This window comes from Pongo pygmaeus, chromosome 15, assembly GCF_028885625.2.
Source record: "Pongo pygmaeus isolate AG05252 chromosome 15, NHGRI_mPonPyg2-v2.0_pri, whole genome shotgun sequence".
NCBI classification, from domain to species: domain Eukaryota; kingdom Metazoa; phylum Chordata; class Mammalia; order Primates; family Hominidae; genus Pongo; species Pongo pygmaeus.
Genome location: NC_072388.2, coordinates 95,859,651 through 96,003,829, shown reverse-complemented (window position 1 = coordinate 96,003,829; position 144,179 = coordinate 95,859,651). Strand labels below are relative to the sequence as shown.

The 144,179-nt window shown below is 39.6% G+C and overlaps 1 protein-coding gene across 8 annotated transcripts; it reads right to left on the bottom strand.

Annotated features, from left to right (window-relative positions):
* Positions 1-55,187: 55,187 nt before the first annotated feature.
* VRK1 (VRK serine/threonine kinase 1) lies at positions 55,188-139,300 on the bottom strand. Of its 8 annotated transcripts, none has more exons than XM_063652060.1 (14): positions 139,173-139,300; positions 103,068-103,232; positions 98,878-98,933; positions 90,528-90,597; positions 89,347-89,434; positions 83,766-83,874; positions 83,539-83,631; positions 81,352-81,484; positions 80,454-80,574; positions 80,114-80,172; positions 76,002-76,180; positions 60,650-60,737; positions 59,233-59,304; positions 55,188-55,621 (listed from the first exon to the last, which is right to left on the bottom strand). In XM_063652060.1, exons 2-14 carry the CDS (start codon positions 103,225-103,227, stop codon positions 55,590-55,592), a joined length of 1,260 nt encoding a protein of 419 aa, XP_063508130.1. In that variant the 5' UTR covers positions 103,228-103,232; positions 139,173-139,300; the 3' UTR covers positions 55,188-55,589. The 8 variants fall into 8 exon arrangements, with proteins under 8 accessions (XP_063508130.1, XP_063508129.1, XP_063508132.1 ...); XM_063652059.1 differs by having other exon boundaries at positions 60,650-60,740; positions 139,173-139,292; XM_063652058.1 differs by lacking the exon at positions 55,188-55,621 and adding an exon at positions 55,686-56,408 and having other exon boundaries at positions 139,173-139,292.
* Positions 139,301-144,179: the final 4,879 nt, after the last annotated feature.

The window sequence follows — 144,179 nt, the reverse complement described above, 5'->3', positions numbered from 1 at the left end:
CCACCACGCTTGGCTAATTTTTTGTATTTTTAGTAGAGACGGGGTTTCACTATGTTGGCCAGGCTGGTCTCGAACTCCTGACCTTGTGATCCACCCACCTTGGCCTCCCAAAGTGCTGGGATTACAGGCGTGAGCCACCGCGCCTGGCCAGCTCCTATGAGAATCTTCTGCCGCCGCTGATCTGACAGGAGGCGAAGCTCAGGCGTTAATCGCCTGCCGCTCACTTCCTGCTGTGCAGCCCAGTTCCTAACAGGGCATCCACCAGTACCAGTCCATGGCCCAGGGGCTGGGGACCCCCTGAGTTAACGGAAGCCAGGGGAATCCTGGTAATTAGGAAAAGTGTAATCCAATACGATTGTAAGGGTTGTGGGAGCTCAGAGAAAGAAGAGGTCCTTTTTTAGCCGGGGTGGTCGGAGCCTCTTATGGTAGAGGAGGTATTTCAGCTTGGACATGGAGAGATGGGCCAGAGGGCTCATGGCATGGGCAGGGCGGAAGGAACAGATGAGAGGCAAGGACTGGTTGGGTTTGACCAGATCAGGAGGCCTTGGGTCCACTACATCAGATCTTCAACAGTTTCCCAGGCCCTTCCAGAATCAGGAGCTACAAAGGAACCCAGGAATCTCTCTTTAACCAGTTCCTGAACAAGATTCAGGTGCAGAAGCAGAGCTCTGGGTGGACCCACAAGTTCCAAATGGGGAGGGAGGATGAGGTTATAGGCAAAGGACAGACCACAATGGCCCTTGGATGATGAACTTTAATCTGAAGGGAGCCACAGAAGGCTTTAGAGTGTTAAAGTGGCACCATCATTGCTGTGAATGTAAGATGAAAGATAGATTTGGGAAGGAGAGAAACTGGAGGCAAGAAGCCCTCCTGGGAAACTGCTGGAATCATCCGGGCATCAAGTAATGACAGCCTAAACCAGAGCAGATGTAGCAGTTATAGAAAGAGAGGGATGGAACTGAAGAATATGATGGAATAGAATTGACAGGACTTGACAACTGATTGGATGTGGGGGAATGAAGCCAGTCAAAGATGACTTATTCAAGATGCCTTTGGTGTTTTTAATATAAAATATAAATATGAACACACACGATCATATATTCTTTAATACTTATCTGATTTGAAGAAAGAGCCCCCTATCTCTCAGCTCCCAAAGACTTAGGATGGCTCAAGACAATCTTAATAATGATGTATTTTACAGTATATGAACTTTGCCATCTGTGGTAGAGGCATCAAAAAGTCAATATGAGTAAATTGACAAGCCTGTCAATGAATGAAATTAATTTTCTTTTTCTGCTGCATCGCTAAACATAATTTCAGAATGTCATGGTAATATTCACTGTCCATTATCATGGCTGTGCGACAGAGACAGTCAAGTTAAAATATGCAAAGAAATGGCTATATCATAGCATCTAATGCACGGGAAGCACATGCACCCACTGAAACAGGCATTTGCTCCAGCGAGCACACAGCCCCTAATATCTTGTCTCAGAATTTGTCAGATTTGCAGCTGAGAGACCTCTGCCCTTTGAACGTGAGAAAATGGATTTTAACATGTTGCCCAGTTTTAACCTACACCCAAGTGTTCTCTAGTAGAACAGATGGTCAGGCCTAGGATGAGACCTTAGGGATCAGAAAGTCTAGCCTCCTGGTTTGAAAAACAGGGAGAAAGAGGCTTACATGATGCCACACAGCAGAGCTGGGATTTGAACCCAGGTTTCCCAATTCTGGATTCCGGTCAGAATCAGCAGGCCCTTCTGCTGAGGAGGAGATGGGAGAAGGGCTGCCTAGAGGGTGCAGCCACTAACTCTGGAAATAAAGCAGAGATCAGCTTGATGAGCCCGGAAGAACATGTGGGCAAGAATGCCAGCTCGTTGGTGCAGTCAACCAGTCATTGAGCAGGTGCTAGGGACAAACAGTGGTTTAAGCTTTGGGGGCTCAGCAGAGAATCAAACACACAAAGCCTCTGCCCTCACAGAGTTTACAGTTCAGTGGGGGGACACCAAAGTGTGTAGTGAATAAGTAAATAATCAAGGAAAATGCGGATTGTGATGAATGCTCAGAAGGAAATGAACAGGGTGACGAGGGAGAAGGGAGGTGGGAGGTGACCTAGTGTGGATGAAAGGGACCTCCCTGAGGAAGGGACTCCCAGTGTCTGGTCCTCTGAGCTACTCTTTGCAAGGAAACAGAAAAGGAACAACAGGGGCCATTTCAGCTGCTTCTTGTGTCCCCTTTGCAGAGTGTGAGCTTGTTTAGACCTCTCAGCAGCCCAACAAGGTACGTCCTGCTGTCCCCGTGGTACTGACAAGGCCACTGAGGCTCAGAAGACCTGTAACAGTCCAGGAAGTGGGTACAGGACCCACACCCCGTCCATCTGAGCCCAAAGCCTCCGCCCTTAAGGCTGCTTCACATGCAGTTTTGTTCAGTTCAGCATCTCTCATTTGGGTTCTGCTTTTCTCTCTACTTGGAACTTTCCAGAAGGCAGGCCTCCTAAAACCTGTCACAAATACCAGGCAAGGGTTGATGGGTTCCCTCAGGAGTCCACATTTATCAGAATCAATGTAGGCTGCAGAGCCTGGCAAAAGCCACCATGGTGGCCTCGCGATGTCATGAAAATAAGGCTGAGGGTCAAGGCTTCAGTAAACCAGCGGCCCCTGCTGGGCCTCACTTCCATCATCTCTAAAATGGGAATAAAAACACACTGCCTACACCGCAGGCTCTTGGGACAATGGAATGAATGGGAAAGCAAATGAAAAATGTCAGTTTACACATCGCCTTCACCACAGCACACTCTTGGGGGGCCAGTGTGTATCAAGCACCTGCAAATATACCAAGAACTTTACTGCATCAGTGTCATCAGTGTCTTTATTCTGAAGATGGCCACGTGGAGACTCGGAACAGTTAATTGATTCATCAGTGCTACAGGGAAAGCTAGAAATCGGGCCCTTCTGAAGTTAAAGCCCACGCTCCACCACCCTAGGGAGAAATATCTTCATCCTTGGCCAAGGCAAACACTCTCCATGCCACCTCTCTGCTGTAGCCGCTCACAGTGGGTGGAGTCACAGAGACTTCCCATGGGGGCTTCCTCGGGGTGCCTGAGCAGAACAAAGAGGGGCAGTCGCTGAAGAATGGACCCTTTAGATGATGCACTTTATTCCAGAACTGGAATCCCACAGCTTCACACGCCCAGACAGAAAGAGTTCCCCGGTTCTGGGCCACACCTAAATGGCTTTTTCTTTCCTTGCCGACAGAGGAAATTGCCTTGTGAAAGCCAGTGGCCTTTTTTATTTTCTCTCAATGGTTGGAAGGGTTTTTTGCCTTCCAGTTGACAACGTGGATGACAAAGATGGATTTTCTGAGCAAATATTTGTGTTGTTTGTGACCGTGTTTGTGCGGCACAGAGCAGGCAGCTGGGTAATGGAGCTCCTCTGGGAGAGGAGCTGAGGACCGAGTTTTTTTGCACCTTGGTGCTTTTGGGCCATGCCACTAATTGGAACTTACTGTCCCATTAATGAGTTTTCTCTCCAGAGATTCGTGTGACCACTTCGACTCTAAAGTCCCTGCCTAATGGACTATTGAACAACAGAGAGCGCACACAGCTTCGTCTCAGGACTCCTTGTTCAACATACAGCAGTCCCCAATTAATCCTGGGCTTAAAAACCAGAGTGGCAAAGTGACTCCCAGGCCAGCCCCTGGAAAAAGGCCTAAATTGGTATGATGTAATTGCTCTCCCGCCCTGAAAAAGGCCAGCGTGGCCACCATCTGAGCAGTGGACGCCAGGCCCCTCAGTGGCCAAGAATCAATTTTTATCCTCAACATGCCACACTTCCATTTCTACTCATTAGGAGCCTGATGATGACCCCAGTGAGTGAGGCTCACAGGACCAGAGACTTCAAGCAGCTGCCTGGAAAATGGGTCTATGATAAAAGTGGGGTCAGCCAGAAAGGTCAGTCCCCAAGATGCCCAAGGGGGAGGCAGACAAACATGCTCTTCCCAACTGGAATGGGACAAGGATTTCTTCTTCTCCAGAACCCCCTTGTTTCACCTTGACTATAGCCTGCTAAGATTTGCAACACCTCCTATTCTACATAAAATGTAAATCTGATTGCCTACGGCCCCTCCGTGCTCACAATCCTTCAATGGCTCCCTGTTGCCGTCTGAGTAAAATCCAAGCCTCTTAGGGTGTAATACAAGGCCTCAGTCTGCATCTCCAGTCTTACCTCCCTCCCCCATGTGCCTCCTCAGACTTGATCCCTAGAAATACCCAGGTGCTGTGGGTTAGGATTAGGGTCCATGTGCCTTTGTTGTTTTGCACCCTGAGCCCTACTGCAGCTCCACCCCCTTTCCAAAAGTCCTTCTGCCCCCTCCTTTCTGTCCTCCAGGCCTCACTGCAGATTTATTCCCTTGCAGAAAACTCCAGTTGGGACCTCCACGCATCCTCATGGTTCTTATTGAAGTTTCCTCGCTCTGTTCCCACAACAGCCTATGTTGACCACAAACACGGCATTCATTGCAGAGACCTGAAATTATTTGTTTGGGTGTCTTTCCCGGCTAGACCAGGGTTTTCCACCTTTGGCACAACCGATGTTCGGGGCCCGTTAGTTGTTTGTTGTGAAGAGACTTTCTGTGCATTGTAACAAGTAAACATTTCTCCAGACATTGCCAGAGGCGCCCGAGAGTGCAGAACGGCCCCTGGTTAAGCATGCCTGGGGCAGACCCTAAGCTCCTGAGGGTGTACAGAGCAAGAGCCCATGGGGGTCAGAGATTCCTGAAAACAATCCCCACTGCCCTCCTCCCCAGCTGAGGTATCCAGGAGCAAGGTGCCTCCCTTGCCTGAACCTCAGTGTCCTCACCTATCGAATGGGGATAATGACATGTGGCTTAGGGCTGCTGAGGGTAGCAGCCACGGGTAATGCTGACAGTCAATAGGCATTACTCTATCATGTAACTGCACGTCTTACTTTTTTTTCGTTTTGCTTTTGAGACAGAGTCTTGCTCTGTCACCCAGGCTGGAGTGTAGTAGCATGATCTTGGCTCACTGCAACCTCCACCTCCTGGGTTCAAGCAATTCTCTTGCCTCAGCCTCCCCAGTAGCTGGGATTACAGACTTGCACTACCACGCCCAGCTAATTTTTGTATTTTTAGTAGAGACAGGGTTTTGCCATGTTGGCCAGGCTGGTCTCGAATTCTGACCTCAAGTAATCCACCCCCCTCGGCCACCCAAAGTGCTGAGATTACAGATATCTTACTTTAAAAACACAAGAAACTTAGTGCTAGATTCAGATTCACCTGACCCTTGTTGAGCCCTGCCATGTCCCAGACTCTTTTTCATGAGCGTCATCCATTCAATGCTCACCATGATTACTGTCAACATTTCACAGGTAAGGAAACTGAGGCCCCGGCATCAGCTGACTCACCCGAGACCTAAGTCGTCATCTGTTGAAACTCAGGTTGGAACCCCATCTTCCAGATTCCAGACTGCTGGGGTCTCTTTCCTTTCCAGAACTTGGCAGATGCCCTGCCTCTTATGCCCAGCTCTCATCCCACTTTGTCTGGTGGCTCCTGTCCATCCTCAGACCATGTCTTCATGCCAGTTCCTGCAGGAGTCTGTGCCCATGGCACCTGCATTTCTCATGATCCTGTCCCCCATCCCTACTAAGCCATAACCTCCAGGAGGGCTGAGATAGAGACGAGTTTCGCCTGTTTGTCCAGAGCCTGGCGCAGCACTGACACTAACCATGTATTGAATGCATGAATGAGTATTGAATAAAGAAAGGTAAGCTAACGGGACCGAACTCTAACCAGGACCATGGTACCCAGCATGCCAGAGAGAGGCTCCTTGGCTCTCAGAAGGTCTTTTCTGTGCAGGTTATTCCAACCTCTTCCAGAGACACTGCGTCCTTACAGAAGCCCAGCACACAACATTAAACGGGGGTGATAACATAGCAGCAACACTCAAAGCTGCATTTTTGTAGATGTGAGGCTCAAGCTCAGTGATGCATGGTCAAGCAGAGGCTGAGGCAAAGCCGTCACAGCCCAGTGGTCAGTGGACGTGGAGGGACTTCACCTGAACGTTTGGGCCCCTGACTTCGTCCAGTTCCTCCACTTCCCCGTGCACTCTGAATACCAGCGCTCCAACTGTTCCAGCGTCCCCCAGACACCGCCGGGCCCTGACAGCTGCTTTCAAACCACTTGTGTGCTCCTCCCTGTGGTTTCAGCCTCCGCCTAGATGTGGCGTTCCCGGAAGGCCGTCCTTGCCTCCCTCTTGGACAAGCCCCCATCTTGCCTGCATTTCCGCAGCACCCTTCTCCAGCTGCATCCCTATCAAACACCATCAAACCTGGCTGGGCGCGCCCACCGCCCAGGAGGTGGCGCATGCCTGTAATCCCAACACTTTGGGAGGCTGAGGCGGGTGGATCACCTGAGGTCAGGGGTTGATGATCAGCCTGACTAACATGGTGAAACCCCGTCTCTACTACATACAAAAACATTAGCCGGGCGTGGTGGCACATGCCTGTAATTCGAGCTACTTAGGAGGCTGAGACAGGAGAATCGCTTGTACCTGGGAGGCAGCGGTTGCCGTGAGCCGAGATCGCGCCATTGCACTCCAGCCTGGGCAACAAGAGCGAAACTCTGTCTCAAAAAACAAAAAACAAAAAAACAAACAAAACCGTCAATGCTTAGCTCTTCCGCTGCAGCACCCCTAGTTCCTGGCACGTCACAGGTGCTCAGTAAACTCGTCCAAGATGGAGGAATGAATGCATTTTGCACAGGTACTCACGTCTGGGATGTGGTGGCCTAGTGCCCCTGGATGCTGAGTCTCTGTAAGTCTCCTGCTTATTCCATAATCACCAGGCAACCCCGTGATGAGGACTCCACACCTCTCATGAGGCCCACCCATAGGAGAGAACATCTCGGTCATAACTCAGGAATTCTGAACGACACACTGTTTATAATTCTCACTGGAATTGAGCACATTGATTCTGGCTCCATTAAAATAAAACCAAGTACCACGGTGACTCCTTGCAGGCAATTGCCCACACATGTTTGCCCACTACCACCCTCTCTCCCAGGACAAATATTGAAACGGTCCCCCCTTTGTCTCCTCCCACCCCCCAGAAAAGAAGGGGGGTGGAGAGAAGAGAGGAAAAATTGACAGTAATCTTGAATCTGTCTCATCTCTTTGCAAAAGAAAAGCAGTATTTACTGAAAAATATTGTACAAAAGAATCACTCCCCACAAGAAAAAAGATGTAATCATCTATTTAGTGAAAAAAAAAATGCAATTTCTTAAAAACACAGCCATACTCTGCATATGGTCTGTTTAAATGCATTTTATTAAGAGTTATACCACTTAATGATGGCTTAAAGAATCGCTACATAAACAATACCATTTTAGCATAAGAGGGCTGAAATATTTCTAATTCAAGCCAGTAAAAACTCACTCTTCAGTAGTTTATGAAACTTGAATACGTTGATGTGGCAGCACTCAATTAATGTCAGGCCGTATGGATTTCAATCTGGCTTGAAATATATTTAAACAAATGAAGTAGATACAAATGTTGGCTCTTTGGCCAGCCAGAGCTAAAAAATCCATTTTCTATCCCATTTATAATAAGAACTAATTTGAATGTAATTTATCTAAAGCACAACGTTTCCTAATTTTTACAGGCAACCATTACTTATAGTTTAAGTAATAGTTATATCCATGGATCTTAGTGCACTTAATTGAAAATGCATGTTATTAAAATCCAAGACTTAATCCTTCAAAAATAAAAGCATTATCCTAAAGAATAATTGAATACTCAGACTCAGAGCAAGGGGAGGGGGCAGCCAAAGCTTTATTTAAAAAAAAAAAAAAAAAAAAAACTCCCCTTTAAATATCGCACTTCTCTCTCTTTACGTGGTATTAGAATTATGTCAGAGTGAAATTAGCCACTCTCGACCCGTTATTTCAATTCAGATTACAACTGCCTCTCATCCAAGTGTCAGACTTGGCACCAGAGTCAAATCCGTCTGCCGAGGAGTGACATGTCAAGGGTGACAGTGACAAATTGTCACTAAGTGAGGAATAACACATGACAGGGCATGTGTCCGTAATGAGGCATATGCATGCCAGTAAGCCTCAGGATGCACGGGGCTGAGGGCGGAATGCTGGAAGCACTCCGGATGCTGCGAGTTCTCATTAGGGCTCTGCACCTCCTTGGATGGGAGTTTCCATCATTAAAATAAATAAATAATAAATAAGCTCCTAAGTGAACAACACATGGACAAAGGCCTACTCTGGTATTTAAAAAAAAAAAAAAAGGAAAGAAAGAAAAAAAAAGAAAAAATAAATCCAAATGTTTGTAAATTTCCTCTTGAGGGCTTAAAATAAAATAAAGCTTTCCTTCCTGACCTCATCTTCCATCTTCATGATTTGTTTCTTCCTTTCTTCCTTTAACTTCACCAAGATTAAGGAAACACAAACTCCAGAATGAAATAATTCTTTCTCTGTGTGTTTGTACAAATATTTCCATGAGCACTTTGAGAGATGGTCCCATTTGCCAAGCGGAGGCTGTCACAGAGACATTTCACAAAGGCACCCCACGAGTGAATTTCTCATTGGTCTCCAATGAAAATAATGGCATTTTCACCCCAAGCAAAGAGCCAGCAACTGGGAGGAGGGTGTACAGGCAGGTGAGATATACCATCATGAAAAATTAACTCAAGGCCACAAAATAGGAAGCATTCAGAAAGGAAGTTAGAATCACCAATATTTTGTTTTGCTATGCTTTGCTTTGTTTCATTTTGTTGTCTTTAATTTCCTGTATGGGACCTCTGGAATTGTTGCTTGTCCCAGTGAACAAAAATATTTTTATACCCAAGTCACATGGATGCATAATGGAGTACTGCTGGATTTTATTGGATAGATGGATTGCTGGATGGATGAATGGATGGATAGGTAGATGGATAGGGGAATGGACAGCTGGATAGATGGGTGAATGGATAGGTAGATGGATGGGGAATAGATAGGTAGATGGATGAAGGGATGGTTAGGTAGATGGATGGGGGATGGATAGGTCGATGGATGGGGGAATGATAGAAGAATAGGTGAAGGTATAGTTGGATGGATGGGTGAATGGATAGGTGGATGGATAGGGAGATGGATAAGGGGATGGATGGATGGATGGATGGATGGATGGATGGATGGATACATGGATGCATGGATGGATACATGGATGGGAGGATGGGTAGATGGATGGATAGGTGGAGGGATAGTTGGTTGGATAGGTGGATGGATAGATGGAGGGATAGTTAGATGGATAGGTGGATGGTTAGGGGAATGGATGGATGGATGGGTGGATGGATGGATGGATGGATGGATGGATGGATGGATAAATGGATGGCTATGTAGATGGATAGGGGATGTTTGGGTAGATAGATTGGGGGATGAATAGATGGATGTGCAGATGGAGAAATGGATGGATGGGTGGATGGATAGGGGGATATATGGGGGAATTGGATGGATGGATAGATGAATGGATGGAAGGATAGATGAGCTCAGAGGTGAGTCAAAAAGTGATGATTCACAGGTATGGCTGGAGCAGGCCCTTTGAGGTATCAAATGTCTTGCTAAGAGCTTAGATTATGTTCAAGGTGGAGGGTTTGAAGTTGGGAACGACATGGCCAGGTCTGTATGGTAGAAAGATTGCTCTGGCTTCAGTGTGTGCAAGCAAAGTGGGCAGTGATAATGGAAGCAAGGTGATGAGAGAGGAGTCTGCTGCAAACTCCTACCTGTGAAATAATACAGCCCAAGAGAAAGTGCTGAAAGAGATCAGGAGAAGGGAACAGGTTTAAGGGATGTTAGAAAGCAATAATCAACAGAAATTGGTTAACTGGCTGGATTTGTAAAGTGAAGAGAGAAATCCTAAATGATTCCCAGGTTTCTGGTAGAATAGTAGAACTACTGACTATGACAGCAACATAAAGAAAGAGCAGGTTTTAGAAGGCAGTGATAAACTGACCATTTGGAAAATGCTGAAGTCTTGGGAAGGAATCTAGATTTGGGAGCCCTCAGCACATTGATGGGAATTCAAGCTGCAAGGGTAGAAGAGAGAACTCTGAAATCGAAGACTTTATTTTAGCAAAATTGGAGCAGACTCAAGGGGCAACCTCTACACATTTCTATAGCACATGTTTTTTACGTGCAAATCTACATCTTTTAAGTTTTAAACACTAGTTTGTAATCTGCTTCTTTTCTCAATAAAAATATCATGGACATTTTCATTTATCCTTTTTTTTCCACATCATTTAAAGGCTGTTTCAATTTATGAATACGTCATAAATTACTGAATCTATCTCTTATGGTCAGGCATTTACATTATTTCTAGGTTTTCACTATCATATGCATCTTCCTGTGATTTTGGTTCTAAATAACTGATCTTTGCAAGGGCTCCCAAGAGTTTGACTGTGATCAAAGGGAGGGTGAAGAGGACAGGTGAGATGCAGAGAGCTAAGGTGCTCTCAGTGAACATGCTGGGAACAAGAGGTCCAGTGGTGAGAGGTAATTTAGGGATCACACACCATCTGAGGTGAAAGGAAAGATGAAGATATCCAAGGTGGCTCTTCTAAGAATTCCTGTCTGCCTCTGCAGCTCCACAAGCTTCATGGAGCCTCTCCAGGAAATTTCTTAATAAACTATTCATTTAAAAGTCACTTATTAAATTCAATGTCACAAACGTCTACGTATTGCTTCTGACTGGCCTAGATAGACCAGTTGAAGTAAGCAACCTAAATGTCTGTGGCTTAACACAACGGAGTTTACTTTTGCTCCTGCTAAACGTCACAATGTCCATTGTGAATCTACAGGAGACTCTGCTCCATAGCAACCCTCAGAGATCCAGGCTGACAGATACTCTACCAGTGAACAGTTTCACCATCTGTGAGATTCTGCCTCTTTAGTTGCAATGGTAGAAGAAGAGAGATTAGAGAATCTCACATGGGCTTTCCACTACCCCTGCCCAGAAGTCTCAGACATCATTCCTTCTCAAGTCCATGGGCTAGAACTGACCACAGGACCCAACCTACCTGCAAGGAAGCTGAGAAATGTGGGAAGGTGAATGGAATATTAAGTGAGTTTTCCTGTCTCTGCCTTAGATATAAACAGCATATCCAAGCTGCCCCAACCTGGGACAACAAAATAAGGTCACTCTTCCATTAAATGCCCACTGTTCAATGGCAAAAGATTAGAAACAGCCTAAATGTCTATCAATGGGAACTTATTAATTATGTCACATTTATCATAGAATACATTTTAATCACAAAGAGAAAGCACTGATATGTTTCAAAAGAGAAAGTATCAATATGAAATAATTTCAAACTATATTATGAAATGAAGAAATTATTACACAGAACAGAATGAACAGAATACTGCCATTGGGCAGAAGGGGATATATATACAGTCAATTGAATATTTGTGAAATGTCTCTGATAGGACACACAGGCATCTGGTGACATTGGTTGTCTTTAGGCAAAGGAGGAATGGCTGAGGCACGGGAGTAGATAGGACAAGTTTCACTGCTATTCTTTCTATTTATTTATTTATTTATTTAATTTATTTATTTTATTTTTTTTAGATGGAGTCTCGCTCTGTCACCCAGGCTGGAGTGCAATGGCGCGATCTTGGCTCACTGCAACCTCCACCTCCCGGGCTCAATTCTCCTGCCTCAGCCTCCCAAGTAGCTGGGATTACAGGTATGTGCCACCACGCCTGGCTAATTTTTGTATTTTTAATAGAGACAGGGTTTCACTATGTTGACCAGGCTGGTCTCGAAATCCTGACCTCAGGTGATCCACCCACCTCGCCCTCCCAAAGTGCTGGGATTAGAGGCATGAGCCACCATGCCCGACCTATTCATTTACTTATTTTGAGACATGGTCTCACTTTGTTACCCAGGCTGAAGTGCAGTGGTGTTGGACATGGCTCACTGCAGCCTCGACCTCGTGCGCTCAAGCAATCCTCCCACCTCAGCCTCCTGAGTAGCTGAGACTACGGGCATGCACCACTACGCTTGGGTAATTTTTTTTTTTTTTAACTGGGGTAATTTTTTTTAAAATTTTTTTTGTAGAGATGGCATCTCACCATCTTGCCCAGGCCAGTTTCAAACTCCTGGGCTCAAGTGATCCTTCCCACTGCCTCCCAAAGTGCTAGGATTACACGTGTGAGACATCACTCAGGCCTTTCCTACCTCTTAAATGTTGAACTTTGACCTATTTTAAAAAATAAATGCATAACCTATTCAAAAAATACATAAAATTATTTTGTAAAAACCTTCATTAATACTGACTTTGAGCCCCCCACACACCCGTGGTGAAACTTACACACACACACCTCATGAGTGTGCTGGTATTACTGAGAAGTTCCAGTCTCCTGCCTCTCTGGGCCTCCTATAAAGCCACTCTGTCACAGGGGTGGCTGTGGATGCCAATAGCCCTAAGAAGGCCACTTTCCTCTGGGAAGAGCCTTTCCCCCATGGTGGTGGCTGCTAACACTGCCCTCTGGCCTCAGGGAGGGGCCCCTGCCCTGATTCTCTCAGACACAGCCGAGACCAGGCTTGCATATCTTTCCATTCATCAGGGAAACCTCAAGCCTGACAAAGCAGACAGGACATCTGCTTCTGGATAGGGGGACCCAGAGGCCACAGACCCTGCTGAACACTGCTCCCACTTTCCAGCCCGGGGGCCACTCAAGCCACACCATGGGAGCCACCTCCAAGTCCAGGCCCCACATCCCACGAGGCCCAGAGAGAGAAAGCCCCCTCCTAGCCTGAATTTCCTTTCCAAGGGTGGGCCTGTCTGTGGGTCAACTAACAGTGAGAATAGCTGCTCCCAAAGAGGCATAGCCTTGCCCTCTGACCCCCGTAAGACAGGAGCCCCAGAATCCATGGGCCCAGCCTCGGTACTTGGGCAGGTGCGCAAATGCATGAAGACTTGCATGTGAGGCTCTCCCACCCAAGCAGTGGTGTAGTGGGGAGAAAGCCAATGCACAGAACATCCAGGGCAGTGTGGGGAATCCTGAGCCAAGCTCAGCCCTGGCAGGGGTGAGATTCCAGCTGGAGAGAGGTTCATGAAGGCTCCAGTCCACTAATTAATTTCAAGTGTTTGGGGAAATCACAGAAAATTTGCTAAAGACAAATCCCATACCTCCAATTGACCAACTGCTCCCCCTGCTCCTCTCCACTGAAGTCTAGTTCTCATGCAAATGTGTCCCCAGCCAGCCCAGCTCCTTCTGTCAGGCCCCCTCCTTGCCACCAGACCTCCCCAGGAGGTCATCCAGCAGCTCCAGGGAGGCTTCAGACATTAAAATCATGGTGGCCCCAGGCTGCCATTACTCACCTCGGCAACAAGTGAGTCTTCAGAGGTTACAGATATCTTTTATTTATTTATTTTTTTTAAGAGAGACTCTTGCTCTTGTCGCTCAGGTTGGAGTGCAATAGCGTGATTTCAGCTCATTGCAACCTCCGCCTCCTGAGTTCAAGCGACTCTCCTGCCTCAGCCTCCCGAGTAGCTGGGATTACAGGCACCCGCCACCACACCCAGCTAATCCTTGTATTTTAGTAGAGACGGGGTTTCACCATGTTGGCCAGGCTGGTCTCAAACTCCTGACCTCAGGTGATCCACCTGCCTCGGTCTCCCAAAGTGCTGGGATTACAGGCGTGAGCCACCATGCCCAGCCTGGTTACCGATTTCAATTGTGTTACGGTATGGACTGTGAGTCCTTGGTCTGGCCACTGAGACCCCACAGTGATCACAGAGGTCCCAATCCGGAGATTCCAGGGGCAGGAGGCTAATGCTGACTATGTCCTGGGCACTGGAAAAGAGCAGTGAGCGTGACAAAGTCGCTCTGTCCTGCAGCTCCTGTTGAAGACACCCACGTAGAGCAAGAACGATAAAGAAAATGATTACAAACCAGGATACATAACACCCTAGAGTACAGATGACCAGAGCTGGCTGGGGACAGCATGGACAGAGCCTGAGCCCCTGGGTGGAGGGGACCAGTGTGGACACAGCCCGAGCCCCTGGGTGGAGGGGACCAGTGTGGACACAGCCTGAGCCCCTGAGGGGAAGGGGACTAGTGTAGACAAAGCCTGAGCCTCTGCGGGGAGGGGACCAGTGTGGACACAGCCCGAGCCTCTGGGGGGAGGGGACCAGTGTGGACACAGCCTGAGCCCCTGAGGGGAAGGGGACCAGTGTAGACAAAGCCTGAGCCTCTGCGGGGAGGGGACCAGTGTGGACACAGCCTGAGCCTCTGGGGGGAGGGGACCAGTGTGGACACAGCCTGAGCCTCTGGGGGGAAGTGACTGAGGGCAGAAGGTAAGGAGGAGGAGAAGGGCTTGGGTGCAGGGAGGGTAGGTAGTTATTCAGGCAAAGGGAGGAGTGTGTTTTACATGGGCCACACAGGAAAATGAGCTGGGCATGTTACCACTAAGGAACGTATCCAAGTCACACAGCACCAAATTACGTTAGTGGCAGCGAATCCATACGGGTTTGCAGCCACCTCAATTCTTAACTCCTCAAAAGAAAGAATTCCGCTGAGGCAAGTTTTAGAGCAGGAGTGAAAGTTTATCAAAGTTTTAGGGCAGGAATGAAAGGAAGCAAAGCACACTTGGAAGAGGTTCCAGCGGGCGACTGGGGAGAGTCAAGTGCATAATCTGATCTTTGGCTTGGGTTTTATATGTTGGCATGCTTCTGGGAGGTTGCATTCCTTCTCCCCCGATTCTCCCCTTGGGGTGAGCTGTCTGCACGCACAGCGGCCTGCCAGCACTCGGGAGGGGCAGCAGGCGCAGTGTGTTTACTCAAGTTGTGCGCATGCTCACTTGAGGCATTTTTCTTTCACCGGCTGTTTAATCCGCCATTTTGCCTGTTAGTGCACATGCTTGAGCCCACTCACCCAACTCCTGAGATCTTATTGGGAAGCTGCTGATCACCAGTTTCAGGTGTTCCTGTCTATTGGGAGACCTTTCCCTGGCACTGGCTGCAACCAATTATTATTTTAGAGAGACAGTTCTAACAACCTCCTGACCATCACCTGATGGTTGCCTGACATTCCTGGTAAGGGGCGCCTCTCCTGCTCTGCTCATCACGTCTGCCTGACTGCCGCCTGTAACAAGCATGTTTCAGAAACTGAAAAAAACAGTGCACAATGCAGTGGAGGAGGGGGAGGGAGGGTGCAGAGTGGGCCAGAAGGAGAGAGGAACCCAAGGAGGGAGAAGCAGATCATGCTGCCCCCTGGTGTGCTTTTACCCTAAGGGCTGAGGATGGGAAGCCATCAGAGGGGTTTAGCAGAGGGACCGCCTGATCGTTGGGACAAGTGTGGGAAGAATGAAGTCAAAAACTTCCAATCATCATAACATGAAAAGACAAACCACAGGTTGGGAGAAGGTGTTTCCCATTTGTATCACCAGCAAAGGGAGAGGATCCAAACATATATAAAGAACATCTACAAATCAGTAAGAAGGAGACAAAAACAAAGCAAGAGGAAAGACTTTGAACAGGGTTTTCACAGAAGAAGAAACACCAATAGCCCACAAACATGTAAAAATATGTTCTGCTCAAAAATAATTCAAAGATGCAAATTTGGTGTCTGTGAGCTTGAGAAGTTCTGGAGGACCCAATGAGGTACACATTCCATTAGGAAGCAATTGTGGCTATTTAAGAATAAAGTAAGAATATATATTTTTAGATGTATATGTACTATGTCTTTCAAATGGCTACTAAATCATTAGGACATACATATGTTATTTTTTTTGATCTAATATAATAAACAGAACTCCTGGGTGTTTCTTTCGGTTGAGGGATGGGTGGAAAAATTCCTGAGACCTTAACAGTGCCTGAACTGATTATGTTTGGGGCCTGTGGGTTGGAACAGATGAACAGTCCTGGAACAAGTCTGTGAGGTCACCCCTGAACCAGGAGTGCAGAGAAGGCAGAACCCAAGAAATCAGGGGCTGCATTCTGCAGGAGATGGGGGTGATGGAAGAACAGACACAGTCTTTTTCTTTGGAGGCTGTAAGAATTCCTCTATATGATACTATTAAATTCACGCTGGTCCCTATTTCAGAAGGATACAGAAGCAATATGGCTGGAGGTCTGATGGAGTTCAGAGGAAATGGTCCAGACCCTGAGTAGGGAACTGGATTGTGTCCCCCAAAAGAGATTTGTCTAACTCCTAACCCTTGGAACCTGTGAATAGAACCTTCTTTAGAATTAGAGGTATTCACAGACATAATTATGTTGAGAATCTCTATGTGCAGTCACCCTGGGTTTAGGGTGGGCCCCAGCTCCATGACTGGTTTTCCCTTATGAGAAAGGCAGCAGGGGATTTGAGACACAGAGAGGCTTAGTGGGGAGGCCATGATGTGAAGACAGAGACAGAGACTGGAGTGATGCTGCCACAAGCCAAGGGCACTAGGAGACTGGAAGATCCTACTCCAAAGCCTTCAGAGGGAGCACGGTCCTGCCCACATGTTGATTTCACCTCAGACTTCTGGCCTCCAGAACTGAGGGGGAACAAATTTCCATTGTTTTAAGCCACCAGTCTGTGGTGATTGGTTATGGTGGCCCCAGAAAGCTAATGCATCCCATTTGGTTACTGCAGAGTGTGAAAGGAAATTAAATCTTAGAACCCCAAACTCATTAAGCCAAAGGAAAAGTTAAGCTGGGAACTGGGTCACACAAACCTGCTTCCCCTTTTTGGTTCCTAAATAAGATGACTACAAGATATAAAGCTACATGCCTCCCCCATATTTTGCCCACAAGGAAATTCCTAGTGAGCTCCAAGATCTTAACCCTAAGGTGTTTCTGTTAAAATTTCACCATGGCCATGTAAATCGATAGCTTATCTTTACAGGTGCAGTCACCCCGGCCCACCAGACACAAATGCATATCTGATTGTTCCCCTGCCCCATTTTGTCTATGTTTCCTTCTGTAAAAATGCAGACTCACTGAGCCAGACAAAGGCATGAATGACTCTTTTCCCCTACCCCCACCTACATAAAAATTGTGTACTTCTCAATATCCCGCCCTTTCCCCTTTAAATTTGGAGCACTCACAATCATCTTTAGAGAAAGGCATAAACCTGTCTCCTGGGAGCATGTCCTTAACTTTGGCAAATCAACTTCCTAAAATGATTGAGATTTGTCTTGTTATTTTTCTTGATTGACAAAAGGAAGGAGCAACAGGTCTGGCTGACACACAGATCCACCGCCTCCAGGAAGGGTGGCCTGGGAGCTGCTGGGGGCAAGCCGACCGACCAACTGAATCCAGCCATCTCTCTGCACCATTAGCAGCTCTGGGCCTTGTCATAGAGGCCTCTTGGTGTGGGCTTGCTTATTTTCTCCAAGGTCAATGCTGTGCTTGGGGGAAGTAACAGACACACACACACAGTCTTTTCAGACAAGAGCAGCCAAGGAGAGGTGGTAGGGGAGCCCTGGGCTGGGTTCCAGCCCCAGCTCCACCTTCCTATTGGTGTGTGGCTGTGGGTCTGTCATTTCTCTCTCTGGGAAATCTGGAGCCCTCTTGCTGGTGGCCTCACTGACAACTGAGTTAGTAGTTGGACCCTGCACAGCCATCTGCAGAGGGCCGTGGTGGGTGTCTGGTGACCTTAGACTGCTCAGAGCGAAGTCACCACGGGGAAGACACGTCTACCCTGGGTGAGATTGAGAAAGGGCACTTTCCTGGATGTATCAGTCTGCCAGGGCTGCTGGCACACAGTACCACATGCTGAGCAGCTTAAGCAACCAAAATGTATTGCCTCACAGTTCTGGAGCCCAGATGTCTAAAATCAAGGTGTCGGCAGGGTTGGTTCCTTTTGAGCAATTTGAGGAAGAATCTTCCACTCTGCTCTCTTAGCTTCTGGTAGCCTCAGGTGTTCCTTGGCTTATAAATGACTGAATTCTCTTGATATCTTCACATCCTCCTCCCTCTGTGTGTCCATGCCCAAATTTCCCCTTTTTACCAGGACAACAGCCATATTGGATTAGAGGTCCCTCTAATAACCTCATTTTAACATGATTTCCTCTGTAAAAACCCAATCTCCAAATAAAGGCACATTCTGAGGTATTTGGGGACATAATTCAACCCATAAAACTGGAACAACGACCAAAAAATGTTGATCCTGCTCTTTCTCACATCTAAGTGACTAGAGGGCACAGATCTTTCCAGAAGTCAGTCAACCATTTGTGGCTGGAGCTGGGGAATAAAGAGAAATTGGGGGTGATTTTTATTGGGTTGTCTTGGCAAGGGGGCCAGCCCTTGGCCATGCTGCCTGGGTTTGAATCTCCAGCTTTGTTCTTTGCTAGCTCTGTGGCCTTATGTAATTTTTTAAAACCCGACAAACCTCAGTTCCTTCTTCTGTAAAATGAGAATAAAATAATAGTATCTATCCCCTAGGGTGACTGTGAGAATTAAAAGGGAGGATGCACGTGAAATGCCCAGGACAGTGCCAGCACACAGTGAGCCATCAGCAGAGGGTAACTGTAATAACAGTCTCTGTATCTCCAGTCTCTGGCACCTCAGGAGTGTTTAATTCATGAGTGGTGAGTAAGAAAGACAATGAGGGAATAAAATACAAACCAATAAGTTGGCATAATTTGCACAGGCTAAGAAATGACCACTAGTTGTACTTGTCTATGGAAACAGACAAAGGTACCTGGCAAGTTAAAAAGACTGCTGATGTCACGGCCTGTTCCCACCAGCGAATCCTCCATGGGAGAAGGTAAGTTCACGGTTGCTCCCACCGTCGACTGGTAAATGTTTTATACTATTTACGAGGCAGAGCAATTATGTATAATTATTCCATAATGCAAACACATTATGAATACTTAAAGCACCATTTTTTTTCCTCCTCCTAAGGAATCTGGTTGAACTCTGTGCTAAAGATATCTTGTGTAATTGAAATTTGGAACAGGTGTAGAAAGGAATAAAGAGCCTTTCTGACCGAGGTTAAGGAAACTGCAATAACCCTTCTTGTGAAAATAGGAAAGCTGTTCTAGGAAGGCCTGGGAAGGGCTCTGTTGTGGACGTATCCTGCACAACAGAGGTTCAAACACGCTGTGCATAGAGATCGAGAGCTTCAGTGAAGTGGTCCCCCATACCCAGTCACTCTCTAACAACCCCCTTTTACATTTCTGTACCACACTTAACATTTATGGAATTATCTTTACTTGTTCACCTGTCCATGACCTGCCTCCCCCACTAGAAAGGGAGAATTGGTGGTCTCATTCACCAGTGTGTTTCCGTAGCTATGGCATCCAGATGAGGGCCCAGCACACAGCAGGCATTCAATAAATAACCATCAAAGAAGCACGTAAATACAGGAATAATAGGTCACTCCATGTATTAGTCTGTTCTCATGCTGCTAATAAAGACATACCCAAGACTGGGTAATTTATAAAGAATAGAGGTTTAATGGACTCACAGTTCCACATGGTTGGGGAGCCCTCACAATCATGGCAGAAGGTGAATGAGAAGCAAAGTCACGTCTTACGTGGTGGCAGGCAAGAGAGCATGTGCAGGGGAACTCCCCTTTATAAAACCATCAGACCTTGTGAGACTTACTCACTGTCATGAGAACAGTAGGGTAAAGACCCGCCCCCATGATTCAATTACCTCCCACCAGGTCCCTTCCACTACACATGGTAATTATGGGAGCTACAATTCAAGATTAGATTTGGGTGGGGACAGAGATAAACCATATCACTCCCTGGAGGGAAGGAGTAAGTGGAAAAGGAATTATCATTAAATGGGCACTTGCCGTATGGGTGCAGTCACATGATCTCATTTAATCATCACAAGCCCTCTTGGGGTTCAGTATTTTACCCCTAATGCACAGACGAGGACATTGAGGCTTGAAAACATTAAATGATTTATTTGCCCAAGATCACACAGATACAAAGTTGTAGAGACAAGATTCGCGCCCAGGCCTTAGTCCCTTCCACTCTCTGGACTGTCTTCTATATCAAATATCAGGCACTCAGATCAAAGGAGTATTTTGAATGGGCAGCCAGATCACCATAAATCACCCAACTAGACTGTCTCACTGTAACCAGAAAGGAGCAACAGACACAAAAGCTGTTTTCAAAAAGGAAAAGAGGATCTCAGTGGCCGGGGGAGGCCATTCATTAAGGGGGCTCATTTGCCTGACAGCTGAATGGAAACTTGAACTACAGCCTCTCAACCTGCACTTCGACTTGGCCTAATTCCATATCGAGTGACAACAGTTTGCCATCTGTCCTGGGTCTGATCCTCCGAGGACCTCAAAGGGCAGATCCAATCTCCCTTCACTTGGCCGTGACATGCATACCCTATCCGTTCTTACATAAGAAACAATTTATTCTCCGGCTCCTCTCACAGATGGCTGGACAGTTGCCTGTTGCCCTATCTACCACACCACCTGAGAGAGTTAGGGGTAGGGGTGGGTACTTTACAGTGAGGATGGAGCTGATACAAGGACTCATAGGCAGAGTATTTCAATTGGGGTGGGACAGGTGTAACCCACCCACCTCTGCTCTAAGTGTTGGCTTACAGGGCCACATGGAAAGGATGTGGACTTGGGAGTCAATTGTATTGTGTTTCAGATCCTGGCTTCCTCATCACTAGCTCTGTGACCTTGAGCCAGTCATTGTACTTTCTCTGCCCAGCATCTTAGCTATAAAAATAACTCCTTCCCTGTGGAGTTCTTGTGAAGATTTAATTTAATGGGGGTAATGTATGTAAATCATTGACATTGGGATCTGACATTGGGAACGAGCTTCTTAAACAGCAGGTATTATTATTATTAGATTACATAGATTCTCAGCAAATGTCTCTTAAACCCAAGAAGTCTCCAGGAACATGGCTGAAATTATTGCTGTTGAGCTAACCTCTTCCCAAAACTCATAGAGAAAATTAGCACAACATGGAGCTATGTGGGTTGTTGGAAGTAATTTGATCTGCCCATTTTACAGATGGGGACAACAAGGCCCAGAGAAAGGGAAACAGGTAGGCCAAGGCCACCCAGCAAGTCAGTGGCAGAGTGAGGAGGTAAAGCCCAGACCCCTAAGCTTCCCCTCATAACCCCCCTCTCTCTGTTCATTTGTATCCATTACTCTTGCTGCATAGCAAATATCCCCAAAACATAATGGCTTAAAATAGTAACAGTCATTCTATTATCTGTATTAGTTTGTTAAGAAAGCCATAACAAAAAAAAACACAAACTGGGTGGCTTAAACAACAGACACTTATCTTCTCATGGTTCTGGAGGCTAAAAGTCCACAATCAAGGTGCCAGCAGGTTGGTTTTTCCCGAGGCCTCTCTCCTCGGCTGCAGGCGGCTGCCTTCTTGCTGTGTCCTTCGTGGTTTCTTCCCTGTTCATGCACACTCCTGGTGTCTCTTCCTCTTCTTGTAAGGAAATCAATCCTGTTGGATTAGGGCCCACACTTATGACCTCGTTTGACCTTAATTACCTCCTTAAAGGCCTTGTTTCCAGGTACACCCATATTCTAAGGCACTGGGGTTAGAACCTCAACATGTGAATTTGGGCAGTGGGTTGGTTGTTGAGGGAGACACAATTCAGTCCATAGCATGACCTCTAACTGTTTCTGTGGGTCAGGAATTCCAGAAGACTCAGCTGGACAGTTCGGGCTCAGCATTTCTTTCATGCCATTGCTTTTTCAGATGGGGGAATGGAGATGGAACGGTGGGGGCTGGAGCACTCGGAGACTGGCCCAGCATTTCTCTCTTCACATAGTCTCAAGGCTTCTCCAGGTGGTCTCTCCATGTGGTTTAGTGTGGGCTTCCTCATGGTATGGTGACCCTCAGGCAGTCAGTCTGCTTGTACAGCAGTACAGTGTGTGACCCAGGGGGTCCAGCGAGCAAGATGGCAGGTGTACAGAGCCATGCTGCAGCACCACCTCCGCGTCCTCTATTGGTTACAGTCACACCGTGCTCGGCTGAGCACTGCCCCCAAAATTCATGTCCCCCCAGAACCTCAGAATGCCACCTTATTCGGAAACAGTGCCATTATAGACGTACTTAGTTAAGGTGAGGTCTTACTGGAGAAGGGCTGTATTAGTCCATTTTCGCACTGTTGTAAAGATGCTACCTCAGACTGGGTAATCTATAAACAAAAGAGGTTTAATTGACTCACAGTTCCACATGGCTGGGGAAGCCTCAGGAAACTTACAATCATGGCAGAAGGCAAAGGGGAAGCAAGGCACATCTTACATGGCAGCAGGAGAGAGAGTGCGAGCAATGGGGGAACTGCCAAACACTTTAAAACCATCAGCTCCCATGAGAACTCACTCACTATCAAGAGAACAGCATGAGGGAAACCATCCCCATGATCCAATCACCTCCCACCAGGCCCCTCCCCTGATACGTAGGGATTACCATTCGAGATGAGATTTGGGTGAGGACACAGAGACAAACCATATCAAGGGTGGACCCTAAATCCAATATGGCCGGTGTCCTTATAAGGAGAGGGAGGTTCTGACACAAAGGCATCACAGAGGAGGCAGGAACAAAGGCTGCCTTCCTATGTTCTTGCATGGCTATTAAAAAAAAAACCTGAGACTGGGTAATTTATAAAGAAAAGAGGTTTAACTGGCTCGTGGTTCTGCAGGCTGTACAGGAAGCATGGCAGCATCTGCTTCTGGGGAGGCCTCAGGGAGCTTTTGTTCCTGGCAGAAGGCAAAGCAGAAGCAGGAGTCCTCATGGCTAGAGCAGGACTGAGAGAGACGGGGGAGGTGCTGCACACTTTTAAAACAGCCAGATCTCATGAGACCTCACTCACTGTCACGAGAATGGCACCAAGTAGGAAATGCACTTCCATGATCCAGTCGCCTCCCACTGGTCCCTCTTCCAACACTGGGGATTTGGGCAGGGACACAGAGCCAAACCATATCAAAGGCCACGTGAAGAGGAAGACAGATTGAAGCGATGCAGCTACAAGGAACGCCAGGGATGGCTGCCAGCCACCAGGAACTAGGAAGAGGCTAGAAAGGACTCTCCCCTAGAGCCTTCAAAGGGAGTTTGGCCCAACCAACACCTTGATTTTGGATGTCTGCCTCCAGAACTGTGAGAGAATACATTTCTGTTGTTTTGTCACCCAGTTTGTGCTAATTTGTTACAGAGCCCTAGGAAACTAATGTACGAGCCCACCCACATTCAAGGGGAAGGGAATTTCCACCTCTTGATGGAAAGTGGCAGGGTTCCAGCAGAGCACATGGGACAGGAGTTACTGTACCACCCATCTTGGCAAAGCACAATCTGCCACAAACTCTGGAGTGTATTCGAAGAGTAGGGCAGAAGTGTTGAGTGTATGTTTAGGGCTCCAAGCACAACAGAGGTTTATTTCTCACTCATGGAAACCACAGGCCTCCAGGTCCTTCCAAGACAATCTAAGCTTTCTGAGGTTGACCATCCCCAACCTAGAAAGCTCCTAAAGGATTTCTGATGTGGCTGGACCTGGGAAAGGAATAGAAGCTGGATCGTGTGGTCAGAGAAGCTGGAGGGATGGGTATGGCTCCTGGCTCACCCCAGCCAGGGGGCAGGACTCCTAAACCAGCACGAAGCAAACCCACAACCACTGCCCTTGAAGCCTTAACAGGGACATTTACCAGGTAATTCTAGGAATCTGTCTGCACATTAAGGAAGTCTCATCTCTCCAGGGTGGCTGGGGCTTGAAGGGAGGGGACCTGCTGTTTGTCACCAGGGACAGCTGTTCCAGGCTGCCTAGCCAAAGCCCACTCTTGCTGTCTTAGGTTTTCAGCTTGCTATAACAAAATACCATAAACTTGGTGGCTTATAAACAACAGAAATTTATCTCTCACACTTCTGGAGGCTGGGAAGTCCAGGATAAGGGTGCCAGCAGATTCAGTGCCTGGTGAGGGCCTGCTTCCTGGTTCGTCGACAGCCGTCTTTCTACTGTAACCTCACATGACTGAAGAGACAAACAAGCTGCCTTGGAAATCTTTTATAAGGGCATTAATCCCATTCATGAGGCCTCATGGCCTAGTCACCATCATGACCCAATCACCTCCCAAAGGCCCTACCTCCAATTGTCATTACATGGGGGATTAGGTTTCACATTAATTTGGGGGGGCACAAACATTCAGACCATAGCAGGGCTGCCATAAACCAAAGCTCTGCCTTGAGCTGCCTTTCTCTCAAAGGAAATGTTTTCCTTGCTAAAAAATACAAGACTAGAATTGGGGTAAACTCCAGGCACATTGTATTAGTTCAAGGATCCCTAGCAGCAAGCAAAAACAAACTCACAGATGATTAAATACTGAGCTCCAAACACAATCGAGATTTATTTCTCACTCATGTGAAACCCAATGCAGGGTTCTTATTAGCAGGTGTCCCTTCTCCAAGGTGTGATTGAGAGGTCCAGGCTCCTTCCATCTTGTGACTCCTCTATCTTCAATATGTGGCTCCCAATGTCGCCATGGAAACTACATTGAATATGCAGAAAGAGAAAAAGCACAGAGGATGGGCTGGGGGCTGTGGATGGGGAAGAAGTGCCCATCACCTCCACCTACAATTTATGGTCTAGAACCCGTTCACAGGTCTGCACCTAACCACAAAAAGAGGCTGGGAAACAGTCTGGCGGCACACCCAGGAGAAAGGGAAAGGGGCTTGGTGAGGAGCTAGCCAGCGTCTGCCCATAGGAAGGAAGGTCAGAGGCTCAGCGGTTCATTACGTCCTCAAGTGCCTGGGCTCTCTCCCTTTCCCCCCATCTGCCCACAGAGACCACTCTGCCAGTGGTCCAGTCCACCCCTGGACTCATCCTGAACTCTTCAAGCTTTATACCCTACAGCAAATCCATTAGCAAATCCCTCTGGCTCTGTCCTGGCATCTCCAGACCCTGGCCTCTTCTCCATCACTCTGGTCCACGTCACCATCCATCATCTCTCACCTGGGTAATCATGGTTGCCTCTTCACTGGGCTTGCAGCTACTACCTGCTCCTCCTCCAGCCCTTTCTCGTCACAGCAGCTTGAATAATCCTCTCAAAACGGAACTGGAGATCTGGTCTATGCCAAAACTGCCCATTAGCAGATCTCACCCAGGCCAGCGTCTTCGAAGTGACCCAGGGGTCACAACCCATGTTCTCTTAGACCTCATTTCCTCTCCTCTCCATCCCCCTTCCCTGTTCACTCTGCCCCAGCCCCATCATGAAATGTAGACCTTCCTTTTCCAGCTCTTGAATCTGGGCCCATTTGGGAAGCATGTCTACCACAAAACTAAAAGCCACCATCCTCAGTGAGGTTGCTCTTGTTTTCATGATTCTCCCCATGGTTGCAAGATGGCTGCCATGACTCCAAGAATAACATCACACTGCAGCCCCCAACGCAAGAGGCAAGAAGGGGCACTCCCCATATCCACCTCTCTCTTCTCATCAGAGAAGGAAATCCTTCCCAGCTTTTCTATGAGTTTCATCATCCAAACCCAGCACACATGACCACCCTTAGTTTCAAGGGAGCCTGGGAAAGGGTATGTTAGGGTCTTTGGGCCTCTAGACTAGAAGGTAGGTGAGGTTGAGGTGAGTTTGGAAGGGATGCTACCTAGGCAACTAGTAAGGTTTGCCAACAGCCTTGCTTAAGCAGTCTCAGAAGTGGAGCACTGCAGAGCCTGCACAGTGGAGGCGTAAAGGCCAGCCTGTGAGAGGGGCCAGGCAAGGCCAGAGTTGGCATGGTCTGCCCAAGTTTCCCTAATTAACTAGGGGAGAGGCAGCCTGTGCTGAAGTCTCTCATGGCCCAGTCTAGCATCCTCAATCCAGTTCCCATAAGTCCTACTCCATGAGAAGTAAGGGGGGAAGTTCTGGAAACAGCCCATGAGGCAAACGTCATAGGTCACAGCTGCTTCCCCTTCAACAGAAGTGCAACAGAAGTGCAAGGACAGAGATAGAACACTTGGCTGTGAATAACAATCACTCCTTTGATCAAGCCCTGCATTTTTTGCAATGCTTGTGGTCCTCTCTGAAGTCAGCAGCACATTGACTGAGGCAGGAAGGCTGCGGTGCCAATCACCCACCCACAATATCCACCCGGAGCAATTTTCTTCCTAGTTCATTTCCCCTCCTTTTGCCACTTGGTAAAATATAGTACAATATTTTTTCCTGGAAAGGACAGCTGTTTTATCAGTATTACAAAGCACCTTCAATTTGAACTCAACTTGTAACCACAGCCAAAGACTATTTTGCTTTTAGTCACTATTATGTGGAATGTTATTCATTACTTTTTTATTTCCAGCAATATGTTTTCTATCAATGTGTATCTTTTATAACTCTTTTTTTTTTAACATGAATGAATTTCTCTCTACCACAGATATTATGTGAGTAGACAACAGGCATGCTAAACTCGAGTGTCTTTGACTTCTTGGGAAAGAAAAAGCAAAAGAGAATTGAATTAACTCTCTTTTCCCTGGGTCCATCCCTAGGACTTGCAGAAGCCCGACCTTCTCCACTCTTTCCCACCCTCACCTGCCTAATGAGAATGAAATTCCACAGGCTCAAGAGGGCAGGGTAGATCTGTGTGGGCATCCCAAGCTTTGGGTGCTGGGGTCTGGGATGGAGAAGAGTCTGTAACTCTGGACAGCAGCACCAAGTATCACCCCCGCTCCTGCCACGTGACTGGTTACAAGCTTGAGGAACACATGCGGTCAGGCTCTAGATGCAGGCTGCCATTTTTAGAGTGGGTGACCTTGGAAAAGTCACAGAGCCTCAGAGATCCTGGGTGAGCCCTAGTGCCTATCTCTGCAGAGTGAAATCACCCTGCAGGCTTGGGTGAGAGCTGCAGTCTCTCCTTGTCAGTATGCTTGCCCAACTCTGAAGGACTCTCTACATGGGAGCTGTGGTTGTTGTTCAAGAGAAGCAGAGTCCCCCAACTTGATCGCTGCTCTCAGGACCTTACAGTTTGGGAAGGAAGGCCAGAAATCCTTCTCATCCGCAAGGCCCTGGTCTCATGGTGCCTCCTCCAGGAAGCCTTCCTTGTCCCTCCATACCTGCTCTGTGCCCAGGCAGCACCTGGGTCTCATGCTGCCTCCTCCAGGAAGCCTTCCTTGTCCCTCCATACCTGCTCTGTGCCTGGGCAGCACCTGGCAAGCTGCTCCCTGTTGCCCCTTTCACATTACACTTTGTGCTAGTCTGAGTGCCTCTGCTATATGTGGGCTTCCCCCAGTCATCTCTGGAAGCCTGGAGCCTAAAAGCAACTCTGTGCTCAGAAAATACTAACTGGCTTGATGGAGACACCTGGGGCACCGACACAGGGAGCTGTTTCTAAACAACAATGCAAAGTTTAACTAGCCAGTCTGCTGCATGGCAACTGCAGAGCTGAAAGTGGGTCTCCTGAGTGGCATGAGCACTCTTTCAAAATGCAGCTCCTTCAGGAACTGCTTTAGGGGAAGGCACAGCACACTGAGGGGCCAGGTCATGGCAGGGTGCTCTTTTGGCAAAGCTAAATCTTCCCATATCCACGTCACACTGAGAACCTGTAATTAACCAGTGCCCAGAAGGCACATGGCAGTTTCCAAAGAGCTCTGGGGGATAGAAAAGAAAAACATATTTGAAACATCTAAGCCAGCAATGGATTACATCTAGAATGTGCAAGAAACTCCTGCAAATAGATAAGAAAAAGCAGGCCTAATGGGAAAATGGGCAAAAGAAAAGAACAGGCAACTTACAGAGGAAGAAAACAAAAGAACCAGCAAGTACATGAAGAGACACTCAAAAGTATTAGCAATTAGAGAAATGCTATTTAAAACAAAGATCACTGTACACGTATTACACTCACAAAAATTAGAAAGATGAGTTGTGCCAAGTGCTGGTGAAGATATGACATGGCACAACTTAGCCAAACTAGACATCCTGTGCCACAAACAATTCCACTTCCAGGTTTACAGTCCACAGGAATTCCCACAGTGGCCTACATGGTGACTTAGAAGGTCATTCTGCAGGATCACTGTATTCCCTTCAAACCAAGGCTCATTCCATTGTGGGACACACCAGTATTTTACGTAACACTAAGAAAGGAAAAACAATGAAAAAATGCTCTCCCATCAGAGACTTTTATACAATTGGAATTCAAAAATGCCTATTTTGAATCTTTTAACCTTATTGATATGTTTTTTTTTTCAAATCATTTTTCACCCTTAGGCATATATAGAAAGAAAAATAGAAGTAAAACAAATTGAGTGAGTCTTTTAGCTCCCCCTCACATCCCAAGCCCAGCTCTCTGAACCACTTTCTGACCCAGAAGTTGTCAGTGTCCATCTTTACCCACACAGCACTGCCTTCAAGAGTGTGATCATGAAGCATTCCTTCAGCATGCTCCACTATCACCTCCTGATATGCTTCCAGGGTACAGTCGCCCCTTGAGCCAGTTCCAACATTAATACTGATAATGTTTGTGCAGGGCAGGCAGTAGCAGCTGTCACAACTGAAGATAGCAAGCACAAGAAGCCACCCAGTGTGAGATGTTAAAATAATCAACAATGTGCATCTTCGAATCTCTAAGACATGGTGTTTGTGGATTTGGTAGCCATCTGGGAATGACAGTGATATAGTTTTGATTTGTGTCCCCACCCAAATCTCATGTTGAATTGTAATGCAATGTTGGAAGTGGGGCCCTGTGGGAGATGACTGAATCATGAGGGCTGATATGGTTTGGCTGTGTCCCTACCCAAATCTCATCTTGAATTGTAGCTGCCATAATCTCCACATGTCATTGAAGGGACTTGGTAGGAAGTAACTGAATCATGGGGGCAGGTTTTCCCATGCTGTTCTCATGAGAGTGAATAAGTCTCACCAGATCTGATGGTTTTATAAAGGGCAGTTCCCCTGCACAGGTTCTCTTGCCAGCCACCATGTGAAGAAGGACATCTTTGCTTCCCCTGCACAGGTTCTCTTGCCAGCCACCATGTGAAGAAGGACATCTTTGCTTCCCCTTCCACCATAATTGTAAGTTTCCTGAGGCCTCTCCAGCCCTGTGGAACTGTGAGTCAACTGAACCTCTTTCCTTCATAAATTACGCAGTCTCGGGTATGACCTTATAACAGTGTGAGAACGGACTAAAACAGGGGTGGTTTTCTCCCTTTTGTGCTGTTGTGGTGATGGAGTTCTCATGAGATTTGGTTGTTTAAAAGTGTGTGGCACCTCCCCCTTGCTCTTCCTCTTCCTCCTGCTCCAGCCATGTGAAGACATGCCTCCTTCCCCTTTACCTCCCACCATGATTGTAAATTTCTTGAAGCTTCCCCAGCCCCCATGCTTCCTGTACAGCCTGTAGAACCATGAACCAATTAAACCCCTTTTATTTATAAATTACCCAGTCTCAGGTATTTCTTTACAGCAGTGTGAGAACAGACTAACATAGATGGGGAAAATGAAGTGGAGACACGCCATGGAGCTCTGTGTAGCAGCTAGAAGCACTGGACAGAGAGCACACACACACAACTGTTCATGTAAATCAAAACAGTAATTTCCACAAAACTTACTGAAACAGTTGCTCATAGGGAGGGAGGATAAAAGGAGAAGAGAGTGGAGAGAAAGTGGAGTAACTACATAAGTAATTAACAAGAACGACAATGACAAAAACAAGAAAGGGGTCTTGCAAAAGTTGAGAGGTCACATGTTACGCTCATTTAATACTCACAACTCCTACCATCTGCAGTGCAGAGATGGGGAAACCAAGGATCTGAGAGAGTGGAATAGGGAATCAAGTCCAGGAGAGAGAGACCTCCCATTTATGAGCACCTACTGTGTACCGGATTAGCCTCATGATACGCTTAGCCTCACAACACTGCCAAGGCAGAGACTGCCCTCACTTTACAAGGGCAGACACTAAGGTTCAGAAAGGGGAACTCTCTTGCCTGGGGACCCACAGCTTATAAGAACCAGCTGAGATTTGAGCCCAGGTGTGAGGCTCCAAAACTTATGGTCTCTCCATGATGTGCCTTTTTCTCCATGTACCTATCAAAGATTCAGGCCAGAAAAGGGAGGCAGAAGAAATCCCAAGGAACTGGAACCCAGGGCCATACCTGCAAGAAGTAGAGAGGCTCTGCCATGCCTGCAAGAAGTAGAGAGGCTCTGTATATTGGGAGAACATGGGAGGGGGTGCACCAACCAGTGGGGAGGGGGGAAATCCCATCTCATGCCATGAAGCTACATGGCAGTCAGGTGGCCTCACTGGCTGGGGGTAAATGTGTGGACGAGCAGGCATGGCTGAGCTCAGCACAGGGGCAGGCTTGCTGGACAGACCATCACAGGCATCTCTGCCACACCCCCATTCTGTCTGACCTCTAGGCAAGGCACAGAGCTTCTGTCCCCAAGCCACTGTCCATCTGCCCTTCCTTCCAGCCACCCTCCTGACAAACTGATCTATTTTGCTTATTTACTTGTTGTCTCTTTCTGCCCCCAAAGACTGTAAAATCCATGAGGGCAGGGATTTTTGTGTGCTTTCTCCTTTGCCACATCCCCAGTGCCTGCACATAGTAGACCTCAGTAAAAGCTTTGTTGAATAAATGAAATCATGAAAGGCCTTATATCCCATGCCAAGGAGTGTAGCTTGCTTCCTGAGGCACTGGGGTGGCCACTGGAGGGTCTGGGTAGAGCCGAGACATTCTCAGACCTGCCTGACAGCAGCAGTGGGTGCAATGGTTAGGAGTGTAGACTTCATAGCCAGGCTGCCCAGGTGTGGCCCCTGTCCCCACACAAGCCTTGTAACCTTGTGCAAGTCACTCAGTCTCAGCTTCCTCATCTGCAAAATGGGGATGAAAATGGTACTTCCTTCATAAGGTTTTGAGAGGATGAAATGAGTTCATACGTGTGGTGTTTAGGACAGTACCTGGCATGATGGTAACATAATAGTCATGTATCAGTTTTTGCTGCATAACAAGCCCACCAAAATTAGTGACTTAAAACAGCAATCTTTTATTTAACTCATGACTCTGTAGTTTGGGAATTTGGGTTCATCTTGATCAACTATGAGGTTCTTCTGCTGGTCTTGGCTGGGCTCACTCCTGCTCAAGTTGGCAATCAATGACCTCACTCGCATGTTGTATGGTTATCTGGCTGTAGCTGGGGTTACAGGGTACCTGGGCTATGTGTCTCTCTCAATGTCCAGCAGATCAATTCAAGCTTGTTCATGTGGTGGCAGTTGCAGTGTTTTCAAGTGCAAAAAGATAAAGCAAACCCCAGTGTACAACCACTATTCAAGCTTCTGCTTGTATCATTTTGCAAATATCTCCCATTGGCCAAAACATATCACATGGCCAACCCAGCTTCAAGGAGTAGAGAAACAGGCTCCACCCCTTAATAGGAGGGGAAGAATTTGTGGCCATTTTTGCAGTCTATGACTGCCCTTGCTATTTCAGAAATAGCGAAGGCATCTAAAGAGAACTCAGGAGGCCTCTGCTAATGACCAGATTTGACGAAAGACTGGAAGCCCTACTGGGTGTGAGAAATGGGAAACCAGCCTGTCCCATTCCATATCCTTACTTTCCAGCCCTCTGTGATAAGAACTAGTTATTTTGAGTGGCAAGTGGGCTATGCCAGAAGTAGGATTCTGCTCTGTCTCAAATGGCCCTTGAGCTTTTGGGGATGGAGAACGGAGTGCAGGCTTAGAGCAGATCTTTCAGAGAGTGGTCAGAGCTGTCCGCCTGTAGCACCCTCTGAGGGTGGCATCCCCAAGCCTTAGCCTCCGCAATCCAGTCTGTAAAAGCCTGATCTCACTTAGCTCCTTCTCAAACAATAATTTGAAATCAACGAATCCTGTGCTGACATACTCCTCCCCTATGATTACTGAGCTCTAGACATGAGGAAACAGGCATTTCTCAACCAAGCCCTCCATCAGTGATTACCATTATTGCATAATTGGGGACCTCAGAAGCAACAGAGTGCCGTGAGCTGCCAGGCCCAAGATCCTACTCAAATGACACTCTGAGTTCAGCTGCTAGAAGACAGGAAAATGTGGCTAATTGAGACTAAAGACTGCTCTGAGTAGCTTTCTAATTTTCCACAGTTAGTTCCTTTTTATTCTGCAGTGGTGTCCTTTTGATAATTGACTTTCAAATAATACTTGTTACATATCATACTTAAACAGGAGTATTTCTGGCAGGGTTGAGCTATACAATGGATCTAGAAGTGGATTTCATTAAGGGAACCAGCTCTACAGATCTGAGGCACTCCCACAGTGCCAGCCACACACTAATGTTCAAGAAACATGACCCATGAGATACGTCCACACAGTTATCAGTGTACAGATATCGCAGCATCATTTGTGTGTGCATGCAGCAACCATGCAGATGATTACAGAATTCTCACAGCTTTTCTCTCATTTTTCATGACCCTGTGAGTTTAAAAGGACAAGAAACAAATGAGGACACTAGATTCATCAAAAATGGATCACGAAGCATGTTACTGCACATCTACTATATGCCAAGCATTGGAAATACAGACATGAATATGGCAACACCTGCCTTCAAGATGTTCACAACATGGGGGCATGGATGGGGAAAACCAAAAAGCAAAAAATTATAATAATGCAGCGGGAAAGTCAACATTATAAAGATTTATACACATGCAAGATGGAGCACAGAGGAGAGTAACTCTCTGGGGATTGAGGAAGTGAAAGTCAAGTTGAGTCCTGAAGGATGCCTAGAAGTCAACCTGGTGAAGAGGAGGCTAAGACATTCCAGTTAGAGCAGTAAACAAATGCTGCCTACTGCAGAAAAGGAAGAGGTTTTCCAGGACCCATGTGCCAAGGGTATATAGTAGAGTATGGACTAACCTCAAGTCCCCAGCCTTGACTCGGCATCCATAGTTTTCATGCCTGTGTGCTGTCCAATTGTTTGCCAAATACGTTCACTTCCATGCTTCCATGGAAGCTTTCATGATATCCTCTTGGGAAATTGGCTGTCATTGCTCCAACCTCATTTGGATTCTTATTTTAGAATTGCCACTGGAGTCCATTTGTAAGCCATATAATGCTTTTGTTTTTACAGGAATACATTGTTTTTATCCCAGGTGCTATATTCCTTGGCGCAACTATCCATTTTGTTCCTAATTTGGCTCTAAAGAATTTGGAAGCATTTCCAACATTAAACGTACCCTCAAAGTTGATGATGGCCACTGCACTGAGGGTGTTCAAAGAAATGTGCTCTTTTAGGAAGAGGGTACATCTCAGTCTGCCCCCTTCCTCACCTCTGCCCAGGGGAAAGGAACCTCCATCTTCAGCTACTCTGGGCAGGGTGCCTGGTGCTGGAAGACCGAGGACTATGTCTGTGGGTGGCACTTGCCCTCCATTCACTGAGATTATTAAGCTGATTCTGTCACCACCTCTACCTTGAGGACTCAGCCAACTTATTCACTCTCATCTCAACATGCTCATTTTCACTTCAGATTCTTGTAGCACAAGGCCTGCCAGAGGAGCCTAAAACATCCCACGGTTTGGAATGGGAGTGAGGGAGCAATAGGAGACTCTGTTTACTTTGACAGACCACATATTGATTAAGATGCAAGCAATGTGGAATGTTTGTTTTTAAAAGTCTGATCATTCATTAAAAGCCATACCTTGTATATGGTCAGTGCCAGGGAAAGGAACAAAGCACTTTCCATTAAAAACGTTTGCAAAATCCTTTTTAAGAAGGGAGCAAGATTCTGAACCTAGATAGACAATGGGGACCAAGAGCCCATTTCTAAACCAGCATACTAGTCACAAGCTTCTCCTCCTTCGATGCATTGAGCACCTGCCTTCATGTACAGAGACGCCGCCCCCACCCGCATGCCACCTCTCTAATACTGGTATGTAAGCCCCCAGTCCAGAACCCTCACCTCAAGGAGGAAATGATAGTTCTACAATGTCCACTTCAGCTCTCAAAATTACATGCTGTGAACTATTGAAAACAAAACCCCAGAACCACACAGAGCATCACAGAGAAAGACTGGCATTTCCAAGCTGGGGACTGCAGATTGAGGCGCCTTGGTGAGGTCTACAGTTCCTGCTCCCGAGGGCAACCAGGGTGGCTGGCTGCCCTGCTTTCCACGGGAGCCAGCGAGCAGTGTGACACTATCACTCACCAAGAAAAGTCACTTCCCAAAATACCACACGCTGCAGGTAAACGGAAGAAAGGTCAGAATGATGTAGGTGTGTGTGCTATAAACCATCTCGTACATAAAAATTGCCTAATTACTGGGGAGATATGAAAAAGCGTACATTACTCCTCAGAGCGGCTAACCCTCGGGGCTGGATAGGAAGCGGGGCACCTCTCAGAGCAGCTCAAATACATCAGACCTCAGGCCTCCTCTAGTTGCAGAGAAAATACCAAAATTCTTTATGCCCCCACCCCCATCACATGACTACATATGAAGCAATCTGTGAAAACAGCATGAAAACGTCATATAAACTTGAATCTTTGTATTCATTTCATACTTAAATAATGTGACTAATCATTGTTTTTTTACCCTTTGTCCTTGAGTTTTCATTACGAAGATAGAAAAGATACAAATTTCATCCATTAGGTTTGGAAGCATACATAGTATGCTATTTGAATGAATTAAATTTTGTTGACTTCTGTCTGTTCAGTCAGATTTTGAAATAAGGTGAGTGAAAATCACTTCCTCCATTGTCTCTTGTTCTTTTGCTTGGTATCTAATCTATGCCACCCCAACTCTGCAAATATGGATGCTTTATCATTCAAAGATCAAATCCATTTTGAAGTGATACAGTTCTTTTAAAATCATTTTGTAATTCATTTGTACCCCCCCCAAAAAAAAAATCATTTGTTGAGTGTCCACTGTGTTCTAGCCATTGAGCATCAAAGACTAAGCCAGCAGACAATTATTGTTCCAGTATTTCCATGAGTTTGTCGGGGCAATATAACATATATCATTATAAAAACAGTTGTAAAAGAGGTAGCAGATAGGAGAGACTCCTCACCCAGAGTGACAGGATTGGTTAAGGCTTCCCAGAGGAAGTGATACCAGACTCTTAAGGAATTAGTAAGAATTAGTTAAATGGAAAAGAGGAGAAAGGGATTTGGGGGCAGAGATTGTGCCACGTGCAAGGCTTGATAGAGAGAGCAGCTCATTTGAAAATCGCAAGTCATGTCTTTCAGATGCATCACATCGATATGAACTGTGAGTGGCAAGTCCCTTATTTCTAGTTGGTTTTCTGTGCAATAAATAGAGGACCTTCTTGAATTTTCCTCCTTTTTCCCCTTAAGGTATGTGTGTGAATCAATGTCGCTAAGTTTATTATATCTTTGTTTTGAAGATAGGCAATATTAGAAAGAACACCTATGCCAGGGTAACAGAGGCTTCTAGAGAGATGAATGGGAGTTAAAGGACTTCTGGGAGCAGAGAAGCTCCTGGAAGAACCTGGCAAAAGAAGGATCAAAGGCCATAGGAAGTGACTCTGACTATCACAGAAAAAATGGTAGATGCAAAATCCATCAGAGGGCTTGAATTCTACAGTCCCATCTCCCTGAATGCGTGTTTGTGTGTCTGCAAACACACACAACTATGGGACATTGCGGGAGGCTCTTGGGTCATTTACGCAGGCAGAGGGCTGACTAGACCAGTGACAGTTGTTGCATGGCCTGGGAAGAAAGCCCAGGAATAAGGGCCACTTCATCAAAAAGGAGTAATTGCAGACTGGAGGCTGAGTTGTCTACATCACAGGCATTGCCAGGATGCTGGTCACAGAAACAAGGGCATCCCCACGATTCCACCTGCTCCCTCAGGAGAGGAAGTGTCTGTAACTATGGGGGAGAGGAGTGACTTTGCCCTCTTGAGGTCTTCCAGAAGTGTTGCTTCTTTGTGGTGCCCACCCACATAATGTGTAATGCAACTATCATCTAGCACTTTCCATTCACTGGAATTTCTTTTTTTTCTCTTTTTTTTTTTGAGACAGAGTCTTGCTCTGTCGCCTAGGCTGGAGTGCAGTGGCACAATCTCGGCTCACTGCAACCTCCGCCTCCTGGGTTCAAGCAATTCTCCTGCCTCAGCCTCCTGAGTAGCTGGGATTACAGGCGCATGCTGCCACACCCAGCTAATTTTTTGTATTTTAGTAGAGAAGGGGTTTCACCATGTTGCCCAGGCTGGTCTCGAAATCCTGAGCTCAGGCAATCCACCTGCCTCGGCCTCCCAAAGTGCTGGGATTACAGGTGTGAGCCACCATGCCTGGCCCTGGAATTTCTAAATCTGTAGTAACTGCATCGTTTTCTTGATTTCTAGATTTCCAGTATTTCCATTTCCCCAAAGAAAAGGGAAATATAACAACTGGAACTCTTCCAAACTCTTCCAAAAAGTCAATTACCAAAGGGAAATTCCTTATCAAATTCATTGATTATGCCAACACACTAGTTCCACACTCAACCAGTCTCTCTTAAAAATGAGTGAGCTAGGCTAGCTGCCTTGTGATCACAGAAGAAATGGAAGGCATGGGCCCCATGCAAATGAACCCTCGGTCCCAGGTGGGAAAATGAGATTTCACAAAGGAAATAACAGCACACAACAGAAAGCATCCAAAAGCCTGAACTGTATGAACTGAACTGGAGATCTAGTCACCAGATCTTTATTGAGCATTTATTTAATCACTGGTTCATCCATCTCCCTCTCTCTCCCAATGTTTACCAAGTGCCTTCTAGGTGCCAAAAAATCATGGGGAATACAAAGGTGAAACAGAAGCAAAGTGTTTCTTGCTTAGGGGAGTAAGAAGTGGAGACATGACTGCAATGTTAGATTGGCACTTCAGAAGGCTGCATGTATGGTGCTATGGGAATTTAGAGGAAGGAGAGCACCACCCACCCTCACTTTAAACAGGGTAGATGTTATGTGGGTTAAGTATTCCTTCCAAACCTTGAAGGACAGGGAGGAACTGCAGAGACCCCTGATTCTCAGGAGAAATCCTGGAATCTTACCAGTCCCCGATCTAGGCATACATGGTCCTATGGCAGCTTCACACTGGAGACGTCCATGACATGCCTGGCAATGACTCGAACATCTATGGGAACTGCGTGTGTAGTGAGAAGAGCAGTCTTGGACTCGCTCAGAAGGACCTGGTTGGATTCCAGACCTACTGTTGGCTTGCCAGGAGACCAAGATGCAGTGATGCATCAACCCGATGCCCCTGCAGGATTGAAGTGTCTTCCTGCAGCTGTTGGGAATATGGGCACTGACTGCTCAGAGTTGCTCAAGAACTGCCCTTGGTGGAAGAGAGCTGCTTTACTTTGGGGCAACCCATTATCTAGTAACAGTCCATATGGGGAAAGGGGGCATAAAGGTTCTACCCTGTGCCTCAATTTGGGACTTTGCTGAAGGACCATCCCAGTTCAAGCTTCCTGGGATTGGCCGAGGCCTTTCTTGTGACTGCCCTATGATTTAATTTCTCCCTCTGCACAGCCCAGCTTCCCTCACCCCCACAACAGGCAGTGGTGTGCTGGTACTGATGGCACCAGCTGGTAAGAGCCGATTCCGTGCACCTCTTCCCAACGCCACATTCAGTGACATCAAGTTGGTAGCTTAGAAATAGGCCACGGTGGGAGAATTTACACTAAAATTGGCGAACTCCACAAATCAAGATCCCCCAACCCCCACGCCAGAGGACTGTTACTCATTCAGCAGCACACGGCTGTCTACAGCTGTGAATCTCAAGGCACTCCTCAGCAAACTTCAACACGAGAGCCCTTCCTATTTCAGGGTCTATTTCCTGGGGACGCAACTTAAGACACCAGATGACCTTAGGTGAGATGTATCTGCAAATCAATGTCATCACATCCACTGTGACTTTGGATATTTCACCTAATCTCAATGAGCCTCAGTTTTCTCATCTCAAAGTGAGAGATGGGGCCTGGATCTATGTGTTTGGGGGCTGTGCTAAGTGGATGCTGAGTGCTCAGGGCATCTCTAAGTTCGTGGAAAGGATAACGAATCTCCATGTGGCCTGAGAAGTAAGCATTAGAGGCCACATCTATCAAACAGGATAAACCTCACAGGTGGCTCTGAGGAGTAAATGAGACCCGGGAACAAAAAGCTCCTACTTCAGTGCCTAGCCCAGTAAACCCTCTCTACAAATGAATGCAAGATACTGTGATACATCAAATGCTCCCAGACTGTGGTCCCAAGAGGGGAGGATTCATTACTCACCCAGAACCCAGTGGCTCAAAAATGTGTCAAATGATTCGATGAAACAGTCCAGGTCTATCTTTTTGCATAGCAGAACACAGTGCGGAGAGAAATGATGACCAACCAATTCAAACGTACAATTTTCATTCCCATTTTTTCTCTGTTGCCCCCATAAACACAAAGACAAGCTTTTAATGGCCAAAGAGTTGAGTGAAACCACCTCTTTGGAAGCATTCTGTTTTACCTCCCATGGTTAGGCTACTGGCTCGTGCACAGAAAAGGCTCTGCCTTGGGTTTTGGCATCAGTCTCTTGCTTCACGGAGCAGATTAGTCTTACCCCTATCTGCCTCCATCCAGCTACAGTTGAGGGCTAATTGTTACCTTGGAGTGTGTTTGCTGCTGCAGTTCTTTCCTTGTGGAGGGTAATGAAGAGGATTTCTAGTAACCCAAGATGCAGAATCATGCCTTTCTTGGAAGCAGATGAAAGGCATTTGTCTTTAGCATTCTGTTGTGCACCTTACTGATTCCCAAATTACGTGTTTGGGAATGCAATCTGAGACATTGCAACCGTGTAGCTGTTTGGCATGCACTTTCCTGAGCTCTGTCTCCTATCATTTGATAATTAGAAGCAGTTGCATTTTAGGTGGGGCTTGGCAAGCAGAAATAATAAGACGCCCAGTTAAATCTGAATTTCGGATGAATAATGAACACTGGTTTTAGTATAAGGATGTCCTAGGCAATACTGGGGACATATTTATACTAAAAAATTCTTCGTTGTTTATCTGAAATTCAGATTTAGCCAGGCATCTGCTATGGTTTGAATGTTTGCGTCCCCTCCAAAATTCATGTTGAAACTTAATCCCCATTGCAGCGGTATCAAGAGGAGGGGCCTTTTGGGAAGTGATTGAGACAAGAGGGCAGAGCTCTTGTGAATGGAATTACATGCCCTTATAAAGAGGCTTTCAAGAGCTGCCTGGCCCTTTTGCCCTTCTGCCATGTGAGGACAACACATTTGCCCCCTGCCATGTGAGCACACCAGGGAGGAGGCACCATCTCGGAAGCAGAGGATGAGTCCTCACCAGACACCAAATCTGCTGGCACCTTGGTCTTGAACTTCCCAGTCTCCATCACTGTGAGAAATAAATTTCTATTATTTATAAGCTACCCAGTGTAAGGTATTTTGCAGCAGAAATCAACTAAGATAATGTTTTGTATTTTATTTGGCAACCCTAACTTTAGCAAAATTCAAGAAATCAAAGAGTAAGAGAAATTTGTGAGGTTCCACTTGAAGCAGCTCTGGCCATGTTCCTTATTTTGTGTTCGGAGGGACGGGCATCACTGTCAATCATGCACCTTTGCCAACTCTAATCCTTCCGGCTGGTGGGGAGGGGCATATACAAGAGATGAACGACGGCAACATTTTACTGACTTGAAATTACAACTTCCTACCTTTGAAACATCATGAATTTCAGAGGTATTCCTATATCCTGTAGTAGGAAAAAAAGTGGAGAAAAAAGTCCCCCTAAGCTTCACATACATAGAACACAACTTCTGCCATCTGGAATGTCTTCTAACTGACCTCAATTACTGCCCCATCAGTAGTTCCTGCCACTTTATCCACCATATCTATGTTCTGAAAATGGCAGGGATCTATCAGTCAAGGTAAGAACCTCTGCCCTTTTACACATTGGTTTATTTCTGAATTTGGTGCCTAACTTTCCAAACAAGGACGGAGAATTGTGTTATGAGTAAGAGTGGAGGAAGGGAAAGAGAGAGAAGCTGAAACTGTGCAGACACAGGACTTATCCCCTCTGCTATAGACAGAAAATGCTTGATGGATGCCCGCCAATGTTCCTATACCAAATGCCAGATGCCAGAAGAGAGGCATGTAGTGCACCCCAAAGTTCCTGTATCTCAGTTGACTGTGGCAGCAGTGATAGCATAGCTCACCCTTCTACCACCAAGGCTTATTATACCCAAGGGAGCTACAAAATGAGAAAGTCCATGGGTAATTATAAAACAAGAAGATATCTTTCCATGAGCCACAAGGGAATTCAAATCTTATTACTTAACATGCATGCCATTTAGGCCATGATCTGACACCAATAACTTATTACTTGAACTTCTTATTGCATAGGTGTGAAAGCCACTCATGTTGGTCACCACGTATATCTGCTCTGGGAACAGAGCAGCCTAGGCCATGGGACATGGAAAAGAGACAAATCCTTGTGATTTTTATCCCCGAAGATGTTATTTTTTCTTTTAGGGCAGTTTTACGTTCACAGCAAAATTAAGAGACAGGTGCCTGCCCCTTGCCTCCTGCCCCCACATGTGCGTAGCCTCCCCGTCCCCCACTGTTATCCACTTCCCCTATCACAGTGGTGCATTTGTTACAACTGACAAACCTCACTGACACATCATTATCATTCAAGGTCCACAGTATACATTAGGGTTCACTGTCAGCACTGCACATTTTGATGGGTTTGGACAAGTGTATAATGACATGTATTCTTCATGATAGTATCAGCCTTGTGATTTTTAAGCCACAGATTTTGGAATTGTTTGTTATTGCAGTAGGACTTAGCTCACACTAATACAATCAGGGTGGAAAATATTTTGGGGTTACAAGGGCCACACTGCAATGGCTGTACATGGTATCAAGCTGGAGATTATGGCCACAGGTATAACTGTGAAGAGGGTGGCTCTGGAGCCATATGAGTTTGGGCTCAGATGCTACTGTACAACTTACTAGCTATGACTTCAGGCAAGTCACGTGACCTCTTTAAGCATCAGATTCCTAGAAAATCCCAGCACTCCTGTCACAGGGTTGCTAATGGAGATTAAATGACACAATGTGTATAAAATAGCACATTGCCTGGAACATATAGCAAGCTCCCCATAAAAGATAATTAATATTAGTGCTTGATAATTTGACTATTAAAAGATGGAGGTTCTAATATAAGAATCCCCACAGTAATATATTCAGCAATCTCTGCTTGAAGTTTCCAAAGGTTAGTTCACAGCATCTTAGGTCTTCTGGTTCCACTTGAACTTAAATACCTATCAGTGACACCTCCGTACCGTGACATCTCCCATTAACTTGCACCTCACTGGGCCTAGTTCTGCCTTCTCCAGTGACTCTGAAGAGTCGTACTCTTCTCTCCCATGAAAAACTTTTGAATATCTGTAGACACTGGCCTTCTCCACCACATTCCCCATGACCATTTCTGTGTGCCTCTCTAGATGTCCCCGTTTTTCCATTTCCTTGTGTAACAGGTTAACCATTCTCCATGCTGCCTGCCCTCATATGGAGCCACCTCAATTCTTCCAGGTCCATACAAATGAGGGCACCAAGATGAGGTCCACTGGGTGCAGAGAGAGCGCATGGGCTAAGCAGCTTCCACTCAGCCTGGGAGGCAGCGATCACGTGGGCTAAGCAGCCTCCACCCAGCCTAGGAGGCGGCGATCAACACAACCCTCCTGCTCTTTCCCATGCGATCTGCTGCTAGGCTACGTCTCCTTCAGCCTATTCTTGGGTAATTGCTATTCTTTTTTCTTAATATAAATGTTTGGCAGATTGATTTCATTTTCTAGTTTTCCTCATCTCCCAACCAGTCATTCATTTATTCAACAAATATTTCTCCTGCACAACCACATGTAGGAACCAGACACTGTGCTTGGTAGAGGCTAAAAAGATCAAGAGACAAGAGGTTCACAGGCTGCTGAGAGAGACTGATTTGGAAACAGAAACATCCTCCAGAATCTCCTGACTCTTGATTTCATGCAAAGTACAGACCATTTCATCTGCAAGCACGATGAGCCTGACTTCAATGTTGATATGGTGGTCTATCTGTGTCCCCACCCAAATCTCATCTGGAATTGTAGCTCCCATAATTCCCACGTGTTGTGGGAGGGACCCAGTGGGAGATAATTGAATCATGGGGGCGGTTTCCCCTGTACTGCTCTTGTGGTAGTGAATAACTCCCATGAGATCTGATGGTTTTACAAGGGGAAACCCCTCTCACTTGGTTCTCATTCTCTGTTGTCTGAGCCATGTAAGATGTGTCTTTTGCCTTCCTCCATGATTGTGAGGCCTCCCCAGCCACATGGAACTGTGAGTCCATTAAACCTCATTACCCACTCCAGTCTTGGGTATATCTTTATCAGCAGCATGAGAACAGACTAATGCAGGTGTCTTCACATAGAAATGTGACGAAAGTGTGGAAACAAGGACTGAGTGCCCACAGCAGAGCGGTGACTCCTCTGGATGACTGTGTCCTAGCTACAACTCTGCCTGAGGCTACCACGCCAAGATTCTGCACTTTTTCCAAGCCCCTTGGTCTTGTTAAAAATAAACTTTCACTCCTTTTATTCCTCCTAAGTACTAGCAAAGTAAATAAACTTTCACTCTTTTTATTCTCTCCTAAGGGAGAGAAGGAACGAGGAAGACAGACAGAAAACTTAAAAAAACAGAGAAGGAGGAGGAAAGATTTAGGTTAGCATCATATATTTAAATATGTAAACCCAGAATATTATAGGGCATTGATGCTTGAAAACAAGTAGAATATTTTCCCATTTCAGTTCTTTGACATTGTTTACATTTTCCGTGATTACTCAGAAATCCCTACCAGTGTTTCGGCCATCACACACCAGCACACTCTAGCTATCCCTAGTGTGCAACAGGCCAATGCTTGGACACTTGGGTTCTTTTGAACTGTGTAACTATCCTCCTGACATGCTCAAAGCTCAAGAGGAAGGAAGTATTTTCCTTTTAAGAAAACAGAAACAAATTAGCAGGCAAATAGTTCTGCCGGTCTTTTCATCTAGCAACGTTAACTCAGTGCCTGGCAGAGTGTGAAAACCCAATAAATACGTTAGATAAGTGCATTGTGATCGATAAGTAAATACGTTAAATAAATATATTTTTGAGAAGAGGAGAGGATGGAAGAGGAGTAACTGACCTAACAGAGCACAAGCAGCCCTTGGAGGGCTCTCCTGAGTGACATGGCCCTCCAGATTCCTCTGGGAGCTGGGGACAGAGCACAGAGTTGAAAATAAGGGAGCTCACTTGGATCCTAGCCTTCCTTCCCCACTCAGCAAGGCCTAACCCTCCAAAATCTTATTAAAACATCTCTAAAAATGCTGAAGGATAAAACGAAAACATCTCAAAAAAAAAAAAAAGAATGAAAAAACAAAGAGAAAAAAACAGGAGAGAAGTGCAACAAATAATTGCTGAGAGTTCTAGGAACACAGAACAGAGAAGCTGGAGGGGAGGAAATCATCAAAGAAGTAATACAAGAATATTTCCCAGGACTGAAAAGCACAGTACGCTGGTCTGAAAGGGCCACTGAGTCAAAACCCACCACAGGAAAGTCTGAAACAGCCTCCTCTGTGGTCACCCTGCTACAATTTGTATTCCTCTCCAGTCTGTCCATGTCAAGCAGAGCCTCTCACCCCTCTGAGTGTCACTTTCCAAGGGCTTTTCATTTCAAATAGGATAAAATCCAAACTCCTTTTGGTAGCCCCGCGTGATATGGCTTCTGCTGGACTCTCAGACTCCCTGCCTGGCACTCCTTCCTCACCCACTCCAGGCACACGGTGCTCTCTGTTCCTCCTGCATGCCAACCACAGGTCCTTTCCACCTGCTTCTGCCTCCATTCTCTATCTTCCCCAGGAGCTTCTTCTTTCTCGTCTCTAGGCCTCAGCACCCACATCGCCTCCTCAGAGAGATCTTCCCTGGTCACTCTAACATAGCACCTACAGTCCAAAAAACATTCCTCAGTTTCCCTTTTCTGTTTTATATTCATCGTATTTGTCACTGACTGAAATTACTGTATTTATATATTTCTTATCTTTTTTCCCCTACCAGATTATAAGCTCCACAAGGTGAAAACCTTGTCTTATTCACTGCAGTATCTCTGGAGTTCAGAGTAGTGCTGAAGTAAGCATTCAATATTTGACAAATAATTGAGTTACCGATACAACAAATGACAGGAAGCCTCAGGAAAGTGCATGGCCATGAAATGTTACAACAGAAGGAAAAAGAGAAGATCCTAAGAGTTTCAAAGTGGAAAGGGCATCAGGATGCACTAAGCTTCCCCCTAGGCAACATTAAATGCTAAAACACAATGAGCGGTGCAACATCTTTTAAAAATCTGAAGGAAAATAATTTTCAGACCAGGCTGCTATACCTAGCCAAACTATCTAACAGATGTGAAGGTAACTCAGATATTTTCCGACATGCAAGGATTAAAAATAATAGCCTCCCATATATCTTTTTAAAGAAGCTTCTGCAGGATGTACTAGTGCAGAGCAAGAGACAAAATCAGGAAAGAAGCTACAGAAATCAGGAACGGGAGATACAATACAGCAAAGTGGTAAAGAGAAGTCCAAAATTATGGTGAGGAGAAGCTTTAGGTGAAGCTCTGCATAGGATCCCAAAGACAACTTGAAATCACGTGGAACAAAAAGAAACACTCCAGAAGGGAGGCATCCAATTTAAAAAGAAACTGATAAATTTTCTGATATGATTGAACATGTGAAATAAAAAAGCTACTGGCGGGTGTTATAATAGATCTGACAGAATAACTGTAAATAGTTAAAAATATGTAAAAAACTTAGAAAAACATTAATGAGGCAATTTTTAATTCCAAGAGAAGCAAAAAGTTTTACCAAAAAAGGAAATGTTATCACAATACACTGAAATAAGTAATATCTACCTAGTCGAAACAATGTAAACACTGACTACCAATTTATCTAAAAATACATAATTGTACGAAAGGATAGGGGAGGGGGAAGAGTACAAGAGAGCTAAGATCTCATCTACCATAAGAACTCAATACTTAAGTTTTAAAATTGATAAACAGTAAATTTGTCAATGTGACAGCATGCAAGTTCAAAACACAAAACTCAAAAATTGTATTTCTTTACACTAACAATGAATCTGTGGAAACTGAAATTAAAAACAATACCTGCCGGGCATGGTGGCTCACACATGTAATCCCAGCACTTTGGGAGGCCAAGACAGATCACCTGAGGTCAGGAGTTCGAGACCAGCCTGGCCAACATGGTGAAACCCCATCTCTACCAAAAATACAAAAATTAGCCAGGCATGGTGGCGCCTATAATCCCAGCAACTCAGGAGGCTGAGGCAGGAGAATTGCTTGAACCTGGGAGGTGGAGGTGGCAGTGAGCTGATATCACACCACTGCACTCCAGCCTGGACAAAGAGCAAGACTCTATCTCAAAAAAAAAAAAAAACACACACACACACACACACAAAGCCATTTACAACTGCTTCAGAAAAAAAGTGAAATACTTAGGTATACACTTAACAAACTTAAGTACAGGACTGGTATATTGAAACTCAAAGACCTAAAAAACAACAACAAAAAAGTATTGTGTTCATAGATCGAAAGATTTAACACAATAAAGATGTCAGTTCTCCCCAAAATGTCTATAGTTTAATACCATTTTTGTGACCTAAATTTCATTCTAAACTTTGTATAGAAAGGCAAAAGTTCTCGAATAGCTAAACCAATCTTTAAAAATGCCCAAGTGGGAGGAATCTAATACCAAAGCTCACTATATAGCTATAGCAATCAAAACAGTGTGATACTGGCAGATCAGTGGACATAGAGCTAGCTGAATAGAAAATCCACAAATAGACTCATTTACAAATATGTCTAACTAATTTTTTGCGATGGTGCAAAATCAATTCAAAAGAGGAAGAAAAGTCTCTTCAAAAAATTGTTCTGAGGCATGGTGGCTCACTCCTGTAATCCCAGCACTTTGGGAGGTCAAGGCAGGTGGATCACAAGGTCAGGAGTTTGAGACCAGCCTGGCCAACATGGTGAAACCCTGTCTCTACTAAAAATACAAAAATTAGCCGGGCCTAGTGGCGCACGACTGTAATCCCAGCTACTTGAGAGGCTGAGGCAAAACTGCTTGAACCCAGGAGGTGGAGGTTGCAGTGGGCTGACATTGTGCCACTGCACTCCAGCCTGGGCGACAGAGCAAGACTCGGACTCAGAAAAAATAAAATAATAGTAATAATAGAATTGTTCTGAAACAACTGGACATCCATAGGCAAAAAGCAGAATCTTGACTCAAAACTCACAGCTTATATATATAATAAAAAATACCCTCAAAATAGATCAAAGCCTTAGATGTAGAACATAAAACCATAGAACTTTTAGGGAAAATTGAAAAATCTTCAGAATCTAGGGCTAGGCCAAATTCTTAGACCAGACACCAAAAACATAATCCCTAAAAGGCAAAGCTGATGAATTGGATGGTGCTCTCTTAACTATGGTCTTCAAAATTCAGCCCTCTGGGCAACAGATAAACCTTCTTCTAGGGAAATAGACCAGTCCAAGAGAAAAGACCTTAAGGGAATCATATGGTAGCACATGAGGTGCCTCCTGTACTGTATGCAGTGTCAAATCCTCACTCATTCCAGACCAAGTGACGTCAGCCAACTCTGCCCAGGCTTCTACCAGGTTACTGAAGGCCCCTCTCCTTTCCTTCTCTAGGGGTTGTATGCGATGCCTGCCAGGAACATTGCATTCCACATGTGCAATTCAGGAGCACGGGAAAGTTAGCACCCAAAAGCAGGTTGTGAGATGCATTTCACAGGCTCCTCGGAAGGTCCTGCAGGATTGCAGTCGCTCAGCTGACTTCATGATGCTTCCCCGTTTTGGCTCTCCCTTCTTACTCCTTTGTCCTTCATTTCTCCTCCCCAGGATCACATTCACAAATAAACTAACTGCATGTAAGCCTTTGTCTCAGGCTCAGCTCTCTGAAGATCCCAGGTGAAGAGATGAAGTCCTTCTAAAAATGGCCCACCTGAGAAGTTAAAAAAAAAAAAAAAGACAGCTCAAAAGCCCCACCCCACCACACATGCACACTCTTGGAACTCCCAATCACCTGTTTAGTGGCTAACTCATATACGAACAGACAGCTAGAGGGGTCCTCTTAAAAATCACACAGGAGGCAGAGGTTGCAGTGAGCTGAGATCACACCACTGCACTCCAGCCTGGGCGACAGAGACTCCATCTCAAAAAACAAAACAAAAACACACAGCAGGCTGTTCCTGCTTTGTCTTCCGTAGGAAAAGCCATCAAACTCATCTCTTAGAGAGTTTGTGACATCATTTTCAAGCCAGTTTTATTTTTATTAAAGCCCAATTAGTTACATAGACAATAACATATTAATTTTACTGCATTATAATCTTAACATGGATAAAATGGCCTCTCTTGTCCTTTTCTATCAGCTTCTGGTATAGAACAAAAATCATCAGAGACCATCCAGCATTGCTGTTGCTTTGCTAAGACACGTGAAGCTCTTATACTTTCATTGATGTTGCCTCAGCCATCTAGCCAAAGACTGAAAAAGTAAACCTGTATGAAAAATCCCATGTGAATATGGACTCCTAAAATGGAAATGTAATTTTAGTAGAATTACCTCTACCCAGATTTTGTCTGCCACATGGCTTTCAGTAGGGAAGATAGCATCATCAAAGACAAAGCTTGATCACAGTTCTGGGGGTGATAGAGAAAGCTAGCTATGGAAGAATGGTCAAATAGAGGGAGATGGAAAGTATTTGACACTCTTGTGACTTTGAAAAACGTAAGATTAAATACAATTTCTAACAGCTTCTGAATGGGGCAATAGAAAAAGCCATCATTTGGAGTCTTAAAAAATCTGTAGATTTTTGAAAAAGAAAAACTATTCTTTTCAAAATAGGACATTGGCAAAATGGGGCACGGTGGAGGTGGGGAGCTGTTTCAGTTGCACTGGACTGAGTCAAGGTGACAGGATGTATTTACCCACTAGTTTCTCTCGTCTTCATTCCCAGGGTACTAACGATTCAGAGATGAATGCACGCTGAACGCACCCTGTACCAGTCTAATTTCTTTTGACAGCCTGCATTACAAATTATAAAAATTTTTGAAATTAAGTTATCTTTGAAAATGGAAAACTGAACTAATGTTCCAATTTGGAGGAAGGGGGACTCAATGTAGAAATTAAAATCATGGTAAACTAATTTGCTAAGGGTGGGGGAGTGTTAGAAATGGTCTTCTGATTTTAACCATAATAATAACGAGGAGTATCAATTAGGCAAAGAGTGCTCTGAGCCCATGTGCTGGCCCCACTACAATTTTTTTTTTTTAAATGTCTGGCAGAATGTTTTACAAACTAAACCCAGCGAGACTACAATTCTACCAGAAGGTGCCTCAGATGGTTTTGCTAATAACTTTGATAAGCTAAAATGGAGAAAAACATCATTTCAATTATTCACTTTTCAAAAACCATCAATTTTAAGTTACAATATTAAATGTCTCTTTCTTCCTTCCTTCATCGTCATCAACCAAATGAAACCAAACCCTGGAAGAACCCTCACCAAAAGGTAAAGGGGGTAGGCAGTGACATTTTTGAAATATGTTAGCATGCTAAAAATCTTGTCATTAATTTCTTGCTGCTCAGAAGTTGTGTCCAGTTTATGTGTAACTTTGAGGAGAGTAAGTTCCTTTAGAGAACTCGGAGGAAGCCAGCATTGCTACTGCCGCAAAGATGTAAGTGTGAACCACCATATATTGGCTTTTGTTTTAATTGCCTTTTAACCAACTTTGTTAATGGACTGAATGCAATTTAGATATGGAACTTGGCTAAAACGTAGCTTCAATTGGCTATTAAAATTTAAGAGCCAACTAAGATAGCTAATTACAAAAAAAGCTCCAGTGATAATGCTAAGCAGAATTAGTAATAGCAAATGACAGTCTGTCTAGTCTTATTCCCATAGGGAAAGAAACTCTTAACTGAGAAGTCAACCAGACAATGTGCAGCAAACCTAATTGCATTACTGGTATTATGGCATACGAATCTGGCAGCTCCCTGGGACAAAACAGGGAATAAAATCTGCCGAACTCGAGGCAGAAAGCGACTGACCCTCTTTTACATGACAGAGAATATTCCAGGAAATGTTATTTCTATTCAGAGTTGATGAGTAAATGCTTTTTTACTAAGGAACATTCCTGTAAAACCCTAGTTAAGGACTGAGCAGTAAGGAAACAGACCTTCCAAAAAACAGTTTCAAAGAAATAGATCCGACACCTATGCAGAATTAGATTTTTCCTTTAGATATTTAGGTCTTAAAAAGGGCAACAATAAACATCTGACTGCTAAAAAGTTGAGTTTAGAGGAGAAAAATGTTCTGCTTTTTGCTTCATTACAGATACCCTCATTATGGCATCAGCTGAAGTGCAGACTGGCTCTCCTGTGAAGATTTATCATGTGTGGTGGCCACTTTGAATTGGAGGTACTGTAGTCTTTAACATTCCCTAGTCAAGTGTCTCCCTGCTGTGCCTGTAAATGTCAGTCCAGTTTTTTCACGGCTGTGCGCACAGATTAGAAACAGCAGGAGAGCTTGGGAGTATGACTACAATACCAGTAAGGACACTTGTCTTCGTGGCACTGCTCAAGTGATTCTTGGAATGCAGGACCCTGCTGTTTTCTAATATTTACACACAACTGGAGTCATCAAGAGCAGTAAATGCAGTCTAAAGGAAGCTTGCTTCTTTGTGTTAGGGACTATACATTCAAATAGGGATATCAACAACAACATTAAAAAAATCCATTTTAAAAACTTTCATATTTCCCCTCAATTTTGCTGCTACAAGACCAACCAGGTATTATCATGACTGTTCACTTAGCTTGACCCTCCCTTACAAACAGTTTCTATGTGCATCACACAGTTCATTGGGAACAGCAGGTGTTTTAGATTCTTGACCTCAAATTGTGTTTTTGCAGGCTGTGGTTTCTCTGACCTCTACAAGGACAGGGCCTTGGAAACCATTTTGATGTAATTTCAACCACCTTTGCTTTCTGAACACTTTGCATGACATATCAGACACTTATTTTGGGACTGCAGCACCTGGAATACAGACGGGTTCTCTTTCGAAAGTCTAGTTAGAAACTTAAAAAAAGGAAAAAACCCCATTGCAACTGTACGCATATCTTAAGAAATGTCTAAATGACCCTACTTAAAATTATGAATGCTAAGGCACAATATTAAAAAAATGGCAAACACTACAATTACTTTTGCATCAATCTAATACTTTGCCATAACTGTTTAATTATCTGTCAAGGATTTCTGGACTAGAAACTTGGGGTGGGGAGGTACACAGGGACTAGATCATATACTTCTGCAATTACAACGTCAAGCAGACTGGGATGTACATATTACTTCTCCAGTTAAACTGATTCGCGTTTGCACCAAAATGTTCCATAATAGTTAATGAAGTAAATGAAGACGTGAGGATGTTTGTGTTGGGGCAGGGGAAGGAGTAGGGAAGAACTAATATATCCACATCAAAGGTCTTCCTAAGAACCCTGGAGGCACATTTCTCCACCTAGAAAAGTTCAAGAAGTAAATGTACTCTTTTCTCTCTTCACCAGACAATCTAATAGAATCACTTCCCAATTGTAACTTTCCCTGCAATACACTGTCCTAGAACTTTCCAGTCCTCAGGTTTAGCTGACCAGACCCTTCAGTGGCTCTACTTTCACTTTTAAGTACTAACACATATTGGTCCCTTATGGGGAAAGTCTACAAAAAGTGTGTAGGGACCTTTCTCACATCTGAGAATTATACCAAGGACCACCACCATGAACTTCTGAACTATGATTTTTGTGTCAAGGCCAGAGAGAATATTGAATACAGCAATTTTCCCACTTTTAAAGAAACTGTTGCCCAGGTATTGTACGGTGTTCATTTTAAGTAATTGTGATGGCTTTTCACCGGCTTCTATAGGATATCAGAAGCAGAAAGCCAACACACAGGAAAGCAGAAATAGCATTCAGCCGACTGTCCCACCCTCTCCCCAAACTCTGGATTCACTCCTCCCTGTTGCATCCCAGGCACAAAGATTATATTATCATCTCCACTCACATGGCTGACATCTCAGAACAACGTTCCAACATTGGACTTAACTAAAAAGATGGTTTTTTGAAGATCTGCAGTGGTTTACAAATGAAACTCAATTTTCTCAATGCCGAAGTTTTACAGGGAACTGAATTCATGACAAGACGAACTACAAAAATTCAAGAATGCTATTCATAAGTTACAAAATGCTGTGCCATCATAAACTCACCATTGTATGTACAAACGCATCCCCAGTGGAAATGGTTAAGCATTTTATTTGTGTAACACGCATGTGATAAAGAATTGTCTAAACCATCTGGTCAGCAGTAGACTGCATACAATTACTAACGTAGTGTATGAGGCTATCTGCATATCAAGACCCTTTTATAATATTAATTCTTTAATGTGACTTGTACTTTATCAGTAGAACTTAGTAAGTTAGAAGACTACAGAATAACCTGTGGAACTTTTAAAAAAACTACAAAATTTTATCCATGCAACTGTTATAACTAAAAAATTAAGCAGGCATGAAATAGGACTAAGAATAATACAGCCAAAGGACAAGAGTTAGATTTCTATAGTGGTGGGAGGATCATAAGTGAATTTTGATTTCTGTTAATGTGGTTTGGGCAATAAATTAGAATAAGTAAAATGGCATTAATTAAGTCAGTGTGGTGCTGGCATAAGAACAGACAGATCAATGAAATCGAACAGATAGTCTAGAAACAAGAGTATGTAATAAAGCAGGCATCACAAACCAGGGTGGAGGAAGGGTGGAGGAGATCATTTATTTAACAAATGGTACTGAAGCTACTGGCTAGCTGCTTAGAAAAAAATCTTTGTGATCCTCACCTCATGGCACACATTTACCAAAATAAATCCCATATGGATGGAAAATTTAGAAGCATTGAAACAAAAAAGCCTAGAAAAAGTCATGGTAAATATTTCTAATTTCTGGATGAAAAATATTTTAAAAGTGACGGAAATTACGATGAAAGATCAATAGATTAAAGCGATAAAAGCTGAACTTCATAAAAATTAAAAATATATCATACACAAAAAATAAACAGGAAAAAGTCAGCAACAAAAATGGCAAAGAGTTAAGGTCATTACTGTATAAACGGTACTTACCAACACACCAAAGAGAGTGATTAGTTTACAAATAAAGGTTTGTGTGCACTAGCAATAAAAAAAAAATTTACCTTATCAAATTATAAAAATAAAATTTAATGTGTTAGTCTGGATGGCTTAAATAGCAAACATTTATTTCCCACAGTTCTGGAGGCTGAGAAATAGAAGTTCTGGCAGATTCTATTCCTGGCGAGGCCCATCTTCCCAGTTTGCAGATGGTCACATGACAGAGACAGACATCATCTCTCTCCTGTCTCTTATAAAGGCATTAATCCCATTAATCATGAAGGCTTCACCCTCATGACCTAATCACCTCCCAAAGGTCCACCTCCAAAGACCATCATCTTAGGGGTTAGGCTTAAACACAGGAACAATGCGGGGGACACAAACTTTCGGTCTATAACCCTCAAGGATGACAAAAATGTAGGTTGGGCACTCAGATCTACTGGGCAAAGTGTTAACTGATAGATTTTTGCAAAGCAATTTGATAAGTATCCACAACTTTTCATTTCATAGTCTTTGACCCACTGGCTCCCTTTTAAAAATCTAAGGATATTCATATGTCAAAGAAGATTTCTGCCCAATTTTGTTCAAAAATATTGTTCATAATATCCCAATACTGAAAACAACTTACATGCCCAATATATACGAAAATGGTCATGAAAGTATCATAAATTCATTTTAAAAAGTTAAGAAAACAAAGAAGTTATATTCATGAAGTATTTATAATAACATAAAAAGTATTTAATGTTAACTTTAAAAAGAAGAATACAAAGCTGTATACGAAGCATAACTATTTAAAAATAAAAATGCATACAAATGACTGAAGAAAATGTGTCAAAACATTAACAGTGGTTGCCTGTGGGTGGTAGTATTATCGCTGGTTTGTCTGTTGACACTTTTCTGTATGTTCTAAATTATATAAAATGGCCATGTATTATTAATACACCCTTATAATCCGAAGAATATAGAGCATTAGAACAGAATTTTAAAGAATTAACAAACATATAATGTTCAACTGTAAACATATGTATCTCCCCACACAAATACAAATAAATTGTTTATATTTCCACCACTACTTTATTGCTATGCAACTTGGGTCTTTATATGCACACATTAGTAATTCAAAGCAATAATCAGGGTTTTATAACTGGCTTATTAGTGTTTGATTTGTCTTAGATCACTATTGAAGAACACCTAGAAGCTATTTTACTTCAGGGCTTAGTTAGTTACCAAAGACTTATCAGTTGCTTTCTAGAAAATGTAGAGCACATACACATCCTGTTGTGTGAAGGACAAGAGCCTGGCAGTGCTGTTGATCCTCAACAGACTAGAAAACCTCAGCTCAATAAGGACCTAAGGAAAATGGCAGAGAAGGCAAGAGAAAATGGAACCAAGAACATATTAAAATATGGAAGCTGGATTGTGAAAGAACGAAAAATGGCAAATCCACTCCATTCAGGGATTGGAAAGAAAATAAAAACAATGCAAGAGAAAAATACTAAACATAGAACTGAAAAGAACAAGAAAAAAAAAATAACTCTGAATGACGAGGTTACTTAACCATTTCTTAAAAGGGGAGTAGAATAAAACAATACAAGGTAGGGAATAAAACAGCCAAACAAGGGATGTAGCTAACGAATCAAACTGGCTACTATGGCTAGTAGTTTTTCATTAATTACTGTAGCCCTGCCAATACAGTAACATTCAAGAAAATGCCAGCACTTATTTAAAACAATAATGTGAGGAAATATTTGTTCTCTTAATATTTAACCAAGTTTTCCATGTTTTATGTTTTGAAAAATAAGGAGGCTATGGCATATACAGAAAAACGTATCACACACAGTTTACTCTATTTTAAGCATTAATGTGTTTAAAACAGAACTTGAGAGTTGATTTAGGTGTTACAAATAAACTTGAGGGATTAACACTGATGAGTACTAAAACCTAACATTCTACAGAAAGCAGGAGGAGCCTCTGCCCGAAGTCAAATTTTCTAATCTGTAAAGATACGTTGCTCTAGAACTTCAGGAGGCATTAAAAGGTTAATCTTCAAAGGAAAGTCTGCAGATGTTTTGCATTTTTCAGTATCTAACCATTTCAGTGATAAATGCTTCACATGACAACTAAATATCCACATAAGAGAGCCAAAAGTTATAGTCTTTGTACTGGTTCATAGTTTCTCAAACTTCGTACAACCTTCACAATTTCTGGTATGTCCATATCCCACCTGTACATTTACTTATTTTTTCCTCAAATCGACTTGCTTTTAAAAATTGAAATACCTACTTTAGGCTTGTCCTAAGTAGTAAACAAATCACCAGTTTAATGTGCTAGCTGTATTTTGAATACATATTAATATACTTAAATATTTAAGTGAAACTATGTCCATATACCTTCTAAACACACTGTGCATGTTATTAAGTGGTAAGGCATGCCATCCATCAGAAAATATAGTCCAATCCCAATTTCTCTGACCAAGAAAACTCTGAGGAATGAATCATGAAATTGTTCATAAATGTGTTAAAATTACAAGCTTTTGTTCCCAAGGCAACTAAAAACATTTCAGATCTTAAACTTTCTGATCACTGAAACTCTGAAGTGCTTAGTTTACTGTATAAATATTACATGCTATGAAAGTGAAACTTTTAAGAAAAATAAACTCCTGTGAATGAACAATAGGCTCTATCTATTAATATCTAGTTCATAGGACTTCCGTAGATGAAGCCAGTCTTTACACAATCTTTAATCACACCACCACTTGATCATCTGTCACTTGTTTTCTTGTCATACAGCTTGCATATTGACATAATTCTTATGTAATCTTTCATATATGTAGATTTTATCTCTCATGGATACGCTTCCTCCACTTTTTATTTCATATTCCTTTCCTGTCTTTGTACCTCCTGTCTCATAGAGCATGTGATTAATAAAAGATTTTGGAACAGAACAAAATCAATACAAACCAAACCTTACAGCCACAACATATTGTGCGTTTGTATCAAACAAAAGAGATTTTTATTTTAAGCTCTGCATTTTCTTAAAAGTGAGGATTTTGTCAAACATTTTTATCCACTCTGAGAAATGTACAATGATTAGAAAAGTGCATGTCATAATAATTTTCATATATATGTACTCCAAAACATCACAAACACACGGCTTTGGAATAACTTAAGGAGTATAACCTGAAGATTTTCAAATTTCATAAATTAGCCTTTAATGAATTGTACAAAATATTTTTATAAAAAAAGTTTATGTTTTCTGAACACATGGGTATTTAATTATTACTTCCACCTCGCAAGACTCACATGAAAATAAAACAGTTCAAATAGAAAAGGAGAAAAAAAGTCAAAAGAAAACAAAGAAAAGGAAAGCTGGTTCACAGCATCTGAATTACTTCTGGACTCTCTTTCTGGTTCTTGAACCTTGAAGAAAAATCAAAGAAACTGAAATCATTAATCAATAATTTACAAAAGCAAAAGAACAGAAATATAAATATCCCTAAATATAGTTATTAACATTTTAAAATCAAATTGACTCTGGTGATTTGCAAAGATAAAACTGACATACAAAGGTATGACTGCTAATACCCTGAAAATCTTAGAAAATTGGGTCATTTTTTAATATGTCAAAAAATATGCTGACAAAACCTACCTTCTCTTAAGCCATATAAAAATACTTTGACTGATAAAACGTATCTAATTTTTACTAATACTGAAATATTTCTCTCCAAAATTTAAATTTGTCGTAAAATTTAAAACATTATCTCCAAATATAAACCTTAGCAATATAGATAAGCATTCATTCCTTAGGGGGAAGCGATGAGGTCACGCATGTTATGAAAAGCAAAGGAATGAGTTGCTTTTTAAAGCCTATTACCTACACCCTTTAGGCAGGAGAGCACTGGGATATACTGAAATGGAAAGTCTTTTCCGCTAGGAATTACACAGGTCCCAAATGAGTAGCCTCCTAGAAAAGGATCGTATGTGATACTGGTCTAAGTCCCCTATGACAGTACCTATCTAACTATTCTTGGTTTGGAATAAATCAGTGACTCTCTACTGGGGGCATGGGAATTCTGCCTCACCAAGACATTTCACCCCACCTACTACTCCGACTCCACCTCTGGGTGCAGCAGTTAGCCTGATCACAGCTGCCTAGTGCTGGTGAGAGAAGCAGGGCCATTTCTTTCCCACTGCCGCATGCTACGCTCTGCCAGGAAAGAGCAGGGGCACCAGCGTCAGGGACAGCATGGTGCTCATAATCAATCAATGACTGCACAAAAAAAACAAAAGATCAATACTTCTTTTCTGAAAAGGACAAAACATTCTTTGAATGTGGAACAAAATTCTACCATATGTACCTAAAGGTTTTCTGATCATGGGTTTCAGTTACTTAACATGAAGGTCAGTTTCAAAACTAGCATTTTTAATTTTTCCAAGTTATAGTTTCTATTCAATCACCATACAGTTCAATGAAAGCAAATTTCAAGCTTATATGAATATCCTTTTTTCTGCCACTCATAATACATACCCTATATACTGCACTATGATTGATTCTAAAATTTGAGTTTTTTTCTTAAATTTCTGTAACATGGCCATCTATTAAAAATATCCCACAGTAGATTTTTAGGTTTTTATTTCAAGAAATTTTATTTGTATTATTATTATTTTTTTTTTTTTTTTGAGAGGGAGTCTCGCTTTGTTGCCAGGCTAGAGTGCAGTGACATCATCTTGGCCCACTGCAACCTCCGCCTCCTGGGTTCAAGTGATTCTCCTGCCTCAGCCTCCAGAGTAGCTGAGATTACAGGTGCCTGTCACCACGCCCAGGTAATTTTTGTATTTTAGTAGGACTTAGACTTTCACCATGTTGGTCAGTCTGGTGTCGAACTCCTGACCTCAAATGATCCACCCGCCTCAGCCTCCCAAACTGCTGGGATTACAAGCATGAGCCACTGCGCCCGGCCTATTTCAAGAAATTTGAAATTAATTCTGCACAGAAAACTGAAAATGCTGCGATAGTGAGATTGGCATAAAGGGTATTACAAAATCAAGGTCAATAATCAATACTATATCTCCCTTTCAATACATTTTAAACCTTTAACCACACTACAAAGAACACTAAATTAACAACTATAAAGTTATATTCAAATAGCATTATTCTCATTAATGTCTTAATTTGCCATTTTACTCTGAAATTAAATATCACTGCTGCTCATCTCCTTCAATCCAAAGTTTCTCACTGCAACTGAAAGGGCTACTACTGCCTGGAATTTATTACACAATCAGTCCTACACACCTTGTTGACTTTGCTGCATAAATCAATTCAATATTTTCCCTAATAATCAATTCTGATTGTTACAAAAAAAACTACCTTCTTATCTCTTAAATATATAACCATTTTCATAATATACACTACTGGCAAAGGGTCCAATCAGAAGACTAATGTATATAATTTGATATTTGGAAAATAACATATAAGTTTGGGATGCTTTTCTATGATTTTATAATGCAGTAGGAAAAAAAAAGTAGGAAATTTCTTTGTAGGGTTCCCTTAAAAATATCTACTTTTTGACTAGTCATGCTTTCTCCAAAGAGTCCTCAGGAATGGTCCAAAATCCAAGGTTCTTAAAAATAATACCAACAAAAGTAGCCTCCATTTTATGAACGGGGGGGGGGGAAGTACACCAACCATAAATATCATAGCTATATTAGCTAATTTTTAGCACAATTCTGAAATACTGGCATGATTTTGAAATGCCAAAATATGCATGATTTTTAAAGGCTCATCATTTTGTGAGGGGAAAAATTACTTGCAGCAAATAACCAAATTTTCTCAACTGGTAAAAATTATGCCTTGCATAAAAATAAAAGGATTAGAGGCCTCTGTTCTTCTTGAAAACCATCCCATCACCTCCTCTATTTATTTGAGAAAACCTACACAATACACATTTTGAAAGCTTTCAGAATGTGTTCTTACACAAAAGACCCCCAACTATTCAAAATGAGTTTAGGTGTATCAAGAAAATTATACATGTTTTTAAATGGTCTAAACAGATATTAAAGGAAAGTTGCTCCCATTTTGCTAGGCACAGCATTCTGAAAGATCACACAGTGAGAAAAATCTCTTACCATACTGTAAATCATAAATTGTGTTTGAAAATAAAATTGTTAATGAAGAAACTGACATTTCTAAAGCTGCTGTTAGAGGTAACCATTCTTGAAACATGTTTATGACACAAAATCTTAAAGCCCTAAAACCAGTGTTCACTGAATTGTACTATATATCTTAAAAATTAAAAAAATCAAATGTAATAATGTGTCTTTTCCTTCAAGTTACTTTTAAACTGATAAATTTAAAAATACACATTTACATCAACTCTTGGCTTTTTCTTTTTGCTGGAAGCAATAACATTTTACCATCAGATAATATTTCTCTCACTTATGATTATTTTGATAGTAAAATACCTTAACTCGCCTTGTACTTTAGGGGAAAAAAGTGAACTGTAATGGGGGAAATAAACAGCATTTTAAGAACAGCAATTTTGAGTTTATATGAATAAGGGCGAATCTGATTACTCTTTATCTTCTGAAAAAGTTATGTCAAAAAAACTGAATTGTTCTCCTTAAATTATTTATGACTTTACTATACTCTTTTGTCATTAATAAAATAACAAAAATACTAATATATTTTCTCATGGGAAAAAGCATCAGTAGAAGACCTTACACTAAAAACTTAGGTTAAAAAAAATTTCATAATTATACTAGAATTTAAAAGCATTTATCTATCAAAACAAAAACGCTTGATGCTTATTAAGCAAAGTTCAGGTAACAAATGATGTCCAGGCAGTCAAGAGAGGGATAAGTCTTCCTGATGCGCAGCTGAGATTCTGCCTTAGACTTAATGAGTGTCAATCTCACTAGAACAATGCAGGATCTTTCCGAAACTAAAATTGCCAGTTCTAAAATTTAAGGGATTGTTTTCTAAGAATATTGCTGTATATTTATAAATACTCCTTAATTTTGTTCCCACTCACTGTCATAGCTGCTGCTGCTAGCCTCTGGCTGAGACATGCTTCGATGTATTGCTCCTTGGGACTCCTCACTTCCTAATAACAAAATGAACAAGACAGGGGAAAAGGGGAAAAAAAGACAGTAGCGAAAGGAAGACAGCAGCGGGAAAAAGAGAGGGACTACTTCAAAACCTCTCGCCTTCAGTGTGAAGTTATATATTCCCTCTTCAGGTATCTCAAGTATTCTTTGGGTTAAAACAGATTAAACCAAAGGATGTTCTAACCATAATATGTAATGAAGAACATAGTAATAAAATCAGGGCAAAAATGATTCTCTTTGAAAGTTGAATACTGTGCTTTCCACAAACATGCACTGATGCCACTAGCAAAAGGAAGGTAAAATAAATTGGTGGCATTATTCAATATGGCACCTATGCTTTAAAATTTTTTTTTAACCAAAAATAAGCCTTTTCCGTTAGAAACCAAGAAATATTTCAGGACAAACAAAATAATAATTCAAAAAAAAAGGCAGACGGGAAAAATCTTTTTAAAAAAATGTATTGTGGGCCGCACTGAATAGCTCTCTTTATTGAGTCAAGTACATCATCATATCATACAAATCCTGGAACACATTGGCTGGCAGTTTATTAAATATATCAGACCAAAGTCCAACCTAGTTCTGCCCTTTGCAGATGCTGCCTTTGCTAATGTCATTTCTGGAACTATTGGAAGTGCCTTCAGTGCCAGTTTATAAGCCATCTCAGAAATGACTTCATACCTTTTTTTTTTTTTTGCTTCAAGAACTTTGAAAAGTGATCATCCATAAAGCTTTGATTCCTTTCCTCTTAATTTGTTCAAAAAAAAGAAGAGGTTGACAAACTTTATAAGGAACAATCAGGCAGCTCAGTTGCAACAGACCCATGTCTGACCCCTGACACTCACTATCATACCCAGAGTTATGTGGGATCAGTGTGAGGAAGTGGAAAGACATTGGCCTGACAGTTAAGAGTTCTGGTCTCTATCACTAAGCCTTTCACAACAGCTGAGTCATTTATTTTATTTATTTTAGAGATGGGGTTTCTATGTTGCCCATACTGGACTCAAACTCCTGGGCTCAAGTGATCCTCCTGCCTCAGCCTCCTGAGTAGCTGAGACTACAGGCACATGTCAGTCACCACACCTGCCATTTAATCATACAGTGTCTCAGGTTCCAAATCTGCAAAATGAAGGAAGCTTCCCAGTCTCAACTTTATAATTATTGTGGAGAGAAAATAATCTAACGTGTATAAAAGACACCGCAATACATACTATATAAAAATCTTGTGGTATTTTATTATAAAATCAAAAGGTCATGACCCAAATAGTTGACCCCTCATCTAATAGGAGGAAATGAAATTTGTGTTTACGTATGGAAGCAGCTAGGCAAAACTGTTCAACTTACGGGTCTGTATGGCCTCCTCTATCTGTGTGTTTGACCATTCCATATCTTCAACACCAGGTTCCTTGCTTTCTTCAATTTCTTTCTTTCGCTTCTTACATATAAAAATTAAAGAGAGAGAGACAGATCTGACAGTCAAGTAAACTACAAACTCATCACGTTATTTGTCTGTGTGTGTATATAAATGTATATAGGTGTGGGTGTGTCAAAACACACAGGAAGAATATTCTCAACTTCAGGATAGTGGTTACCTAAAGGAATGGATGAGGGATGGAAGAAAGGGGGAGTACGAGAACTTTCAACTAGACAGTTAACCCAGATGGTAGATATATTTGTTATATCCACCTCTAACTTTTCATGCTTTATATACTTCATTATTCAAAGCTGTGATTTAGCCATCAGGACTAATCATACAGAAGCTCTTTTAAAACAAAATGTTTTACAAACTCACGATCACCACTCAGGCCAAAGATACTCGCCACATTGTACAACGTGGGTGGGGTGGAGAGAGGATAATCTATTTGATAAATGGAAAAAATGTATGTCTTGCCCCATTTATGACATCAGTGTTTGTACCACATAACACTGGTGGTAAAATTCTATTTATGAATCAATAATGAAAAACTTGCAATAAATGTTTCTCTTTTAGCATACTTTTTATTAAAAGTTTAAGAGGGCCATAAACCTTACTGTACATGAATAGTCTTAAAAGTACAAAGCTCTCTGAAAATCTCAAAAACCGTCTGGATTTCTCACATTCTCTTGGGCCTGTCCTATTTTTCTAGTGAAGTGTTATTTAGGAATCAGTGCTCATATTCTGTCACCATCCATTCTTCCCAAATGTTCCTTCAATTTCATTTTATGTCTTTCTACCACTACAACATTTTCTAACAGGTCCAGTCCTGTGTTAAGTTTCGAAATTCTCTAACATCTCTATACATAGGTAAAATTACAGAGGGGCATTAGTAATAAATATAAAACTTTGAGTTTTTTATATAACTTTATCTTGTGTAGTTTCAAATTTAAACAGGTTAAAATACAAATTTTAATCCAAAGCTTCTCTTGGTTGCCTAAAATAAGTCTCTATCATTTAGAAAACCATCTGATACGCCCCAAATCTCACAGGTTCACAACGCAACAGAATGTCCTCATTTATATTTTCTAACAATTAACAATAAGTTAAACTTCATCTGAGAATGTTCCTTGCTGCAGGCCATTTTGTGTACAGCTAGAAAAGAGGATAATGCCTGCTGACAGCACATTGTTCCTTTTCCTAATGGCAACCATGGGTTCTGTTCCAAAGACAACTACATGGGAAAGCTGAACTCTATTCAAGCCATATTACCTTAAAACCTCCAAATGGTCAGAACTGTTATTATCTATGTATTACAATTAATCCCACTGTTTCAAAACATTCTTAAGGTGGCTGTGGAAAATTAGATCTCAGAGATACCCACCATGTTCCTAAAGAAAATGCTTCACATATACAAAAATAACAACTTGACTGAACCTTGAGAAACTTTCAAAGGCATTCATTTAGCAGATTTGTATATGGGGGTATTGCCTCTCAAAAATAGCTGTAAGAGTGGCTATAACTTCATATAACTGATAAGAAAAGGGGAGAATGCCTTACATCTTTCTTTTCCAAAGTGTTGCTTCATGATTACCGTCTAAACCCTGCTGGGCTGAACAGATTGGTTCGATAATTACGTACAATAACTGCAGTGGGCAGGTAACCCTCAGCTGGCACAGGGCAGCTCCCCTGTGAGAACTTCCATATGCAAACTGCACTGATGGAGTGCATTAGGTACATCTTTCCTGCCGGTGCACAGGCCTGATTAACGCCAGCCAAGACTCCAAGGTTAGCATGTCAGCAGATTTGTGATGCATTAGGCAGGAATAAACACAGACACTTTTGTTCGTTCAGACCAAAATTAAGGAGGAATATTTCAGTACTATATTGCTTTCCATACAGCAGAGAATGCATTTTCCAGTTTTCGGAGAGCAGATTTTTAAATGCTCATTATAAAGGAAGCTAGCTATCCAATACATTCTACCCAAGAACCTAAGTGCATTCATCTAGTTTTCAAGCTTATTTAATAAAAGGGGGCTTTCTTAATCTCCATGCAGGTAAATTACATAGGAAGGAAAATCAGACAGTATTCAGCCAACAAAAGAAACACCTGTGCTTTAAGCAATATGCATTAGGTAAAGCACTCTACTGCATTAATCCACACTTCAGCCAGGTAACTCCTGCCCAACTTTTCTAACAATGTACGTAGTCTGCATAGAAAGGGCCAGTGGTCTACAGACCAATTAAAAAACCAAAATAAAATCCTTCAAGTTTAGTAGTACCTAAGTATGTTATCAATTTTATAAGGCAATGAGTAAAAGTCTAAGCAATCTGCTGCCGGCTTCTTCCTTCTGAGTCTTTCCAAATGCTTCATTTTGTTATCTGTCAACATCCTTAGGCTTCAGATAGTGCATATTTTGGTTCCTTTTGAACAGAAAAATGGCTTCACAAAGTGACTATGCTAATCTCTGATTTTTGTCACATTCTGTATCAGGTCTCACAGGTGCCTTTGCGTTTAATATGAAACCAAAATATTGTATGATATACTAAAATAACTTATAAAATAAACTTGAGTATTCCTTTAATTCAGCACAGCTAAAATATCTTCAAAAATTAGATTTCAAAGGGCACCAGCATATATATTACACATTATATTTTTGAAGTGTTCAGATATGCTAAAGTTTAGTTAATTAGCAGCTTCTCACTTCCAACTTAGAAACAGGAAGACAAATAGGCTAGACACATTTGAACTGATAATTTACTAATAGTCTAAACACCGATCGGAGACCTGCTGTAGACTTAAAGCTGTTTTAATATAGTAAAAGAGAAAAAAAATCTTCAGAAGCAAAAACCAAAGACCAATTCTTTGCTTCCCAAGTCAAGCATCAAAAGATCACCTCTAGATGCTTTCAACAGCTTCAAAGAAAAGCCAATCAGATTCATGGCTGTCTCTAAGACATGAGTACTCGGGCAGTGTTATTTGGGTTTTGCCCATCCCTTATGACAAAAGTCTACATGTCTACTTTAGAAACTTAAAATATACAGCCTAAAAGTTTTAAAATGCTTCATATAGCACCTATGTCACAGAACAAAGAACTTTAAACGCTGCACTAATCAGTCCATGTGACTACATTAATGAGTTAATCTTATTTTATTTATTTGATTAAATTATTACATTCCATAACAGTGGTTGAAAATAGAATATTAGTAGTAACTAAAAGAAAAAGGACACATCTTCTATGAAAGTTACAGCAAACATGTTCTTATACCACCATATTTATGAAACTAATAGATTTAGTTAAAATCTACTATATACACAGAAAAAAACTGAAGCTAGGGACAGAAAAAAGCCAGAGAATGTGCTCAGTATTTCTCAGCTGATGGTGATGAAAAGACTAGAACTCAGAGCTCTTTATTCTTATTGCAATTTCCTTTCCACAGCACTATGCGGTCTCCTATGTGAGCTTTCAGTAGGAAACAGCAGTTTCTAGTTGCTGTGTTCTTAATGTATTTTTTTCTAGAGTTATATTATAGTACACACATTTGTGTATTTCATGTAAACTATTTTCATAACCTCCTCTACTTCTCTTCTACTATGTATGTTCCCTGAGGGCAAGGACTATGGTTTTCCTCATTTTTCTAACCCTTAATGAGCTTGGCACAGTGTTTTGCACATATACGGATGTGCACCTGTAGAGTAACTATTGAACTATTCTTGTAATAAAGAGGTAATTTCATATCTTCCTCTAAGTCTCTCAAAAACTGTAATATTTGAATGGACATTAATTACAGATATGTTTTAAGAAAATGCAGAAAAAGGTCAAACATAATTACAGGGAGAAGAAATAAAAAGATGGAGAGTTAGGAAATGAATGAATGACTTGAAAAGAGACAGACAAATTTGAGGAATAATCTAAAAATATCCTGCTAGAGGCCCGGTGCAGTAGCTCATGCCTACAATCCCAGCACTTTGGGAGGCCTAGGTGGGCGGATCACTTGAGGTCAGGAGTTTGAGACCAGGTTGGCCACATGGCGAAATCCTGTCTCTACTAAAAATACAAAAATTAGCCGGGTGTGGTGGCACACACCAGTCCCAGCTGAGGCAGAAGAATTGCTTGAACCCAGGAGGCAGAGGTTGCAGTGAGGCAAGATCGCACCAATGAACTCCAGCCTGGGTGACAGAGCGAGACTCCGTCTCAAAAAAAATAAAAATAAAAATAACTATTTTCAATGAGTTTCAGTGATGAAGACTGTAATAAAAATAATGACTATTGCAATTTCCTTCCACAACAGCATTGACCTCCATCTGAACAGAGGTGAAGATCACCACCATGTACTTACTAAGCATCTACTGTCTGCCTGGCACTGTCATTTTCAAGCTGAAAAACAGACACTATATAATAGTTAAAGCAAAAGAGAAACTTCATCTTTTATAAAAACATTAAATACACACACGTTTAATTTCTGCAACTATTTGTTTTGATATAAGCACTATAAGAAATCCTTTTAGGGTTCCATAAATGAGTGTTCTTACATAAGTGTCCAGTGTAATCCCACTAACATGGAAATTCATTCTATGAAGTATCAATCCATACACGTTACATCACAGTCCACCCTTGATTTTGTTGTTGTTGTCTACTTTTTTAAATTTAGATCTCTCTCCTGTCAACATTTTTAGGTATCTACTCTGGAGATAGAAAGGAAGTACAACTCAAGCAATTTTGCTAATTAACAGGTCTAAAGGAACAAAGTTAGCAAAATAAAATGATTAAATATATGGCACACAAAGTTTGGAGTATCTATGTTCTTCACTAGTTCAAGGTAACTCACCCTTACAATACCATGAAAATTTAAGAATTTACTGTAACTATCAAAAAATAGTGCACCAAAAATTACAGGTAACTTATATGAATGTGCCAAAAAATACTAATACAATGGTAGACTTTGTCAGAACAAATGGGGGAAAAAAACTATCTGGTTGGCTATCAGGGTTGATTGCTCCATGCGCAACACATTTTTTTCAGCAAAAGCACTGCTTTCATAAAGTCAGCATAATTTGTCTATTCACTTATTTTAGAGCACATGTATGTCCCTTCAGCTTGGCTTACTAAGGAACTAGGGAAAGCTGCCTTCAAGCTCTACTGTCATCCATTCTCCTAGAAAAAACATTCAGCTAACGAGCAGATAAGCTGTGAAACAAGCTAACCCTTGATTACATGATCTACAGGAGTACTACATGCTTAAGAACTTTCATCAAAATGTCATACAATAATAGCAAGCAAAACCTAGAAAAATCTCCTAATGACACTTTTGAAAACCATAAATTCAACTTCCAACTTGTTGGTGGCAATGGCTTTTCATGATTCTAACATCATTCACGTTACAAGGAGATCATGAAACTTTGATATGATCAAACGTATAGTCAGTTAACAAGATGAAAGCTGTTTCCAGAGATTCAATGAACTATGGTCTAGAAGACTAATATGTCAGTGTATTCTATTCTAGATTAAAGTCAATGTGACATCTCTTCCCTCATATTTTCCTCTGAGGGTTCCATGACATGCACCATTAAGGTCAAAAACTTTTGGCAAAGTTAAGATGTTTCAAGTACAATTTATGGGAAAAGGCAAATGAGTGGCCGGGTCATGCTTTAATTGTCTTTAATATTTTATGCCTAAAATCACTAGGATGCCTGGAACTTTCTATATAAATGCATAATAATAATGATTTCATGGCCCTGAACAAGTCACCTGGCCTCTTCTGAGTTTTAGTCCCATCATTTATGAACAAATGCATTTCACAGGCATGCTGCAAAAGTTATAAAAACCAATTTAAAGGTCCTGAAAGAATATAGAAACTACATAAATGCTCAGTGATAACCTAAAGTTTAAAGGGTCATTATCCTATTACCTGTACTGAGCACAATCAAGTCTTCTGAGGAATGCTCAAGAATTAAAAATGTAAGATTTTGAAAACTATTTAATATAATACTATAAACTAAGGAGGCTAATCTTTATATATACATCAATGAAAACCAAAACCTATATATATACTGGTGGGGAGTTAACTAATCTCAAGGCAACACATGAACAAGTGTATTACAGAACAAATTGGGCTACATTAGAGTTACTATTAAAAACATACTACCTGATCTTCCCTCAATAAACTTATGCCCACAAAACACCTAATTCCTAAACACGCAGGCAGAAAATCGCAGACACAGAATTCTCTGGTGGTCAGGACTCCTCTGCTTTATGTCAAGTACCTATCATCCTTTTGTATCAATTATTTAGCTTAAGAAAAAAAGGGGTAACTACAAACTCATTAATTTGACTTATATGTTCGTAAAAGTTATGGAGCTATATTTTACTTAGTTAAAAAATCTGTTTATATTCTGCCTTAACAAGATGGAGCTACATTTTAGTCTTTATTTCACAGTAATTAACATCTTGTCTTTCACTGCAAAAATCAACTTTTACCAATTCATAATCGTTTACCATTCAAAGCAACCTATTTTAACACACATACTCACTAAGTAAAATATAACCCAGTCTTCATTCACATGTGCCTAATACCATTTCATAAACTGAACTTTTAAAGATGTAAGATCGTAGTTTATTAGAAGGTTCAAATGAAAACAGATTCAAATGAAAACATTCCATGTTATTTTCATATCATCAAGAAACTAGAAAGATGGGAAAAGTTAAATAGTGGATTAAATAACAGCATTAACAATAATATTGCAGTTAACATTTACTGGTCACTTGCTATGTGCCTGCCACTGTTCTAAGCACTTTATATCTTTTATTCCTCATAACAATGTTATAAGCAAGACAGATAACATTCTTATTTCAACCGAAAGAACTTTTTTTAAAAATTCATCCATTTTTAAAAAGAAATACACAGAGGCCAGGTGTGGTGGCTCACGCCTGTAATCCCAGCACTTAGGGAGGCTGAGGCGGGCGGATCATCTGAGATCAGGAGTTTGAGACCAGCCTGACCAAGACGGAGAAACCCCATCTCTACTAAAAATACAAAATTAGCCAGGTGTGGTGGCGCATGCCTGTAATCCCAGCTACTTGGGAGGCTGAGGCTGGAGAATCGCTTGAACCCAGAGGTTGCGGTGAGTCGAGATCGTCCCATTGCACTCCAGCCTGGGCAACAAGAGCAGAACTCTGTCTCCAAAAAAAAAAAAAAAAAATGCACAGAAATGCTTAACATTTCCGAAGAACTGGCCATTATATCAGAAAAATAAATCTAATAATATCCTTTGAGATCTCAATTTTGAGTACTTCTTATAAGCATGTCCTTTCATTACTTCAAGAAATTCTGCTGGGCACCATTTAAGACATTTATATGATACCAAATTTCCTTCTGTATCACTTAATAGTAAGGTACTTATATATACAGAGATCAAAAAATAGTATGTGTGCATCACTGCCCACATGCAAAAGCTGGTCATGGGGCTGACAAATGCTACAATGTAAAGTCTAAAATGCCCTATATTTGTTATGTCTATTCGCAAAAGGGCTGTTTTCTGCACAGAAGCTATTCAGACACTCAAATTTTAATATGCAGTGGTTCTTAACTATGTCTGCACAATGAAATCACCTAGGAAGTTTTTTAAAAATCCCGACGGTCCCATCCTTATGGCTTTTGATTTACTTGGTCTAGGGTGCAGCACAGATAGTGGGATACTTAAAAGCTCCCAGGTGAATCTATTATAATATGCAACTAAGGATGCCACCCACAGCCTCCCAAGCACCTCTCATTAAAATGATCTGAGGTATCTGTGTGTTAATGGACCCTCCAAGACCAGAAAAAGAAACTGGAGAAGCAGGGAGTCCTGGCACCTAAAAAACAAGCTATCTGGCCACAAATTTCACTCATTTCTGAAATCACTGGAAGTAGATGTCTGTAATGAAAATTATATTAAACTAACAGGAAAACAGGTATTCCAACTTGGACTGAGGTACACACTTTTAAAATTAGCCAAACAACAAAAAACATGACTAGATAATAAACATTGAAAAAAATCTAAGCAATATCACAGAACCAAAACAGAAAGACATTAAACTCAAAAAGAACAATCCCTCTGCCAAAACAGTTAATATAAAAGTCTCATAATTACTATTCTCAAAGGATTTAAGAGGCTATCTTACCAATAAAACAAGAATATGCTGACATATTAAAAAAAGAACTAGTACCCTTAAAATATGACTAAAAAACAAAAAAGATGTAACAAATGAGCAAGAAGAAGCACACAGATCTATACAAAACAGTGTTAAGGACAGAAAATGAACATGTGGTCAAAGAGTTAGGAGACACGGAGAAAAGAAGCTAGTTTCTAGAGTTCCCAGATTCATGTGGTAGGAGTTCTGGAGGGACAGAATAGAGAAGGAAAGGAAAGGAAATCCTCACATACACAGAAAATAAATTTTTCAAGCGTATAAGACAGACATTAAGCCTTTAGATGAAAAAGGTCCACCAAGTACCAAGAAAGATAACTAATTAAAGTGTAAAAACAAACTAGAACACACACACACACTTGTGCACAGATATCTGCAGAATGCCAGGACAAAGAGAAAGGCAAGAAGCTTCAAAGCAAGAGTGGAAAAAATAGAAATCTAGTAAAAAACAAAAATTAGGAAAATTAGATGTTAGAAGGCAACAAAGCAATGTCTTCAATTAAAAACTATATAGCCACATTAGTTTTCAACTGGGGAAAAAACAGACATTTTTGGACTTCCCAAGATTTACAAGTTTACCATTCAGAAGCTTTCTTTAAAAAAAGATTGAGCATATACTCTGAAACACAAAGCCAAGAGAAAGGACATGGATAACAAACAAACAAAAAACACAAAATATGTTAGACTCACGATTAACTCTAAAAAATAATACATAGTATACAAATGACACAAAAAACTAGAACTAAAAATTCCAGATGATTGTAGTATGAGAGATGGTTTGTGGAGGGCTCAGAGGGTAAAAGTAAAAACAAGCTCTGTTTACTCATGTGAGAAAAGAATATAAATTCTAATTAACTCTAAATGTTCACACACATAAACAAATTAAAATGTGTTAAAAAATGAGTGGAGACATTTTGGAGGTTAAGACTTCACAACTTCCCTCCACCTAAAATCTGAAGTAATGAACCCAAAATAACAATTAAGAAATATTTCAGCAGCAAACAGAAGTATCATAGCTTCGCAGCATAACCTTTGAAAAGTGATGACCATGAAGTTTGTCAGACACTTCAAGAATGTGAGCAAACACCATTGTGAAATTTTTCACCAGTGGCCCCCAATTTAGAAGACATAAGTCAGGCAGCTTGGAGGAGAAAAGACTTAAGCCTGTTGAAAAGAGGAAACCCTCCCTACTCCCCAGTGACTCCCCAAAAGCAGGATCTGTAATTTTGTTTCTTCCCTGGCTGGGAAGAAACCTGGAGAAAGATGGCAGAATAATCAAAATCACTAATTATCCTCAACAGTAAACAGGGAACTGCCACAACAGGTGAGAAAAGAGAACATAAATAAGAAACACATAAAGAACTAAAGCCATGGAGAAGAGATCGCCAATACAGTCTTTCTTTCACTGTGGATTCACTAAGAACATCCCAAATTAATAAACTCACATTTTTGCTTCTTCTGGGTAGGCAGAGAACAGAAGCAAACACTGGAAAATGACTGATAATTCGGCCTATGGCTCACCAGATCCACACCCAAATATGTATTCATAGGCAAAGAAAATGAATTAACAATATAACAAGCCCTAAAATCCAAACTATAAAGAATAAAATTCTCAAAGATGGGAAAGTCAAAGATTCACAAATACAATAATCTAGTAAATTCACATAAAGCTATCCTTACCCAATATGAATAAGACAGAATAAGCACGCCAACAAAGAATACCAGGAGACAAGAAAATAAACTGAAAAAGAACCTCACAGCATGAAAAAGATAGCTGAAGACTCCACCTCTGAAAGAAAACAGTCCTCCCCCAGGGAAGAAAGTTTTATAAAATGCATCAGAGGCTTAAAAAAATAGATTTAAAAATACTTATTTTTTAAAAAATAGAGGAAATTATTTTTTAAAAGACAAAAGGATAACAAGGAAACCGCATAGCTAAACAAAACAATCATTATAGAACTTATATATATTAGGAATATTAAAAAACAGAGCAAACATATCTGACAACCAGATAACATAAAGGAAAGACTTTGTATAATCACAGATAATCCACAAAAAAAAAAACAGAATAAGAATTAAGCAGTTATAAGAAAATAGACATGGATGTTGTGTATTATCTCTACAGACACAGAAGACTACAAACACGACTGAGATAAACGGAAGAACATCTAAGTAACTATAGGGGCCTACTATGGCTATGGAAGGGAAGATGTCAGTTCTTTCCGAATTGCTCTATAGAGTAAAGGCAACTTTAGTCAAAATCTCAGAAGTATTTTTGAGGAAGCTAATAAGCCAATTCTAAAATTTGTATGTAAATTCAAAGAGCCAAGAATAGCAAAGACAATGCTAAAGAAATAAAAGTTGGAGAATATATGCTATCAGATATCATTATGAAGACAATAGTTCAAACAGTGTGGCACTGGCACAAAGATGGACAAGCAGGCCAATGGTACAGAATAGGTTATCTAGAAAGAGACTCAAACACCTATGGTTACCACCGCAATGCTGTAAGGACAGGATCGTCTTTTCCACAAATGGTTGAGATCAACTAGATATCCAAAAGAAGGAAAACAAATATTGACTCACACCATGCACAAAATCAATTTCTGTTAAACTGTAGACTTAAATGTGATGGATAAGATAAACTTTCTTGAAAATAACATATCTTCATGATCCTAAGTAGACAAAATATTCCCAAATAGAATATAAAAAGCACTAACCATAAACAAAAAGACTGATAAACTGAGCTTCATGAAAATGAAGAGATTCTATTCATTAAAAGATACCATATTAAGAGTGAAAAGATTAAACACCAACTGGAAGATGATATGTGCAACACATACATTGTTTACATACAAAGTATTCAACTCTGGCAAATCAAAAGAAAGCTAACAACCCCAATTTTTTTTTTTTTAAATAGGCAAAAGATTTGAAATGTATTTCACCAAAAAAAAAAAAAGGATTATCAAGGCTGGCAGGCATACAAAAATGTTTCAAATCAATATTTTTCAAGGAGATTAAATTAAAACCATAAACAAATCAGTGCACATCCACCAAAATAGGAGAAATTAAATATAATGCAAGAGCTAGTGTCAGTGAGCAACGGGAACTCCCCCATGCTACCGATAAGAACGTAAGCTGAGAGAGCAGCTTTGGAAAACTGGCAATATCTACAAACCCTCAACATAAGTAAGCCCTAGGCTGCAGCAACCCCAGTACGTACAGACCCAATCTGAAATAAATGTACGTTTCCCCCAAAAAATTAAAATAATGTTCTTAACAGCATTATCAGAACTGCTAGAAACTGGAATAATTTGAATGTCCATCAATAAATTACGGTATAGTCATATGGGATATTACATAGCAATGAAAAACAACAAATTTTTGTTATATGCAACAGCATGGAAATTCAGAGATACAATTAAATGAAAGAAACAAAAGAGTATGTAATATATGATACCATTACTATAAATTTCCCCAAAAATGGCAAAACTAATTCTGGCAATGATCTATATCTTGATCTGGGTGATGTTTAAATGAGTATTGTGTAAAAGTGTACTTATTCATGCACTTTTCTATACATATGTAACAACTTCACTTAATTAGGGCAAAAAAGTCCACTTGACAAAATTCAGCCAAATAAGAAGCTCAAAATAAAGAATTCAATAACAGACCTAAAGAAAAAAATTGTTAGCAAATGCTGACTCGACTTAACTACAGTACTATGATCAAACCATTAGAAAACAGAAATGTACTTCAACAATTAAATTTATATAATTAAAATACAGTTTATCTTTATTACTGTATCAGGCTAAAACAGCTAGATAGATTTTCACCAAATTTAGAGTACATTCAGGGCAACCCGACTGAAACTATAGGCTACAATGGTATAAAGGCTGTACGAGGTGCAATCCCTTCAGAAAGAAAGGAAGAAAGCTGTCCACCAGAGCAGCTGCAGGCTACTGATTTGCAATGGAAGGGCTTTGCACTTATTCAATTCTTTGTACCCTGTTCCAGGCTAAGTGCCAGCAAGGGTTTATTTAACAATGGTTAAATAAGAGAAACTCTAGAAAGACCAATTAGCATAATACAGCCAGAAAAATAAAATTTTAAAATTTTAAAATTAGGAGGTAAAATAGAGAAGGAAAGAAAGGTATGTGAATAATCATTCATAGGGAGCAACAATATAGGCTGTCTGAAAATGAAAAAATAAAATACAAACTGCAAGGCCATGATCTAGACCTTATTCAACGACTTTCCAGGGATGAGATTCCAGTCAACAACCCTTTTTGTTGACTTAGGTAGGCAACTTAAAACCCTAAAATAGCATGGAAGTGTTAATGTCCTTTTAACTTGCTGAGCTCTTTCCAGTAAATTAAGCTGTTCTTAATCCAGATGGAACAGGAAGAAATTCTTTAAGAATGGGACCACATGTCATTGATCTTAGTAGCCCTAGAGACCTAGTCTAGATCAGGTACATAAACTAGACCTTTTACGTAATTGTTGAATGTTAATTTATGAGTATACACTGAATCCAATAACTGTTGCGATGTACTGCCAGATTCTAAAAACTGAAAATGTTTAGTTCTAATCAACAATAAAAATATTTGACTTTGTACTTTTTAAGGGCAGATATATACTTGATCTCTCTGTTCTCCTTCAGCCTTATGCCATCCCAAAATTCTACGCTTTAAATAAAGCTCCTTGATTATTAAGCAGAAAACATTTCTAAGTGGGTAAATTCATGTTTCACTCTAGTTTCCAAATATACTGCACCATAATCAAGCATGGCTGCAAAAAAATAGACAAGAAACCTTGCTTCATTCCACTGTTGATCAATTCCTGTAGGTTTTTACCAAAAAGAATATTTCTTAGGAACCTAAAAACAAACATATATTAAACTGATTAAACCTACCCCTTTCCAAAAGAGATCTGAGTCTGATATAGACACAGAAAACATACTTTACACTTTTAAAAAGTATGACAAATGAAAAGAGAGGAAACAAATGTACTAATTATAAAAATTAACAAAATTTCTAGAACTAAGCATCATATTTAGTTTTGAGCCTCCTGACATCCAGAGCAAAAAAAGACATCTGGGTTATAGATCTTGCTGAAAAACAGAGGCAGCAAGCTAGTTTCTCAAAGGAGAAAGCTTTTCATTGCAGGGAGCCCCCAACTTCTCATCCAGCAGAGCTCTGCTTTTATCTGTTTTCAATGAGAGCATTTACAATTTATATGAAGAAAATGTTCTGCAGTTTAAAAGAAAAGCTTAAAAAAACTGGTCTGGTCCAATTCTTTCACTTTACAAAAAAAAAAAGCTAACAAAATTAATAACTCACTTCAGTTACATGGCTATCAAGCAGCTCATGATCTTACCTAACCTTAACTTTTATTAATTTCTTTTTAATACAAAGAATAACCCTGTGTCAGCAATGAGTGTACAAAAAGCAGTAAACTAATAAAGTAAATCGCCTAATAGTTCAACTTGTTCAACTTAGTATTCATTTTTTTCCCCTAGATGAAGCTAACATGTCAGGGATGATCCAACAGGAAATTTCCAGCCTTCTGAACTATCCAAGGACACCAGAGAATTATAAGGTCACAGATGTTAGCTCTGCAGCAGACTGACCTACTCAGCTGTAAAGTCAGCCAACCTGCAGAAACTACATTTTCTCCAGCATGTAGGTCCAAACAACAGGGATTTGCAAAGGAAGGTAGGGGCGGGGGCAGGGGGATGGGGGTTGGGCGAGGGGGAGGTGGTTGCTCTGGACAAGTTCTCACATAGCAGCAGAGATCTTTACTTCTCAATCAACAAAATTTTAGAGAAAAACACTATACAAGCTACCTATAAATATTAACGCAGAGAAATCTATCCTGGGCAATAAGAAACATGCTGCTTGTTTATGCATGTATGCAAAGAGTAAGTTTACTATAATACCTTACTAAAAAATTCCACTCAGGCTTCCATTTTACCCTCTTCATTTCAAACAGATATAGTTTTCAGCACACTTGTTGACCACAAAACTGGAGCAGATGCAATTAAGATAAAACTTATCAAAGAAAAAAAGTATATGTAGATGCATGTATATAATTTCAGATTCTATGATGAAATTACAGAGACCTGCTATTTGGCAAAGTAAGTCAAATTTTTGGTCCAATTTCAAAATTTCTATCTCCTTTGTTAATTGAAAAGATAAAAACTTTTAAATATGCTGCTTCTGATTTTAAAGAGAGAAAAATTTGTTTTAACGCTTTTTCTCAGTTTGGAATATGAGATTTCCAAATAAATCTATTAGAATTTGCAAAGTTAATGACAGTAAAAATGGTTAATAATGTAAAAAAAATTTTTCTTCTGAAAGTTGTTTTCCTTCCTCATATAAAAATAGCTAACACATTGTATTAAATAATTTCAGATTATAAGGGAAATCAGTAAGTTTATCAATAAGCTAATTATCAAAAATAATCAATAGCAAATCAGTAAGTTAATGCATACCTGTAAAATCTAAAGTGATGCCAGAAGTTCTTTACATGCTTGTATAATACTTTTACCATAAAGTTCATTATTTAACATTTCTCTCCAAACAATTAATCCCCTTATATGCTGATATATAGCTTTATATAATATTTCTTCACAGAGCAAAATAATGTTCAAATGGTAAAATGCACCACACCAACAAACAAGGAAATTTTCAAATGGTAATTTTTCAAATGCCCGTTTTCAACTGGTAAATACTCTGACCATATCCACAAATAAGAAACAACCGAGACAAGATGAACCCTAAAAGGTGACTTGGGAGAAAAGAACATATAAATTATGAATTCAGTGCACCATCAAAATTTCCCTGTCAGATATCAGTATTCCAAGTTAAAATCATTTCAGGAATTTAGTAACTTGCTACCAAACATAAGAAATATATAAATATTTATTTTTCTACAACCCTCTACACATTGTTCTGTATTATAAAAAAGTTTACCTTAATTGCCGTGCAATGTTATTTTTCTTCATTGAACTACTGCTATACTTTCTTATAGTATTTGTTGCAATTATAAACACAAGAAGACCAAAGAATAATTTAATAACAAAATTCACCTTTGTTATTGTTTTTGCTTTCAAACCTCCATTCTCCACAACACTGAGGTCCAATTTGCCATCATCCTTACTTCCTATAGCTTTTAGTCCTTGCAAAAGAATGTCACGTAAATTTTCATAAAGAGGTTTTTCAGTGTAGTCTAGTAATTTCACTGTTTCCATGTATTTGGCAATTTCACCTAAAAGAATAACACAATCATTTTATAACTTTCAATATATTTCTCTCTTACCTCTAAAAAAAATAATTCATGGTTATAGTAAAGTTAGAATGCAAACACACACCTTGTTAAGATACCTATTTTTTTCAATCACTTCAATGAAAAGTATGCTTTTGAACTCAGGAATTGTCAGATAACTGAAATTAAAAAAGTATTTTGAGATACAATGTAAAACACACTTTTGTAATTGTGAGAAACAAGACAGAACTTAAAATGTAAATATTCATAAAAATAACTATTATAGTATTAAAGTTATTAAAAAATACAAAGGGATCTAGAATAAAGATTAGAAAGTAAAATGTCCTTAAATACAATGAATATCATAGCCAATTTGTTTTTGCCATCAAAGCCATTAGCTCTATAGCAGATAGCTATATTCTTTGTGTAAATGAGAAATAAAACATACCAAAAAGAGGTCAAAGAAAGAAGAAAGAAATAAGGTCTGGCTTTCCTATAAAAGAGAAAAATCAGCTTCCAAATGATAAAAGTTTACTGTACACTTAGACAGAACCACACCATAAAAAAGAAATCCTACTAGTCAAGATCAACACTTCTCAACATTAAAAATTCATTTTTGAGCTAATGACTCACACACAGACCTTTCCCCAGACCTCCAGACTTGTATATCCATCATTTCATATACTGGTCCTTGGATGTGTAAATATCACCATTAATTCCAACAAACCCACATCTAAACTCTTGACCTATCCCTAAAACTTGAGGTTTTCTCTGTCTCAGTTACTGAGATTTTCATCCTTCTAGCTCCTCAAGCCAAAATCTGAGTTAGTCACCCTTGAATCATTTCTTCTCACACCAGTCATTCAAGAGATCTTATCAGTTCTACACACACGCACGCGTGTGCATATATACACACATTCATTAACTCAAATATTTATTAAGCACTTCCTATGTGCCAGGCACTATTCCTAAATACTTGGAATATACCAAGAAAAAAACGGACAACAATCCCTAACTTCCAATTTCTTCATCTGATAAAGGAGATGTACAAAAAACCTAAAACAAATATCACCATGTACGATAAAACATTGAAAATGCTCCCCTGGGAGAGAAAAATGTCCACTTTTGCCATATCCCTTCAGTATAATAGAACAGTTATGTGTACTTTTAGCTAGTACAATAAGAAAATAAATAGAAGGCATAAAGAGTGGAACAGAAGATGTAAACCAGTCTTTAGTCACAAACAACATAATACTACATGTGGAAAATCCTACAGAATCTACAAAAAACTACTAGAACTAGTAGATAAATTTAACAAGGTCGTAAAATGCAAGGTAAATATATAAAAATCTATCTTATTTCTATATACTAGCAAAAAGCAATTGGAAAATAAACTATTAAAAAATACTTAAAATAGCATTAAATACTTTGCAACAAATACAATGAAAGATGAGCAAGATTTTCCTAGAGAAGACTATAAAACACAGTTGAGAGAAATTAAGACAGACCAAATTTAATAAAATATATACCATACAAGTGGACTGGAAGACTCAACAGTATAAAGATGTCAGTGCTCCCCAAACTGGTCTACAGAGTCAAATTCAATCCCAAGGTTCCAGCAAACTTGGAGGTGGGTGAGTGTGTGTGTAACTGACAAGGTGATTCTAAAATTTAAATAGAAATGCAAAGGGCAAAGAATAGCAAAGTAGCAAAGTCCAGTTAAAGAAAAGCAGTGCCAAAGAATTTCAACTACCAGATATCAAGCTTAAAATACAGCTACAGTAACTAAGACAGTGTGGTCCAAGAATAGGCAAAAAGGACAACTGAAAAAAGAGAGTCCAGAAACAGATGCACAGATCCACAGATCCACACTTGATGACAAACATGACAACAAAGGAAAAGAATGGTCTTTTCAAGAAAGGCTGCTGGGTCAATTAGATATAAATATGGGGATAGGAAAAATACATGACCCCTCCTCAAATAATACCCAAAAACCAACTGCAGGTAGACTATACATCTGTATGTATAATTGGCAAGCTGCAACTGCCAAAAATTGGAGACAACCTAAGAGCAGAATAAATAAATAATAGTATGTAACTACGATAGAATACCATATAGAAATGACAATGAGGAAACTACTGTTAAACATACAATAATAGGGCCTAGGGCAGTGGCTGACGCCTACAATCCCAACACTTTGGGAGGCTGAGGTAGGAGGACTGCTTGAGCCCAGGAGTTCAAGACTAGCCTGGGCAACATAGTGAGACCACATGTCCACAAAAAAAAATTTTTAATTAGCCAGGTGTGGTGGTGTGTGCCTGTAGTCCCAGCTACTTCAGAGACTGAGGTGGGAAGATCTCTTGAGCTCAGGAGGTCAAGGCTGCAGTGAGCTGTGACTGTGCCACTGCACTCCAGCCTGGGCAACAGAGCGAGACCCTGTCTCAAAAAACAAAACAACAATAACAAAAAAAAAACATGCAATAATGGGGATGAATTTCACAAATACATTACTGAGTGAAAGAAAAGGACACTAACAGAAGTAAACAATAATTTCATGAGGACAGGAATTTTTACCTATTTCATTCACTGTATTACTCCATTTCTATAAATTTTAAACACAAATATTTGGTATTGGAAATTAAGGTAAGTGACTCATTTGGTCAGGAGGGAGAGGATACTGATTGCTATGAGGTCCATGGGATAATTCTGAGAAACCCGCATTGTATTTATTGATATGGGGAGTAGGTTGCAATTTTAAATAGCATAAGGTCAGGATAGACCTCCCTGGAAAGGAGACAACTGAGCAAAAGGCTTAGAAAGACTTCTGAACATATCCAAACTGACCAATTCTCACTCTTTGGCTGCTACTTCTCTTGCATGGGTTACTGCAGTGGCCTCTTAACCTGCTTTCTGCCTAGGCCCATCCTTGCTCCTTCAGCAGTCCATCCCCATGCCAGAAGCAGGAGACCCTTCCCCTCAGGATAAGCAGTTCATGTCACTCTTCTACTACAAACCTCACAGTCTTCCTTGAAGTAAAAGCCAAAGCCCTCATGTTTACCTACGAAGACACAGTCCTCGCATCTCCTGGGCACTGGTGTCCCTTCTGCCTAGAACTCTCTTCCCCAGACTTCTACACAGCTCACTCCCTCCCTCACCTCCTTCCTACAACTGCTCTAATGTCACCTCCCAAGTGAGGATGTCCCTGTAACTTAAAATTACAGTCCTCCTCACTACTTTACTACCCACCCCATCCCCATACCCCTAATTCTATTCCCTGTTTTCTTCTAGTTCCACAGTACTAACCAGGGGAACATATAAATTTTGCTCATGTGTTTACTATCTAAAATCCTCCAACTACAATGCTAGCTTCATGAGGGCAGGGATATTTGTTTTGTTCACTGATACACCCCCAGTCCCTGGCAAACAATAAAGCCTCAATATTTACTAACTTAATGGATGAATGAAATTTGCTTCCTTTGCTAAAAGCACTGAATAATAATTGAATGAGGTTCAAGTATTCATTTAACAAACCATCTAACATATTTTTTTTTTTTTGAGATGGAGTCTCGCTCTGTCACCCAGGCTGGTGTGCAGTGGCACAATCTCAGCTCACTGCAACCTCCACCTCCCGGGTTCAAGCGATTCTCCTGCCTCAGCCTCCCAAGTAGCTGGGACCACAGGCGTGCACCACCACGCCTGGCTAATTTTTTGTATTTTTAGTAGAGATGAGGCTTCACCGTGTTAGCCAGGATGGTCTTGATCTCCTGACCTCGTGATCCACCCACCTCAGCCTCCCAAAGTGCTGGGATTACAGGTGTGAGCCACCACACCTGGCCGCCACCTAACATCTTACATTAAGGGCTATTCCATGGATATCATGCCTTTTTATCCCCAGAAAACAAAATCCCTATTAACACTGAAGAAGTCATTTCCTACCTGGTTTGTTTTTCTCAGGAAAACATTTGTCCATCAAACTTGCAATATTTTCTCTATATCTGTTAAAAATTAAAGAATGAGTCATTGTTTGAAGCTTGATGTCATATGTTAATATGAAATAAAAATATATAGCACATTAAGCTATATTGTGCTACATCCTAAATATGCTTACAGACATTTTTCTAAAATAAACAAAAGACCAAGGAATCTTACTGTTTAACAAGTACTTTCTTATTTCTATATCAGTATCAGTTGAAACTATAGTTCCTATCAAGAAATTGTGACTAAAAACATTTGGCTTATCATGATTTTGCTAGAAATAACTTAAGTTTTCCTTTACCTAATTTTGGAATCTCTAACATATTTAGGATCTTTCAAATTATCCTCCCAAGGAAGATGGCCAGTAAGCCATTGGATCATGCAATAACCAAGTATTTCCAAATCACCACGTCTTGATGGGGCTACAAATGCAAGAGAAGAACATTAGGTAGACTGAAATAATTTTTAATGTATATTTTAAAGTATATATAAAGTAATAACATAAAACAAGTCAACTCCACAGTCTGTTTTTCATCATAAAATTTTGACTGCATTTCACCTAGGTACTGAACATTGGACAATATAAAAGAAATAGCTTACCTCCCAATTAACTTCCAACTAATAATCTACTTTAAAACCCAAACTGGTAAATTTTAGGGTTTCAAGCGGAGACTGTTAGTCTGGAAATAAAACAAGTTTTCCTTTGGAAAACTTGAAGATATTCTTAAAATTTTTATATGCTATTAAGAGGCCCAGAGAACTGGGTATTTGAGTTCTTCCACAGCCTTGAGCACAGAAGAAACGACTGCTGAAGAAATAAACTAACTTAACAGGTAACAAAATAAAAGTTAGCTGTTATAAAGTTGTAGATAAATAAGAAACTTGAGGAAAAACACAAAAACAAACATTCCAATTAAACTACATAAAACCAAAAAGAAATCCTCATGGCAGCTGAATGAACCACTACCACCTTCTTGGTTATCTTTGAAGGCTGCGAGGAAAAGGCAGGAGAGAAGAACACAGATGGTCCTGGAATACAATTGCAGGAGTCTCACCTCTGCCTTCTTTCCTCATGCCACTGTGCCTTTTCAATTCTTTTTTATTTATCTATTTATTTATTTATGCATAATTAAGAACTATGTAGGAATCTGGGTGAAAATATTAGCAGTCTATTTCTCACTCCAGTACTACTGACATACCCACGCCATTGTGTGCATCTATGCTCGTGAATTCAATAGTGCCATCGTGACATCTTTTGGGGTCTTCTTTGTATTCTTTATGAACTCCTTCTGGGCAGTACCGATAAGCAAGGCCATAATCTACCAAGTACACCTACAAATTTCCAAGCACCAAGACAAACTAAAGTCAAAATCACTGCATATACCCCTTTAAAGCACAGAAACAAAATACTGGCATCTGAAGGTGGGTTCATCTACAAGGTCATTCCATAACACTCCAAACAACTTAGATCCAAAATGCAAACAACAGCAAATACTTAATTCTGAAAGGCTTTTTATTTTTAATAAAAATGTTAAATGACCACATAGCTATAGTATAATCACTTGACTTTATATACTTTTTTAAGATAAGTATATGTTATACTTGTAATTAATCTTGTCTCAATTTGAACGAAAATTATACATTTTATACTTTATCTTACAGACTCTAAAATTGAGCACAGAGCAAACCGTCAATACTTGTTGCAATACAACTGCTACTTTCCACACAGAAAAGCACACCCAGTAGAAGACTGCTAATGATGCTGACACATGATATGTTAATTACCTTCTATTCCTCTGTTTCTTCACTTGTAAAATAATCAAATTTCAATTTACTTTATAAAAATATTTCATACATCATAATAATGACCTAAAGAACTGTTAGATCAGGCTTTTATCTATATCTAAATACTATATTCTAAAGCCAAGTCCTCATGATTAAAAGTAAATTTTAATATTACATACATACTTATTTGTGGGCATATACATGTGGGTCTGATTAGCATACAAAGCTAATAAACTTGGCTTTCTTCCATTCCATAGCCACACATTACATCTCTAATTCTGAGTAAATGTCACAAATGCATGCATCTGGGCACAAGAGGAAACTGAAGTAAAAATATGTGGCTAGATCTAGCACATACATCTAACACTGGAAAAATAATCCCATCCAAAGCATATGTCTGAAGGATAACAGAGCTGCAAAAATATTTCCATATAAACAAAGGCAGCATGTTTTAGTCACCTGCAAAGTGATATAAGTTGTATTTTATTATACTGTACAAGTCCAGCCTATTTGAATTAATGGAACCCTTATTGTTCAGGTTGTTAGCTGCGTTTTCTTTGTTCTTAGCCTAGAAATATCTAAAAAGAAATGGCTAGAAAGAGCAGGGATGAATTTGATGATTGCCTTTTTAAGATTTCTCCATTAGCACACTATCTTAATAGTATAGTAACTTTCTTCTTTTATACTTATATAGATTCCCTTATATCCACCATAACTGACATTGGAGGAAGGGAAGCAAATACGAGACGACAGAAAAAGAAAAGGGAGCCAAAGGAAAAAGGAAAAACTAAGCAAAGGTAGTTAAAGGTACATTTGAGAGAAAGAATGAAGTACAGAGTACTGACAAATAATTACAATAATCAAAGTACCCAAACACATTTAAAATGTTTAAATCTTCCTTTTTATATAAGATCAAGTAAGAAGTGAGAACATACATTAAGTATGAATGTCAACTAAACCTTACTTTCACCGAAATCACAGAAACAGTTATACAGGAAAATTGTATAGCTCCCTCTACTTCAACTAAACTGACCTAAATAAAGGTATAATAACATTAGCTTTTCTCCTTTCCTTAGAAAGTAAAAATTACAAAGGGAATGTAATAAGCTAAAAAAAAATGCACATTTGAATTCCAAACACTAAGAGTATACAAATTTAGACAGCTAAGATATTTCTGTAAACCAATTGATTTGAATAATCAACATGTTAAAGACCAAATTTTCCAAGTAATAGAACACTTACATTTGATGGATTTCTTGAACAAAGGAATAAAAAAAGTGACAAAGCAGACAGGCAAACATAATTCATTGGTGTACTATATAATTTTAAGCTTCCACCCCCAAATAGCTATTTGAAATTCATTTTGTATCACAAGCACTTCTTCTGAATATTATTTAGGGCAAAATAGCCAACTTGATAAAGTGCCAACAAATCACATCAAAAATGTAGAATGTTAACTAGATCAAAGTGTCAAGAAGAAATATTATTACCATATCTACTTCAAAAAGTAAAACTTCTACACAGGTTCAAAAGTTCAAAGCAACCATATTTATTTTCAAACAACACGCTTTAAATAGTAGAAATTAAAGTTATAAAACTACCTGGTCAGGATTCTTGTAGTTCAGAAGAAGATTTGAGGCCTTGATATCTCCATGCACATACTCATGCTCGTGAATATATTCCAGAATATCCAGCTATGAAAGTATCATACAGAATAAGTTAATGCAGTACCTAACACCAGCCAGCAGAGGACCAAGCTTCAACATAAACTAGCCTTTACTGTACTCAAAACAATTTTTTAAAAACAAGAAGAACGTAGCTCACATACAATTCTTAAGCTTAGCTGCAAGACAGTTTTCCGAGAAAACCTTTTGGCATTTGCTTCATATATTTTCTGAAGGTCACTCCCAAAGCGATCCATTATCATAAACCTGTAACTGAAGACAAATATGAAAAGCCAATGAACAAAATACAATTCAAGAAAACCAACTTTGCAATGAGTACTCTCAAAGTAATTTTTTTAAGACAATGTTTAGTAAAGAAGTATTCTTTAAAAAAGAAATACAAACATTTGCAACAATTTCTCCCAACTAGAAATCTCAAAGAGTTCAGAGTGCTTTCAGGTCCTGCTTTTTACCTGGAGGGCCTCTTCCTGGTCGCAGCTAGTTTCAGGAGACTATTCAATTTAAGATAACGCTCACAGAGAGAACCCAAGAAGTTTATTCACAGTAAAAATAAAACAAGCTGAATAAAAATGACAGCATTGATTTTTCTCATAGTTAAAATTAATTCATTTTTCTGGATATCAGCTTCCTTCCTGTGACTGTTTCTCCTTATTTTTAAGGTATATTTCAGCAGTAACAACATTCTGCTAAAATCAAGATTCTCATGAGATGCTTTAACAAGAGCCAGATTCAATACCATTGTTTAAATGGCGTAAAAGGATTGTACATTAAACACTCAATGGCCAAGATTTGGGGAAAAACAAATATCCTGGAAAAACATGAAGATAACTGGCTTTGCATAAAGCAGCTATGTCACCTTGGTTGAGTCACATTACTTCCTGGGCCTCAATTTCCACAGAAGTAAAATGAGAGAGTAGGGATCACCCTTTCTAAGGTCACTTCCAACACCCAAAACTCAGATTCAATAATCATGTTATATTTCAGTATGTACAGAAAAGCATCACCTACTTGCAATAACACTGCTTAGCTTCTGCTCTGAGGACCACTTTTATCTTCAATAGTTTTCCAGATTCTAACTTGTCTGGTGAAATCATTCAGTAAATCAATAAAAATCAAAACCACACTCAGAATGTATCAGGACATCTCCAATGAGGAAGATTATGAATCATCAACACCATAACATCTAGCATTTACTGAACACCTGGTATGCACACAGCACTACTATAAGTACTTAAAATGTTAGTAACGCATTTAAACCTCACATCACTCTATAAGGTAGGTAACTCCTATCATACCCATTTTACAGCAGAAGAAAACTGATAATTTGTCCTCTAGTTTGTGGCAAAATCATGCTTTTAACCACTGCACTACATATTAACTGAAATAAATGTCAGTAGGATACAAAAATCCCATTTATATGTTATAGGCTTCTACGATAACAATATGACAAGTTCAATAGGGAAGGAAGAGTTGACTAACATTAAAAGACAAGATGTTAAACAAGTAACTCAGAATTCTATTCATTTTTGAACTGGAAGAAAATTAGAAAATCATCTTGTCTAAACATCTTTAATAAATAAAATAACTAAGGTCTTTGGAGGTAAAGTGATTTGTCCAAGGTTATAAAATTAGTCAGTGGTGGCCGGGCATGGTAGTTCACGCCAGTAATCTCAGCACTTCGAGAGGCCGAGGCTGGTGGATCACCTAAGGTCAGCAGTTCGAGACCAGCCTGGCCAACATGGTGAAACCCCATCTCTACTAAAAACACAAAAATTAGCCAGGCACGGTGGCAGGAACCTGTAATTCCAGCAACTCGGGAGGCTAAGGCAGGAGAATTGCTTGAACCTGGGAGGCGGAGATTGCAGTGAGCCAAGACTGAGCCACTGCACTCCAGCTGCGCAACAAGAGCAAACTCCATCTCAATTTAAAAAAAAAAAATTAGTGACAAAATATATTCATTCATGTAAGATTTCCTAGCACCTTGGCTTGTAAGATAATAAAGTGAAAATGGTAACTTTGACTTCCTGGTTTCCTTTGTATAAAAGGTTTTGCAAGGTTGAGAGACGAGACCAGGGCACATATACATGTTGGCTTTTACTAAATAGCTGATGTGTAATGATTATAACATAGGATGAGCATCTCAAATCTGAAAATCTGAAATCAGAAGTGCTCCAAAATTAGAAAGTTTTTTTAGTGCCAACAAGATGTTCAAAGGAAATGCTCACTGGAGCATTTTGGATTTCCCATTTTCAGATTTGGGATGCTCAACCAGTAGGTATTAATGCAAATATTCCAAAATCCTTAAGAAATCCCAAATCTAAAATACTTCTGGTGCCAACATTTCAGATAAGGGATACTTAACCTGTAATACACAGGTAACAAAAATACAACCTCTGTAACAGCCTGAAAGGTGGCTAAAACACAACTGCTTAATTCAACATGGGGTCTATTAATAAATTCTGTTACATAGGTCTTTGTTTTTATTCACAAATCACCCTACCACCACTCTTAATAAGCCCTTAATCTTGTCACCATACCTAAATCATAAACATCAACTGAAACATGATTCCACAAATTTCACAGAAACCATTACCACATTCTTCTGGAAAGACGGCTCTACTATTGAGTAGTAAAATGAAAGCTATTTCTAAGTAACTCCTCTAAAGTAAAACCTTTGATGTATACTTTTCTGGAGACTTGGATAAAATGTGCAAGTAAAAGAAAAATATAAATCAGTGTAAAATAATTTAATAATGATAGCAGCTAACTTTGTTCTAAGCCCTACATACATATTAATTCAAATGAGTTACAAGGAAAACTAAGCATGTCTGGCACGGAAGGGAGCTGGAAGAATAATCTACTTTCTATTTCTTTACTTTCTAAGACCTATAATGATTCTTTCTAAGAGCTTCAACCTAAAAAGTAAATCAATGCCTGATATATGACTAATGCCATCTTTTTAAAGGAGACATTTCTAGCAACCTCATTTTATAGAAGAAATGGGCTGGGAGGTAAAGTCATCACTACTAAGTGGTGAGTTGAGACTCAGACTGTGTTCTCATTTGTCACCACACTCTAAGGCACTTCTGATCCACACCAGGGAAGTTCTTCCCAGCAGTGCCCTCGTCAGTCAGCTTACAGAGTCAACCTTGGACCCACTTAGTCCCTGGTCACCTCACAGGAGTCACACAAACAAAAGCCCTGTTTAACTAGTTCTGAACTTTACCATAAAATGGGTGATAAGAATGTATATGGTAAAATGTGATATGACAGTATGGGCTACTTTTAAAAAGACCATCATTCCCAAGCAAAATACCACCACTGACAAACAAAAATCGTAGACAAACAAATGAAACCAATTATAATAATCACAGTGATGATGACTGCAAGAAACATTTCCTCAGTACTTACTCTGTGCCCCTTACAATTTACATGCTTTCAATTCATCTTCACAGTAAATCATAAAGTAAGTACTATTATCCTCAACTCACACATAGGGAAACGAGAGAGACAGAAAGTTAACTAGCCCATGACCACACCTGATGGAGTCAAGTACAATCAATCTAGTGCTAGATTTGTTTGGTGTTTAGGTTTTGCTGCAATATACTGTGCTTGGTTTTTTGTTTTTTTTTTTAAGACGTTTATAATGAAATTATGGAAAGAGGAAAAGGCTGTTATTCCAAGTCTAAAAATGCTCTAGCCCCAGGCACACTTTTCTTCCAATCATCTCTATGAAATGTGGTTTTCATAATGTACTGCTCCTTAGGAATATAACTATTGTATACTGGAGCACACAGTCAAACAGATTTGCTTCCTAGCAAGTCATCCCTAAGGGTTTTTCTTGTCTTACTCCCCTTTAGACAGTCTTTAATTCACCATGTAAACCATTTCCCAAATGCCACTTTCACCACCATGTCACCTCATCCCTTGCTCAAGAGCAAGTGATAGCTTCTGAATACCTACTATACATTGGTTCCAAACTGTTCTTTCCTCTATGGGTCTTCATTATCTGCCACCGACTCCTTCTCCAAGTTTATTTCCTTCTCTCTTACACGCATGCCCTCTTCCTCTGCTAGAGGAAGAAGGCCACTGGGTCATACAGTAGAATAAAAGTCTATCCTGCCTGTGCTCACATTAATCTCCCACTTAAGATGCTATTCTGCCTCCTCAATGATTTTCTGAACCAGTAGGTTTTAACATTTAAGCGATTAAAGACCCCTTTGAGAGCAAAAGCTAACATCTATGTTTTACATATACTCCTGTAGCTTTATACTCAAACATCATTAAGTGGGTAGCTGTTACTCCATTTCACAGATGAGGAAATTGAAGCAAACAATTGCCCAAAGTCACACACATTTTAAGGGGCAAAACAAGGTTTTAAAATTAGGCAGTCTAGCTCTAGAATCCTTGCTCTTAACTAACTTAACTAATCCTTGTTCTATAGTATGTCTCCAGAAAATATTATAAAAACTATAATATATTTTGCTATCCCAGCAAAACCATATAAAATAAAATGTTAAAAGTGACTTCAGGGATCCCCACACTCCCTAAGAGAGGCATGGATCCCAAGTAAACAACACTGGCTGCCTACCCAACTACTTACCCCTCCTCTCAATCTTTTCTAACGGAGCACCAATTTGGTTCCGGCATTCCATCCTTTTCCACATGGATCACTGTGATCACTTTGTCTTTGCCAGTCAATGGTTTAAGTATTGATAAAATTCTGACCAAGAAAACATGAGAGGAAGTCTGCCACAGGGCTCCTGGGAAAGCTTTCTTTGCCAGGAAGGTGAAACTCACAACACACGATAGATACCATTTTCTGCCCTTGGGTACTGTGCCTGCATGTGAAGCCTAGAAATGGAGCAGCCACCTGGCGACCACACAATGGAGAACTAACAGAAAACAAAACCAAGATGAGGAGGGCAAAGGTGCAAGATAAGGACCCTGGGCCCTTGATGACTGCCTGAGTCAAAGTTTTCCTTTACTTGCAGCTGAAATCATCCTAAGCAATATATCCCCAGTTCCAAACTAAATCTGCCCGTCAAGTCTCAGCTACCAAAGCCTTACTCCATGAAGTTCCATTCATTCATTCAAATATGTATCAAGTGCTGCTTATGAACCAAAGTATTAGAGGTTTTCTCCAAATAAACTATCCCAAAGAATTCATTCTCTCCATTCTCTGAACTCCTAAGACACGTCAGTCAGTATTATACAACTTAGCACTTAATTGTTCTCCAATTGTTTCATACATTTTTGTTTCCACTCACCAGCTAGACTAAAACCCTCATAAGGGGTGAGCCTAATCTTGTGTGGGCAGATTATGTAACCAACATGAAATACCAAATGGAATCCTGAAGGGGCTCCCTTTTGCATAAAGAACAGAGGTGTTTCTGTTTGTTTATTTCTAAGGGCAAGGAGGAAAAAAGGCAGGGTGTTTGGCTTTGTTCCTCCTTGTCAGTTAGGTGCCAGTCAGTTGATACTGCTCTGCAGAAGCCCCCTGACTAGAGAGGCACTCCTATTCTAATAAGGCATCATAGCCTGCTGCTATGGAAAGCAGAGGACAGAGATAACATCTTATTCCTCTCTGTCACATACACTCCACATAGTCCAGAGGGAGGCCTAGTAATATTTTAAGTGATCAGTAAATAATTACTGACTAAACCAACTAAATAGTGAATGTTGCAAAAGGGAAGGAGAAAGACAAATCACACATATTTTTACCTTTTTCCATTTTTGTCATGTAGACCAGACCCCCAGTACTTAGGAACACCCAGGTACTTCAGCTTATGGGTACGAATCCATTTCTGAACTACAAATTAAAACAGATCTTTGTGATTTCAATTGTTATACATAAATGATAATTTTTTAAAAAATCATTAAGAACAAAATGTATTTAAACATGCAATAAGAATTCACCTGTATTCATAAAAAAGAAAATGAAGAATACAGTATAACAAATAATGAAAAGCATTTTACGATGAAAACATTTTTATTAACCTACAAAATTGTTATCCTGCTCTTAAAATTGTCTATAAAATGAAAAATCTACAAAAAGCATTTTTTTTTAATCAAAACTACAGTACAGTCATTCCTTTGTTCTAGGGGCTTGGTTCCAGGAACCCCCACCACTCAAGACACCAAAATCCAGATGCTCAAGTCCCTCATATAAAATGGTGTAATATCTGCATATAACCTCCACACATCCTCTTATATACTTTATCTCATCTCTAGATTACTTATAATATGTAATACAATGTAAATGCTATGTCAATAGTTATACTGTACTAGTTTTTTATTTGTATTATTTTTTATTATTGAATTGTTATTTTTTATTGTAGCTTTTTTTTTTTTTCTGGAATATTTTTTATCCTTGGTTGGTTGAGTCTGAGGATGTGGAATCTGAGAATACGGGGGTGGACTAACCTGAAGTTTCAGTTTCTCTCTCTAATTACGTAATGTTTACTTGCTTCTACAGGAAGACCTATTTTTCATACCAATCTAAAAGGTTTTTCTTCCTCAATATAAAAGTCCTCAACCAGGAAATCAAGATCTAAGAGACATGGAAGAAGGACAGAAGGGACCAAAGTGACTAGGAGAGGTTCTGGCTCTCTACCTTGATATCCTGTTCTATTTCATCAATAATTCTCAATGTTTAACAATATTTCCTAAATCATAGGTCATTTATTATTAACTTCATTCTATGTATCTATATAGATAAAATCTTGATGCAACAAACCCATTAAAAGACCAGAATTCTTTCATACAAATCCCATGTAAGTAGAATTTATAAAGCAAAAAAATAACAAAGAGTCATAAAATAAGATACAATGCTCTAGGTCTTGGCTTAAAACAAAAAACTGGTCATTTTAAAAGTGTAAATGTATGTGTACTGTATTTCTTACTTTGCTCTGGTTTTGCAGCTCGTTGGTAGAACTTTAATTCAGTAAAAAGAGGTCCATTGTCACTGGGTTCCTTAAAATATAAGAGTTAATTAGTACTAGCAGTAGTTAAAATTACTGAGATATTTTCAATGAACCTTCAAAAAAGACCAACAAATCTATTTTTCTGTCCAATGTAATTTTGATACTTAAGTTTATAACTATGTTAAGATTAAGTCAAACTCCTTAGAAATGTTCAGAGAAATATTAGTCTATATTTCTTATATTGCTCAAGTTCCATTTCTATAAGTGATAAATTACACAAAATCAGATATATAGCTCAGTCTGCAGAAGTTTAAGAAAAATGTTTAAACTAATTTTCATCTTTATTAAGCTTTCCCTTAAGCAAAGATGAGCAACCATCTTAACTGTATCACCAAGGGGCTACAAGATATTTCTCAGATTTAATAAAATTTCAATACCTAATTTAACCAATTAATACCAAAATCCCATTCCTTTCCTGTTTTCATTACACTTATATCTACTTTATCAGGACTGGCAAAAACAGGCCTTACCACAAAGAAGAGCCCATATTATGCATCTCCTGAACAAGCATGCACTGTCCACTAACCTGCATCCTTCCTTTCTGACACAGATTCCTACATTTGTCAAACCAAACATGGGGCTCATTAACAACTGTTTTCTACCAATGTTATTGACTACATTCATTTTATATTTTTAGAGATATTAACAATTAAAATTATTACTAAAGAGACGTACATTCACAAAAACGCATTTGCACAAACAAGAAATAACAGCCTGTCAGCAGTTTTGCCTTGTTAAATAAATATGTAAGAGTGGAAAAGATCTTATAATTCTGTGGACTTTTTAAATAGTAAATTTCATCTGATTAAAATTAGTATTTATTTAATGTCTGGGATTTTGTGTTGGTCATTATTTATTGGGAATCAAAAAAAAGTTTTTAAAGCAGTGAAAACTTCAAATGAGGAAGCTAACATTTCTAAACCAATTTTAGGGTTGCTTTTCTTTTTAGGAGGTACGAGAAAAAAATTATTTTGGGCAGAATATCTTGGTTAACTGGAGTTCAAAGTTAAATAGAGCATTGGGGGAAGTGAGTAATAAGGCCTACTACCTTAAATGAGTGACAACTTATAGTTTTGGGTTACTAGAGATGACTTTTGCAAGCACTTAAAATATGTTCACCTTTTCTTCACTCAAGATACCCTCAACTGTAAAAAACCACTCCATACTCTCTGCTCTAATTATCTCAGATTTCTTATAATTCAGAAAATAGGAATCCCCAATTAAAGTACTTAGAGGAAGGCCGGGCATGGTGGCTCATGCCTGTCCTGTCATCCCAGCACTTTGGGAGGCCAAGACGGGCGGATCACTTGAGGACAGGAGTTCAAGACCAGCCTGGCCAACATGGTGAAACCCCATCTCTACTAAAAATACAAAAATTATCTGAGCATGGTGGCGAGTACCTGTAATCCCAGCTACTTAGGAGGCTGAGGGAGGAGAATCACTTGAACCCAGGAGGCAGAGGATGCAGTAAGCTGAGATCGTGCCACTGCACTCCACCCTGGGCAACAAAGCAAGATTCTGTCTCAAAAATAAAAATAAAGTACTTAGAGGAAAACGGATTAGCCAATCTGCAGAGTCAGGCAGTTATGAATGAGCATTTAACAGTAAATGGGCAACACACGTTAACACTTGGATCACAACCTGAAAACAAGCTTGCCTTATTTGTTATAGGTAAGTATACTTTTCACCCTTGGAAGACAGTAATATCATGGCTTGGCATGCATCAACTCCTTAAGAAGTAGGAACTAACCAACATACTGAAAGTATGAGTGCTGATTCCTTAACTTATGGACTCAGTACCCAAGTTTCTCTATAACCTATGGCTCCTTTCCTAGCAGCAATAATAGCTTGACACTTGCAAGCATTTGCAAGAGACACTTGCAATGTTTCCAGCCAATGGCTAAGAATAGGTCTTCGGTAGGAATCACAGAATCAGCGTAAGAAAAAGAAATTCAAAAGGAGAAATTCTGGTAAAGTTCCTCTCCAAAGCTTACCTTTGGAATAGCTCATTTATATAATTCAGGTTTGAAAGAGGTTTTCCTAACACAAATCAGTATAAAATTCTGATTTATTCAGTTTCAACCTATGTCATATCAACGTTAACTTTCAAGTTTTCCTTCAGGCAATAATTTATTAAACTTATAATAATGAGAATCAACCATATAAATCAGGCTATTATAATGAAAGCCCACTACAAGGAAGGCTCTCTGAGCTCATTTCATACTTCTTCTAATCCAATAAACTTTCATTATCACAAAATAAAGGAGCTACTTCCTTGGCATTGCACTCTAGCCAAAGCTAGCTATTCCTGTTGAAGAAAATACCTTAACTCATAACTAAAATTTTATTAACATATTTCAAATCTAAAATACTTTGCCAACTCTATAATAGCCAAGATTTAGAAAAGAAATTGGGACTGACATTTTAACTAGAATATCACTAAACGTTTCTTTAAGACTTCTAAGTGTCAAAATGAAGATGACAACAGAAAAAAAATTAAAATGTGATATATTTCAATGGCACCAGCTAAAAGCAACTGGCTGCCATTTAAAAATGAAGCTGTACAAAATTTCTCCTTCCTACCAAAAAATTATGATATATGAATTAAAAATTCAGGTCACTTCTCATAACATCAGTGAGGAAAATCAAACATCAGTCTGCAAACTTCTTTCCAAGGAACTGTGAAATACAGATTCGTATCAGTTCACATCTGAAAAGGACCACAGTACTATGACCTGTTAGGATACCATCTAAAAGCCTGACCTGTGCCTCTAGTTCTGCTACTGACATGACTAAGGGTAAGTGCAATTCAAAGAACTACTAATTTCGTATTAAGCCTGTCAGCAAGAAAACACAAAAGAAAATTTCTTTCTCCTTGCATTATCCAACATTTCTCTCTGCACAGTTACTTTCAAAAATAAAATATAGTGTTTGTCCTGTAGGTCAAGGATTAAGGCCCCAAACAAAACCAGAGACCATCATTTGGTACATGTGAGAACATTTTTAATATGTGCCTAACATCTACCTTGAATGGGTATGTCTTAACTTCACTCCAATGCCAAATAAGAAATTTGTGGGTTAACTATCTGGAGCTGTTTCATAAGGCAGATACATGTACTATCAGCAATAACCAACTTTTTGACAAAGCGTCCACATCAAGTTAGAAACCCTTACCAGCAGCACAGGGTACCTGCAAACCCCTACTGAAAACAAGGATAAAAATGTGCCAGCCACATGATTCCATTTAAAATAATTAAGGTGCTCTGTGTGCCAGATTCTACCAGTGGCTCTCAATCTTGATGCACAAAAGAATCACCTCGGAAGCTTTACTAAAAATACCAATAACCAGGCCCTACACCCAGATTCTGATTATACTCTACAACCAGGATTGAGAACCACTGTGTGATATGCTATTACATTATTAAGTGAAACTTCACATTAGAAAATCAATTTGCCTTTATTTCGTAACATTTGCAAGTTTTTTCTCTAATCATAAAATAATGCTCATTTTAGAAAATATGGAAACATTTTGATGTATTTTCTTCATAAATAGCCATTTTATAAGACAACCTTCATACTATATATAGAACTTTGTATCCTGCTTTTTTAGAAATAATTATAAAACTTCCCCCAAAGAGTAGTATATGTTCTTTGAAAACATGATCTTTAATAGCCCATAATGTTTTAAATGACAAATGTTCATAAACTGTTCTGATTTTAATACCAGAAAGAACTGATACTCATTTTACATGTTTGTTATTTGGTGAAACATTTCAACTATTAATATTATAAAGTTGTAAGAAGGCAAATTATGAGTGGGCCTGCTCTCTATGGTACAGACAAGACAGGAAAGTGAACGACATGAGGAAGTTGAGAGTAAATGAAAAGAGCAGCATAAAGGCAATGAACAATTAATGGCTAAAAAGTATTCAAAAGAATAAATAAAATAAGCATCTAAAGACTGCATAGGGAAAACAAACTTTATTGACAAGGTCCTTATCAGATAACTTAAAATTCAGTTAGAGAGACAGAATAAACACATTAAAAAAACTAAAAACAACTAGTGGCATAAGAAGAACGAAACTGTAAAATAAATGTTAATACAATGAATGCTGTAGGTGTTTATTCAGGAGAGAGTGCTAGGGTAAAAGAAGCAAATAGAAGTTACAAATTTCCCCTTCAAAGGGAAGGAGAAAGTCAGTAATATTACTGTTTTGTTTTATTTTTGGTTTTTTTTTTTTTTTTGAGATAGAGTCTCACTCTGTAGCCCAAGCTGCAGTGCAATGATGCCATCTCAGCTCACTGCAACCTCTGCCTCCCAGTTTCAAGTGATTCTCCTGCCTCAGCCTCCCGAGTAGCTGGGATTACAGGCAGGCACCACCACACCTGGCTAGGGGTTTCACCATGTTGGCCAGGCTGGTCTTGAACTCCTGACCTCATGCGATCCACCCGCCTCAGCCTCTCAAAGTGTTGAGATTACAACCGTAAGCCACCGCGCCTGGTCAGTAGTATTGTTTTATGACATTCTTCTACGATAACTGTAACATCCAAAAAGTTACTAAAATATTAAATGCAAAAGAGAAATCAACTGAGTATCACTGTCCTAACTACAAAGAGAAGAAGTAATAAAGCATAATGGAAACAGAACTAAATTAGGAGACAGGAGATACACAGTCCTGAACTAGGTACTTGGTCTTAAACTTAAAAATATAATTCATTACCTTAAGCATATAGAAAATACTGTTCCTGGCCATGTTTTTTCTTAACCATATAAGTTAAAAAGGCAGTAAAAGTAAAGTTACACTGACTAACAACAGAAATACTTCTAATTACTCACAATAAAGAAGAACAACAGAAATATTTCTAATTACAATAAGGAAGCACATCATTCTAAGATAAAATACAACTTAAGTTCAGAGGCCATTGTGCCATAGCTCATGCCTGTAACCCCATCACTTTAGGAGGCTGAGAGGGAAGGATCACTTGAGCTTAAGAGTTTGACACCAGCCTGGGCAACAAAGCAAGACCTCATCTCTACTAAAAAATCAAAAAAATTAGTCGGGCATGGTGGTGCGTGCCTTTAGTCCCAGCTACTAGAGAGGCTGAGGTGAGAGGATCACTTGAACCCAGGAGATCAAGGCTGCAATGAGCTATAATTGCACCAATGCACTCCAGCCCAGGCAACAGGACGAGACCCTGTCTCAAAAAAAAAAAAAAAAAAAGTTCAAGTTATACAGAACAAAAAAGACATGATTATACACTGTTCCACCTATAAGATATGACACTGGCACACTTTCCTTCCAAGACACAGAAACGGCTATGCCAACTTACTGCAAGGGGTCAGAGGTAACCATATCATTTGAACCTCAATGTTATGAGACGTCAGAAGGAGACTTGCTTTCTTCTCACAACAGAACTCTCAATGAGCCTAAGAAGAAACTCATCTTACCCATAGATTTTAATATTTTAATTTGTATTATCAAAAACAAATGCACACAATATTCTGCAATTAAATACAAATGACCCAATTTAATACTAAGAACTTTAGTTCCTCCGATTCAGCAACAGGCTGAATATTCCAAAAAGAATGTTATTCCATAAATGAAAAAGAAGAAAAATCCACAATGAAAGGCCATCATGAAAAGAGGCAGGAGAAATAAAGTACTGACACAACTTGAAAGGCATCGCTTTGCTTCCGCTGCCCTGCCCAAGGGAATAGCTGGGACCCAGTTAGCCCTCCCACTGCAAACAAAGATAAAAACGGACTTAAAAAAAGAAAATTTCTATTTTCAGAAATTAGACAATGGACAGGACAGGAGGACTGTGACCCCTAAGAGACAGAAAACAAAGTGAGTCCATGGCAGCCCTGGCTTTTTTCCCCTAGAGATCCTAGGAGTAAAATGGAGGAGACTTAAGCCTACAGGGCAAAAGGGGGAAGACCAAACAGAGTGCCAGGTACAGAACTCTGCTACCAAAATCAACAATGAGATTGGAAATTTTAAATTGAGAAACAGTGGGGAAAAAAACGAGACACCAATATCCTTCACGAACAAAGACACAAGAATCCTTAACAAAGTATTCACAAATCAATTCTAGCATTATGTAAAAACTATAATACACCACGACTAAGTGGGGTGTATGTTAAGAATACAAAGTTCAGTCAACACTCAAATATCAATCAATGTAATTGCCACATTAACAGAGTAAAGGAGAAAAATCCTGTGATTCATCTCAGATGTAGAAAAAGCATTCAAAAAATGAATAGGCAAACTATAAACTAGTAGAAAATGTTTAAAACATGTATCTGAAAAAGGAACCGCATCCAGAAAAAAACTCTTACTATTCAATTATAAAAAGCAAAACAACCCAGTTATTTTTAAAAGATAAAAATAAGAGGAAAGGGGCAAAAAGGACAGAAGAGGCACTCCACAAAGGAAAATACATGAATGGCCAATAAGCATGACAAAAAACTGCCCAAAATCATTAGGCATCAAGCACGTGCAAACTGAAACTATAAGTCACATCTGCATACTATCTGTAATGGCTAAAAAACAAATACACACACCTGACAATGCCAAATGTTGAAGAGGCCACAAACAGAACTGTCATATATTATTGGCCAATGTGTAAAAGGGCACAACCATTTTGGAAATCTGCCTAGTACTTTCTTATAAGTTTAAACAGACATCTTCCCTATAAACCAGCAACTCTAAGTATTTATCCAAGAAAAATAAAAACCTGTCTCCATAAAAACACTTGTACAAGAATGTTTATAGACGCTTTACTCATAATACCAAAAACTGGAAACAACCCCAATGTCTATCAAGAGAGCAATAAAATGAAACAAATGATTGATACACCAACAATATGGACGAACCATTAAAACATTATGCTGAGCATAAGAAGTTACAAAACAACATATACTGTTTAATACCATTTACATAACCTTCTGGAACAGGAATAACTCATTCACGGCAAAAAAAAAAAAAAAAGAAAACTCAAGACAAGTGGTTGCCTCCAAGGGTGCAAGGGAGTAGGGTTTTGACTGAATAAGAACATAAGGAATCTTTTTAGTATGATGGAAATGTTCTACATTTTAAGAGGTGAGGATTACACAGGTATATGTGCTTGTCAAAAGTCTTCAAACTGTTCATTTTATATCTATGTATTTCCCCGTAAAAATTATGCCTCAATTTTTTTAAAAAAGTTTAAAAATCACTAAAAACATCCAAAAAAGCTGACTCCTAACTCCTAAGAGATAAAATATAAAAGAGAGTAAAACGAAACAAAATGAAAACCTTCAGAGTAATTCTAATTCCTGAGTTCTGGTTGATATGGTTTGGCTGTGTCCCTACCCAAATCTCATCTTGGATTGTAGCTCCCATAATCCCCATGTGTCGTGGGCGGGACCTGGTGGGAGGTAATTAAATCATGGGGGGCATCCCCTTCATATGTACATCTATCCCATTAGTTCTGTCCCTCTAGAGAACCCTAATACATGTATCCCGTAGGAGAAAAAGTAAGGGAGGAGTTATATGTTAATTTGCCCAGATAATACATCCTGTTGGTTCTTCTATTTAACCAAAACATATTCTTCACATGTATCAAGTAACTTTGAAGAAGGAGAGTAACAAATGTTGGTAAGCAAAAAGGTACATAATTGACTTAAAAAATAGTAAAATGTCTTCTAGTTCGCCAACATATAAATGGATCTGGCTGTTAGAAGTATGCTTATGTCAGATAGGATGTTGCCAATCTTCACACATTACAAACTAATTTCAACATTATTATAGCAAAAAAGGCCCAACAATCACAATAAAATAAATAATTTAATTTACTAAAATGCAAGAAAAGAAAATTGGGAATAAACAGAAAAAATTGACCAAGTAGAAGTCCAGAAGCAAATGCAAAATAAAATACAATAAAATTATATTAAATTAGTATAGTCTTATAGGATATAAATATAAAAAGTATCCGTAAAAGTAGATGAAATTTCTTAAATGAGCTGAATATTTTTATTCCACATCTGCATGCCTCTATGCTTTCATTCATTTACCCCCGAATACCAGTGTCACTTTATTTCGAGAGGAACTTTTCACACTCAAATGATTTAAAACTATAAACCTACTTTTGTGTCTTATTAAATATTTTTTAAGTTATTAAAAATGTAGTATCTTATGGTTTAATTAATTCTAGTTAATCAAAAAAGGCATTTTACAAAATACTACACCAAATCAACAGAAAACAAATTAGCTAAAATATTTCTTACCACTTTTACAACACAAGGTGCATCACTGCCAACTGACTCTGAAGAATTCATATCAGCTGTTTAAAAAATAAAATATTTAATATCAGAACAAGTAATATTATAAATATATTAATATTTAGGTTTGTATATCTGTAACCCCTTGATAGAATACACTTCAGTTCCCAAGTATGTGTTTCAGGATATCATTACAGTACATTTCATAAATTTTAAGACTTTTATTCATGTTTTAACATATCTGAATTTAGAATGCATCTTACAATTTCTGGTTTCTTCTATACGATTATCAATTACATATGGGAAACTGAGTTAAATAAGTTAAAGATTTCTTTAATTCAAAAGTACTAATGGCCTTTGATATGCTAATGGATATTATGAATTCCCCAGAGGATAAGTAATACATTTCTTAAATTTAATGAACTATGAAATTCTTTTAAGAGGAGAGGAGCATCTAAAGAGTAAGAAATGAGGGGGCTTAAGTTCTAAAAAGCACTAGCTTAGGAAAAACTCATCTGGACCAATAGTTCAGGATGTTGGCACTAGAACTTTCAACTACCATCAGAATAATTTTAATGTGGCTATCATTTTATTTCATGCAAATAAAGAAGTACAGTTGCCCCAGAATACTGAGTTAGAAATATAAGGTTGCCCATATTCATTAAACAGATATTTACCAAGTACATACTAAATGTCAGTTTCTAGGAAATAGAGATTTAGCAATGAACAGGAAAAAATCCTTACTCCTACAAAGCCACCACTTCAGTGGTAAGACGCAGACCAGAAATAAAATACAAAGTACATTTGACAGTGTGAAGTGCTATAGAGGACAAATTAAGCAGGAAAGAAACGTAAGCAGTGTGGCCACACGGTAAGAGGGATCTAAACCTTACTGACAAGGTGTTACTTGAGCAGTGGCCTGAGAGCAGGGAGGCAAAAAGCCATGTATGTATCTTAGTGAAGAGCACCCCAGGGAGAACAGCACCAAGACCCTGATGTGGACTGAGCACAGTGGCTCACACTTGTAATCCCAGCACTTTGGGAGGCCAAGGCAGGTGGATCACCTGAGGTCAGGGGTTCCGAGACCAGCCTGGCCAACAAGGTGAAACCCCATCTCTACTTAAAATACAAAAATTAGCTGGGCATGGTGGTGGCACGCACCTGTAGTCCCAGCTACTCGGGAGGCTGAGGTGGGAGAATCACTTGAACCTGAAAGGCAGAAGTAGCAGTGAGCCAAGATCACGCCACTGCACTCCAGTCTGGGCAACAGAGCGAGACTCCATCTCAAAAAAAAAAAAAACAAAAAAGACCCTGATGTAGGAGTGTGCTTGACATGTTTGGAAAACAAGGAGGCAAAAGTAGCTGGGGGAAACTACGTGAGGCGGAAGAGGAGAGACAGATCAGAAAGCAGCAGGGAACAAACACGATGGGCTTAACAGGTAACATAAAGGTTTTGGCTGTCACTATGAATGAGATGGGGAGCCACTGGAAGAGGGTTAGCAAAATCAGACTGTGGTAACAAAGACTTCTTTGGGCTGCTTTGTGGAGAATGGAGTATAGGGGCAAGGGGCAGAAGCAGGCAGATCAGTTAAGAGGCTATACCAATAGTCTAAGTATATGGATTATACCTCAGTAAAGCTACTAAAAATTTTTCAAAGGCTTGGTACAAAAACAATGTAAAATAAAATATATTAAAAAAATTTTTAAAGCATCATTTACAAAGATCAAGAGCCAAAGGGCAGCAAGACGGCTGAAGCACAGACTTTGAGGAGATAAAAGGGATGAAGATAAACGTTGTATAAGAAGGGACTTGTATGTCACTCTTTAAAAGTCTGGCACCTTATTTGAAGGACACTGGGGAGTCATCAGAGAGGTTTAAACAGGATGATCAGATTTATCTGATCAGTATACTTGGTCATAAAAGCCATACTGAAAAAAACGGTGTGCAAGGCAGCAAGACTGGGACAGAGAAGATTCAGTGCTACAGTCAGAGTCCAGACAAGACATGATAATGACCTGACCAGGACAGTGGCTGCAAAGATGGAGAGAAATGAATGGATCTGAGAAGTCACCCAGGTAAAGCAATAGGACTAGAAAAGGAACTACGATATTAGTGAAGGAATGCTCAAGAATGCCTTCCCAGTTTCTGGCTTCAAGGCTGTCATTCATTGAGACAATCCTCATGACAGGATCAGGAGACAAAAGATGATGATACAAGTTTTAGAAATGCCTGTGGAACATCTAAGTAGAGATCCCTTACAGGCCAGTGGCTACGGGCCTGGACTCAGGAAATCAAGTCCTAGGCTACAGATAAAAGACAGGGAAATCAACGGTAAAGAGACAGCGGGAGAAGGCTGATATCACTCAGAAAGAATATACAGAATAAAAAGTGAACCTAAGAAGAAAAGCTGGAGCACACAGAAGTGCCTATAAAGATGACCAAGTACAGCCAGAAAGGCAGAAAGAAAACTAGGGAAAAGGTATGCTATCATAAAAGATAATGGAAGCAATAGTTATGAGAAACAAAGATAAACAGTATCAAATGCTACAGAAAAGAAAATGCAAAGAAAATTCAAAAGCAATCTTTTTAATTCATTAACAAACTGCTGATGATCTTGAATCTGGCTGTTTCAGTGTATCACAGAGACAGAGACTGGAGGCGACAATACTCAAGCAAGTGCCTCCTTTTACAGATTAGTCATCCCAACCTTACAAAAGTAAAGTTTTATTACAGAGGTCAAATCATTGCCTATTAAAAATACTATTAGATGGCACCTTTTGATGATAAATACAGATAAAACAGATGAGACATACACGAGGCAAGTTTTAACTTTGCAAAAGGTTACAAAAGTAAATTAATGTAAAATGAAGAACCTATTTTTTTAGAGACAGGTTTCTATTAATACCGGATGGCATAAGTCCACATATCCTGTAGTAAAGACAGCTTATCTCATCTACCATCTCTCCTCAATCACAAGATCAAAAATATATACCTGGCTAATACAGCCACTACTCTTTAATGGTTTACAAGGATTTTTGCCATAAATCAGAGATACAGCCTAGTTCACTGGAATGGGTTTGGCTCTAAACAAAACCAGAGAATCAACATATATTTCACAAAAGGGTGCCACTGGCCGACAGGAATCATATGCATAAAATATGATAAAGCATTAGATTTCAAGCTATGTTTCATAAAGATAGCTCCAGAAACTGCAACTGACCAAGGGCAGCCCACTGCTCCTGGAGCAGGTGAAGTGGGACTCCTCTTGAGTAAGACCAGTGATCTTTTACCTACCAGTGGTTCTCAAACTTTAGCATGCATCAGAATCACCTTGAACAAACACTGCTGGGCCCTCTCCCTGCAGTTTCTGATTCGTAGTCTGAGGTAAGGCTCAAAAATCTGCAGGTCTAACAAGTTCCCAAGTGACACTAATCTATGTTGTATTATTAGTATTCCGAGTAAGATATTGCTAAAAATAAAATTTTATAAACCTCCATGGCAGAAATTAATTAATTAATCTGAGATTAGAAGTAGAGTGAGAACATAGAATAGAAAAGTTAGAAAAATCAGAAGCAAATATATTTATTGGTGAAGCAGACAGCTTTAGAAGCAATCAGGTAAAATATTTTTTAAGTCCATAATTTAGTTAACCTAACAGAATTTCAGGATTCCACAATGGGTCCCCAAAAATTTCAGAGTAAGTATGCTAGTTATCTGCACATTTAATCAGGCCTAATATGCAGTTTCTAGGTAATTCCGCTAGTTCCAGTATGATGGCTAAGAGGGTTGCACAGAAAGAAAAAAGAAACTCACACTTGTAAAAGATTTGCAAACCTCCAAATCAGACAAACACGGAGGGAATAAATCCCACATAGGTGGAGGTGGGAGGGGAAAGATACGTACATGGGTTTCTTTGGGTCTCAAAAGAGATTAAGATTATATAAGGTATCTTAAAAATCTAAAGTCCTACTGCTCACTAATTATAGTATTACAGCTATTTTTTCCTCCTTTTCTGTTGTGACTGTATTAACAATTTCCACTCCTACGTCAGAGATGCATTTTTGCTTAATCAGAAACTATTAAGTTGACTGCAGATTATTAGGAACATCCTATAACAGCTCATAATTGAGAAACCATTTTCATAAGCAAGCATATAAATCTTTGGATTGATCATCAGAAGCAGTCACACACTTACCAAGATATATACAGCCAAAGCCTCCTTGGCCAATGGGTAATCCTACTTTCCATTCCTTTTTTGCCATGTCAGTTATTATCTCTCCAACTGCAAACTGTTCTGCAAGATGTCTCTTTGCAGAGCTCTGTCTTCCAGCTTGAGCTGCTTTTACACGAGGCATTTTCACTATAACATAAAACAAAGAAACGGTCAGAGTTCTAATCTTAGAAGTGTTCAAAACATTTTTCCCTCAGGAAAACTTCCGTACAGAGATGCTGTTCAAATTCCTACTTACTCCAAAACTTAAAGGATATCTGTTAATTCTGACTTATAATGGCTCAAATCCTATTTGATTATCTCTTAACTTTGGAGAAGAAACAATAAAATCATATATGCAATTATTTTCAAGGAAATAATTAGGTTTAAGTCCAATGGCATAATGATCAACTACAACTAAAAATGCTATTTAACAACAACAAAGAATTGCTCTATGAAGCTGAAAGGGAAAGGTGCATCCAATTAGAATGCACATTTTATAGGAACAAAATGAAGAGTTTATTATAAGGTCAATACCGATATGATAGAACACAGTGCAGAGATTGAAAACATAAGGCAACTGAGCACAAGGGGAAAGGGCAAAGGTTCCTGGGACATGCTAGTAAATGCTTTACACAGGTTCCCATCCATCCTCATGACTCTGTGAAGATTACATTATCATCTCCATTTCGAGGAAATTAAGGCTCAGCAAGCTGGTAAGTGGTGGAACAACAGAAAATTGCACCGGTGACTACCTGGCTCCAAGACCTCACCAACATGCTCCACAATTATGGAAGTCACTGTAAGGAAGGAGCACAACTTTCAAGAGTGACAGGAGAAACTATGGCTTAATCATCTGGGCAAGGCTGGTGACACCCAGAATTCCTAAGCTTCCTTTCTCATTAACTATCCTTTAGGAGATGAATCTTGATTCATTTTTCTCACTGACACATAAGTTTAACATAACATTCAGAGAAAGCAGTGTTTTATTGTGAAAAGAGCACTGACTGGAATCAAAAGACCTGGATTGCAGGTATGACACCAGCTCGTTGGGTAATCTTGATCAAGTCACTTCACACTGTGCTTCAAGTGCCCTCAGGTGTAACTCACTTCGTTGACTGAAGGAACTCAATTTGTACTAGTATGCATGTGAACTTGTGTGTGTTGTGTGATTTCAAACTCTCGGTTCTATAAATATTAATCAAAAAAGATTTAAAATAAGTATTTGTTAGGTTCCACAGTTCCCTAAAAACATACTGGAGATATAGAAAAGAAAGAAGGTTAATAAGAATCATTAAGACAGTATGCAACACTTGAAATGGCTATTCAGATGAAAGAAGTCTGTAGCTCAGTTTTGAGCTCAGTTTTGAGCCTAGATATGCTACATACATACACACTACATTCAACTGGAATTTTTCAGCAACTCACCCACTATCACTCCAAATACACAAACTCCTTATCTGCAAATGTTCCTTATTAATTTATTGGGGACTTTTAAATTGAATTTTTTCCTATAGAATACTAATGCATCTTCGCTGTCTAAATCTTCTCTAAGTTAACAAAAACATCTTCAAAATAAATAAAAGTGTCTGTTATTTCTTCATGTCAATTAGTTCTCTTCATTAATGTGTTTTTAGTCATGGTAAAATCTTGCAAAATGGAATTTCAGTGCCAACCAAGCTAGCCTAGACTCAAAACACCAAGAAAGGTTACTTTTACACCTATGGTAGTAAACCAAATAAACAACTAAAACACATAGTACTTCCAAATATTAAAACAGATGCCCTTCTGAATTTTAACCCACTTTATCAAATCATCAGAGTAATCTCTTATTTGACTGATTCCTTATAGTAATAAAAATAGTTTAAAATGAGTGGACAACATGTTTTTTATCTTTATATATCTCAAAATAGTGACTGGACAATCTTTTGTGTTTTTCTGAAATTCCTTTCCAGAAGTGACAAAAATATCATATTTTAAATGAAATATTCTGGCTCAGCATCCATTCAATGTAAATTGTGATCAATAAAAAGTGATTTTCCTCCAAATAAAGCTGTTTGCTTTTATTTTTAGTTTTATTTCTGTGGCCAACTAATTGAAACTAATTGTAATAATTAATTAAGGCTTGGAATGACTTTCTTTCCTAAAAATAGTCCCACAGAACAGCGTCATCGCTGTCAGTCTCTTCAATATGCTTCTAAATCACAGCTCCTGAAGGTTAACACTGGACATGGTGGAGGCAGCAGCACAGCTGTTTCATCTCCCTGAATTCCCCCATAAAACTGGACAGGACAACTGGATAGCAAAACTCAACACCTATGGATAACCTCTCCAACCAAACGGAGGGACAGTATCCCTTTATCTCTACAAAATTTGAGCAGGTGAAGACAGACAAACAGCAATAAGATCTGTGTGGTATCAGCAACTGTAAAGAAGGAAGCAGAAGAAAATGTGATGCCTCTGATAAATCTTAGAATCCAAAAATTAGCAGGAGCTACTTCTTAGAAGCACACAAGACACTGTGAGAAAAGCAACTGAAACAAGAAGGGCTCTGCCACTCCCACAGCCAGGAAGTGCAAGGGGTCCTTGGTGAGGTCTCAAGAGGCTGAAGCCTGTTGCCTCTACAGCTCTCAAAACTAACCAGCCAAAGCCCCTTCTAGGTCAAAGCCTCAGGCTGAGGAGAAACTGCTAGGGATGAAGCCAAAGTGAACATCACAAGGATAATACAAAGAAAGGAAAAAGAAAAGTTCAAACGGAAGTGTATCTATAAGTTAGCCTCAGTATTTTGGAATACTACACAAAAACAAGTGAAGAGTGGGATCTAGAGAATGACATACACTCGCCCTGAACCAGACTATCTAAAACTAATTGCATATAAGGGAAAACTGGCTGCATACGAAACTCAGCAACAAAAATGGATCAAAGCCTAGTGCCACACTAAGTTGGTATTTTTAAAGAGAAAAAAAATCCCTTTAGAAAAGTACATAAGAAAACATGCCTCCCAAAAGGTTGATAGCTATAAATTAGTATTTCAAAACAAGCTAAAAAACACTTTATATACAGACTAACATCAATCAGAATTAGAAAAATTCAGAAATCAAATGACAGAATAATTGAAAATGAAAGACAAAAATCAGTTCAGAAATAAAAACTACATTAGAAGGAACATAAGAGTAAATAAAACTTTTTAATGACAAGAGAAATAGAAAGTGAAAAGGAAAAAAACAAAAAAATCAAAAAGGACAAAAAAAAGTTTAAGAAAACATAACACAAAAAAACCAACATACATATAACCAAAAAAATCAAAGCAAGGGAACAGAATATTAAAAATCATGTAATTCAAGAAAACCTTCCTGAACTTCATTTAAACACAAAACTACATTTTGAAAGGTCATATCACATACATTTGAAAAATCGACCCAGAATGACCATCACCAAGATATAATTTAGTTAATAGTAAATGAAAATACTTTTTAAGCATCTGCAGATATTTTATAAGGAAAATAAAATCAAACTGTCATCACTTTAACAGCAACATTTTATGCCAGGGGGAAAAAAGTAACATATTTAAGACTCTAGGAAAGAAAACATGAACCAAAGATTTTATACCCAGCTAAATTTCGAGTATAAAGACTGCTAAGTGTTATCAACATAGAAAACAGCAATAAGAATCTACTAGAGAAGAAGTCCAGTAGAAGGGGTCTACCACTCCCATAGCAAATATCCAAAATGACTAAAGAAATGTCAGTATCAGTGAGCAGTAAATACATACTTGTAGAACTGAGACTCAACAAGGGTTATACAAGAGAGAAAAGAGTACATAATGGGCAAATGTACTGACACTGTAGATATAGTACAACTATCAGAAAATGGGATAACATATGCAAAAAAGGCAACTTTCCAGAAATCATATTGTGATACTTGGTTTTGTTAACTAAGACTGTTGTGTGCATACATGTGGAATGATGCAAATGAGTAATTATGTGATATTATTATTCTATCATTCCCTTGTGTCCCTAAACATCAGGATTCAGATATGGAATAAAGAGACAGAGATAAAAGACAGAAGAGGTAAAGTTAAAAATGCTGTACTTGGAAATATTTTTAGTTCAGAATGTATCTTTAAAATAAACACATACATAGAAACACATCTTTGTATTTCCTAGCCCCATTCACTAAAAAGCTTAGAAACAATAATCAACCCAGCAGCAAAGAGCATCCCTAGCAAACAAATTGTAGTCTTCAAATACCACTTCCCATGAAAAGAAACCAGGTTCCTTAACAAAATGATTATTGCTCCTATAATTAATATTCACCAAGGGATCAAAACTGGAAATCCTGTCATACTCAATGAGCATGCCCAGTCCATTCCCACTTCCCTCTCAAAAAAAAAAAAAAAAATTAAAACAAAACACTCCTAAGCAAAATCTGTATTTGATTTCCTATAAACTATTAGTAACCTCTGCTCATTTTTCTCTTGAATTATTAGTCTTGCTTTTTATTTCCAGGCACATCTTATATGTTGTATATTAAACAGAGTAGCTCTGTGTCTTGCGCATAAACGTTAAGAAGTCACTGAAATATACTCAGCTGCTCTGCAAGAGGCCACTATGACAGAAACATTTCTTTAAAATGTATCTAAATGAAACTCCCTCCTGTGGCTTCTAATGGAAAAAGATGTGGAGGATTCCCTCTTGCTCTTGCTGGCCCCTATAATCTCAGGTGGCCTCAGGCAACCAAAGGCCCTGTCAGTCCTTAGGGGCTGCTTCAGCCAGGCATAAGCAGGGCCAATGGTAGTGTACTAATAAATATTTATTCAATACTTATCTTTTAACATCTTGAGAAACACAAAAGACTTAAATACAGCTGGTATACCACATACTCATATAGAGCTATTTAACACAACCTTCCTAGAAAAAAAAAAATTATACTTGGTGGCAGTTATAATTTTTTTAGTGTGCTGCTGAATTCTATTTGTTAATATTTTATTTAGGAACAAGACTGATATTCAGACGAGATGGGCGCACTTAGGGTGGTATAGCCATAGACAAGACTGATAGTCATAAGAATGGTCTGTAGTTTATTTTTTTGCTACATTTATCTGTTTAAGTATCAATATTATGCTCACTTCATAACAAGATTGTGGAAGCTTTTCTTCCTTTACCACAATCTAAGGAGTTTAAGCAGCATTTGATCTATTCCTTAAGGTTTTGAAGACTTCAACTGCAAAAGTCTGACACTACAAAGTGTTGGTAAGGAGTTGGAACAAACAGAATTCTCCTACACTGTATACTGTTTCGATCATTTTGAAAATTCATTTGGCAGTACCTGCTAACCGACCCAGCAATTCAACTTCTATGCATGTACATGTCCACCCAAAGACATGTACAAGAATGATAACAGCTTTATTCACAACAGCCACAAACTGGAAACCTGTATGTCCATCAACAGGAAAATGAATATAGTAAGATGGATGGACATACCAAACACTGTGTTAAGAAAAAGCAGCACCAGACAGAAGAGTACATACTATATTCCATTTACATGAATTTCAATAATAAAACAAATCAATGGTGATACAAGTCAAACAGCAGATATCACTTTGGGGACTAAGGGTCGGAAGAAATGGCTGGAGGTGGATGGTTCCTAGGGATCTGGTAGCATTCTATATCCCAATCTTGGTGTTTAAACAATTGGTTCATGTTATAGAAAGTAATCAAGAAGTATACTTATTATTTCATCCTGTTTATTTATGTAAAATTAACACAGTAAGTAAGGTACACAAATCACAAGTGTGTGATAACAGTCAGTGTCCATTCAGGAGCTAGAAAACACACAATCAATTAAAACAAGAAAATGTAACATAAATAAAAAATTATTAATTTGTAAAAAGTTGTCAAGTGCTAATAGATGTAAAAGACAACTTGAAGGAATATGGAACTAGCAAATGTAGGGAGCAGTTATTGTCTCCAAGGCTAAGGGAGAGTGCCCAAGAAAGGAACACTTCACTGGACAGACTGTGGCAGTGACCCACTGGGCGGTAGGGTAGTTCTCTGTAGGGCCAGTGAGCTAGAGCTTATCCACAGGAATCTGCTGCCCACGAGATACTGGTGGGAGCAAGAAGCTGCCTACCAGGGTGCTAATGAAGCTTACAGGAGAGTAAGCAGAGCTGACAGCCACACCTTAAGAGAGTAAGAAAAACAAACAAACGAACAAAAAAACAAGCACATGGCAACAAGAGAAGCACTTTCTCTGCTAAGTCTTGCAGTATCCCTTCCTCACCTTCTACTGACAAAATCTAACACTGTCCAGGAAAAGAAAAAATATTTAAAAGGTCTGGCTCAAGTTTATAAACAGAGCAAAAAGTGGTGAATTTGGAGTTGAGAGGCAATAAATTACTAACTTGCACAAGTGTAAACTGACAAAATTTTACAAACGTACATACACTTGTGTGACCATCAGACAGAGAACATTTTCATCACACCATAAAGTTCCCTAGTGCCCCTGCCTGCCAACACCTATTCCTGTTCTCCCAGACAAAGGCTTATTAATGTGCCTCTCAGGGTGTGCCACTTTCTTTAGAGAACACAATTCTGCCAGCTTTTCTGACATCTCTGTCTCAGGTTCCCTTTCAGCATCCTCCCATACCCTATTTGACCTTCACTGCATTTGGCAGCTCCTTATTTTCTAGTTCAGGGCTACAGAAGCTTCTCAGTTTCTGAGAATATGAAATCACTGTTTCTCAATCTCCTTGTTGCTTTTCAGGCAATTTCTTAAAAGAGGAATTATTTAAAACCAAAGTCCCTGCTCAAAGAAATAAAATAATCACAAGTATTTGCTTCAGTAAGTTAGTGAGCTTTCTGAAGAACTTAAAATACTAATTAGAATTAAACAATCACTTTAGTACATTATAGGTTTCTTCTAATAATGAAACCGATGCTTGCATTAAGGTTTCTATTAATGAATATACTGAAAGGCACAAACTTTAACAAAATTAAATCTTTCCACATAATTTCAGCCCCTCTGACTCTATGCAAATCTACTTTTATAGTAGCCAATGCAACAGAGAGGTTTCAAAGAAAAAAAAAGTTTAGCATTACATAATCTGACCAATTCTTTTCCTTTGATATTAAATGAAATGCAGATGCAACTGAAAAGCACATCAAGATGCAAATCAATACTGCCCTTTGCTGAAATCACTCATTGGTATATTCCATATTAGCATATTCACCAAAATTTAATTGTAAACAGAGTAATTATGGTACTAAAGTTATTAAATACACAAAGCAAGCTTGGAACTATACATATTCAAATAGAATTTCAGTGGCAGATCAACTTTTATATCTGCAACAATACCCTAATTAATAGTCAGCTCTGATGATAAAATGGTCCTCTGTTTTTCAGATAACATTCCAAAAAAAGTTCTGCTATGAATATTAAAATAAAGTTTTGTGAATAGATTTTTAAAAATTTCAATAGCTATATTTATCACAATATGGTACTGTATTTAGACAACTGGCATTCTTGAAGTCCTGGATTCAAATTTGGAATTTTTTTTTAACCTTCTGCTGAAGAGAGGAAAAAGGCTTGAATGAATCACAACAATGACACTTACACTTAATGAGCTCTATGAATTCATCATACACAAACTGGAAAATTACAATGCTGAATAAAGCTCGTTATACACTGAATGACTACTCATAAATTTTCCCCAAAATAGTTACGCATGTAAACTCCTTTATTGGGTCATATATTTTTATGAAATTTTCTTTAAAGTCATAAACTTCTCTGATATGTTTTACATTGTATAGAGACACTCTGATTCAAGGATAATTCTGGACAAACTGGACTCTACCATTCCATTAACATGGAACCAACATATTTTTATCTCCATTCTTCCCAGCACAAAACCTGTTCTCTCATATAACCTCTCCTTATACACTGATTGACATTTTCCCCATACCTAAAGACCTATCTCTTCTGAAGTCAGATATGACCTGAAGTTTCAGTACTGTTTGTACCTCTTATTGCATGTGATAAATAACTTTTCCTATAAGCTTATAAGCTCCTCGTACATGAGAAATGTCTTAGTCACAATACATTGTAGTTAGTAGGAATTCAGTAAATTCATAAAATTAAACAGCAAAAAAGTTAAGTTAGTATTTTTCCCCAACTACCGGATGTCTAACTTTATGCTTAATATACATCACCCAACTGCAAAGGAGTGTCATTCCTTAAAAGTCCAGCAACCACCCTCTACAATGACTATGTCAAACTGTTTATTCTTCCTCAAAACTCTAATTCCCCTTCCTAAGCCATAATTATCAACAGATGACCTATTATAGTTTAGAGAGAAAACAGAAACTTCAGATGGGAATTCCCCATCTTTCTAAGAGCCACACCTACAAACCACCTGCACCCACTTCAAGCCAATCCTAGCTTCCTTCTCTCCTATCATATTGAAAGAAACTATCCTCCTCCTATCAAACATCAAGTCCTTCACCTTCGCTTTGGATCCCATCCCCCGCTTCTCAAGACTTAAACTATTAATTAATCCTTCTCTCATATATTCAATGTCTCCCTCAACTAGATCCTTCCCATCAGCTTTTAAAAATGCTTATGGCTCTGCCATTTTAAAAAATTAATGTTTTTGGCGGGTGCGGGGGCTCACACCTGTAATCTCAGCACTTCGGGAGGCTGAGGCAGGTGGATCACGAGGTCAGGAGATTGAGACCATCCTGGCTTACACGGTGAAATCCCATCTCTACTAAAAATACAAAAAATAAGCCGGGCGTGGTGGCGGACGCCTGTAGTCCCCGCTACTCGGGAGGCTGAGGCAGGAGAATGGTGTGAACCCAGGAGGCGGAGCTTGCAGTGAGGCGAGATCGTGCCACTGCACTCCAGCCTGGGCGACAGAGCGAGACTCCGTCTCAAAAAAAAAAGAAAAATTAATGTTTTTAATCCCCCTCTGCTATCATCCTTTCTTTTCCCTTTCAATGCCAAATGTTTCAATAATCGTCTGTACTTGCCAATATTTCCTTTCACCTACTTACCCAACTCACTCCGAGATCCGCCTTCATGATTCCTCTCTAACAACCCTTGCTGAGGTCAACAGTGACTTCCATGCTATGAAATCTAGCTGACACTGAATCATCTCATCTGCCTGCCCAGAAGCACTCAACACTGTTCATTCTTTCTTTCTTGAAACATTCTCTTCCTTTTGCTTTCAAAATACAGTAGTATCCTGGATTCCAGTCTACCATTTAGGCTACTCACAGTCCTAGGCAATTTGAGGAATACAGTAAATTCTTCTTTCAAGATGAAATGAGCTTTTTCATTCAGGGAGCTTGTTCCATTTTATCATATACAGTTTTCCAGAGTTTTATCATGTTAAAAAAGCAGACCACCTACACTTCCACAGCTTACACCAAAATACAAATTTTATTATGTGAAAATAAATTATATATTTAAAAATGTGCTACTAAATAAAATTAAGATCTTTGGAAATTCAGGACATTTATTTGAAAAAATAATTGATGTTTATTCCTTTAAGTTAACAGATCTCTAGGAAAAAGTTTGTAGTCTCAAAGAGGTATCTGTACACCCTTGTGCACAGCAGCACTATCCACAATAATAGCAAGAGGTGGAAGCAACCTGAGTGTCCATTAACAGATGAATGAATAAATGTGGCATGTATATACAATGGAATATTATTCAGCCTTGAAAAATAGAAGTAAATTCTGACACACACTACACCACAGATGAATCTTGAGGACAGTTATGCTAAGTGAAATAAGCCAGAGGCTGGAGGGAGGGAGAAAAGAGAGTTGTTGTTTAGTGGCATATAGAGTTTCGAATTTGCAAATTAAGTTCTGGAGATCTGCTTTGCAACAATATGAATACACTTAACGCTACTGTGTACACTTAATTTAAAAATGGTTAAGATGGGAAATCTTCTATGTTTCTTATCACAATTTTTTAAAAAAGAAAAGTTTCTAGATGCAGCAGATAAAAAAGGCAGAAATTAAGTTGAATCAAGATAATACCAACATGTTCCTGGTGACTACAGAGTCATTCCTGCCCCCATACACACACAATTGGAAAAGCATTACAATTGGTATTTTTTTCAGAGATTATTCTTATAGATGCTAATTACATAAATCTACTAGTTATCACAGCAATAAATAAATGTTAACTGTGGACTATGTAAATTCATGAAGGGTAATGACATAGTCTGTTCATTCACTCACTCTACAAATAGTCACTGATGATATACAATGTGCCAAGCACTGTTCTAGGCACTTGCTATACCTCAAGGAACAAAACAAAGGTCCTTCTCTTTTGACACGTTCTGGCAGGAAGAGACAGATAAAAAGAACAAATAATGCATATGTTACCTAATATTTCAGAAAATCCAGTCATGTTTTAAAAACATAAAGCAGGTAAAGGGAGATAGAGGATAGGGAGTAGAAGGCAGAAGGGGAAAGCTTGCAGTGAAACAGAGTGGTCATGGTCAGCCTCCTCTGAAAGGACTTTGCTCATCGGAACAAGGACTTGAAGGAGTTGAGGGAGAGGACCACGTGAGTATCTGGGCAGAGAGTATAGGCAGAGGGACGAGTTGTACAAAGACCCTAAGGTAGGAGCACACCTGGCAACCAAAGAGTAAGAATGCCAGTGTGGCTGGTGTGGCGTGAGCAAGGGGGAGGCAGGAGATCAAGTCCCAAAGGTTAGCACAGGAGCAAGAGATCAAGTAGGGCCTTGAAGGCCACTGTCAGGACTCTGAATTTCACCACAGGGTAAACGCATTTCTACAAGGTTTGGAACTTGCTGTATACTTGCATTGTAGTTCACAACACTTCAATCAAATTGAAAACCACACGCTGAACACCTGAGTCAAGAAAAATTCTCCTGCTGACTTAATTCTCACCAAAGATTTTACATGTTATATTTTTTGCTAATGTATTAGTCCATTCTAAAAATACATTCCATCTATAAACTATAAGCTTGATACAAATCCAAAATGTTAAATGCTTCTGTAGTGCTTCTGTCACAAGTCACCTCACGATAGGAATGGTTTTGCAGTGAATCAAATTCTGTTCCTAAAAGGTAGAGAATAGGACTAGACCCTATTCTCCCTTTAATGTAAATATCAATAATTTAGTAGTGCTATTAAAGTGAATGGTCTGCAACTTTTTGACAAGAAATACAAAAACTTTTACCATGCTACACCCCTCTTAAAATTTAAAATAAAAACAATACTGAGTCCCATTGGAATTCTATATTATTACAATACATACTGCCTGCTTAATTAATTTGTTTACTCAACAAGTATTTATTGACAGCATACTCTGTGCAGAAACTGTTCTACAAGACAAGAATAAAGAGTGAACAAAGCAGACAAAAACTCCTGCCTTCATGGAGCTTATATTTTATTCAGTAGAGAAAAATAAGTTTCTAAAAATTAAAACATGTCATATGTCCAATGGTATAAGGGCTAAGGAAAAAAAAAAAAGGCAGGGACAGGGAGTTGGGGGCGGGAGGGAATGAAATTTTAAAAGATGGTCTGGTAAAGCCTCACAAGAAAGTGACATTTAAGCAAAAACTTGTTAAAAAAAAAAAAAAAGTGAGAGAATCTAGCCACACAGATGCTCTAGAGGAAGAGCATCCCACATTGAGGGAGGAGCGACTACAAAGGTGTTAAGGCAAGAACATGCCCAGCTTGTTCTAGAAACAGCAAGGGGACTGGTGCAGCTGAGAAGAATTAGCCAGGGGAAAGCAATGGCTGGGGTCAGATGTAAAGGAGCACAGAGGTGGAGAACATGTCCAACACTCAGGCTATTGTAAGAACTTCGACGTTAACTCTGAATGGGGAAATCTTGAAGGCCTTGAGCAGAGGAGTGTACATGTTCTGACTTGCACTTTGAATGGATCACTCTGGTTGACGCATCAAGAATAGATTGTAAGGGGGCAAGGCAGAAACAGCTACCAGTTATTACAACTGTATTGCTATTGGAAAAAGCAATAATTGCACTTATCTTTACTGAATAAGAATGTCAATGTTTTTTAGAAAACAGCAATGACTTTTTAGCCACTAAACAGAGGGGTACAGAATAACCTAAGAGTTCTGGTATTTTGTTTTTGTTTTTTTTTTTTAACTTTACACAAGCTGCCCTCCCCCTCAAAAAACAAGTCTGCAGTGCCAAGTAGAAACAATTGGTATTAGTGACAGATGGTCTAGGAAGCATGCTAATCATCTCTTACTCTAGACTTTCTAAGCTCTCTCTTTATAGCAATTTAGTTTGCCAGGAAATTGAACACTTGAACTCCTTTTTTCCAAAGGCATTTATAAAATACCTACAAAATATGTGCCAGGAACTGTGCTAGGGGCTGGAAATTCACAGATGAAGGAAATGCAACCTTTAGTCTCAAAAAGCTGCATTCAGCTATATGCAGAAACAGCATCACACAGTTATGATATAATATTATGTATCAGCTTCAAACAAGGATCAATAAAAAACTTCCCAGGGAAAGAATGTTTCTGAAGCCTTTAATAGAAGTATTTATTAAAGATAGTGAACAGTTGTGGACATCTACAAAATCAAACCCTCTAGGGTTCATGGTAGGGGAAAAAGTGTCTCTTCCAATGATGCAAGTGTTTAAGATATCAAGAGCTATGAAACTCTCGTTACCTCTTTTGCAGTGAATGCCAGGAAATTCAGAACAAAATTATAAAACCAAATGCCTAATGATCCATCATCTAAGGCAGTAACATCTATCTTAACTATACATTAAAATTATTAGGTTAGTGCAAAAATAATTGTGGTTTTTGCATTGTTGGAATTTGCTGTTTGATATTAGAATACATTCTTAAATAAATATGGTTATGTTATACATCATTTTAAGGGGCATTTCTCACTTTATGTTTTTTGGCTAATGACTTATTGTTTGCTGTTTATTTTGTTTATTTTAGACTATGGAAATGATGTTAGACAAAAAGCAAATTTGAGCGATTTTCTTATTCGAGTTCAAAATGGGTTGTAAAGCAGCAGAGACAACTCACAACATCAATAACGCATTTGGCCCAGGAACTGCTAACGAACATACAGTGTGGTGTGGTTCAAGAAGTTTTTCAAAGGAAATGAGAGGCGTGAAGATGAGGAGGGTAGAGGCTGGCCACTGGAAGTTGACAACGATCAAATTGAGAGCAATCATCGACGCTGATCCTCTTACAACTACAGAGAAGTTGCCAAAGAACTCAACGTTGACCATTCTACAGTCATTCAGCATTTGAAGCAAATTGGGAAGGTGAAAAAGCTCCAAAAGTGGATGCCTCATAAGCTGAGCAAAAATTAAAAAAAATCATCATTTTGAAGTGTCATCTTGTCTTATTCTACACTACAACAATGAACCATTTCTCGATCGGATAGTGATGAAAAGTGAATTTTATACATCGGTGACAACAAGCTTAGTGGTTGGACTGAGAAGCTCCAAAGCACTTTCCAAAGCCAAACTTGCACCAACAAAAGGTCATGGTCACTGTTTGATGGTGTGCTGCCAGTCTAACCTAGTACAGCTTTGTGAATCCTGGCGAAACCATTACATCTGAGAAGTACACTCAGCAAATCGATGAGATGCACCAAAAACTGCGACACCTGGAGCCAGCATTCATCAACAGAAAGGGCCCAATTCTTCTCCAGGGTAACGCCCGACGCACGTCGCACAACCAACACTCCAAAAGTTTAATGAATTGGGCTACAAAGTTTTTTCTCATCCGCCATATTCACCTGACCTCTCACCAGCCAACTACCACTTCTTCAAGCATATCAACAACTTTTTGCAGGGAAAACGCTTGCACAACCAGCAGGATGCAGAAAATGCTTTCCAAGAGTTCATCGAATCCCAAAACACGGATTTTTACACTACAGGAATAAACTAACTTATTTCTCATTGGCAAAAATGTGTTGACTGCAATGGCTCCTATTTTGATAAAGATGTGTTTGAGCCTAGTTATAATGATTTAAAATTCACAGTCCAAAATCACAATTATTTCTGCACCAACCTAATTATCAGTGGAACTTTGGAACAGTAAAGGCCCTACTTCGCAACAGCCCCAGCATCTTTATATTTTCATGCTACATGGGGTACTGTGATGCACAGACTGACCCACTGACCTAGATATTCTGGTACATCTTACTTTCTTCATTAAGTCATTCATTTTCACTTTAATTGCTCTATTACATACAAGTCTACCATATTTGAGGATTTTAATAAAAGACCTTTCCAGTTCATTTTAGAAGTCGGGTAAAAAATAAATTCATAAGTGATTCAGGAGGAGCCAAAAACACCACTTTTTTCCCATCCCATCATATCCCTAAGACAAAATGACTCATTTATATTTCAAACTTATTTGGGATTAAGAAGTAATTACATATTTTGGTATAACTGGCCTCCTGCCAAACTACAGTAAGTCAGAATAAAATCAAACGAAAGATAGTCAACAAAGAACTCCATCACCTCCTTTGCTAAATTACATCAGGAACAATTTGAAAGCAATACATCTAAAGACAATCCTCTTATAAATGAGCCAGCTAATCAGAAGTTGATTAATGCATTTGATTAGTGCTAAGAAATCATCTGAAAAATAAAATACAGAATCTTGAGTTTATAAAGCCACTTCCCAGTGACACAGAGGGTCCTCATATATTTTCTTCATTTTGATCCCACAAATCCTATGATTGAGACAGAACTGTAAGGATATTCATTAGATATTAAAATTCACTTATGACCAAAATCACTAAACATAAAAAACCTAAGGAAACTGCCGCCAGGTTCCTGTTAGGAACACCCAATCTGTCCCCAGATTTCACTCAGAGGAGAATTATGCATATCAATAAAAGTATTAAAAAAATTCATGGCTATATGGTACCTTTATAACATTAAAAAAATAAGTGTCAAAATATAACACAACAAACCATGAGAATATAGAAGTGAACCTCCAGAGATAATGATCCCATAAATTCATAGATTTATCCCTGAAAAACATTAAGCTAAACTCAAACTGTGATACAATCTTTAGCAGCAATTGTCACACTAGTCATGTTTTCACACCTAAGCTGGAAAGAACTAGGTGAAGACTCACGTTTCTAACTCCAAAAGTGGCTATCTTCAGAAAAGAAAAAATTTCTTCCTAGTCAGAAATTTTTTTACTTGTATTAGAAAAGTGATTAATGTTAGGTTATAAAATGTTTTGGTATAGTGAGTAAAATGCTTAATAGTATCAAATGTACTTTCTCAACTTTTATTCCTTAAAAAACTTCTAAAAGTTCTAAAAGTTCTAAAAGAGAAACACTAACTGCAGAGTTAGTTTTCAACTGAGAATGCACAGTGTGGTACATTTGCAAACACAAGCCCAAGACACCTATCACTTTCCCCTACAAGGGAAGGATTCCCTGAAGCCTTAACTATTTCCGTTTCTGACTTTTGAGATAGTAGGTAGAAGGATCCATTCCTGGGTCTCAACAGGTCTCCCAGAAACAAAAGTGATGAAGACACTACAGTAACATCCATTCCTACAGAGAATAGAAAACAGAATCACTGTCGTGCCTATCCAAGAGAGTCAGACCTAGGAAAGGAGCAAGCCAAAAGATGTCAACTTCAAAGAGGGGTGACACCTGGCTCCTTGACCTTATGGCCCATGAGAAGAGCTCAAAGGAATGCTTCTTTATATAAAGCAAACACTGAAACTTTTCTAAAATTAGAAACTGTGAACTATATAGCTAATACTTTTACATAACACTTAGCATATTTTCAAAATCTGGTAAATAGATTTCTCATTCATTCTATTTAGGGAGCAAAATTAGTGAGCAAACTTTTACAATTAATTCTCTGGATGTTCACTATATAATAATCTATCAATAGATCTGATAGAACATCTACTGAACAACTTTTTTCCCTATATAGTCTTGGGGCAGGGCTCTATGGGAGAATATTTCCAAACATTCTAAGAGGAAATTAAGGTGACTAAATAAAGTATAACAGAAGTGCACTGTGGTCATTAAAAAAAATCATGAAAACATGAAAGAACTTTTCAGAATCTCAGAGACAAGAAGATTTTTCTAAACACACAAAACACGCAAGCCATAAAGAAAACTGATAAATTTAACAAAATAAAAATAGAAATTCTCCACAGATTAAAAAAAAAGCCATAAACAAATTCAAAAGACAAATTAAAAATACCTGCAAAACATATGACTAAAGGCAAATTTTCTTAGTATTTAAAGAACGCTTTAAATTATAAGACTAAAGCCCAACAGAAAAATGGAAGAATATGAAGAGGCACACTCACAGAAAAAGAAATAAATATGGCTTTAAAGAAAAAAACTTCTCCTTAGAAGAATTTTCAAATACATACAAAGTAGAGAAGTGATATAATGAGTGCCCACCTAAACATCAGCTAGTTTCAACAACTATCAACAACACATCGCCAATTTGTTTGTTTCTACTAACCCCTTCCAAGATTATTTTAAAGCAAACCTCAGACAACACATCATTTCATATGTAAATACTTTTAACAGGTACTTTTTAAAAGTAAAGCCACCATATATTATTGCCACACCTAACAAAATTAACAGTAATTCCTTAATGTCATCTAATAAGAAGTGTTCAAATTTATCCAGTTTTCTCAAAGAATGCCTTCTCACAGTTGACTTTGACTCAGGACCCAAATACTAGTCAATGCATGTGGCTGATGTGTCTTTGAGTCTCTTTGAGTGCCACTGTTCTCTTTTTTGTCCTTCTTCTTGTCATTTGTCCTGTAAAATTTCCCATTTTGAATTTTGCTGATTGTGACCCTACACTGTCACTTAATTTGTTACCTGTATTTTTTGTTACTGATATTGTTCCTCAAATTACTCTACCTGTTATCAATGTCCTTCAGCCAAGACCACCAATAATTAAACAAGACAGGCTTATTACTCATTGCAGTGAGGGAGAACACACACCACAGGGCACCATGGGGCATCTCAGTAAGAGGATGTTAAAATCAATTACACAATTTGGGCCTCAGTTTGGTAATTTGGGGGAGGGTCTAAAGAAGGAGGAGTTTCTCTACATTGGATGCTGTCAGGAAGTAGGGTAATTCTGTGGTTATGTATCTCAATAAATCTTACCTAAGGAAGGGGAGATGAGAATGAAGATAAAACTGTAATGGGTAAAGCAGCAGTAGTCATTCATTTTGGCTAAGTATTTTGTAGGTGGCACAGTGGTCTTGGTTTTTGTCTATGCTTTGCCTCATTTTATCATGATCTCTGAGAAACTCTGTTGACGGTATGCTGCGAGATCACTTATGTTTAGCAGGAGAACATGGCCTAGCGGTGAGGCTTCTGAACGTCAGGGGCTGCTCATTTCTTTTTTCTTTCCCACTGGACAACGGGGGCCCCTTCAATTTGGCTACTGTTTCCTGATACAACCCTACTAGTCTTGGAGCTTTTCCTTGCTTTCCTAGTACAAAATGTTCCAGGTTCCTTCTGTACATTTTCCTGTCTCAAGCCTACAATCAGCCACTTCTACAAGGGGCCCTATTTCCTTTTAGTTGAAAGTGGTACTCAGAGACCAAAATCTGGGCCCTAAAATATTATTTCTAGGTTTTTTGAGTGGACAGAGCAAGAAGGTTTTTTTTTCCAGACAGGGTCTCCATCTGTCACCCAGGCTGAGTGCAATAGCAGAATCTTGGCTCACTGCAGCCTCGGCCCTAAGCAATCCTCCCACCTCAACCTTCCAAGCAGCTGGGACTACAGACCAGTGCCACCATGCCCAAGAATTTGTTTTGTTCTGTTTTTTTTTTTTTTAGTAGAGTGAAGTCTGGCTATGTTGCCCAGGTTGGTCTCAAACTCCTGAGCTCAAGTGATCCTCCCACCTCAGCCTCCCAAAGTGTTGGGATTACAGGCACGAACCAGCACACCCAGATTTTTTCTCATTTGTTAAAAACCTTGGTTCCTAACAATGTCAACCTAAATATTTAACTGATATATTTTCCTCTTTTTAAGTTTTAAAAATGTATAAAACATTTACATTTCCAAAGCCCAAACAATATAAGGTATCTTCAGAGAATTCTAGATTCTACCCCTCCATCTTTATTATTTTTCCCCTCAAATAACGGCTTTCATTAGTTTTGGGGTTATCCTTCCTGTTTTCTCTTTTTAAATAACAAATAAAATACATTTATCTGCATCCCTCATTTCCTAGATGAGAGATAAAATATTATACACCTTGTTCTTCACCATGATTTCTTTCACTAACAATATATCCTGGAAATCAACAACAAATAGACTCAGCTTCATTAATAAAATGCAAATTAAAATTACAATGAGACTTAATTTACAATTAAAATGACACTTTTTAGTTATCACATTAGTCATATTCAAAAAATAAGAAAATGCACTGGGTTGGTAAGAGTATGAGGAAAAAGGCATAACAATTTGGCATTATCAAAATTTTAAATGCATACCCCCTTTTGCTCACAAAGTGTACTTCCAGTAATTTATCATGTAAGGATACTCACATACTGTCAAAAATACATGGATAGTTACTGCAGCATTATATACAATAAAAGACTAGAAAGATCCTTAATTACCATCAAGAGGGGACTTTTAGGTTGGACCGCAATTACTTTTGCACCAACATAATATTAAATGAAGTATGGTATATCCACAGAATGGAATATTACGCAGTTTTAAAAATAAGGTAGATCTACATACATTGGCATGGAATATTTGCCAAGATATATCATTAAGTGAAAAATACAAGGAAAGAACCTTGTATTAGAACATTCCTATTCCTATAAAAGGACCATTATATATATGCTGCATATGCTTAAGTATGTATGACCGCACCCCTGGGAGCTGTGCAACAATGTATCCCCACACGTGTACATATAGCACATTACTAGGAGGCTATATAATCAATTAGTAGCAGAGGATGCCTTAAGAGTGGGAAGCTTAATTTTCATTCTTTGCTCTTTTATATTGTTTATTATTGTGTGCATGTATTAATTTTTCAATTGAGGTATTTTTTAAGAATTCTTCATGAATAACAAAAAGAACTTTAGTAGATAAAATGCCAAGTAATTCTTTCCAATATTAGTCTAGAATTTACCAGTGCTTCTAAAGCATCAGGATCAACACAGTCAGCCCTATCAACTGCCACAAGTTAAAACACTGCAACTGACAACATAGAAAAATAACTCTCAATACCTTAATCTGCAGACAGAATCATACCTTCATGTTTTGAAGATAAAGATGAGGTCAGTCTTTAAAGAGCAATAGTCTCTAGTCTTTAAAGCACTACAGTCTCTAAAAGACAAGTAACTGAAAATGAATACTGATATCAAGTTCTCACATTAATATGATCACTTATTTTTGCTCAATTAATCCTAAATGAGTAATCTATACCACGAAGAATCTATTAACCATTAACTAGAATTTATAGCTCTTATGTATAAATGAACTAATATATTACAATTAATACCATCAATATTCAAGCATCTATATGGCAAGCTATATGCTGGGTAATTTAAACACATTATCTCTAATTCTTAGGATAACCATAAAACAAAGGTATAATGATACTGACTATATCATTATATAAGGAAACCAAGGATAAGGGAAATTAAATAATTTGTCCATGGCCTTACAACCAGTAAGTTGCAAGGAAAGTGTAATTTTTGTAAAAATGCCTTTTTGCTAATTAAAAGAGAGCACATACTGCAGAATAAATCATGTGCAAAACAAGAAGTCTTAAGGTGGAAAAATATTTGCTTTAATGACTAATAACACAGCCATAAATATAAATGCCATAAAAATAGTATAAAAGATCAAACCTAAACACACGCACGTTACTATAAATACATATCCCATGGCCTAACTCTGTCAAATGAAAAGAAATATGACTTCCCAAAATCCAAAGGACAAAAGTAGTAATGAAATAAATCACTGATGTAAATAAAACGTCTTCCGAAAAGTTTTTAGTTTTTTTAATATACTAACACAAATTCAGCTGAAAAAAACATGATGTATAAGCCACTGAAGAATATATGAAAAAAGCTAAGAAAATAATACATATAAAATATGCACTTAATGAGACTATCTTCTAGATTCTAGTCCAAAACCCTGAAGATTCTAAAGTCTGTTTCTTCTGTAATCTCAGGGTTTGAATGATGGCATTTGTGTTATCGTTTCTTACTAAATGACCCAAACAAAATCAACTACTCAAGAATCTAATTCTGCCTATATGCAAAAGAAAGTAAGGTGAAAATCCCAGTCAGCACCGAGCAGTGTTAAGAGCACTTGACTGACTACACATCCTTGTTCACAATTCACAGCAATTGTGATACTGTATTACTATTAGTTACGTATATGTCAACCTCTTGTGACACAGTTTGTGAGGATCTCCAAATCAGGGACCCTGTCTTACCCTGGTATCCCTTCAGTCTAACATATTTGCCACATGATGTGAAACCAACTGATAGTTCTTAAGAATGGGCTGAATTAAAGTCATGGTCCAGGTCTACCTGTTGTGAACTTAAGACAAGACCCAACTTCTCCAGGTCTTTTTTCCTTACCTGTAAAATGAAAGGCTAGGATTAAAGTCAAAGCCAAGCATTTTACCTACTGGTTTGTAGGGAAAGGAGCAGAGTTCATTTTATTAATATAACCAGTCTGAACCACAAATGATCTATTCCAATAACCAGTAGATGTACATTTTCCAATCCAAGGTAATCCACATGTATGTATGTTGCTAATGGAACCTGTTGCCAAGAAAATGTAAAAGGGCTTGAAAACCCTCTTAACCATCCTGCTTAATACAGAACGAACAGTCTCTGAACAAAATGGAAGGAAAAGAAAAAACATTTTGAGTTAAAAGTAAATCAGAGTGAACATTAAAAGGTTAATGAACTCAAAAAGACAACTAAGCCAATTTAAAAATGGGTAAAGGATTTGGACAGACATTTCTCCAAAACAGATAAACAAATGGCCAACAAGCAAACAAAAAGATGCTCAGTGTCTTTAGTTGTTAGGGAAATGAAAGTCAAGACCACAACGAGATACCACTTCCTACCCACTAGGACGTATATAAACAAAAAGACAGTAACAAGTTTTGGTAGGATCTAGAGAGATCTGAATCCTTACATATTGTTAGTAAGAATATAAAACAATACAGCCACTTTGGGAAAGTTTGGTAGTCCCTAAAAAACTTAAAGAATTACCTAGGTATACTCAAGAGAAATGAAAACACATACCCACACAACAACTTGTACATAAATGTCCATAGCAGCACTAATCATAATAGTCAAAAAGTAAAAGCAACCCCAAAGTCCTTCAACTGATGAATGGATAAATCAAATTTGGTACATCTATACAATGGAATATTATTCAGCAATAAAAAGAAATAAAGTATTAACACATGTACAACAGGGATGAACCCTGAACACATGTTAAGAAACCGGTCACAAAAGACTACATATTGTATGATTCCAATTATGTAAAATTTCCAGAATTGATAAATTTATAGACAAAACTATTCGTGGTTTCTTAGGGATCAGGTAGGGAATGGAAAATGACTGTTAATGAGTAGGGGGTTTCTTTTAGTACCGATGAAAGCATTCTAAAATTAGATTATGGTGATGGTTACAGTCCTGTGCATACACTAAAAGCTACTGAATTATACCTTTTAATGAATGAATTGTATGGTATGTAATTATATCTCACTAAAGCTGTTTGCTTTAAAAAAAAAAAAAAGGTTAATGAGAGGGAAAATGTGATAGCAAGATAACAAAGAAAAATAGCTACACTGGATTATAGCGTTCTGTGGAAACTAAACTAAATCTTCTCAAAGAAGGGTTAAAAGCACCTCAAAGCAGGCCACTAAGAACACAAAGAAACCAGCAAATGGTAGATTTTCTGTTCCGTCATCCAGGGTAGTTCCTGACTCACTCTTCTTAGAGACACAAACATATTATACAGTAATTTGGAACGTATGCCACTTTCCAAGATGGAAGACAGAATTTGCCAAGATTACAACTCACTGATCTTGAATGACTTCTGCTGATTCATGAAACTCTATGCTGTGTATGTGACTTCTGCTGATTCATGAAACTCTATGCTGTGTATCTGATTCTTAAAAGTTCAAGTATGAAACTGAAGGTAGGGACAAGTAAGATGAATAGTATGTGCAGATGACTTTCAAAAATGGAATTTGCTCCTTTCTGTAGCAGATAGCTAATTTTTTTTTTAATGGAATTGGTGTCTTGTACCATGACTTACTAAAGAAAGCATGATGAGCTCCTGGCAAGGGACACAGTATATTAGTAAGATCAGAGGCTGGGCACAGTGGCTCACACCTGTAATCCCAGCATTTGGGAGGCCAAGGTGGGTGGATCACTTGAGGTCAGGAGTTCAAGACCAGCCTGGCCAACATGGTGAGATCCCGTCTCCACTAAAAATTCAAAAAATTAGCTGGGCGTGGTGGCGTGCGCCTGTATCCCAGCTACTTGGGAGGCTGAGGTGGGAGAACCACTTGAACCCAGGAGGCGGAGGTTGCAGTGAGCTGAGACAGCACCACTGCACTATCGACAGAGTGAGACTCCATCTCAAAAAAAATTAAAAAAAAAAAATCAGAAGAACAGGCGATCTTGGACTTGCCAACGTGATCAATAAAACTATCTTTCATCAGCAGCTAAGTTCTAGATGGCACATTCAAACTGGGAACAACATAAAGCTGGGAGAGGTTATGAATATTTTAGATAACACAATCCAGATATAAGAAGATTCTAACAAGCCTCAATACAACTACAAAAGTAGGTAGAGATCTAGCAACCACAGTCAGAATGAAAATCAGAAAACATTCCATTCAAATTCTTCATTTCACAAATGAAGCTGAGTCAAGAGGGATTTAAGAATATGCCCAAGTGCAGAAGGCTCATTAAAGGTAATCTAAGGTGGAGAATACTGGAATCCTAACTCCCAGGCTTGTGTCCACCAGACCCAATGCCACCTGCTACTACTTGTATAGATAACTATATGAAAAAAGTAAAAGAAGTCTTGATCCCTACCTCACAACACACAAACAAATTCCTGGGGACTTTGACCTAAATCTGAAAGGCAAAATACTAAAGCTTCTAGAAGATAACATAAGAAAATAGCTTCATCACTCTGGAGTAGCAAAAACTTCTTAAACACAAAAAAACACTACCCATAAAGGAAAAGATGGATACATTGGAATTGGTTAAAATTTAGAATTTCAGTTCATCAAAAACACTTTATGAGAGTGAAATGACAAGCTGTAAGACAGGAAGATATTTTTATAATTCACATATTCGACAAAGGTTTCATATCCAGATATCTTATAAAACCACATTTCAATAAGAAAAAAGACAATCCAATCTTTAAAATGGACAAAAGACTTGAACAGGAACTTTATAACCGAGGGTATCCAAATGGCCAACAAGCATATGAAAAAGTGCTCAAATTATCAGTCATTAGAGAAATGCCCATGAAAACCACACTGAGATCTTCTATACAGCCACTAGTGATTAATTTTTTGTAATATTTAACTGACAATATCAAGAGAAGCAAAGCTGCAGAGTAACCGGAACTTTCATATGTTGGTAAAAGTATAAATAGGTACAACAAGGATGAAAAACAGTTTGGCAGTGTCTATTAAAACTAGACACTGGCTGGGTACAGTGGCTTACACCTGTAACCCCAGCACTTAGGGAGGCCGAAGCAGGTAGATCACTTGAGGTCAGGAGTTGGAGACCAGTCTGGCCAACAAGGAGAAACCCTGTCTCCACTAAAAATACAAAAATGAGCCAGGCGTGGTGGCAGGCGCCTATAATCCCAGCCATTTGTGAGACTGAGGCAGGAGAATCACTTGAACCTGGGAGGCAGAGGTTGCTGTAAGCCAAGATCATACCACTGCACTCCAGCCTGGGTGACAAAGGGAGACTTCGTTTCAGAAAAAAAAAAAAAAAAAAAAAAAGAAAGCAAGCAAGCTAGATGCATATACATTTTGACCAGGAATTCTACTCCTACATATATACCCAACCAAAATGAATATAAAAGTACGCCAAAAGATACATACATATACATATGAATATGATTATAGCAACACTGTTCATAATTGCCTCAAAATAGAAACTATTCAAATACCTAAAATGGAATGAATAAATGAATTTTGCTATGTAATTTGTGGTAGTTTTAAAAAATGACTACAAATTCTTTGACACATCTCTCATGAAGACATGAGGTCTATGTCCCCTCCCCTTCAATCCAGGCAGGCTGTGTCTTTGTCAACCAATAGAGTTTGGTGGAGGTGAGATTATATGACTTCTGAAGATAAGCCACTCTCAGGAAGCTTCCTCTGGACACTCAGCCAACATGCTGTGAAAAGCCAAAACCTCCTGACCCCACATGTAGGTTTGGTCAATAGTATCAGATGAGCCCAGCCTTCTAGACGTTCTAGTCAAGGTACCATACACAAAAGTGGAGAAGCCTCTAAATGATTCTAGACCCCAACCATTGTAGGGCAGTGATAAGCCATAACCACCAAATTCCCAATCCACAGAATCCATGAGCATAATAAAATGGTTGTTATTTTACACCACTAAGTTTGGAGTGGTGTGTTATGCAATAACCAATAATCAAAACTAGTGTGTTATGCAGGGATAGATAACCACAACTACAGAGCTATTTTTAAAAATAACAAACTACATGCAACAACATGAATGAATCTCAGACACAAAGAGTAAAAGAAGTCAAGCAAAAAAAAAAAAAAAAAAAAAAAAGTCCAGAGGGCATTATTCCATTTACACATGAGTTCACAACCAGGTAAAACTATAGTTACGTGACTCAGAATTGTGGTTACCTTGGGTAGGAGTAACTACTGTCTGCAAGATATCCCCACACAATCTGGGCTTCTGGAGTGCTAGAAAATGAGTATCTTGATCTGGGTAGTGGTGATTTAAAACTTTAAAAATAATTGAGCTTGATGCTTGTGCACCTTTTTGTTACACTTCACAAAAATTTTTTTAATCAATGGAACTTGATAACCCAAAGAGGCAAGGGTATGAAGGAGAAATAAAGGATGACTTCCAAGTCTTCAGGAATGACTGACTAGGCAGTTACATAAACTGAACAATTAAAAATGGGGCAGAAAGCAGGGACCATGTCCTATTCATTTTTTATTCAAGTATCTACCACGGTACTTAACACAGAGTCACTCCAGCATTACAAGATACTCCTATTATTTTCATCCTAACTTTTTGACCACCACTTCTTGGTCTCCTTTCTTACTTCCTTTCTGCCCAGCTGCCTCTTAATATTGGTATTACCCAGGCTTCCATACTCAATCTCTTTTCAATCACAGGCACACACACACACACACACACACACACACACACACACACAGAGGGAGAGAGAGAGACAGAGAGAGGGAGAGAGCGAGGGAGAGAGAGAGACAGACACAGAGAGAGACAGAGAGAGAGAGTGACTTCTTTCTCTTGTATTTCCAATCTCAGTGCATAGCATCATCACATACATGTTCTTTTAGGCTAGAAACTTCCAATTAAACCAAGAATTAGGATTCCAAAATATCTTTAAAAGTTGCAGATAGCTAAATTCAATAAAAAGAAATTTAACAAGACAAACATAAGCTCCCATGGTTGGACCCCAAAACTAATGCATACAAACAGGATGAAAAGACATAGCTTAGATAGATGCAGGGATTTTATTCAACTTTATGTTCAATGTAAGATGTGGTCACAAAAGGATATAGCTAATATTAATAAAAATATATTATGTAGAAGAAGGAAGGTGATATTCTTCCCTTAACTCACAGAAGAAAAGTGTTATATCTAGAACAAGAGATACAACTCTATTTCTCACCTATCAAGCCATGTCTGGAGCACAGAATTCAATTCAAAGCACTACAATTTAAAATGAAATTTTTTTTAAAAGAGGAAAGCCACCAATGTGGTAAACTGACATGAAACCATGCCATGTAAGGAATAGCTAATGAACTGGAGATGTTTCAAATCAAAAAGACTGAGAATACTTGATGACTATTTTCACATATTTGAAAGGATGTTACGTGGAAGAGGGATTCAGCCTGTTCCACATTTCTCCAAAAGGCAGAAGTGAGTAGAAGAAATTAAGTAGACTTCCACTCAATGTAAGAAAGAACTTTCTAATGGTCAAAACTTTAATAAAAATAGGATAGGCTGTCTCTAGAGCAGTGGTTCTCAACCAGAGATGATTTTGTCTCTGTAGCCAGAGATGCTACTAAACATCCCACAGTGTAGAGAACAAACAACGACCCATGTAAAATGTCAACAGTCCCATGGTTGAGAAATTCTGCCCTAGAGATAGTGAGTTCTCTGTTGTTGGAGGTATTTCATCATAGACCAGACCATGGGATGATGTCACAAGAATGGTGGGCCAGGAATGGTGGCTTGTCATTCCAGCTACTCAGGAGGAGGATCATTTGTTCCCAGGAAATCAAGGTGGCAGTGAGCTATGATCACACCACTGCACTCCAGCCTGGTTAACAGAGCGAGACAAAAGGAAGGAGGGAAGGAGGGAAGGAGGGAAGGAGGGAAGGAGGGAAGGAGGGAAGGAGGGAAGGGAGGGAGGGAAGGAAGGAGGGAGGGAGGGAGGGAGGGGAATGATGGGAAGTGAGAGTGAATTGAAAAAAAGTTTTGTTTTAGATACCTCTCCAGAGAAAAATACCTTCAGGTACATCAAAGTGAAAATGATGATGATGACAAACATTTACTGAACACTTACTGTGGGCCAGACATTACACCAAATGACTCATGTATACAGTTTGCAGTTAATTCTTTCAACAACTCTAAGATAGGTATTATTTTACCTTGATTTGATGCTAAATTGAATTGCTCTAATGTCACACAGCAGTCAATATTTGAACTAGATCTACCTGATCCAATTTTATATGTCACTGTCCAAAGCATAAACATCAAATGACTTTCAAAGCTTTCACACTCTGGAAAAGAAATGAACAAGCACATATTCCACAAGTATCGGGACAATGTCTGAACAGGTTTGTACTCACTGTAAACCTAGCTGGCTAGGAGAAAGAGGAAAGGATTATTTGAAGTAGTCCTGTGATGAAGAAGAGAACAATTATCCTGATTGTCCCCAATTGCCTACTTCTGTAAGAGCCAAGAAGCTCTTATATACCCATGGAAGCTGGGATTAATGATGACATCCCTTTATCCATAGGCGTGAAAGCTCAGGATGGACAGACGTTTGAACATCCCCGACTGGGAATCCTGCCCTTAACAAATACACTAGATGCAGATACATGGTTTCTTGGCTGCCTATACTCACGCCCATCTGTCGGGATGGCAGTATGCCTGCTCACATGTTGGTCAAACTGTCACTAGGGCATAGGTGCCAAGCAATGATAGTTTTAAATGGGCAGCTTGCATAGAACTATAAGAGCTTGCTCTTCCGCAGAAAAAAAAAAAAAGAAAAGAAAAATTCTCTGTGATAATACTGAAGGGCTGCAATCACAAGTGAAATATTCTTGGTCAATCTCAACATTTCAGTGGAAAAAAAGATCTAGACAAGTAGAAAAGAATCAGAATAAGGAAGTTAAATCAAACAGAACAGGTACTTTAAAAACATGTGAGTTGTTGCATGAAAGCTTTTAACACTGCCCTTCTTTCATTAACATGTGTCAATGGTAACCTCTTACACTGTAAAATCCTTGCCTCAACAAGTCATCACTGATTTTTTTCTTAATGGAATGATACATTTTTCCATGTTCTAAATAGGAACAGAAATGCATTGATTTCTAGTAGTTCGACACTATACAGGTTCTATTTGTTGACTGATTCTTTTTAAATGACTCAAGTCTAATCTACAGCCATGATAATCTTTTAAATGCACAAAAGAAAGCAGAAATCAAAGAGATCCCCACAGATGAATGGCGGGGGAGGGGAAGGGTATAATTTGCATAGAGAAAGAAACTAACAACTGAAGTAGGCGCTAACAAAATGGAAAGTGAGTACTTTTGCTCATGAATTTAATAGGACTCGAGGGCAAAAACATAGATCTGTTATCTTTCACATCCCCCTGACTACAAGCAAAATGTTCCTATACTACATCTAGGTTTCTAGTGTATCCTTTAATATCTCACATGAAATATATGTCTTTACTGTCTGAAAATTCTTCCCTAAGACCAAAACCTTAAAGCTGCAATTTGAGCCATTTGTTCTTATGCAGTCCTCAGGATTTTTGAAGAACAGCTGGTCATCATCATTCTCTGTATAGTTCTTCACATACAAGTATCAGGACATACTGATTAAATAACCCCTGAGTCTCCTCTTTGCCATGATAAATAAATCTGATGCCATTAACTTTTCCTCATTGGACCGATTTATGAACTCTTTATGTTTTTATCATTTCAGCTGCTCAACTCTTGGACTCTTTTCAGGCCTGGTAAGAAATGTCACCCACATCAACAATGAGCCAATGGAAACTACTCTTTTTCCCACATGTACAACTTAATAACAGTAGCATAAATACGAAACAGTTTGGAAGTCCTGCTGACTTCTCCATATCCATCACTGAGGACAGTAGCAAAAGTTTGAAATCTACCACTGCCTTCTAGAAAATACTAGGAATTTATAACATTCTGAAGTAACACCACTTTTTTAGCTTTCTGGCAGATATTTGTAAAACAAAGTAGTAAGTCAAGGGTCATGATTATATCCTGTTCTTTCTACCAACGTATCACTGCCACAAATGGTCCTAAAACAACTTCTCTTTAATACCATTTCTATCATACCATTTTCCTGATTAAGAATATACAACACCTTCCTAATAGCCAATGAAACTGATTACAAATGCTTCAATCTAGCCAGAAGTTTATATACTCTTTCTTTTTCATGAACCAATGATCCTTCCTTTACTTCTCTACTTCCCTTCACTTGCATGACTCCCCAAAACAGCCAGTTCTTACTTATTTTCTCCAGAACAGATCTTTGCCCATGTTATTTTCTAAAATGTTTTCCCACTTTTTCCAGACTCCAGCCATGTTATACCTTCAATAAACCTGTATTTATTAATACTTAATTGCTCATTCATTTCTTCCTGTCTTTGTTTCGATACCTAATTTACAGTATATGGCCAACTGATTTTTGATTTTTAAAACTTACTGAATGGAGAAAGGGTAGACTTTTCAACAAATGGTTTTGGAACAACTGGACATCCATGGACAAAAGGAAAAGAAAAATGTACCAAGATCTAAAGCTCACATCCTGTGCAAAAATGAAACCAAAAAGGATCACGGATCTAAATGTAAGACATATAAGGGTAAAACACTTAGAAGAAAAAATGAGAACATCCTCCTGACCTAGAGTTAGGCAGAGAGTTCTAAGATAGGCACTAAAAACACGATCCATATATTGAGAAGTTGGACTTTAACAAAATTTAAAACTTTTTTGCTGCTAAAGACACTGTAAGAGAATGAAAAGACAAGCCAGAGACTGAGAGAATATATTTACAAATCATATATTTGGCAAAGGATTTTGTATACACAACATATAAAGAATGCTCTAAAATCAGTAAGAAAACAAACCAATCACAAAACGGGTAAAAGACTTGAACAGACAAATCACCAAAAAAAAAATGAATGGCAAATAAGCACATGAAATCATCAGCCATTAGGATGCAAATTAAAGCCATGACAAGATACCAGTACACACAAAAAATATCACCAATACCAAATGGTAGTGAGGATGTGGAGAAACTGTATCTCTCAAATATAGCAGCACCCCCTTCATCTGTGAGGGATACATTCCAAAGCCCTCAGTGGATACCTTAAATGGTGGAGAGTATGGAGAGTATCGAACCCTACATAAATATGTTTTTTCCTATACATACATTAGATAGACATACTTACAATGAAGCTTAATTTATAAATTAGAGCCAGTTAAGAGATTAACAACAATACTAAGATAGAGTAATTATAACAATATGTCAGCGGCCGGACGCAGTGGCTCACTCCTGCAGTCCCAGCACTTTGGGAGGCCGAGGCAAGCGGATCACCTGAAGTCAGGAGTTCGAGACCAGCCTGGCCAACATGGTGAAACCCTGTCTCTACTTAAAATGCAAAAATTTGCGGGGCGTGGCAGCAGGCGCCTGTGATCCCAGCTACTAGGGAGGCTGAGGCAAGAGAATCGCTTGACCCTGGAGGCAGAGGTTGTAGTGAGCTGAGATCACACCATTGCACTCCAGCCTGGGGGACAAGATAGAGACTTACCTCAAAAAAAAAAAAAAAATGCCAGCATCACTAGTCTTGTACTTGGGGTCATTACTAAGTACAATAAGGGATTCTCAAACACAAGCACCAAGATACCAGACAGTCAATCTGATAACCAAGAGTGACTAACTAGCTGGTGAGTAGTGTATACAGTGTGGATATGCTGGACAAAGGGATGATTTACACTCCACCTGGGACAGAATAAGAGGGCTCAAGATTTCATCACTATATGACCCAACAGTTGAACTTCTAGATATTTATTCTACAACAATTAAAACAGTCACAAAAGAACCTGTACATTAATGTTCATAGCAGCTTTACCTGCAATCACCAAAAACCAGAAACAACCCACATGGCCTTCCATGGGTAAATGGTTAAATGTGATACAGCCATAAAATGGACAAGCACTGTGCAATTATCAAAAGCAGGAAAGTGACACTAATACAATATTCATCACTGAACTACTTATTGAATGTCAGTTTTTACATTCTTTTGTGTGTCTAATTCTAGGACACTGTGTCATGTGTACAGATTCATGTAACCATCACCATAAACAAGACACTGAACTGTTCTATGATCTCAAAGAAAGTCAGCCCTAACCACAGCAAAACTGGTCTGTTCTGCATTTCTATAATTTTGTCATTTTGAGAATGCTATATAAATGGAATCATACAACCTCTGAGACTGGCTTTTTTCACTCAATACAATGCCCTGAAACTCCAACCAAGTTGCTGCATGTACCAACAGTTCGTTTCTTTTTTTGATGATGGTGTTCTACCGCAAGACTATCACATTTTATTTAACCGTTCACCCACTGAAGGACATGTTGAGTTGTTTCTGGTTTTTAGCTATTATAAACAAGGCTGCTACAAGCATTCATGTACAGGTTTTTTTGTGAACGTTTTTATTTCTCTAGGATAAAGGCTCAGGAGTGCAATTGCTGGACTGTGTGTCAAATGTATGTTTAACTTTTCGAGAAATTGCCAAACTAATTTCCAGAGTGGTTATATCATTTTACATTCCTACCAGCAACATATGAAAGATAAATTTTAGAGTCAGCATTTCTAAAGTATTTTCTGCAAGTCTGAAAAAACAAGATTAAACTTCTTAAATGTTATAATCTGAACTTATTTTTAAAAAATGAATTTTAAAACTTTTTTCCTGATTCCCAAATAACAGATTACCTCTAAGAAAAAAATGTATACAGCTGACCCTTGAACAACATGAGTGTGAACTGTGCAGGTCCACTTATACACAGATTTTCTTCTGCCTCTGCCACTCCAAGACAGCAAGACCAACCTCTCCTCTTGTTCCTCCTCCTGAGCCTACTCAACACCAAGACGAGGATGAAGACCTTTAAGATGGCCCACTTCCGCTTCATGAACAATAAATATATTTTCTCTTTCTTAGGGTTTTCTTAATAACATTTTCTTTTCTCTAGCTTATTGTATTGTAAGAATATAGCATATACTACATATAACATACAAATATGTGTTAATCAATTTTTTATGCTATTGGTAGGGCTTCTGGTCAACAGTGGTTAAGCTTTTGAGGAGTCAAAGCTTACACATGGATTTTCAACTGCATGGGGGTCAGCACTCCCGACCCGAGTTGTTCAACGGTACACTGTAATTACATATAATCTCTATGTTGATCGCTGTTGCCAAATTACATAGTAAACTGCAGTAAGATGTGAAAAAAGCAACTCTAAAGACTACAGTAGAAACATTAAAAGTTTCTCTCCGTATATCTTCCAGACACATTCTATAAAGACTTAAGGTCTAACAGTTCTTTCTAACACTTAATATTGTGAAACGCAATCACAATGCATTAATACTTAGTGTCATCAAATGATGACTTTTCTTTAGCTGTCACTTGATAAAAACAATCTAAGAAAAGCAATTAACCTTAAATAAAGCTGTGGTTATCTTAGCTATGTCTAACTTCATGGTTTGTTTAATTTTAGATATAAATGACAATTAGATAATGCAATCTCTTTTGGATTCTTAAAGCAAGTATCTAAGTCTAGAGCAGACATATCTGCCGACATACGAACAGCCAGACAGACGGTCCTCAAAAAGAAAATAAAATAAATACACAGAAAGAAATTATAAGGTCCCTGGAACAGTGGAATGAGGCTGCTCGTGCTCCTAATGACTTTCAGTTCTCATGTTTAGTCCCCTGCAGGACCAACTATATTGTTCCTGATACTGAGCTCCACAAGACACGTGTCCTTCCATTATCAGTATGATATTTGCTTTAAAAGTATATGACAGAACATTCCCAAATCTCAAATTTAATTTGCTTGTGCTTGCAATTTAATTATTTACTTCATCTAGTATATCTTCCCACTTAATGGATAAGACTTACCAATAAACATTTTAGTATACACGTTTAATATTCATCTTAAATATTTGCCAGTGTGAACAGTATCTACCTTAATTTTCAAATCCTACAGCACTGGTTCCCATCCTATGGGCAAGAGACCCGTAGAGAGATAGGAGTAACTGCAAAGAATCATCAAAATCCATATACTTACCTAAAGACTAAATAAATGTGATTCACAAACATATATGTTTCCAAGCTGACAAAGATACTGTGGCTAATAAAATTCTTAATAAATTTCCTGAAGAATGTTGGTAAAAGTAGAGCAGTTTCTTCTCATTAGTATTTATTGATGAATACTAAAAATCTAACTCCTAATATGGGAGAAGGGCCATTGCTCGTACCTCTCTAGATTTTCTAGAGAGCTTTTCTTTTTTAAAGTGTTGCCCATATGTCACTCAGAACAAGAGGAGTAGGATGTGCTTGAATTTGAGTGCAAAGATTTAAGACAACATTGGGAGAGATGGAGCAGGAGTAATTGGGAAAGTGCATGAAATTACTTCAAAATAGCAACTTCAGAATGCTGGGTGCTTAAATATCACTCAAGCACCAAAGGGAAAAAATTCAAAGGACACAGCCCTCTGCATCTTTATAATAGCAAGTAGAAATATATTCACAGGAATTTTGATCAAAAGAGCCAAGCTTATCCTAGAGTAAAAATACATCTTGGTTACAAAACCTACCTAAATGTTTTATTAGGGTTCTATCACCCTTTTAAATTACTCTTGTACCTTTATTAAACATTTTCTACATTTTAACATTAATAGTGCAGTTTTTCAAAAGTGCCCTACACATTTATTGGATTATTCTGTGCTGGATGCTAGATAAAGTTAAAAAAAAAAAAAAAAAAGACGTACATTAATTTAAAACAAAGAAAACTTGCTTCAGCAAAACACCACAATAGCAAGAATAGACTTTGCACCTAGCACAATTCCTTGCAAATAGGGGGCACGTGATCTCTGCTGACTAAATGAGTCCATTTCTCCTTACTCCGAAAAATAACCCTGGCAAGCATATAAAATATCCTACCAGTCTGAAAAATATTCTCCAGTCCTATTCAGCTACCAATCCATTCTCAGAACCCATCAAGAGCAATTTTCATGAAAGCCTCACTCACACGCACAAAGAGGCAGCATTTAATTCCCATTAGGCTCACTGCCTGATCTATGGAGATATAAGCATTTGCACATTTGCATAAATTCAGGAGACATCCTTCATTTGATATAAGGTAAACCTTAAAGCTTCGCTTCATTTCCAAATAAGTTTTATTTTTCAAATCAAAAATATTTTTAAAGTTTTATTTTTCAAATCATAATCCTAATCATAGTACATTATATCTTATTAGGGATGCTTTTAAGAAAAAAAATGTAGCTGTCAAAATTAAAATCTTGTTTTTTCATTTCTAGACATCTGGGACATTTCACTTATATATTTATTATTATTTCACATTAGTTCTCAAAGTTAAAAAAAAAGCTGGCCTATTTCCTTTAAGAAATTTAATTTTAGGGTCTGTCAACATTTTGAATGCATTACTGTTATTTTTAAAATATATACTTGCATACTGGAATAAAACTTAGCATAAGCTTTCCATATAACCATTTCCTGGGCACTTACTAACTTACTATATGCCAGGCTCTATGCTTAACACATTACTCCATTATCTCATTTGTTTAACAAATATCCTCTCATAATTTTTGCAGCACTGAGCATAACAAGAAGACATTGCACTATAAAACTGGTATTTGTACTGGATACTAGAACTAAATTGACAGTAACGCCTAACACAAGTTTATTGTTATTAAATTCAAGTTGTGTTACTGTATTAACACAGAATCTGATCAGCAATGTTGAGATGTAGAGAATACCATCTGTGGTAGCATCAATAGAGAAAGCTATTATTAAGTGACTACTTAAGTTACATTCCCTTCTATAGGTAACAGATGAACATAATCTTATCTACCCAGAAATTTAATTCCAATCACTACATGCCATTTTGAAGAACATAAACGTAACCTACATAAAATGACTATATAAAGAACGCTTGCTTCCTTCTGAAAATGCTTCAAAATTCTAGATTAAATTCTCCCCCAAAGTATCACGCTCAGCATGTCATAAAGAAAGGTGCCTTTATTGTCAACTCTTAAAAATAAATGCTGCCCTACATTTTTTTTACTCTTTTGAATTTCAGTCTCAACAGATGGGCAATTCCAGTTTAAAAAAAAAAAAAAAAAGAAGAAGAAGAAAAGAAAAACACACACACAATAATTAATGAAGTTCTTCAACAGTTCCCTAAAACCAACATCCTCCCAATAGCAAATTGTATTTCCAAGTTGTTCCAAGAAAGGGACACAGGAAAGGGAAGGGAAGGGTCTATACAAAGGAAAACGAGTGACTTGAAAGAAAGGACATCAGAAAAATGGGTGGCCTCAGCAGGAACTTATAGTGTCTGACTCTGCTGCTGTCTGTCGAATTTAATTCTGCCACCTAAGAGTTTTGAGACGAGAACCACAATACTATTTCGGTGGCAGGAAAAACTATGCGTTGCCCCTGAATGGAGCTGCAATAGTAAAGGATGCCACCCTGCCAGGTAAGGACAGAACTGAGGAGGAACTGTCAAACGGGTATGAAAGCCCCTTGCAAAACACACAAGTGGCTCTAACTGCCTTGCACCAGACAGACCCTCAAGTACAAGACCACGGGGCCTCCCCGAGACGTGACAGGGAAATAACGGGCGGCCTCGCGGTCCCCAGGCCTGGCTGCTATCCTCAGGAGTCAGCCTCCCCCCTCAGGTCTCAAGTCAAAGGTCACATCCTCTGAGATGCCCTCCCGGATCACCTAACCTAAAGAGCCTCGCCCCCATTCCTCTAGCCCGCAATTGCCTGTCCCGTTTCTAAGAAAGCATTTCCGTATCCGCAAAATATCGCAGCTGCGTGTGTTGTTTCCCTTCTAGAGAGTGAGCTCCGCGGGGCAGGGGCCTCGCCTGCGCTGTTCACCCGGAGCCCCGCCTGACAGACCCGACATCCCGGTAAGGCCCGAGGCGGGGTTGCGAGCTCGGCCGCGACACCACACGCGTCCAGAACGTGGAGCTCAGATGGGGGCCGGCCTGGCCAGTCCAGGCATCCCCGGGGGCGCCTGCGGGGCCTGAACGAGACAAGGAAGGAGCGGACGCCCGCGCAGGCGGAAGCCACGCGGCGGAGCGCGGTCCCGCGGGGCGTCCGGGGCTGACGGCGACTCCCGCACCCCAGCGGACCCACAGGCCGCCCGGAAGGCCCAGTGCCGGCCCCAGCCCCCGGCCGCCCGCCTCCGCGCCCCCGGCTCGGCGCGCGAGTCCTCGAGCCGTGTCGCCTGCGGCCTCCCTACCCTAAGCCGCAGACCCGTCGCCTTCTGCCCAGTACGAACTTCCCGCCGCTTTCGCCGACTCGCAACTCGGCAGCGGCGCCGGCCCCTTCACACCCTGCAGTATGGAGCCTTCCCATTGGCTCGGAGGCGAAGAGGAGGGGCGGGACGAGTGGTAACGCGGGGCGCCGGGCGGAGGCTACGCTAGCCCCGCGCCTCCCGGGGAATGCCGGGAGCTGTGGTCCAGCGCTCCCAAGGCATCCTGGGAGTTGGAGTCTCTTAGCGGCAAAGGGAGATCCCCGTCCTTTTGCTCCCTAGTCTTCTAGGAAATATGGTTTACAGCCTTGTTCGTAGTAGCTTGATTTATTAAGTGTATTGGCAGAGAGTTGGGTGTAAAATAAGTTTCCTGTTTCTGTTAGGATTAAATGAAATAATCTATAGGCAGTACTTTAAACTTAGTTGGTGCTCAATAAATAGCAGATAGTATTATTCTGCCCACTCATTGATATGTGTCTAAATCCTACCTGTTTTTCGAAGCCTATTTCAAAGCATATCTCAATGTCTACCTAATCATCTATAGTGTTTCATCTGTAATCAACGTATGCCACAGTTTGCGTTGTGTTTATTATTTATTTTTATTTATTTATTTTTTTGAGACGGAGTCTCGCTCTGTCGCCCAGGCTGGAGTGCAGTGGCACGATCTCGGCTCACTGCAAGCTCCGACTCCTGGGTTAACACCATTCTCCTGCCTCAGCCTCCCGAGTAGCTGGGACTACAGGCGCTCGCCATCACGCCCGGCTAAATTTTTCCGTTTTTAGTAGAGACAGGGTTTCACTGTGTTAGCCAGGATGGTCTCGATCTCCTGACCTTGTGATCCGCCCGCCTCGGCCTCCCAAAGTGCTGGGTTTACAGGCGTGAGCAACGGCGCCCGGCGGCGTTGTGTTTATTATAATCAGCTAGGTCTCCATCACCCATGAGACTGAGAGCTTATTGCGCACTGGGTCATTGTTCTAGGTCAAAATCACTGAAGTCACAGGCAGAGGGAGATTAACAATGAAGCCAATTAAGCGTAAGCTTCAGGACCTCATTTGCGCAGGTCCCTCAATGAGTTTACGTAGCTTTGGGGGTTTATTTGTCGATTTTACTTTTCTTTTTCTTTTTCTTTTTTTTAAAGATATAGTCTCACTTTGTCACCCAGGCTGCAATGCATTGGCGCGATCTCGGTTCACTGCAGCCACGACCTCCTGGGCTCAAGCAATCCTCCCCCCTCAACCCCCCGAGTAGCTGGGATTACAGGCACAGGCCACCACTCATGGCTAATTTTTGTATTTTTTGTAGAGACAGGGTTTGACCATGTTCCCCAGGCTGGTCTTGAACTCCTGAGCCCAAGCAATCCACCCCGCCTCAGCCTCCCAAAGTGCTAGAATTACAGGCGTGAGCCACCACACCCAGCTGATTTTTCTTAAAGTAAATCCCCCAAAATTATGTGAGCTTCAGTGCCTACAAAACCTGGAATCACTCTGTCCATTAGACAGGGCAATATAGTGCCTGATGTCTTATATTTTCCCCTCCAGATACCCTCATCTGCTCCAAATACTTCTCCTGCCTGCCCTCTGCCCCAGGAGGCTGACCTCTACAAATTACTTCGCGCTCCCTGTGCCCCCTGGCTTTGGGGCGTGCCCAGTGGAGAACCCCACAGAAGATTGGAGGAAAAAGAAAGGTTGGTTAGAGTAGGTTAAGCCCCTGGATCCTGACTGGCAAGGTCACCTCTAGTTGGCAGGTCCCTCAGCTGAAGGTCACTGCTCCCTGGCCCTCCCTCCAGTTTGCGGTAATAGCCCTTCCCTTTGTGCCTCAGGTCTGGAAGTGATGACATCACGGCTGCTGCTGACCCACAAGTTACTGCTTCCTCCCTCGTGGTTCCTACCCCCAACACCATTGTAAATAGTCTCATTGCAAATAACCTTCCTCAAATTATCCTATTTCGAATTATGTCATCTGCTTCCTGTTGAGACCCTAACAGAACATGGGCAAGGTGAGCACTTGATAAAATTTGTCAGCAAAAAAGTCTCAAGATTCACACATCTCATGGGTGTGGAATCCCCCAGCAAGACTCTGTGGCCAGCATCCACTGAGAGAAAGACACACACACCCACACCCACACACATACACACATATGCTAAGAAAACTTGGAACAGGACTTATCTGTCACAGTGTGACCATGTTCCCCTAACCTCACAATAGACATGTGAAGAAATGTCCCTGTTTCCACACTGGGTTGACAATTGGCTGACCTTAAAGCACAATTAAATCAGCAACAGTGTAAGGTGAGAATGGAATGTATTTATTCTGGAGCTCTTGGCCCTGGCACCCTTGGTCTGATGGCTCACTGTTAAACACTCCTTATGTGCAGCCCTGTTCCAAGGCAGGTGCCAGCACCTACAACATCATCCACACATGCTGAGATGTCTTCCCAGTGCAGAGCATGGCAGGACACCAGTCCAAGCTGCTGTCACAGAGACAACACGTCTGAAATGCTATAGATGGGGATACAACTCTCGAAGCTAGGAGACCCTCGACATGTTTTTATGAGTTGATAGCTTGGTATCAAGATCAGGGTCATACATAAGATTGACCAGTGAGGACTTGCTGTTGGTGGGCTTTAGAAATTAAGAATTGATGGCTCACGCCTGTAATCCCAGCACTTTGGGACGCCAAGGCTGACAGATCACGAGGTCAGGAGTTTGAGACCAGCCTGGCCAACATAGTGAAATCCCATCTCTACTAAAGATACAAAAAATTAGATGGGTGTGGTGGCAGGCACCTGTTATCCCAGCTACTCAGGAGGCTGAAGCAGGAGAATTGCTTGAACCCGGGAGGCGGAGGTTGCAGTGAGCCGAGATCATGCCACTGCACTCCAGCGTGGCAACAGAGTGAGACACCATCTCAAAAAAAAAGAAAAAGAAAAAAAAGAAGAAGAAATTAAGAATTGAACTAGGCAGGAAAGGTTCATAAAATAATCCTGCCATATATTCAAAATATCTATACAGTCCAAACAAATGTTTACAGAGCACTTACTGTGAGCCAGGGATTGAGCCAAATTCCAGGGATTCTGGTTTAATGTTTAAGGAGGCCCCACTATTTGTCAGGCACTGTGATTTTTCACACATATTATGTCCCCAATTCTTAGAGGGGAAAAAATCTCAAAGAATTTAGACAGTGATTCTTGGTCCCCTGAATCTACTTCCAAATGTTGTTTTTACTGCCCCTTTATGCCCAGCCTCAATACATGAGGACAATTCTTACAAAGAAATAATTTTAGCACAGTGGTGGAGACTTGTACAGAATGCTGTCATAGCCTAGTACTGAGATTCCTGGTTAAGGGGTCATCATGGATGAAGCAGGGTGACCTAGTGAATAAAAATTTTCCAGCTTCCCAGTAAAGGCAAACCAACTAAAAATTGATACATGGGATCTGTATTGACTTGCTGCGTAGTCAGACTCCAGAGTTCCTTTTTTTTTTTTTCATCTATGGGAGCCTTAACACAAAGGTATAGAGAAATAAAAATAATCCAGGCACTTTGGGTAAGTGTGAGGAGGTTGATGTTGGCTCCACCGTGGCAGAAACTCAATCTATAAACTTCAAACAAACGCCATAGTCATTAGGAAGCAACACTGTCCTGGCGGGCTGCCCAGGAGGCACTGATTCAACCCGTGAGTCAGTTTATGCATCCTTGTCCTTGTTGTTTTCATCTGTAGAGTGGGAACAATCATTCTGGGCCAACCAGCTCTCTGCCACCCCAGGCTGATGGGAGGCAGATGAGGTAATGTTTGAGAAGGGCTTTGATCTATCCAGAACAAAGTCGCTAGGGTGTCCTTACTCAGTGTAAGTGGCCTAAGAAAAGCCCAAGAAAATATTACTTCCTGGGAGAAAGGAAAGGAGAGAGGAGTGAGGGGCAGAATGTGATCAGGGTCTTCTGAGTACCCTGACCCTGGTTTGTACTCCCCCACTCGCGCTTGATGCTTTATCTCATCCCAAGTGCCCAGAACCCTTATTTCCCTTTCAGCAAGGACTTTTGAGGATTTACCATGTGTCAGGCAGAGTGTCTGATATGGACTGGCTGCGTCCCCACCCAAATCTCATCTTGAATTATAGTTCCCATAATCCCCACGTGTCATGGGTAGGAGTGAGTTCTCCTGAGATCTGATCGTTTTATAAGGGGCTATCCCCCCACCTCACTCTTACTTCTCCTTGATGCCGCTCTGTGAAGAAGGACGTGTTTGCTTCACCTTCTGCCATGACTGTAAGTTTCCTGAGGCCTCCGCAGCCATTCTGAACTGTGAGTCAATTAAACCTCCTTCCTTTATAAATTACCCAGTCTCAGGTATGACTTTATTAGCAGTGTGAGAGCAGACTAATATAGTCCTTAACACATTTACAACACAGTGGGAAAACCAGATACGTCCACTAATTCTAGTAACTATGATGTTTATGAGAACCTATTACATGCTGGGAAAACCATCTCATGTAACCTTGTGAGGTGGGTGATATGACCCCAGCGTCCAGACAAAGAGACAAAGCCCCAGTGAAATGAACTGATTTGCTCAAGGTCACACTGCTAGTGGCCAGTAGAGCTGCCTCACTTCGAATCCAGCCTGATATCAATCACAGCTGCTGACACAGGAAAGGGTAATGAGGCAAGAGCTAACTGGAGGTACACAGACTCCACACAGTAAGAATGCAGGAAGAAGAGTAAATTGTTCTACCAGGCCTCACAGAGAAGCCTGAGGAGGTAGAGAAGGCAGCATGAACCCAGTTACTCTGCTGAGCTAATATGGTTCCTCCCACAATGATAGAGATAGTTTCTTTTAGATATTATGACACAATAATAGATTATTGTAATTATTCTGAGGTCAGAAGTGGATGAAAGAAGTTTTAAAAGCCTAGAAAATGTTTCCTTCTTCTTTTCTTCCTCCTGATAATGACATCAGTGGTGGTGATGATGGTAACGATGATGATGATGACACTGACGA

Coding starts and splice junctions, on each gene's coding strand:
- VRK1 (XM_054448540.2), bottom strand. CDS start 103,227: ATGCCTCGTGTAAAAGCAGCTCAAGCTGGAAGACAGAGCTCTGCAAAG. Junction 98,934..103,067: donor CTTTGGCTGTATATATCTTG/GTAAGTGTGTGA, acceptor TTTTTTAAACAG/CTGATATGAATTCTTCAGAG. Junction 76,181..80,113: donor TCCTGAGAAAAACAAACCAG/GTAGGAAATGAC, acceptor TTATTCTTTTAG/GTGAAATTGCCAAATACATG.